The sequence below is a fragment of the Bufo bufo genome, chromosome 9 (genome assembly GCF_905171765.1).
Source record: "Bufo bufo chromosome 9, aBufBuf1.1, whole genome shotgun sequence".
NCBI lineage: Eukaryota > Metazoa > Chordata > Amphibia > Anura > Bufonidae > Bufo > Bufo bufo.
Genome location: NC_053397.1, coordinates 163,393,679 through 163,537,857, shown reverse-complemented (window position 1 = coordinate 163,537,857; position 144,179 = coordinate 163,393,679).

Genomic DNA, 144,179 nt, shown 5'->3' with positions numbered 1-144,179 from the left:
TTTATGTGGCTGTCATGGCCCATGAACAGGTAGGAACAAGAGTTAGGGACCACTCATGAGACAGCCTTGACGCGGTGAGTGGCTTACTATGCTTTGGCCAAAATATAAACCAATGTCTCATCCAGCATGGAGGGCAGAGTGCTGGATGTAGTGTGCGATCACATTTGCATTTTCCGTTTGTATATGTATTTCGCCATAGTGATCTGCACCTGCAGCAGGTTGTGCTGACCCAACCCCTTATTTTTTTCTTTGTAGTATATATTGGAGGCGTGGCGATCTCCTTGGAGTCATTGCACACCTGACCAGTTAATCTGTCCTTGAGGCTGGTTTTAAAGTCAGTATAAAACTGAGTCTGCTTGTATAGAACCTACCATTAGCCATCTGGCTCCAGGAGAAGTATATGGTAGGTTCAGCATGCATGTTGGTACTTGCATCCCTGGATCCGATGAAAGCTGTAATGGCACCGGACGGGGTTACAAGCAAAGTGTACTTGGCTTGCATGCTGACCTGCATTCCCTGGATTTTATGTGGCTGTCATGGCCCATGAACAGGTAGGAACAAGAGTTAGGGACCACTCATGAGACAGCCTTGACGCGGTGAGTGGCTTACTATGCTTTGGCCAAAATATAAACCAATGTCTCATCCAGCATGGAGGGCAGAGTGCTGGATGTAGTGTGCGATCACATTTGCATTTTCCGTTTGTATATGTATTTCGCCATAGTGATCTGCACCTGCAGCAGGTTGTGCTGACCCAACCCCTTATTTTTTTCTTTGTAGTATATATTGGAGGCGTGGCGATCTCCTTGGAGTCATTGCACACCTGACCAGTTAATCTGTCCTTGAGGCTGGTTTTAAAGTCAGTATAAAACTGAGTCTGCTTGTATAGAACCTACCATTAGCCATCTGGCTCCAGGAGAAGTATATGGTAGGTTCAGCATGCATGTTGGTACTTGCATCCCTGGATCCGATGAAAGCTGTAATGGCACCGGACGGGGTTACAAGCAAAGTGTACTTGGCTTGCATGCTGACCTGCATTCCCTGGATTTTATGTGGCTGTCATGGCCCATGAACAGGTAGGAACAAGAGTTAGGGACCACTCATGAGACAGCCTTGACGCGGTGAGTGGCTTACTATGCTTTGGCCAAAATATAAACCAATGTCTCATCCAGCATGGAGGGCAGAGTGCTGGATGTAGTGTGCGATCACATTTGCATTTTCCGTTTGTATATGTATTTCGCCATAGTGATCTGCACCTGCAGCAGGTTGTGCTGACCCAACCCCTTATTTTTTTCTTTGTAGTATATATTGGAGGCGTGGCGATCTCCTTGGAGTCATTGCACACCTGACCAGTTAATCTGTCCTTGAGGCTGGTTTTAAAGTCAGTATAAAACTGAGTCTGCTTGTATAGAACCTACCATTAGCCATCTGGCTCCAGGAGAAGTATATGGTAGGTTCAGCATGCATGTTGGTACTTGCATCCCTGGATCCGATGAAAGCTGTAATGGCACCGGACGGGGTTACAAGCAAAGTGTACTTGGCTTGCATGCTGACCTGCATTCCCTGGATTTTATGTGGCTGTCATGGCCCATGAACAGGTAGGAACAAGAGTTAGGGACCACTCATGAGACAGCCTTGACGCGGTGAGTGGCTTACTATGCTTTGGCCAAAATATAAACCAATGTCTCATCCAGCATGGAGGGCAGAGTGCTGGATGTAGTGTGCGATCACATTTGCATTTTCCGTTTGTATATGTATTTCGCCATAGTGATCTGCACCTGCAGCAGGTTGTGCTGACCCAACCCCTTATTTTTTTCTTTGTAGTATATATTGGAGGCGTGGCGATCTCCTTGGAGTCATTGCACACCTGACCAGTTAATCTGTCCTTGAGGCTGGTTTTAAAGTCAGTATAAAACTGAGTCTGCTTGTATAGAACCTACCATTAGCCATCTGGCTCCAGGAGAAGTATATGGTAGGTTCAGCATGCATGTTGGTACTTGCATCCCTGGATCCGATGAAAGCTGTAATGGCACCGGACGGGGTTACAAGCAAAGTGTACTTGGCTTGCATGCTGACCTGCATTCCCTGGATTTTATGTGGCTGTCATGGCCCATGAACAGGTAGGAACAAGAGTTAGGGACCACTCATGAGACAGCCTTGACGCGGTGAGTGGCTTACTATGCTTTGGCCAAAATATAAACCAATGTCTCATCCAGCATGGAGGGCAGAGTGCTGGATGTAGTGTGCGATCACATTTGCATTTTCCGTTTGTATATGTATTTCGCCATAGTGATCTGCACCTGCAGCAGGTTGTGCTGACCCAACCCCTTATTTTTTTCAATGTCAAGAATCCGTTGTAAAATCTGAAAAAGAAATAAGGAGTAAAAAACAAAAGAAATATGCCAAAATCTGTAATGATTATAAAATGAATATGGTATATAAATGGAAAAATAAACAAAAAAATGTAGAGGGAACTGTGTTAAATTCGGCACCTGTGGGTGAATACAGTGATAGTTATCCTAACCCAGGGAACTACACTGGAGGTTTTAAGAAACCAGAAAATGGAGTTGGGAGACAAAAAGCTTTTAAGAGTAATTATAATCAACAAGCCAATGAATATATACCGCAGCGCAACTATGGTTATGAACCTAGAAACCAAGAGCGCACTTATCAGCCTAATAGGGATAACGACCATTTATATGAGACACAAAGTGGAAAATGGTCCGATAATAGGTATCAGCAAACCCAGTCCTATCAATATAATCAAAGAGGGCAACAGGGTTGGGGTCAAAACTATGGATATAGAGGAAGACAATTCAGTGGAAATTATGGACAGAATAATGGATATAGGGGACAACAACAATATAGACAACCGTACAGACAGCCATACCAAGGGGGAGGGTACAGAGGAAAACCGAAATGGAGACCACAGGATAATTATAAAAATGGTTATAATTATAATGACAACTATGACTCTAATTATTCTGACAAAGGAGCTTATTATGGAGGTAGTAGTTACAGAGAAGAACTGAAAGGGGATAATTGTGAGGGAAGCAGACCAAACCCAAAACAACAAGGGGAACAAAATTTTCCCCATCAGAACATAAAAGGTGTTCAGAGGGAAGGAGAAATAAAAGAACAGATAATGAGGACTCCACAAAAAAGAAGTCTGGTAGAGGAAAACGGGGAAAAGGGAAAAATAAGCCCCAAACTAAAAAGGAGCAAGGAGATGTAAAAGGGATTTTCAACTTGAGCAGCCATATTTTAACAGAAGGGGAAACGAGTGTTCTAAACAAGGGCCTAAAATACGCACCCAGTCAGAAAATCAACAAGTTTGAGGCATTTCTGGATATACATAAATTTATCCGGAAAATAAACATGGCCAAATATTGGATTAATAACCCTGCACAGCAGAATGCAAACCCTGAGGTGGGGATTACTAAGTCAGACGATAATAATGAAGTGATTCTGCATACTCAAATGAAAGAAAAATCTAAGTTTTTTCCGAAAAACTCAAATAATGAATGTGTGGAGGCTTTTAAGACTGGATTGTTAAAAGAGCTGGAAGAGATGGATATGGAGAAGGTGACATACAATCTCACCTATAAAGAGAGAAAAGCTCTCAAAGATCTGGAAAAAAACTCAGGTATAATTGTAAAGCCGGCGGATAAAGGGGGAGGGGTGGTCATAATGAATAAAGAAAAATATGAGGCCGAGATGGCAAGATTAGTGTCCGACACAACAACTTACAAAAAATTGAGGAATAACCCTACCCAGGAATACAAACGGATTCTTGATGGTATACTAACAGGGGGCCTCAAAAAAGGAATACTAAATAAAAAAAGAGTTTAATTATCTTACCATCCCGTTCCCCTTGGTGCCGGTGATATACCATCTGCCCAAAGTCCACAAAAATCCAGTAGACCCACCGGGAAGACCGATAATTTCGGGGCTCAATTCATTGACGTGCAGAGTCACGGAATATATTGATTTTTATTTACAAGGGTATGTTCTGCAAAACCCCTCCCATTTGAAAGATACTGGGTCTGTGCTGGAGCTCATCAAAGACCTTAACCCCCCCACTGTGAACACATGGATGGCCACAATTGATGTGGCATCCTTGTACACAGTTATCCCAAAGAAATTGGGAATGGAAGCGGTGGAAAATAGAATCAGAAATGATGCGAAAATGGGGAATCAGCAGGGCAATTTTATTTTGGAATGCCTCAGTTATTGTCTCGATTACAACTATTTTTGGTTCAAAGACTCACATTACGTACAGTGCATTGGCTTCTGGAGGAGGTATATTGATGACTGTCTCCTGGTGTGGGAAGGAGGAAAGGAGGGACTCGAGTCCTTTATCTCCCAATTGAACCACAATAGTTGGAATCTACGTTTTGTGGGGGAAATCAGCAACACAAGCGTTAATTTTCTTGACCTATGCATTCGGGTTGAAAATGGGCGTTTCCTTACTAGCTCCTATTTTAAAGAAACAGACGTGAACTCCTTTATTGATATGAAGAGCTGTCATTACGGCCCATGGCTCAGGAACATTCCGAAAGGACAGTTCAAGAGGATGGCCCGTAATTGTACAGAGGTGGATGAATATAGAACGCAATGTGGGGTGTTAAAAAATAGGTTTGTGGAGAGAGGATATGATGAGGCCAATTTAGATGAATGCATACAGAAAGTAGAGATGGAAACAAAAGGAAAAAAGGAACATACAAAAAGAATAGTGATAAAAGAAAATAGGGACTACAGATTTTCATTTGTGACCAAATTTTGCTCCATGTCAGATAACATTAAGAAAATGGTGAAAAAGAACTGGGGAGTTTTAAAAAACGACCCTACAATAGGAAAAATAATACCTGCAAATCCCTCTTTTATTTTTAAAAAAGCGACCAACATTAGAGAGAAATTCGTACGTAGTGCCATACCCCCAGTTAATGTGAAGGAGAAAAAAGAAGGAAAATTTACCTGGTGTGGCTTTTGTGCAGGCTGTAAAAATCGGAACTCCAGAGATCGACAGGTGAATATTAAACAGATAGTGTCTAAAAAGAATGGGGCTGAATTCCGTATAAAGAACAATTGTTTGTGCGAAAATGAGGGCATCATCTACGTACTGGAATGCCCTTGTGGGCTCCAGTACGTGGGACGGACAATTAGGAAGCTGAAAGTTAGGATACAAGAGCATCTACGGAACATCAAAAAAGGCCTAATGACCCATAGCGTATCAGCACACTTTAAATTATCACATGGAAAAAACCCACAAGGGTTAAAATTCGCTGGAGTTGAAACTGTTAAGCCACACTGGCGTGGGGGGGACTCGCTGGCACAAATCAATAGAAAGGAAGTGGAGTGGATTTACCAGCTAGGAACCCTACAACCCAGAGGGCTTAACATTGAATTTGACCTTAAACCATGTTTACTGTAAAATGACCCACCGGTGGCGACGTTCGGCTGTTCTCTACCTGGCCTCCTAAGGACCTTTGGATGACGTCAGGTTTCCTGGCTGCTCCATTGGATAATGATGCCTTGTGATGGGAACATCAGGGGTGGAGGCGGGGTCGAGAACACCTGAATGACGCTACCGGAGTGGGTGGCGCCCTCCTGAGTGACGTTCTAAGAGTGGGCGGAGATTACCTGTGTGACGTCCCAGAATCGGATGGCGTCCTGTGGAGGGATGTTCCAGGAGGAGTGGAAATTAGCTGAATGACGCTCCGGGAGTAGGTGGAGAATACCGGTATAATATCCGAGGAGTGGATGGAATGTATATGAGGATAGAACTACTATAATAAATTGAGTTGGGATACACCTAGGACAAGAGAGGATTAAGTGGGGGATAGATTCTTATTAAGAGGCTGAATGTATATATTGACTATTGAGAACAGCGGTAACCCGAAAGGGTCTTTACACAAATTGGCAATAGGGAGTAACAATCCACTCCCGTGTATAATTTTATATTCTTATGTTTGTATTTTAAAAATGATTGCATCAGTGTGATTTTATGTTATATGTTGTAAAACTGTTATTTTGAAAATGTCCTATACGGATGGGAACCACACCCGCTTGAATAATAATGAGAGGGCTGGGCTATTTATAGGGCTCGTTTGTGAGCATGCTCAGTCATCGCCCTTGAAGAAGCGAGGTAGCGAAACCCGGGTCGGGCAGGAACGTGACGATCATCTTGTATTTTTATGCCTTTTGTCTACTGACCTGTTGTAAGTAGAATAAAACCTTTTAGAACAACTTTCTCAAGGGTGCTTCACTATCTTGCCTATCCCCTTAAACCCTGTAGAGGAGGAGGTCTGGGAGGACCATATCCTTTGGTTGTCGAGGAGAGGGGCTGACACCCTTGTATCATCCACCTGTGACCGGAATACATAGCTCCCAGCAGCGCGGTTCCAAAACCTATGAACTTGACTTTGCCAGTGTGAAACCTACCACACGAACCCGGGACCAGCAGCAGCGCAAGTAACTGTCCGTGTTGAGACGCAGGACTGACTTTCTGTTTTATTTGAGATCCCAGAGTGTGCTGACTGTGCTGCAAAACAGTGGCCTCTAGTGCCCGGAATGCCAAATGACAGCTCCAATACAATTTAAACATAAACATTATACAGGCAGAGTTTATCCACAATCTCACAATACAGCACCCCATACCTCTTACATCCAGTGACGTCTCCTTTGATGTAGATGTTCCTTGCCTCTTTCCTCATCTTCTCCTTTCAGACCTTCAGACCAGACCACCTTTTTTCAGTTATTTCTCGTCTCTGCAGTGTGACAAAAAAAAAAATCTTAGTTTACTACTTTTCCATCCTCCTCCTATCTTCTGGACAAATCATCCTACCATCCCAAATACTCGGCCTGCCGTGCTCCCCAATATTATACTGCAAAAAAACAGATAAACCCCCTGGTAATACTAGTACCATGCAGATAGTGCCACTCAATAATTATTGGCACATAGTGCCCTAAAATAACTGCGCCCAGCAAATAGTGCCCCTGACACTAATAGTGTAAACATAACGTCCCCCAAAAATAATTGTGGTAAGCTGACAGTAATAGTGTCAGTAATAGTGCTTCCAAATGTCCCACCAATAGGAATAATTCTCTGCTAGAGCACAGATGGTAGTAATAGTGCTCCTACAGGGCCCCCAACATGTCCCTACTGTGCCCCAGAAGTAATAATGCTCCCATAGTGCCCATATTAGTAATAATGTTCCCCATAGACCCCCAGTAGTAATAAAGCTCACCATAATGCCCCCCAGTAGTAATAATTCTCCTTATCATGTGCAAAAAATGCCCCCTTTTAATGCCCCCAGTTGAGCTAATGTCCCCATAGTGCCCCCATAATGTGCCAGTATAAAATACTCCTACATGAAATAAGCAGACTGGGGGCGTGGCTAGCTGCTGACCGGGAAAGACGTCCATCTCATCAGCTCTGTCAGAGTAGAACTAATCTAACCCCATCCGTCATTTATATAAGGTTTATGAACCTCATTTTGGTTCTCAGGAGACGTGGTTTAACATCTACCCCATTTTAAGACCTTTCTGGGGCCAAAAGACCGCTCCGATCCGGAGCTTTGAGAGAGGCCTAGCGGAAAAGGAATCCCCGTCCTAGATTTGAAGCAGAGTGGGGCCGTCCATAGAGCTTCCCCTCCACTCCAGCTGGCAAGAATAACTCTGCCGCAAGCCTGGTGCATGTTTACAAGGGATGCCGAATAACATCTGCCCCTTATTGAGATCTGCCTGGGATCTAAAGACCGCATCGGCCCAGAGGGAGTGAGGCCTAGCGGAGTAGAAATCCTCGGCCTGGATTTGAAGTGGAGTGGGGTCTCCTACAGAGCGCCTCGGTGGCGCCAGCCGGCAAGAAGAATCAACACCACACGCCTGGTGCAAGGTAAACGTACAGACATATTGTGCCTACCTAAGCCCGGCATCATAAAGATTATAACACCACACTAAAGGCTGTCTCACTGAGCGGGCGCCATTTTTGATACCCGGCCATAGCGATTGTATGAACTGTCGCCAGCGATGGCTATATTCCTCAGTATAGCATAAATAACGTACCTGTCAGCCAGTGTGAGACCCCTATTGAAGGAGCCCGACTGACATAAGAGCTGCTGGTCAAATAGCTGTTTGATCGCAGGCAGCTGCGGTCTTATCCTGCATATAGCAGCTTCCCAAAGCCCACAGATCTTTGTTAAGTGTTGGGCCTGAGTGATCTTACAGCTCAGCAGATGCTCCAGCAGATTGGTGCCAAAACTGGATGAATATCTGCTGTTTAAAGATTGCCTTCACTGAATATGCACATTTAAAGAGACAGTACCCTATTTAGGCGGTCAGTGCAAAATGGCAGAATATGTCTAACCTTATTCATAAGAGGTTGCAGAGATGGAATAAACTACAGCTACATATATAAATGAAGTGATAATCCACTTATTTGTTGGATGAAGAAGTGAGTAATTAGCTACAGGGGCCAGAACACACGCATCTATGGTGAAGGTCGGAAGATATAAGGGGGCTGACCAGGACTCTCACAAACAGCCTAAAGCACCTTCTCTTGCACAATCTGACCTAGATAGGTTCATGATGAAGAAAAACTTGGACAACCAAGGGGCTACTCAGAACACCCCTAAAAGCGTCTCTCAAAGACAAACTACTTCACATCAAGATAGAGAAAGTGATGATGAGGACCAAATGGATGTGGCTTCAGATCTCCCAATATCCAGATCTTTCATCTCCCTAGCTTTATCTAAGGCTTTAAATCCTGTATTAGAAGAACTCTCTGAAATAAAAAGAGAAGTGAAACATATAGGCCAAAGGGTTGAAGCTTTAGAGTCCAATCAGTCTGCTATAGCCGAATATACAAGCAAGAACTCCACGGCTCTTTCCGTCTACCAACAGCACATCAACTATTTGTATGACTACATGGAAGATCAGGACAATAGAGGAAGGAGGAACAATATCCGCATCAGAGGCGTCCCGGAGACTGTCGCTTTAGAAGCTGTTCCTTCCGCAACAAAAGAAATATGTTTATCCCTGCTGGGAGAACACTACTCTGATCCTATCATAATAGAAAGAGCTCACCGTGCCCTACGTCTGAAACCTAAACCAGGTGACCCTCCAAGGGACATTATATGCAAGCGCCTAAATTTTGCTCAAAAAGACCTGGTGATGAAGAGAGCTAGAGAAAGTGGGAGCATTGAATACGAAGGATCTCAAATCCTCTTGTTTCAACATCTGGCCCCTGCCACCCTCAATAAGAGACGTGCCCTAAAACCTCTCACAGACCACCTTAGACAAAAACACATTGCTTTCAGGTGGCCATTTCCATTTGGAATGTTGATTACATGCAAGGAGAAGAAATACGTCTTGAGATCTCCCAGGGACCTCCCAGATATCCTCGCTGCTTTGGATATACAAGATGTGAACATTCCAGATTGGTCAGCCACCAATGATATTCTGATCCCACATGACATCACACCTCCTACCTCTTGGGAGATCGCTGGAGGTGGCAGGTCGCAAAAATCTAACAAAAAACAGGGTAAACTCACCCCCAGACGCATTATTACAGAAGAGGACTGACCACATCTATAATCTCCTGAATTGTTTATATTTCTTGTCAACATGTCAGTTAACTGGAGGTGAGGGTGTGGCTGTCGGTTGTATGGTCCCTCTAGTTACCTCTAAAGCTGTATGTCAACTCCATTGAGTTATTCTCAGTTCTATCAGATTAAGTCGGAGGGACCGTGTGACTGACAGCCTACGCCCAAATAGATTTATGCGTTAGTCTTAATCAATTTCAAATTAATATTTAGTAGGTGAGACTGGTCTATGATATTTGTCCGCTACGAGTATCACTCACTTCTGTAGTCCTTGATCTTTTAGTTAAGATCCACGATATTCTACACATATGTCAGCCTTGAAAATGGTTCCAAGGCTTGACACCTCTGCATCCTCTAACCTCAGATAGAGGTTCTGACCGAATGAGGTCCCTTGTAGGGATGAATGTATCCCTGGTCTTTAATATCCTCAGAGGAATGTTTTTGTTTGTTCCTTTTTTGATGTTAATGTTATTTTTCTTACCTTTTAGTCCTACCCCACCCCTCCTAACCCGAAAACTCTACGTACCAGTGATTCCACCGACTTGTTCTGTGTCAAGTAGTCTCTATAGCTTACTCTTGGGCCCAGGGTTATGTAAGTACAGTGCTGTACACCATCACGTTACACCATGACAGATATACATATTACCACATATAATGTCAGAGGCTTTAAAATCCCTGCAAAAAGGAGCCAGATCTTTCATTTCCTGCACAAAGAGAAATCTAATGTAATCTTTCTACAGGAAACTCATTTTAAAAACAACAAGATCCCTAATATGACGAGATCTTATTATAATCTCTGGTATCACAGTTCCTCAGAGCACTCTAACAAACTCGGCGTGAGTATTGGCTTCCACAAACAAACAGACTTTAGTATGTTAGGAGTAAAATCCGACCCTAAGGGTAGATATTTGTTAGTAAAAGGGACCATAAACGCCCAAACATATACTTTTGCTAACTTTTATGCACCTAATGTAGGACAAAAAATCTGGTTTAAAAATATTTGGCAGATTTTTGAGGAGTTCAGAGAGGGAATTGTTGTCGTAGCGGGAGACTTCAATGTAGCACTTAACCCTAGCCTGGACACTTCATCGGGTAAGTCTTCAGTCCCTTTAAAAACGCTTAGTGCAATTAAAAAGTTAATACACAATAGCAGCCTTATAGATGCTTGGAGAGCGAATAACCCAGGTGGAAGAGATTTCTCCTTTTACTCTCATCCGCATGATACGTACCATAGAATAGACTATATTTTAATCCCTACAACCCAGATCCATTGCTGTTTAGAGACCCATATTGGGAATATATTACATTCTGATCATGCTCCTGTATTTCTCACTTTTAAAATGCCTGATACGCTTCCCAAAACGTACATCTGGAGACTTAACGAAACGTTGCTAGATAATCCACAGATTAAAGACAAAGTTGAGGATAAACTCAGAGAATTTTTCGTACTAAATAACTCAGGTACAGTGTCCCCGCATATACTATGGGAAGCGCATAAATCAGTTATCAGAGGTGAATTGATCTCAATTGCATCCCATGTGAACAAACAAAGACGAGCCAAAGTGGCTGATTTATACAAAAAAATCTCCACTCTGGAATCATCACATAAAAGATCTCACAACAAGCAGCAACCTACTGGAGCTTTCCTCAGCTAGAGAGGAGCTTAAAGAACTTCTAAACAAACAATCAGCCAAATTATACCTAGCCACCAATCATAAATTTTATGCACACGGAAATAAACCCACTAAGTTTATGCTGGCGTTATTAAAACAACGTAAAAGGAAATCCAGGATTTCAGCTATTCGTACGGATGACAAAACATTAGTCAAAAGTGACTTAGAAATAGCGAAGGCCTTTCACAAGTTTTATTCAGAGTTGTACAACATAGAAAAATCTGATACTGAAGTCCTTAACCACCTCCGGACCGCTGTACGCACAGACGCGTCCTGGAGGTGGTTGATTCATTCCTCCTGGACGCATATACGCGTCCTCTCGCGAGACGCGAGATTTCCTGTGAACGCGCGCACACAGGCGCGCGCGCTCACAGGAACGGAAGGTAAGAGAGTTGATCTCCAGCCTGCCAGCGGCGATCGTTCGCTGGCAGGCTGGAGATGTGTTTTTTTTAACCCCTAACAGGTATATTAGACGCTGTTTTGATAACAGCGTCTAATATACCTGCTACCTGGTCCTCTGGTGGTCCCATTTGTTTGGATCGACCACCAGAGGACACAGGTAGCTCAGTAAAGTCCCACCAAGCACCACTACACTACACTACACCCCCCCCCCGTCACTTATTAACCCCTTATTAGCCCCTGATCACCCCTGATCACCCCATATAGACTCCCTGATCACCCCCCTGTCATTGATTACCCCCCTGTCATTGATCAACCCCCTGTAAAGCTCCATTCAGATGTCCGCATGATTTTTACGGATCCACTGATAGATGGATCGGATCCGCAAAACGCATCCGGACGTCTGAATGAAGCCTTACAGGGGCATGATCAATGACTGTGGTTATCACCCCATATAGACTCCCTGATCACCCCCCTGTCATTGATCACCCCCCTGTCATTGATTACCCCCCTGTAAAGCTCCATTTAGACGTCCGCATGATTTTTACGGATCCACTGATAGATGGATCGGATCCGCAAAACGCATCCGGACGTCTGAATGAAGCCTTACAGGGGCATGATCAATGACTGTGGTGATCACCCCATATAGACTCCCTGATCACCCCCCTGTAAAGCTCCATTCAGATGTCCGCATGATTTTTACGGATCCACTGATAGATGGATCGGATCCGCAAAACGCATCCGGACGTCTGAATGAAGCCTTACAGGGGCATGATCAATGACTGTGGTTATCACCCCATATAGACTCCCTGATCACCCCCCTGTCATTGATCACCCCCCTGTCATTGATTACCCCCCTGTAAAGCTCCATTCAGACGTCCGCATGATTTTTACGGATCCACTGATAGATGGATCGGATCCGCAAAACGCATCCGGACGTCTGAATGAAGCCTTACAGGGGCATGATCAATGACTGTGGTGATCACCCCATATAGACTCCCTGATCACCCCCCTGTCATTGATTACCCCCCTGTCATTGATCACCCCCCTGTAAAGCTCCATTCAGACGTCCGCATGATTTTTACGGATCCACTGATAGATGGATCGGATCCGCAAAACGCATCCGGACGTCTGAATGAAGCCTTACAGGGGCATGATCAATGACTGTGGTGATCACCCCATATAGACTCCCTGATCACCCCCCTGTCATTGATTACCCCCCTGTCATTGATCACCCCCCTGTAAAGCTCCATTCAGACGTCCGCATGATTTTTACGGATCCACTGATAGATGGATCGGATCCGCAAAACGCATCCGGACGTCTGAATGAAGCCTTACACGGGCGTGATCAATGACTGTGGTTATCACCCCATATAGACTCCCTGATCACCCCCCTGTCATTGATCACCACCCCTGTCATTGATCACCCCCCCTGTCATTGATCACCCCCCCTGTCATTGATCACCCCCCCTGTCATTGATCACCCCCCCTGTCATTGATCACCCCCCTGTCATTGATCACCCCCCTGTCATTGATCAACCCCCCTGTCATTGATCACCCCCCTGTAAGGCTCCATTCAGACATTTTTTTGGCCCAAGTTAGCGGAATTATTATTTTTTTTTCTTACAAAGTCTCATATTCCACTAACTTGTGACAAAAAATTAAATCTCACATGAACTCACCATACCCCTCACGGAATCCAAATGCGTAAAATTTTTTAGACATTTATATTCCAGACTTCTTCTCACGCTTTAGGGCCCCTAGAATGCCAGGGCAGTATAAATACCCCACATGTGACCCCATTTCGGAAAGAAGACACCCCCAGGTATTCCGTGAGGGGCATATTGAGTCCATGAAAGATTGAAATTTTTGTCCCAAGTTAGCGGAACGGGAGACTTTGTGAGAAAAAAATAAAAAATATCAATTTCCGCTAACTTGTGCCAAAAAAAAAAAATTTCTATGAACTCGCCATGCCCCTCATTGAATACCTTGGGGTGTCTTCTTTCCAAAATGGGGTCACATGTGGGGTATTTATACTGCCCTGGCATTCTAGGGGCCCCAAAGCGTGAGAAGAAGTCTGGTATCCAAATGTCTAAAAATGCCCTCCTAAAAGGAATTTGGGCCCCTTTGCGCATCTAGGCTGCAAAAAAGTGTCACACATCTGGTATCGCCGTACTCAGGAGAAGTTGGGGAATGTGTTTTGGGGTGTCATTTTACATATACCCATGCTGGGTGAGATAAATATCTTGGTCAAATGCCAACTTTGTATAAAAAAATGGGAAAAGTTGTCTTTTGCCAAGATATTTCTCTCACCCAGCATGGGTATATGTAAAAAGACACCCCAAAACACATTCCCCAACTTCTCTCGAGTACGGAGATACCAGATGTGTGACACTTTTTTGCAGCCTAGGTGGGCAAAGGGGCCCATATTCCAAAGAGCACCTTTCTGATTTCACTGGTCATTTACCTACTTACCACACATTAGGGCCCCTGGAAAATGCCAGGGCAGTATAACTACCCCACAAGTGACCCCATTTTGGAAAGAAGACACCCCAAGGTATTCCGTGAGGGGCATGGCGAGTTCCTAGAATTTTTTATTTTTTGTCACAAGTTAGTGGAAAATGATGATTTTTTTTTTTTTTTTTTTCATACAAAGTCTCATATTCCACTAACTTGTGACAAAAAATAAAAACTTCCATGAACTCACTATGCCCATCAGCGAATACCTTGGGGTCTATTCTTTCCAAAATGGGGTCACTTGTGGGGTAGGTATAATGCCCTGGTATTTTAGGGGCCCAAATGTGTGGTAAGGAGTTTGAAATCAAATTCTGTAAAAAATGACGAGTGAAATCCGAAAGGTGCTCTTTGGAATATGGGCCCCTTTGCCCACCTAGGCTGCAAAAAAGTGTCACACATCTGGTATCTCCGTACTCAGGAGAAGGTGGGGAATGTGTTTTGGGGTGTCATTTTACATATACCCATGCTGGGTGAGATAAATATCTTGGTCAAATGCCAACTTTGTATAAAAAAATGGGAAAAGTTGTCTTTTGCCAAGATATTTCTCTCACCCAGCATGGGTATATGTAAAAAGACACCCCAAAACACATTCCCCAACTTCTCCCGAGTACGGAGATACCAGATGTGTGACACTTTTTTGCAGCCTAGGTGGGCAAAGGGGCCCATATTCCAAAGAGCACCTTTCGGATTTCACTGGTCATTTACCTACTTACCACACATTAGGGCCCCTGGAAAATGCCAGGGCAGTATAACTACCCCACAAGTGACCCCATTTTGGAAAGAAGACACCCCAAGGTATTCCGTGAGGGGCATGGCGAGTTCCTAGAATTTTTTATTTTTTGTCACAAGTTAGTGGAAAATGATGATTTTTTTTTTTTTTTTTTCATACAAAGTCTCATATTCCACTAACTTGTGACAAAAAATAAAAACTTCCATGAACTCACTATGCCCATCAGCGAATACCTTGGGGTCTCTTCTTTCCAAAATGGGGTCACTTGTGGGGTAGTTATACTGCCCTGGCATTCTAGGGGCCCAAATGTGTGGTAAGGAGTTTGAAATCAAATTCTGTAAAAAATGACGAGTGAAATCCGAAAGGTGCTCTTTGGAATATGGGCCCCTTTGCCCACCTAGGCTGCAAAAAAGTGTCACACATCTGGTATCTCCGTATTCAGGAGAAGTTGGGGAATGTGTTTTGGGGTGTCTTTTTACATATACCCATGCTGGGTGAGAGAAATATCTTGGCAAAAGACAACTTTTCCCATTTTTTTATACAAAGTTGGCATTTGACCAAGATATTTATCTCACCCAGCATGGGTATATGTAAAATGACACCCCAAAACACATTCCCCAACTTCTACTGAATACGGAGATACCAGATGTGTGACACTTTTTTGCAGCCTAGGTGGGCAAAGGGGCCCACATTCCAAAGAGCACCTTTCGGATTTCACTGGTCAGTTTTTACAGAATTTGATTTCAAACTCCTTACCACACATTTGGGCCCCTAGAATGCCAGGGCAGTATAACTACCCCACAAGTGACCCCATTTTGGAAAGAAGAGACCCCAAGGTATTTCGTGATGGGCATAGTGAGTTCATGGAAGTTTTTATTTTTTGTCACAAGTTAGTGGAATATGAGACTTTGTAAGAAAAAAAAAAAAAAAAAAAAAAATCATCATTTTCCGCTAACTTGTGACAAAAAATAAAAAGTTCTATGAACTCACTATGCCCATCAGCGAATACCTTAGGGTGTGTACTTTCCGAAATGGGGTCATTTGTGGGGTGTTTGTACTGTCTGGGCATTGTAGAACCTCAGGAAACATGACAGGTGCTCAGAAAGTCAGAGCTGCTTCAAAAAGCGGAAATCCACATTTTTGTACCATAGTTTGTAAACGCTATAACTTTTACCCAAACCATTTTTTTTTTACCCAAACATTTTTTTTTTATCAAAGACATGTAGAACAATAAATTTAGAGCAAAATTTATATATGGATGTCATTTTTTTTGCAAAATTTTACAACTGAAAGTGAAAAATGTCATTTTTTTGCAAAAAAATCGTTAAATTTCGATTAATAACAAAAAAAGTAAAAATGTCAGCAGCAATGAAATACCACCAAATGAAAGCTCTATTAGTGAGAAGAAAAGGAGGTAAAATTCATTTGGGTGGTAAGTTGCATGACCGAGCAATAAATGGTGAAAGTAGTGTAGGTCAGAAGTGTAAAAAGTGGCCTGGTCTTTCAGGGTGTTTAAGCACTGGGGGCTGAGGTGGTTAAGGAGGATAAAGCAGCCACAATGAAAGAGTTCCTTAGTAATATTCATCTTCCAAAGTTATCCTCTGAACAAGCCATTAATCTATGTACTCCAATTAAGCCTTCAGAACTATCAGATACATTAAAAAAGATGGCAAAAGGGAAGTCCCCTGGACCCGATGGCCTACCTATGTTGTACTACTTATCTTTCAAAGAAACGCTACTGCCCCACTTACTTAACTCCTTTAATGAAGCACTCGCAGGTAAAGCCTTCCAGTCACAAACTGTCGGTGCCCACATCACTCTGATCCCCAAAGCACAAAATGACCCTTCCTTATGCTCCAGTTATAGACCTATATCTTTGTTGAACTTAGATATCAAAATATACGCTAAAATATTAGCTAACAGAATAAAACCTCTACTAAAGGATCTTATTCATCCTGACCAGACAGGATTCATTCCTGGACGTGAAGGTAAACACAATACATATAAAGTCATAAATGCAATTGCCTATGCAAAAAAGACTGGGTCTCCTTTTGTGTTATTGGGGACGGATGCTGAGAAGGCATTTGACAGAGTGGCCTGGTCCTTCATTAAAAGTACCTTGACTAAGCTGGGTTTCCCTACCTCCTTTATAAATGCCATCTTCGCTATGTATGTATTTCCTAACGCTAATATTAAAGTCAATGACATTCTCTCTCAACTGGTGCAAATAAATAATGGAACTAGACAAGGATGCCCCTTGTCACCGATACTTTTTATTCTAACGATTGAACCTCTTTTACAACACATTAGACAATCTAACGAAATAAAAGGCCTGACTTGTGGGACATTGGAGATTAAACAAGCGGCGTATGCTGATGACTTACTCTTAAAGGGGTTGGCCACCTTAATCGGTGATAAATGTGCGGCTATAAGAAGAAATTTGTATTTTTATTTTTTGACCCAGACCCACTTGGTTCTTGTAGATCCAGTGGGTCTTATGCCTATATAATACATTATATAGTGTACTGTAGTGTACTGTGACTTTAAACACAGGCTCATCAAGCTGCTGCTGCCTTTAGCAGAAGCCTGATCCAGCTTAGCTATACCATGGCAAGCCGAAAGCCTGTGAAGGCATCAGGTTGCCATGGTAACCATCAGCGGCTGCCATAACAGAGCAGCCGCTGATGGGTGAGGGAGGGAGGGGGGGCCCTCCCTCTGTGATCTTGTCAAGTATCGGGCAGCTGCAAAGGCACAGCAGCACCCGATGGGAGAGGGAGGGAGCTCCCTCACTGTTAACCCCTTTCATATCGCGGTCCCTATGGACAGTGGCATGGAAGGGGTTAAATGGTTCGGCCATCCTGAAAATTAGAGAGGGAGAGGAGGGGGAGGATTGGGGAATTGCCCCCTAAGTAAAAAAAATACGGGGGCACATTGAGGGCTGCAGGGGGGAGGATCGGGGAATCACGTGTAGAACTGGTGCAAGGATTTTTGCCACCCTAGGCAAAAGCTAATTTTTCCGCCCCCCTTGACTCCGCCTATTGACAACACCATTTGACTCGCCCCTTTTTTGTCGGCCACCTATTTATACAGACTGTACCCTTCATTGTGGTAAGGCCACGTTTTCTACCTCCAGCTACATACCATGTCATCCACAGATCCCCATCAGTGTCATCCACAGATCCCCATCAGTGTCATCCACAGATCCCCATCAGTGTCATCCACAGATCCCCACAAGTGTCATCCACAGATCCCCCATAAGTGTCATCCACAGATCCCCCATAAGTGTCATCCACAGATCACCCATAAGTGTCATCCACAGATCCCCCATAAGTCTCATCCACCACAGATCCCCCTAAGCAGGGGCGTACATAGAAATCATTGGGCCCCATAGCAAGAATTTAGATTGGGACCCCATGCCCGTTCCTGGTCTCCCCCACTATACGCCCTGGCTCCTCTCACTACCCTCCCTAACTTCTCGACCTGCCCCATCTCATGCAGCAGTATTTTGTTCTACAAAATGGCAGTACTCATGCCGGAACCCAATAGACCCATTATAGTGAATGGGTTCTGGCGGTGTTCAGCATATTTTAACAAGAATCTGGGTCATTACATGATGTAATACCACCCAACTTTCCTGCTGTCCAGCATGGCACATGCGCAGAGACATGAGAAAAGTTTGAGGAAGTGAGTGCCCCCCTTCCCCCCATCGTCTGTGTCATGCAGGACAGCTGGGAGACACTGACATTACTCGCTATGCTGCATGACACATGTGCAAAGACATGAGTCTCTGGGAAAGCTGAGTGAACCCCTCCCCCTGCCTTTCCATGTTCTTATTATCTGCATTTATGCCTTGCAGAAAATCAGAGTGACATTGCATGATTAGTGGTGACTCTAGGATCAATATATAGGGGGGGGGCACAGAAGATACACAGTCAAAAATGGGGGGGGCACTAATAATTTTGACCAGCTAATCATACTACTGAAAAATACAATATACGTTATAGTTCATACACCATGCTGTACAGCATGGGTGTCAAACATGCGGCCCGCAATGAATATCTTTGCGGTCCGGCAGTCTAGTATCTCTGAACATTAGCGCGCTGCTATCGGCGCGCTCATGTTCTCTCAGCAGCACGGGGAGAAGGAAGCTGTCCTCCCTCCCCCCTGTGCTGCTGCCGCTGCCACCAATGAGAAGAGAGGGGGGGAGGAGGGGCGGGCGCACTGCGCCACCAATGAGGAGAGAGGGGCGGAGGAGGGGCGGGCGCACTGAGCCACCAATGATAGGACTATTCCCATTTCCCACACAGAGCGGCGCCCAGCGATGTCTCAGCACTCACCATTAGTCCTGGGCGCCGCTCCGTTCGCCCGCAGTGCCCCATTACTGTCTCCTCTCCTGCTCCACATGCTGCTGATTACTATCGGAGCGATGGGAGGAGACATCAGCTTCACTAGTGGGCGTTCCTTCTCCCTGCGCTGCGATTGGACAGCGCTACAGCCAGGAAGAAGGAACGCCCACTAGTGAAGCTGATGTCTCCTCCCATCGCTCCGATAGTAATCAGCAGCATGTGGAGCAGGAGAGGAGACAGTAATGGAGCACTGCAGGCGAACGGAGCGGCGCCCAGGACTAATGGTGAGTGCTGAGACATCGCTGGGCGCCGCTCTGTGTGGCCTGATAGTAAGAGTCAGTCTTTAACACAATACAGGAGGCGGGTGCCGGCAGCAGAATCGCATTGCCGGCACCCTGCCGCTGACAGGGAGCTGCGATCAGAGGCAGTTAACCCCTTAGGTGCCGCACCTGAGGGGTTAACTGCTGATCTGCCAGTACCAGCCTCCTGTATAAAGGGGAAATTTATCATTGGTGGTGCAGTGTGCCCCCCTCAACCCCCCATCCCATTAAAATCATTGGTGGCACAGTGCGCCAGCCCCTCTCAACCCCCCCAGTATTAAAATCATTGGTGGCAGTGGCCACAGGGACCTCTCCCCTCCCCCTCATTGGTGGTGCAGTGGCAGCTTCTGATCGGAGCCCCAGCTGTGTAAGCCTGGGGCTCCGATCAGTTACCATGGCAGCCAGGACGCTACAGAAGCCCTGGTTGCCATGGTAACATCCCTGATGCTGTGTGCACAAGGCACAGAGCAGCAGGGACAGTGTGAAGTCCTATTCACCCTAATAGAGCTGAATAGGACAAGGGATGAAAGATCCCAGGTTCTCGCCCCTAAGGCTACTTTCACACTTGCGTTCAGAGCGGATCCGTCCGAGACGGATCCGCTCATATAATGCAGACGGTGGATCCGTTCAGAACGGATCCGTCTGCATTATATTGTAAAAAAATTTTTTTTTTTTGATGCGGCCCACATAAACTTAAATATTTTTTTTTTTGGCCCATGTTAGCCTTTGAGTTTGACATGCTTGCTGTACAGTATATATAGGATTATAATATATATTGTATAGCATGTTTATGAACAATACTGTATATTATACTGTGGCATGGTGTATGGATTATAATGATAGTGGGCACAGAAGTTATACTGAATGCCCACCATGGTGCCATTGAGCATTAGGGTAAGGGTTAATTTATTTTATGTCTTTACTATTTTCCCGCCTTTTGTATTTTAATATATGATTCCTTTACATTTTCTGAGGTGATTTCTAAGCGAGGATTCTGATTGGTACCTGGTTGCTTACCTGTTGCTGAGGTATCTGTTTTCTGCCTGTTCCTTATTGGTGTTTGTTATTCTTGGGCGGGAAAATTGAATATTTAAAGAGGATCGCAGCAGGTCCGGAGCTTGTCCGCCGCGGAGCTTGGATGAAGAGGACGTCGTCTGAAGCCCTGGTATATTGCCGGCGTAGCTGCAAAAGAGCTAATTGCTTCGTCGGCATTTCCAGGCAGAAGCGAGCGGCGGCGGGGCAGTAGCCGTATGTACCTGTAAAGAAGCGGAGAAGTAGCGGCGGACTGAAGATTATAAAGTAAAGCGGAGTCAAGTAACAGTGTGGTGTCTGAAGAAGTGGAGCGGCGCCGAGTCAAGAGCTTCAACTAGCCGAAGATTCTGAAGGAGAAGTCCGCTTACAGTCCAGCTGGAAAGAAAGCCAGAACTCACCGTTCCGATGGAAGAGCTCCTGCAGAGGCTGATTCATCGCGCCGAGTCAAGTGGAGGGGAGGCGTGGCTTCAGCGTTGCTTGGCGGACGGCTGTTCGGCTGAGGAAGAAGATGCGCCATGTGACGTCGCGCTGCGCGATGACGTCAGGGACGAAGCGACTGCATCGGCGTCTGTGAGGTCATCAAGAGGCGCGGCCCATTGCACTGAATCGCGTTCTTCCAAGCGGATCAAGCGGCCGAAGAGGGCTTATTCGCCACCGGATGCAAGTTCCAAGAAGGTAGCAGTGTGCGCTCCTCCTCCAGATGTGCGGTATCGCAACCTGGGGTTTTGAGTCAAGCGCAACTGCAGGCCTCTAGCACTCCCAGCATGGACCAAGGACCGGAGACTGGTGAGGAGATATGTGGGCAGAGCTTTGCTTTGCCTACCGACATAGGAACCAATGACAGTAAATTGTTAATTAGCTTAGCTAAATTGTTTTCTGAATGGGCTGCAGCTAGTGCGCCTAGTACAGTAGATCAGCCTGCATCAGTGTGGAAGGATATTTCAGCTGATGCAGGTGCTGATATTGTGATCAATAATAAGTCAGCTAACGCTTTAGTTTTAGATAATGGGGCTGGCATAAGTGAGACCTGTTTAAAGGAAGCGTTGACATGTGACGGCTCTCCTTTGGGGTTTCACTTGTCTCAGTCAGTAAAGGAAAAAATTTGGAGGAGGGAATACATTGATATTTTATCGTTGCTCCCTTCTGCAAAGGATTCATTTAAAATTGAGAAGAAGGCATTTTATAGCTCAGTGGTAAGACACTTGCTTTGCATGCAGTGTTCATGGGTTCAAAACCCCATATAGGCTATTAATAAAATTTATATGGACTCCATTTTAGAAGCGTACCGCAACTTTGGGGGCTTCGCGTGGTTTACATATGATGAAACTTTTCGTCAGAAATTGGCAGTACATAGTAACATGAGTTGGGGAGCTAAGGACGTGGGTCTTTGGCTTAGTCTAATGCTGCCGCAAAAAAGTGGTTTTCAGAGTAGGCCATTTAATTCAATGGTGTCTGGTGCTGTTACGAAAAAAGGTGTTTGTTTCGCATACAATGAGTCTGCGTGCAGATGGTTGAACAACTGTAGATACAGACACGAGTGTTCATTTTGCTCGGGTGCACACCCTGTTTTTCGGTGCTTTAAAAAATCTAACCAAACCGTTATACAAAATCAATCAAACAGAGATTTTTCAAAAAGCTCAGACACCAGTGAATTGGGAAAAAATGCTTCCATGGCTAGATTTGTTTCCAGACCGTCTGAAGGCGGAGCTAATTCATAGAGGTTTTGTTAATGGTTTTTATGTACCAAAATTTACTGGAAAAGGTTGTTTAATAAATGATAATTTGCCATCAGTTAGGAAGCATTTAGATATTGTTGAGGATAAAATTGTTAAAGAGTTGAGAGAGGGTAGAATAGCTGGTCTTTTTAATTCCCCACCTTTTTCTGATTTTAGGGTATCTCCTTTGGGAATTGTGCCAAAGAAAAATCCCAATGAGTTTAGATTGATTCACCATTTATCTTATCCAGCTAAAGAGTCTTTGAATGATTCTTTAGATAAGGATATAGCGTCGGTAGCATATACTTCTTTTGATGATGCTGTTTCTCTTATACGTTCAGTTGGAGAAGGATGTTTTATGGCAAAAGCAGACATTAAGGCTGCTTTTCGTCTTTTGCCAGTAGATCCAATAGGTTTTAATTCGTTAGGTTTTCATTTTAACGGTCAATTTTTCTTTGATAAATGTTTGCCAATGGGGTTTGCTTGGTCTTGTTTTTACTTTGAGTCATTTTCTTCCTTTTTGAACTGGGTTGTTATTAAAGAGTTGGGTTCTAGGAATGTTATACATTATTTAGATGATTTTTTATTTGTTGGTAATTTTTATGATTGTTCTCGTTTATGTGAAGGATTTTCACAAATTTGTCAGTATTTTGGTATTCCATTAGCACAAGAGAAATCAGTAGGGCCTGGTCAGGTGATTGAGTTCTTAGGTATTATAATTGATTCAGTTAATATGGAAGTCAGGTTGCCTATGGAGAAAATTGATAAGGCGAGAATGTTAATTAAGAAAATTGTTTCAGTAAAGAAAGCCCAGCTGAAGGAAGTACAGAGCTTATTAGGTGTGCTGGCTTTTGCGTCAAGGGTCATTCCGGTAGGTCGTGTCTTTTCCCGTAGGTTATATATGGCGACGAAAGGGTTAAAATCTCCATATGCGCATGTTAGGATCACCCGAGTTCTTAAAGATGATTTAGCAGTATGGGATGAATTTCTAATTCATTTTAATTGTCGTTGTGCTTGGCAAGAAGAATTCCGGGAGGCAGGCTCAATAGGATTATTTACGGACGCTTCAGGTTCATGGGGGTACGGTGCATTTTTGAATGGCCAGTGGTCTGCTGAACCATGGCCAGATTGGTGGGTTGAGTTAGGTTTGAATAAAAATTTTGTGTTGTTAGAATTGTTCCCTGTAGTGGTTTCATTGGTCATTTGGGGTAATGTTTTTAGGAATAAGAGAGTTTTGATTTTTACTGATAATAAGGGTGTGCTATTTGCAATTAATTGCTTGTCTTCTCATTCAGAAGTAGTTGTTAGATTATTACGTTATTTGGTTTACTGCTGTTTAGAGCTTAATGTTTGGTTGAAAGCTAAATATATTACTAGTAAGGATAATAAAATAGCTGATTCACTTTCCCGCGCGCAGTGGGAAAGATTCTTTTCTCTAGTACCACAGGCAGAGAAAACTGGAATTCCGTGCCCAAAGCGAGTTTGGAATCTTATCCGGACGTAATCAACAGTTTTATTAAGAAGTCTGTAGCTCCGCGTACATGGGAAGTATACTCATTAGCGTGGAAGAGATGTTATCAGTTTTGTTTAGTTTCTAATGTTTCATGTTTTATTTTTGATTTGGATGTATTTTTTTCAGTTTCTTTGTTCTCTGCTAGATAAAGGTTTCGGTTATTCAGTTTTACATTCATCGGTTGCAGGTGTGTCTTTCTTTTATAAATTAGCTGGTCGTCAGTCGTTTTCGAATCAATTCATAGTGAGACAATTTTTGAAAGGTGTTAGAAGGTCGTTTATAAAAGCTGATGTTAGACGACCAATCACTTTTGAGTTGCTCGGGTCCTTAGTGTCAGTATTAGAAGGGTGTACATATTCAATTTTTGAAGCGATTTTATTTAAAACTGCTTTTGTGGTGATATTTTTTGGGGCATTGCGGATAGGAGAGCTAGTAGCAGCCAATAGAAGGTCTGTGCCACCATTAGAGGTTAAGGATGTTAAATTATTTGGTAATTCTGTTTAAATTTTTATAAAAAAATCAAAAACGGATCAGTTGGCGAGAGGCTCATGGATTAAATTAGCTATGTTGAACGAATCACGGCTTTGCCCAGTTAAAACAGTGGGTGATTTTCTTAGAGTTAGACCTCAGAACAAAGGGTCATTTTTAATTCATGAGGATGGGTCAGTGCTAACGATTTATCAATTTAATGCTGTATTAAAAAAATGTTTGGAATATCTGAATCTAGGTAAAGAGAATTATTAGTCTCATTCTTTCCGAATTGGCGCGGCAACAGTTGCTGCCAGTCTGGGATTAAATGAAGCTATAATTAAGAAAATTGGTCGATGGGAATCTAACAGATTTAAATTGTATGTTAGGCCTAATTTGGTTCTTTAATAATTTTGATCTTTTTCAGGTCCAAAGGAGATGGTCATTTGGATTCTGGGCCATTCTTTTGTGTTCTGGGCAGAAAGAAGGGCTGCGGAGCGTAATTATTTGAAGAATAACTGTTTTGGTTCTTGTTTTATTTCCATTCTTTGGTTGGGTTTCAGGGGTTTAAAATGGTACCAAATCATTCCGATTTTGAAGGGCGAGTTGGTTTAATTACCACATCCAGATGTTTTAATAATTCATGCTGGTGGTAATGATTTAGGCAAAATTAAGACTTTGGATTTGTTAGATCATATGAAATCGGATATGTTATCTATTAAATCTTTGTTGCCTGATGTAACACTGATATTCTCAGAAATTATACCAAGATTAATTTGGAAAGGGGAGCAGTTTGGTTTTATGGAAAAAATTAGGAAGAGGATTAATAGAAACTTGGAAAAATTTCTTCCTAAACTCAATGGATGGTCTATAAGACATACCGAACTGGAAGGTTTTGTTAGAGGCCTTTATCGGAATGATTTGGTACATTTGTCTGATATAGGAAATTATATATTTAATTCTGTTTTGCAGGACATGATAGAGAAGGCCGTGGATTTTAGGGGGGGGACATGCGGGGTAATTCCCTCATGTCTGGTGGGTTAGTTACCCAGCTTTGCTGGGGGGATAATTTGTGGACTCAATGAATTTTAAAACGAGTATTTATTTATTGGTTATTTATTTATTTAATTATTATGGTGTTTTTAGTATTATATTGATGTAACCCTTAATAAAAGACCACGGCCAATTTTATTCCACAATTTTGGTTTGTGTTTATTTATTAATAGAAAATTTATTGAGTAGTTGTTATATGGTTTTATACTTATGCGAGTATTGCTCATATGGCAACATGATAGTGGGCACAGAAGTTATACTGAATGCCCACCATGGTGCCATTGAGCATTAGGGTAAGGGTTAATTTATTTTATGTCTTTACTATTTTCCCGCCTTTTGTATTTTAATATACGATTCCTTTACATTTTCTGAGGTGATTTCTAAGCGAGGATTCTGATTGGTACCTGGTTGCTTACCTGTTGCTGAGGTACCTGTTTTCTGCCTGTTCCTGATTGGTGTTTGTTATTCTTGGGTGGGAAAATTGAATATTTAAAGAGGATCGCAGCAGGTCCGGAGCTTGTCCGCCGCGGAGCTTGGATGAAGAGGACGTCGTCCCGCCCGCTCTCCCTGTTTTTAAGAAGAAGAAGTCGTGGTCTGATATTGAAGGGGGGTTAGTCACCCAGCTTTGCTGGGGGGATAATTTGTGGACTCAATGAATTTTAAAACGAGTATTTATTTATTGGTTATTTATTTATTTAATTATTATGGTGTTTTTAGTATTATATTGATGTAACCCTTAATAAAAGACCACGGCCAATTTTATTCCACAATTTTGGTTTGTGTTTATTTATTAATAGAAAATTTATTGAGTAGTTGTTATATGGTTTTATACTTATGCGAGTATTGCTCATATGGCAACATGTATATTGTAGGGCATGGTACAAGGATTATAATATATACTGTACATCAAATGTACTTCAAATATAACCACTGCGCCATGCTGTACAATAAACAGTATAACCCCTACACAGTGTAGCGGTATACTGTTTATTGTGGGGCACAGTGTATGCTATATGTGTATAACAAACATACACCACATGAAAACTTACAATTACTTGGCTTGACCTTGGTGATCTCTGATGCCACTTTAACACTTTGGCTGGGGGGCTAGGTGTAAGAAAATGCCGTCCCCTGGGCAGTATAGTTTTTGGGTTCTTCCTCTTCGGACTCTGTACAAGCTGTAACACATAAGAAAGGATGTTACACGTCTAGATCCATCTGCTCACTTACATCTATATTCGCTTCATGGAAAACTATGGAAACAATATAGTATAGGTTTCTACAAAAATTGCAGATGCTGAGGCAAACAGCACGGTGAATGCATGTTGCCCCATAACAACCAGATGCCGGTCCAGCCAAACCGAGGGACGGTCACGGACTGAAATGTCCCCGTCCCCATGGCTAGTTAATCACATTACATGACCAGGCCCGGCAGCTGTTCCATCCTTTTCCTACTCTGTCTGTACTATCTGGATATTCTTTCATAGTGTAATACTGTTGAGTAGGCCCTGACAAAATCTTTTAGTCCTCCTCCTCCTGGATGGGCCCCTTCTAGGTCAGGGCTCCAAAGCAGCCGCTTTCCCTGCAGCTACGCCCCTGGCGCCGGGGTAATATAATTAACCGCCTCACGTCCGCCCATAGGATATAAACGTCCTATGGGTGGACGTCTATTTCTGACAGCACGTTTTAGAACGTCCTGTCAGAAATAGCAGCTGCACGCTAATCGTGCAGCTGCTGATCGGGTTGCCCGCTGTCAGTGACAGCAGGGCAACCCTAAGACAAGGCAGGGACAGTGCCCAGGTGTCCCTGCCTTCTAGATCGCTGCAGACACAGCGTTCACCGAGCGCTGTGTCTGCAGAGCAGGAAGCGCTGTGCGCTTCCTGTTCCGGCCCGGCGGTCATGTGACCGCCGGGACCGGAGAGTGCAGGGGCTGTGTGAGGTCTCTCAGAGACCTCGATCAGCCCTGCTGTGAGGCTGTACAGCGCAGGATTGCTGCTGTACAGCCTCTATAGGGGTGCATTTGTCCTGTAACTGGGGCTACTATCTCAGCCCCAGTTACAGGAGAAATCAACTGTGAAAAAAAAAAAAAAAAGTGAAGCAAATGTCCCCCAGAGGTCTTGTATGGCCTTATGGGGGACGAAAAGTGTAAAAAAAAAAAAAAAAAATAAAGGGTTGAAAAAATCAAATAAAATAAAGTTTCACATGTAAAAAAAAAAAAAGTTCCCAAGTTAGGAATAAAAAAAAAAAATAAAAAATAGAAAAAATAAAGTAAAATAGACATATTTAGTATTGCCGCGTCCGTAAAAACCAGCTCTATAAAAATATCACATGACCTAACCCCTCGGATGAACACCGTAAAAAAGAAATAAAAAAAACTGTGTCAAAACAAGCAATTTTTGTCACCTTGCATCACAAAAGGTGCAACACCAAGTGATCAAAAACGCGTATGTCCCACAAAATGGTACCAATAAAACCGTCACCTCATCCCGCAAAAAATGAGCCCCTACATAAGAAAATCTCTCAAAAAATAAAAAAACAATAGCTCTTAGAACATGGAGACACTAAAACATCATTTTTTTGGTTTCAAAAATGCTATTATTGTGTTAAAGTGAAACAAATAAAAAAAAGTATACATATTAGGTATTGCCGCGTCCGTAAAAACCAGCTCTATAAAAATATCACATGAGCTAACCCCTCGGGTGAACACCGTAAAAAAAAAAAAAAAAAACTGTGTCAGAACAAGCAATTTTTGTCACCTTGCATCACAAAAGGTGCAACACCAAGTGATCAAAAACGCGTATGTCCCACAAAATGGTACCAATAAAACCGTCACCTCATCCCGCAAAAAATGAGCCCCTACATAAGAAAATCTCTCAAAAAATAAAAAAACTATAGCTCTCAGAACATGGACACATTAAAACATAATTTTTTGGTTTCAAAAATGCTATTATTGTGTAAAACTTTAATAAATGAGAAAAAGTATACATATTAGGTATCGCAACGTCCGTAACAATCTGCTCTATAAAAATGTCACTTGACTGAACCCCTAAGGTGAACGCTGTAAAAATAAATAAATAGAAACTGTGCTAAAACAACCAATTTTTTGGTCACCTTGCCCCATAAAGTGTTATATTGAATGATCAAAAAATCATATGTACCCAAAAATAGTACTAATAAAACTGGCACCTTATCCCCTAGTTTCCAAAATGGGGTCACTTCTTGGGAGTTTCTACTGTAAGGGTGCATCAGGGGGCTTCAAATGGGACATGGCATCTAAAAACCATGTGGAGTTCCTTTCCTTCTGCGCCCTGCCGTGTGCCCATACAGCAGTTTACGACCACATGTGGGGTGTTTCTGTAAACCGCAGAATCTGGGTAATAAATATTGAGTTTTGTTTGGCTGTTAACCATCGATGTGTTAGAGAAAAAAATTGATTAAAATGGAAAATCTGCCAAAAAAGTGAAATGTAAAAATTTGATCTCCATTTTCCTTTAATTCTTGTGGAACGCCTAAAGGGTTAACAAAGTTTGTAAAATCGGTTTTGAATACCTTGAGGGGTGTAGTTTCTACAATGGGGTCATTTATGGGGGTATCCACTATGTAGGCCCCACAAAGTGACTTCAGACCTGAACTGGTCCTTATAAAGTGGGTTTTGGCAATTTTCTTAAAAATTTGAAGAATTGCTTCTAAACTTCTAAGCCTTCTAACGTCCTAAAAAAAATAAAATGACATTTCCAAAATGATGCTAACATAAAGTAGACATATGGGGAATGTTAAGTAATAAATATTTTATGAGGTATCACTTTCTGTTTTAAAAGCAGAGAAATTGAAATTTAGAAAATTGCGATTTTTTTAAATTTTTGGGTAAATTTGGGATTTTTTCATAAATAAAGGTGAAATATTTTGACTCAAATTTATGACTATCATGAAGTACAATGTGTCACGAGAAAACAATCTCTGAATGACTTGGATAAATAAAGGCGTTCCAAAGTTATTACCACATAAAGTGAGATATGTCCGTTTTGCAAAATTTGGCCTGGTCAGGAAGGGGGCAAAGGGCCCAGATGGGAAGTGGTTAAGGGGTATCAGGGTACATTGGGTGTAATATAACTGAGGGGGGCTATCAGACATTATAAAGGGGTAATATAGCTTACATTACCCCTGTATTACGTCCCTGATAGGATAGAACTCCTTAGTTATGTTACCCCTGTATAATGCACCCTGATACCCCTTAGTTATATTATATAACTAAGGGATATCAGGGTACATTACACAGGGGTAATATAACTGAGGTGTATCAGGGTACATTATACAAGGGTAATATAACTGAGGAGGGCTGTCATGGGACATTATACAGGGGTAATGTAAGCTATATTACCACTGTATAATGCCTGATAGGCCTGCTGAGTTATATTACCCCTTTATAATAATGTACCCTGATACCCCTTAGTTATATGACCCGCCAGGATCATCTAACTAAGGGGTATCCGGGTACATAATTATACAAGGGTAATATAAGTTACTCAGGAGGCCTATCAGGCATTATACAGTGGTAATATAAGTTATATTACCCCCTGTATAATGTACCCTGATACCCCTTGGTTATATTACCCCCTGTATAATGTACCCTGATTACCCTCAGTTATATAACTGAGGGGTATCAGGTGACATTATGGGTAATATTATAACTAAGGGGTATCAGGGTACATTATACAAGGGTAATATAACTGAGGAGGACTCAGTGCTATCAGGGGACATTATACAGGGGTCCTTAGTTATATTACCCCAGTATAATGTACCCTGATACCCCTAAGTTATAGGGGTATCAGGGTTGAGGAGGGGTTGGGCGCAAGCAGGCAGGCCATGTGGCGAGGTAGTGGGGGTACATACTTTTTTAAAAGCTTTTTATTCTTACTTTGTTTTCTCTAGGGCCGGGGCCGGCCAGGCAGAGTTGGGAAGTTGCCACACACAGTCACAGTCAGTAGTCCTCCTCTCCTGTCAGACAGTCCGAAGCTGGGGCCTGGGCTAGGCAGTGGGCACAGACAGAGACAGGCTCACTAAGTCACTAGACTAGCAGCAGACGCAAAAGATGAAGCAAACGTTCGCGCGGGCGGGCACGCAGCTTTACGTGGTGACGTCAACTCGTCTCTGCGGCTGCCGCACTCCCAGCCTGCGCCCGCCCTGCACGCTCTGCCTCCGCTGGGTCCGAACGCCGCCCCCACCCCCATCTGTCATGTGACTCATGTCTGTGTATCTGTGTTGTCTGTAGTGTGTACTTGAATCACTGAGTCACTCAGTAGTGCGGGCGGCCGGGCGAGCGCAGCAGCGATTAGCGAATCAGCGGGGTGGGCACCTGGGGGGGCAAGGAATGACTGGGGGGGCGGGGCAATTGCCCCCCCTTGCCACCCTGTAGCGACGCCACTGTGCATGATGTAATAGCACCCAGCTTTTCTGCTGTCCTGCATGGCACATGTGGAGAGACATGAGAATAGTCTGAGAAAGCTGAGTAACACAACTCCCACCTCCCCTCATATCTTCTCCTGCCTCTGCACTTGTGCCATGCAGGACATCAGGAAAGCTGAGTCACATTACATAATAGCACCCAGCTTTCCTCCTGTTCTGAATGGCATATGTGCAGAGGAATAGCCTGGGAAAGCTGAGTGACCCCCTCTCCTCCACACACATACACCTCTGCACTGTCCTCAAGTCACTTACTTCATTACTGGTGGGGTTGTGGCAATCCAGAGGAATCATGCGTGGTGGAGCTAGAAGGCGGGAGGCGCGGCTAGGAGGCGGGGCTAGGAGGCGGCAGACAGTTTTGAAGATAGACGGGGGCGGGGATTCTCCTCTAATTTATTCACTTCACTGGCAGAAATGAAGTGAATAAATTAGCTAGGAAGCGGTGCCGCTGGCCGGGTATGGAGGCACATTGAAGGCTGCAGGGGGGAAAGGACATTATATCTACATTTTAGAAGGTTCTGATCTCCATAGTCACGAACTGTGGAGATCAGAACCTTTCCTCCGTTCACTCTGTGGCAAGCTGGGCATGCTATGGCAGGGGCAGTCTGGGCATGCGCTGCAATGCAATGTGGAAAAGCAGCGCATGCTCAGTTACACAGTAGGCATGGACGGATCTTCTCCATGTCGCGTGCAGCCATGGACGCACTGGCTGCACATCAGAGTGGAGCTCAGGGGGTGTGGCTTCAGATTGTTGAAAAAATAGGCATCTCTACTTAAAGAGATATATTAGAAAATATCCTTTTTCCCTGCCTCCCACACAGTTGCAGAAAATACATGGAGAGTGGCCAACCCCTTTAATGATCTCCAATCCAACAAAAGCTTTCCCTGCTATAATTAAGACCTTCACTACCTTTGGCTTCATCTCAAACTTTAAAATAAATTTGGCTAAATCAGAAGCTATGAATTTAACTCTTCCTCCCAGACTCCTTCAGAAACTCAAAGAAAACTCCCCATTTGAATGGACGCACACTTTTATAAAATTTTTGGGAATAAATATAACACCAGACTTAAATAAATTATACGATGCTAATTTCCTCCCTCTACTAAAATCCATACCTGCAATACTGAATTCTTGGTCCCCCTCTTTCATCTCTTGGATAGGTAGGCGTAACATCTTCAACTCTCTAATAGTCCCCAAGTTTACCTACTTACTGCAAGTTCTACCAGTAAAATTACCGAACAGTTTCTTTGAATCATTCAGGAAGATGTGTTCTTCTTATATCTGGGGTAATATAAAACCTAGAATTTCCAATAAGATTCTGCTCCTTCCTTTTATAAAAGGTGGTATTGGGTTTCCCTCCATCAAAAGGTACCACAGAGCCGTTCATCTTAACAGAATCATTGATTTGTTAAGGAGACCAGATCATAAAATGTGGATCCCTTTGGAAGAAAAATTGGTGGGCTGTTCTATCAGACCCCTGTTATTATCAGAATCTGGGAAACCTCCTCTTTCAATTACAGGAGTTCCATTGACATCAGTTACTGTCACGGCGCCGTCTAGGAGGCGGCACGTCCAGAGCGCGCGCGCATCATCAGTGCGTCCAGCGTCACCCGCGCTCCTGATAATACTATGTGTGCATCTATCTGCATTCATGCTAATGGTTTTAGGGCTGAGCACCGAGCTGATCAATCGGTGCTCGGCTGTGTAGTCTGTGTGAAGTCATGTGACGCTGGCCACGTCACATAACCCCTCTAGCTCCCTATTTAAACAGGCAATCTGCTGGCCACAGATTGCCTGTTATTTGGGTTCCACCTGCGATTTTGTCTTTCCTGGCGTGCTGGCCCCCTGCTGAACTCCTGGCGATCCTCTGCTGACTCCTTTGGTGCTTCACGACTCTCCTGGTGTTTGTGGCCCCGGCTTCTCCTGACTGTTCGCTGCTTGCTCCATTTGTGCTTTGTGGATTTCCTGGTGTTGGCTCGGTCCGTTCGCGTTCTGTTGTTTGTCTGTCTGTCATCCCTGCACTTGTTCCGGGCTGGGGGTTGCCGTCCGGTTGTCCCCTGTCGTTGGGACTCGCGGGGCAGGTGGGTAGGGCCGGGGGTGAGGGTGGAGATCAGTGGTCGCTTCCCTCCCCCCTGTGTGTGTGTGTACGTGACCATTACAGTTACATTGTCTTTGTGGAACAATCCAGATATAGGAGGAACTTGCTTGACATACCCATCGTTACTCACAAACATCAGTGACTGTATTAGCCTCAACTCTGATAGTTTTAATATTTTACCCTCCCAAGTATGAAACTCTACCTTACCAATACAGGAGTTACTGGATGACGAAGGTACCTTTCTAGATACCGCCTCCATAAGTGGTAAATTTGGACTCACAAATTTCAGTCAGATGCAATATACATGTCTAAAGTCTGTCATCAGTTCCACTCTCAAAAAGATCCAAACAAATTCAACACTTAACTGGTTTGAGAGACTTGTTTCTCAAACTCAATATCCGTCAAAGATCATCTCAATTGTAAGTGGAAATTTGCTGTCTTTAGAAGCCCCTTCCTCCCTATACTTTTTAAAGGAATGGGAGAGAGATTTAGATAAGAAGTTCTCGGAAAGAGAAACTCAGATCATTCTAAGTGCCCCGAAACTTACCTCTAGATGTGTAGTCGTAAAAGAAAATGCATATAAAGTTCTCACAATGTGGTACTTAACTCCAGTAAGGTTAAGCCAGATGTATGGAGACACACCAAACAGCTGTTGGAGATGTCACACGGAAAAAGGTTCTTTCCTACATATCTGGTGGCTGTGTCCCAAGATAAAAACCTTTTGGGATAGGATTTTTGGTCTGGTGAGGGATATTCTTGAATTAAAAGAGGATATACTTCCTTGCGTTCCTGAAATAGCTTTGTTGACTTTACTACCCAACACTATTACGGCCTCAAAATTATCTCTTTTGAGAATTTTGTTGGCAGCAGCGAGGATTCTGATTGCCTCCAATTGGAAATCAATAGTCCCTCCAACAATCTCTCAATGGAGAGGGAAAGTAGAAGCTATAGCAAGACTGGAGGAACTATCTCATTGGGAACTCCGCTCCCATCACAAATATACAAAAATTTGGCTCCCATGGAAGGCCGGGAAGAATCTCATATCCCCTCACCAGCTTAAAGATCTAGACTCCCTGACTCCCTGATTATTCAAGTTTGAATTTACTCAAGTTTAAATTTACACACTACCTTTTCAAAAGACGGAATTTACATTCTTATCATCTAATTGGCACTATCACTGGACATGTAACCCTCCGATTCCCTACTTGAATCTTAACTATCCAATGTTACTATCATCGGTCCGGAGGATGGGAACCTTATACACAACCTTCCCCATATACCCCTTCTCTTTCCTTTACCTTCCTCACTCCCCCCTCCCCCTCCCCCCCTTCCCTTGTCTTGTTTTCTGGACGTTATTTGTTAATACATTTTTTATGGGAACATACTCACCATTTGAATATGAGTCAGATTTCATATTAAACATTATTCACCTTTGTATATGGGCACGTTACCTCACGGTACTCCTCCATTGTGGGAGCTGCATTTCTCACAGGGCCTGTCTGAAATTTCAGTCTCCATTTGAGCGCTACTTCAGGATTGGTCCACTCGTGTCCCTTTTAACATCTAATGCTTCTTGTAGTGTACCTCCTATGATGTGACTCGCATTGCTCTTTGTGTTTGATTCATATACATGTATGACTCCTTTTCTTAACATTGTATTATTTTAATTTATGCACTGTCCCATTGGGGTATTGTATCCCTTGTTTGTAACCCATTTTCTGTGTTATAAAATCAATAAACAAATTTTAAAAAGAAAATACCCCTATATAGTGCCCCCAGTAAATGCCCTCATTGTGCTGCTTTCCCCCCTTCCTCCTAGTGCCCCCCATAAGGTACCAGTATAAACTACCCCTATATAGTGCCCCAGTAGATTCCCTAAGTTCCCCTCATAATTTGCAAGTATAAAATACCCCTTCTTAGTGCCCCCATAGTACTCCTCTCCCTCCTTCTCCATAGTACACACCATAATGTGTCCCAGTATAAAATGCCCCTATACAGAGCCCCTCATTTAAATACTCCTTCTTTGTGGTCTCAGTAGATGCCCCCATAGTGCCCCCAATAATGTGCCCCCATAGTGCCACCAAATAATGTGCCAGTAAAAAGTTCCCCCAATAATGTACCAGTAATTGCCCACATAGATGCCCCCAATCATGTGCCAGTGAGAAGTGCCTCCCATAGATGGCCCCCCAATCATGTGCCAGTAAGAAGTGCCCCCCCATCATGTGCCAGTGAGAAGTGCCCCCCATAGATGCCCCCCCAATCATGTGCCAGTAACAAGTGCCCCCCAATCATGTGCCAGTAACAAGTGCCCCCCATAGATGGCCCCCCAATCATGTGCCAGTAGCCAGTATTGTACCATATGAAAAAATAAACACTTATACTTACTGTACCTCCATGTGTCATGGATGGTGTTGCAGAAAGCTGGAACTTATAAATAAACATCCGACTGGCTGGATCCCAAACTAAGGAGCATATGGGTGAGCCCTATAAAACCCCTAGAGCTATCCCTGACTGCTATGCCCATGCAAAGATCTTTATGGTAGTTGATTGCATGCCCACGTTCCTAATACTTTGTGACACCTGAAAACCCTATAATAGTGAGGGGACGCGACCACCGGCTCCCTGCACTTAATACGGATGGAGTCAGGGTCACCTAGAATCAAGCCAGCAAGGAAACACAAATAAAGGAAAAAGACTTATCTTGAGGAATCAGCAGCAGCAGAAGCCTCCAGCAGTGAACACAATCCAGGAAGTAGTATAAACCGCAAAGTGAGGCAGTATGGGAGGGAATATAAAGGAAGGCAATAAGTGTAAATAGGTGACAGCTGGGAGAAGGAAAGGAGATGACAAAGTGAAACCAAAACAAAGAACGTCATGCAAGAGGTAGAGAAGAACGTCTGCCAGACCTTCTCAGAGAACTGGCGGTGACAGTACCCCTCTCTCTACGGGTGGACTCCGGACACTCAGAGCCCACCTTCTCAGGATGAGACCTATGGAAAGCCCTGATGAGAGGAGTGGCCTTAATGTCCGTCACTGAGACCCACATCCTCTCCTCAGGGCCATAACCCTCTAAATGAACGAGGTACTGGAGAGAACCGCGGATAATGCGAGAATCCACAATCCTAGAGACCTGAAATTCAAGATTACCATCAACAACAATCAGAGGAGGAGGCAAAGAGGAGGGTACAGTGGGTTGGACATAAGGTTTTAATAGGGACCTGTGAAAAACATTATGGATCTTGCAAGTCTGAGGAAGATCAAGACGGAAGGCAATGGGATTGATGACGGACAAGATCTTGTAAGGCCCAATAAACTTAGGACCCAACTTCCAGGAGGGAACCTTCAGTTTGATATTCTTTGTAGACAACCACACCAGATCACCCACATTCAGGTCCGGACTAGGCACACGTCTCTTATCCGCCACACGCTTATATCTCTCACTCATCCTCTTCAGATTACCCTGAATCTTTTGCCAAATAAATGACAAAGACGAGGAAAATCTCTCCTCATCAGATAAACCAGAAGACCCCACTCCAGAGAATGTCCCAAACTGCGGATGAAACCCATATGCACCAAAAAATGGTGACTTATCAGAGGACTCCTGGTGACGGTTATTTAAAGCAAACTCAGCAAGGGGCAAGAAAGAACACCAATCCTCCTGATTCTCCGTCACAAAACAGCACAGATATGTATCCAGATTCTGATTGACGCGTTCGGTCTGACCATTCGACTGCGGGTGAAAAGCAGAAGAGAACGACAACCGAACCCCCAAGCGAGAACAGAAGGCCTTCCAGAATCTGGAATCAAATTGCGTGCCCCTATCAGAAACGATGTCTGAAGGAATGCCATGCAATTTAACAATGTGATCAACAAACGCTTGCGCCAGCGTCTTAGCATTGGGTAACCCAGGAAAGGGAATGAAATGCGCCATTTTGCGAAAACGGTCCACTACTACCAGAATCACAGTCTTCCCCGAGGAACGAGGCAGGTCCGTAATGAAGTCCATGGACAGATGCGTCCAAGGATGGGAAGGAATGGGTAACGGGAGGAGAGAACCCGATGGCCGTGAATGAAGGACCTTGGCACGAGCGCAGGTCTCGCAGGCTGCCACAAAACCCTCAACCGTCTTATGAAGAGCCGACCACCAGAATCTCCAAGCAATGAGATCCACTGTGTCTCTACTCCCCGGGTGTCCAGCAAGGACAGTATCTTGGTGCTCCTTAAAAACCCTGTGTCGTAAAGCGAGAGGCACAAACAACCTCCCAGGAGGACAAAGATCAGGAGCCTCTGCCTGGGCTGTCTGAACCTCTGCCTCCAAATCAGGATAAAGAGCAGAGACGACCACCCCTTCAGCCAAAATGGGACCCGGGTCTTCAAAGTTCCCCCTCCCGGAAAACAACGTGACAGGGCATCCGCCTTCACATTTTTAACCCCAGGGCGGAACGTAACAACAAAATTAAACCTAGAAAAGAACAAAGACCATCTGGCCTGTCTCGGATTCAGACGCTTGGCCGATTCCAAGTAGGCCAGATTCTTATGGTCTGTAAACACGGTAATAGGGTGTCTGGCTCCCTCTAACCAATGGCGCCATTCCTTTTTCCTTGAGAAAAAGGCACACGGTCGCCATTTGACAGGAGAGGGACCCTGAGATAAGACCGCACCCACACCCACCTCAGAAGCGTCCACCTCAACAATAAAAGGTAGAGAGACATCAGGTTGTACCAAAATGGGAGCGGAAGAAAAACTCTTTGATACTAGAAAAGGCTTTAAGCGCATCTACCGACCACGAAGAAAAATCTACCCCCTTTTTAGTCATATCAGTGAGTGGCTTAACAACAGAGGAATAATTCAAAATGAACTTTCTGTAATAATTGGCAAAACCCAAAAACTGCATCAGCGCCTTTTGATTCTCAGGAAGCTCCCAATCAAGCACAGCGCTGACCTTCTCAGGGTCCATGCGAAAACCAGAAGCGGAGAGAAGAAAACCAAGAAATTGAATCTCCGGAACCGCAAACACACATTTTTTCAGTTTAGCGTACAATTTATTCTCCCGCAGAATCAGCAGGACCTGACGTAGGTGGTCTCGATGAGTCTTGAAATGAGGAGAAAAAAAACAAAATGTTATCTAGATACACCAGTACAAATTTCCCCATTAAATGATAAAAATGCGGTTCACAAAATGTTGGAAGACGGCCGGAGTATTCATCCAACCAAAGGGCATAACCAAATTCTTGAAATGACACTCAGGGGTATTGAAGGCCGTCTTCCATTCGTCCCCTTCCCTGACCCTGACTATGTTGTATGCCCCTCTTAAATCCAACTTAGAAAAACCTTAGCCCCAACAATCTGGTTAAACAGGTCCAGGATCAGAGGAAGCGGATATGGGTCACGAATCGTGATACGGTTCAGCTCCCTGAAATCCAGACAAGGTCTTAAAGAACCATCTTTTTTCTTAACAAAAAAAAAACCTGCGGCAACAGGTGACTTCGAGGGTCGGATGTGTCCCTTTCTCTGGCTCTCACAGATATAAGTACGCATAGCGACTCTTTCAGGTTGGGAAAGATTGTATAAACGTGATTTTGGCAGCTTAGCGCCTGGGATGAGATTAATAGGGCAGTCGTACTGCCGGTGAGGGGGCAACTCCTGTACACCACTCTCGGAAAACACATCCGAAAATTCTGAGAGAAAAGATGGCACAGTCTTGGTAGAAACCTCTGAAATAGACGCCGTGAGACACTTCTCTCTGCAAAACTCACTCCAACCATTTATTTGCCTTGCTTTTTAATCAATGGTGGGGTTATGTTTAGTGAGCCAGGGTAGCGCCAACACTAGAGGAGTAGGTAATCCTCTTAAGACGAAACATGACATATCCTCAACATGAGCGTCACCCACAGTCAAACTGATATTGTGAACTATGCCCTTTAACGATCTTTGAGAAAGTGGAGTGGAATCGATAGCAAAAACAGGTATATCCTTTTCCAAAGTGCATACCTGGAAACCATGCGATATTGCAAATTGATTATCAATGAGATTGACAGCTGCTCCACTATCTACAAAAATCTCACAAACAATGTTCTTGCTGTCTAGCGCCACCCTGGCAGGTAGGAGAAAACTGGAACTACAAGTAAACGGCAAACCTTCAATTTTCGCATCAACCTTGCCAATAGTAGCAAATGGAAAGTTTTTAGAGGGTTTTTTTCTTTTTGTTTTTCTTTTATTACCCTCAGAAAACTCCATGAATCTCCTAGAGGGGCAAACATTAGCCAAATGATTTATACCCCCACAACAGAAACAAACCCTCCTCTGAGAGCTGAATCCTCTACTATCAGAGGCAAGCAAACCCAGCTGCATGTGCAGCACGCCAAACCTGCAGGGTATTGCGATAGTGAGGTCACGGTTATGGGCAATCGAGGGTTACTCACTTTTTGGAGGACCCTGGGCAGGCATGCGGCAGTGAAGGAGAGGTAGACACAAGTTCCTCTGGGGCACACTCTGGATGTAGGGACCAGACCTGATGATGGATGAGGTGCCCTGGATGTTGCAGGTATTTTGAGTGCCTGAGGCAAGGTTCCTTTAAGGATCGTGACGCCAGTGCCTGTAACGGTGGCACACCGATTTATAGAACAGTGATTGAGGTACACAGATGATAGGGTGAACCAAACATTGCTTTACTTGGAAAACAGTCCAAACTTTATACAGACAGTTGGTTATGCAGTCCCTTGAATCATATCATTCACAAGCAGGTTTACTTCTTAATATGGCAGGTAACAATCTTGCAAGATATTTGGAGGGTAAACAGTTAATGCTTCACAGTCAAGGCTGCTCTATCCCCTCAGCTATTCTAGCTGGCTGGATCCCAAGGCCCGGATGCCTAAATGCTGGCTTTAATCCTTGGTAATAAATCTTCCTCCCGTATTGACCCTTGCTTTTATCTTATAGTACCTCTGCCCATCAGCTTATCTGAGCTGGTTGTATTGTTCCTGTTGTGAGGGAAGCTGCAGGTTTCTCCCAGGAGGTTCATTCCTACTACCGGGGTAATCTTCTGAGCTAACTGAGGCTCACTTTATCAACAGGCAGGCTAGAGTTCCTCATTAGCCTCCTGGTAGCAACTAGCAGCCTGGACTATCCAGCTACATGTCAGGAGGAGGCCCTCAGCATATCTCTGGCTAAGATGCCTTCTCACTTCTGTGTCCACAGACTCCTGACTACAGACTAACTCCTCCCTGTCTGGGCCTGAACATTTATAATAGGGGCTCCCTATCTCCCTCTAGTGTCTAGGATGCCTAACTACACCCTCATAGGCCTGCTATGCATGACACAGGGGAAACATTGCATACAAAAACACACAAAAAATACATTAACATACATGGTCAAATATAATATTACTGTCCCTTAGGAGTAGGAGTAACACGTGACCCAATTGACCCTTGTGTAGTGCCCACCCCTACCTAGTGGGACACTATACATGGCCTTCTCCTCAGAGGGGATTGAGAGAGACTGAGACCCCTGCGCACTGAATGAGACAGCCCCACTGTCCTTGGACTGAATATGACAGGAAGGACTAGTCTCCTCTCTCTAACTCTAAGACGCCTGTCAATACGAACAGCTAGAGACATGGCAGATTCTAACGAGGCTGGTCCCTCATGAAAAGCAAATGCATCTTTCAATTTTTCCGAAAGACCATGGCAAAATTGACTTCGGAGTGCAGCATCATTCCAACCAGTATCAGCTGCCCATCTCCGAAATTCAGAACAATATATCTCTGCGGACTGTTTACCCTGGCATAAAAGACACAGTTTAGATTCAGCCAGAGAAATACGATCCGGGTAATCATATATCTGCCCCAGGGCTACAAAAAATTAATCCACCGATCGGAGGGGCCGTGCCCCCACCGGCAGCGAAAAGGCCCAAGACTGAGCGTTATCCCTGAGCAGCAAGATGATGATCCCCACCCTCTGCTCCTCATCACCAGAGGAATGGGGAATTAGGCGAAAAGGGAGTTTGCAAGCCTCTCTAAAGCGAACAAAATTCTCACTACCCCCGGAGAACGTATCCGGAAGCGAGATCTTAGGCTCGGAACAAACTCCATGAACGCCAGCAGAACCGGTCACCTGAAACTGAGACACAGTTTTACGGACCTCTGCTACCTCCAGGGAAAGTCCTTGCATGCGGTCAATCAAGGCTGAAACCGGATCCATGCTTAAGACGGTTATGGCGGTTTATAATGTCATGGATGGTGTTGCAGAAAGCTGGAACTTATAAATAAACATCCGACTGGCTTGATCCCAAACTAAGGAGCATATGGGTGAGCCCTATAAAACCCCTAGAGCTCTCCCTGACTGCTATGCCCATGCAAAGATCTTTATGGTAGACGATTGCATGCCCACGTACCTAATACTATGTGACACCTGAAAAGCCTATAGTAGTGAGGGGACACGACCACCGGCTCCCTGCACTTAATACGGACAGAGTCAAGGTCACCTAGATTCAAGCCAGCAAGGAAACACAAATAAAGGAAAAATACTTATCTTGAGGAATCAGCAGTAGCAGAAGCCTCCAGCGGTGAACACAATCCAGGAAGTAGTATAAACCGCAAAGTGAGGCAGTATGGGAGCGAATATAAAGGGAGGCAATTAGTGTAAATAGGTGACAGCTGGGAGAAGGAAAGGAGATGATAAAGTGAAACCAAAACAAAGAACGTCATGGAAGAGGTAGAGAAGAACGTCTGCCAGACCTTCTCAGAGAACTGGCGGTGACACCATGGCAGCGATGCAATGCATGCCTCTTCCGGCCTGTGTCCTGCGCTGTACGGCGCAGGTGGCGCGATGACATCATTGCACCGCCTGCACCGGCCTCTAATAGGCTGCAGGCATCAGAGGAACGGGGAAGGGATACGCCTCAACCTTCCCTGCAGCACATCCATCTTTATCGCTGTTCTGAGGACGGCGATACAGATGACTGTGGGGATGAGCGCTTCCACAATGGAAGCACTCATCTCCCTGTGCCTGTCACTACCAGAGCTTTGAGACGTTCTCACAGCTCTGTTTCTCCACCCCTGTGATGATGTCACTACTAGAGCTTGGAGGAGTTCTCACTGCTCTGTTTCTCAGCCCCTGTGATGAAGTCTTTACTTTCCTTCCTCCCAGCTGTTCCTCCTGCGGTTGATTTCCCTGCCTTTAAATCACCCCTCCTCCTATTGTAGGGCGTGGATTATATTTCTCATTTCAGTTGTAGCTCTTGCTTGAGTATCTTCACTTGTAGCTATCAGTTCACTGGACCTGTGTTCTGCTGCAGCAAGCACTCCGGATATTGCCAGCTGTCCTTGGATCCGTCTTCTCTGCGGCTGCAGCTCCTTCAGCTAAGTGTGCAGACATTGTTGTGTACCTGGTTATTTTCTGACTGGATCTGAGGTGGCCACGGTTCCCTCCATATACTGAGCAGGGCACCGGTGGCCGTGCCCCTTCCACTATTGTAGGGGTTACAGTGGTCATCAGTCTTAGGTACGCGGGCATGCCTCGTTCCGCCATTTGGATCCGGGCATGTGCTTTAGCAGCATAGGGAGAGCTTTGAGGGTCTGACAGGGGTCCCCCTTTATCCTCCCTAGTTTGGGTCCTGTCAGTTGCTCTTTTTACTGTGTATACTCTTGTTGCTCGCATACAGCCGTGACATTATAATCCACCAAAACCGTCCTTTTTTGACATGGATCCGCTTTCTGGCCTGGTTGACCGCATGCAGGGTCTTTCTTTGGAAGTAGCGGATCTCCGTCAATCTATGACTCAGCTTCAAGCATTGGGCTCTGCTCCGGCTCATGGAGTCTGTTGCGAGCCAAAGGTCTCACTTCCGGAAACGTTCTCCGGGGGCAGTGAGAATTTTGTTCGCTTCAGAGAGGCATGCAAACTCCATTTTTGCTTGTGTCCCCACTCCTCTGGTAAGGAGGAGCAGAGGGTGAGGATTGTCATCTTCCTGCTCAGGGGTAATGCTCAGACTTGGGCTTTTTCGCTGCCATCAGGGGATACCTCCCTTCGATCCGTGGAAAGATTTTTTGTGGCCCTGGGGCAGATATATGATGACCCGGATCGTGTTGCTCTGGCCGAATCTAACTTACGTGTTTTATGCCAGAACAAACTGTCTGCGGAGCTTTATTGTTCTGAATTTCGGAGATGGGCAGCTGATTCAGGTTGGAATGATGCTGCACTCCGGAGTCAGTTCTGTCATGGTCTCTCAGAGAGATTGAAAGATGCGTTTGCTTTCCATGAGAGACCAACGTCCTTAGAGTCTGCCATGTCATTGGCGGTACGCCTTGACAGGCGTCTAAGAGAAAGAAACAAGACCTCTCTGTCCAGCCATTGTCAGTCTAGGGGCAATGGTGCGGACTCATTCAGTGTGCAGGGGCCTCATCCTGTCTCGCTCCCCTCTGAGGAGGAGCCCATGCAGCTAGGTCGACTTGCCCCTGATAAAAGAGGATTTAGTCCTCAGAGTATGGTGTGTTTTTGTTGTGGGGGCATAGGTCATTTGGCAAATGTTTGTCCGTCTAGGAGATTCTTGAACTGTACTAAGAGCGATAATAAGAGAAAAACCTCAAAAGGTAAATCATCAAATTCTGCTTCATCTGCTACTTTGGGCAAAGTTGATGTAGGAATTGATGCTTTTCCTCTGACCTGCAGTTCCCGTTTTCTCCTGTCTGCCAGGGTGGCTCTAGAGAGCAAAGTCATTTCTTTTTGTCGATAGTGGAGCGGCCGTCAATCTTATTGACACTCAATTTGTAGCCATGCATGGTTTTCAGGTTTGCACATCAGAAAAGGATATACCTGTTTTTGCTATTGACTCTGCTCCACTCTCACAGAGATCTCTGAAGGGCATTGTTCACAATATCCGGCTAGCTGTAGGTGACACTCATGTGGAGGATATATCTTGTTTTGTCCTTAACGGATTGGGGTTTTGGGGTTACCCTGGCTCACTAGACATAACCCCACTATTGATTGGCAAGGAAGGCAAATAAATGAGTGGAGTGACTTTTGTAGAGAGAATTGTCTCACAGCGACTTTTGCAGAGGTGTCTACTAAAACTGTGCCATCATTTCTCTCTGATTTCTCGGACGTCTTTTCCGAGAGCGGTGTTCAGGAGCTTCCTCCTCACCGGGAGTTTGACTGTCCCATTAACCTCATTCCCGGCGCCAAGCTGCCAAAAGCACGCCTCTACAATCTCTCACAACCGGAAAGAATCGCAATGCGAACTTATATCTCCGAGAGTCTCGATAAGGGGCATATTCGTCCCTCAAAGTCACCTGTGGCCGCGGGTTTTTTTTTTGTTAAAAAAAAAGATGGCTCTCTGAGACCTTGCCTAGATTTTAGGGAGCTGAACCGTATCACGATTCGCGATTTCTATCCCCTTCCTCTGATCCCGGACCTCTTCAACCAAATTGTTGGGGCCAAGGTGTTTTCCAAATTGGATTTGAGAGGCGCGTACAACCTGGTCAGGGTCAGAGAGGGGGATGAATGGAAAACGGCCTTTAATACCCCTAACGGGCATTTCGAGAATCTCGTTATGCCTTTCGGCCTGATGAATGCTCCGGCCGTCTTTCAGCATTTTGTTAATAGTATTTTCTACCATTTAATGGGGAAATTTGTATTGGTGTATCTTGATGATATTTTGATTTTTTTCCCCTGATGTTCAGACCCATCAGGATCATCTTTTTCAGGTTCTGCAGATTCTGCGGGAAAATAAATTGTACGCCAAGCTGGAGAAATGTCTTTTTATGGTATCAGAGATTCAATTTCTGGGTTTTCTCCTCTCTGCTTCTGGTTTTCGCATGGATCCGGAGAAGGTCCGTGCTGTACTTGAGTGGGAGCTTCCTGAGAATCAGAAGGCATTGATGCGCTTTCTGGTTTTGCGAACTATTACAGAAAGTTCATTTGAATTATTCCTCTGTTGTCAAACCCCTTACTGACATGACAAAAAAGGGGGCGGATTTTTCCTCTTGGTCGGAGGAGGCGCTTGCAGCCTTTTCTAAGATTAAAGAGAGTTTTGCGTCTGCTCCCGTCTTGGTGCATCCCGATGTTTCCTTACCTTTTATTGTTGAGGTGGATGCTTCCGAGGTGGGTGTGGGTGCAGTTTTGTCCCAGGGCCCTTCTCCTGCCAAATGGCGACCCTGTGCCTTTTTCTCTAAAAAACTCTCCCCGGCAGAGAGAAACTATGATGTGGGAGATAGGGAGTTGTTGGCCATCAAGTTGGCTTTCGAGGAATGGCGCCATTGGTTGGAGGGCGCCAGGCACCCTATCACCGTTTTTACCGACCATAAGAATCTGGCATACTTGGAGTCGGCCAGGCGTATGAATCCGAGACAGGCCAGATGGTCTCTGTTCTTCTCCAGATTCAATTTTGTCATTACATTCCGACCTGGGATCAAAAATGTGAAGGCTGATGCTCTCTCTCGCTGTTTTCCGGGAGGAGGAAACTCCGAGGACCCGGGTCCCATTTTGGCGGAGGGGGTAGTTGTTTCTGCTCTATATTCCGATTTGGAGGCCGAGGTCCAGGCTGCCCAGACTGAGGCACCTGCCCGTTGTCCTTCTGGGAAGTTGTTCGTGCCTCCTGAGCTACGTCACAAACTCTTCAAGGAGCATCATGATACGGTTCTTGCTGGTCACCCCGGGAGTAGAGCCACGGTAGATCTCATTGCTCGGAGATTTTGGTGGCCGGCTCTTCGTAAGTCGGTGGAGGGTTTTGTGGCTGCTTGTGAGACGTGCGCTCGCGCTAAGGTCCCTCGTTCACGGCCTTCAGGTTCCCTTCTCCCGTTACCCATACCTTCCCGTCCTTGGACACACCTGTCCATGGACTTTATCACGGATCTTCCTCGTTCCTCGGGGAAGTCAGTGATCCTGGTGGTGGTGGACCGTTTTAGCAAGATGGCTCATTTCGTACCTTTCCCTGGTTTACCCAATGCAAAACGTTGGCGCAAGCTTTTGTCGACCATATTGTTAAATTGCACGGCATTCCCTCTGATATTGTTTCCGATAGAGGCACGCAGTTTGTGTCCAGGTTCTGGAAGGCTTTCTGTTCTCGCCTGGGGGTTCGGCTGTCCTTCTCTTCTGCTTTTCACCCGCAGTCGAATGGTCAGACTGAGCGCCTCAATCAGAATCTGGAGACATATTTGCGCTGTTTTGTGGCAGAGAACCAGGAGGATTGGTGTTCATTTCTCCCTCTTGCTGAGTTTGCTCTGAACAACCGTCGTCAGGAATCTTCTGATAAGTCACCATTCTTTGGTGCATATGGGTTCCATCCGCAGTTTGGGACATTCTCGGGAGGGGCTCTTTCTGGTTTACCTGAGGAGGAGAGATTTTCCTCGTCTTTGTCTACCATTTGGCAAAAGATTCAGAGTAATCTTAGAAAGATGATGTGCCTGGTCCGGACCTGAATGTGGGTGATCTGGTGTGGTTGTCTACAAGAAATATTAAACTGAAGGTTCCCTCCTGGAAATTGGGTCCCAAGTTTATTGGGCCTTATAAAATCTTGTCAGTCATCAATCCTGTTGCCTTCCGTCTTGATCTTCCACGGGTTTGGAAGATACATAATGTATTTCACAGATCTCTCTTAAAACCATATGTCCAGCCCACGGTACCCTCCTCTTTGCCTCCTCCTCCGATTTTGGTTGATGGCAATCTGGAGTTTGAGGTTTCCAGAATTGTGGACTCTCGCATTGTCCGTGGTTCTCTTCAGTACCTCGTTCATTGGAAGGGTTATGGTCCTGAGGAGAGGATGTGGGTTCCGGTGTTGGACATTAAAGCCACCCGCCTCATCAGGGCATTTCATAGGGCTCATCCTGAGAAGGTGGGTCCTGGGTGTCCAGAGTCCACCCGTAGAGGGGGGGGGGGGTACTGTCACTACCAGAGCTTTGAGACGTTCTCACAGCTCTGTTTCTCCACCCCTGTGATGATGTCACTACTAGAGCTTGGAGGATTTCTCACTGCTCTGTTTCTCCGCCCCTGTGATGAAGTCTTTACTTTCTGTTTCCTTCCTCCCAGCTGTTCCTCCTGCGGTTGATTTCCCTGCCTTTAAATCACCCCTCCTCCTATTGTAGGGCGTGGATTATATTTCTCATTTCAGTTGTAGCTCTTGCTTGAGTATCTTCATTTGTAGCTATCAGTTCACTGGACCTGTGTTCTGCTGCAGCAAGCACTCCGGATATTGCCAGCTGTCCTTGGATCCGTCTTCTCTGCGGCTGCAGCTCCTTCAGCTAAGTGTGCAGACATTGTTGTGTACCTGGTTATTTTCTGACTGGATCTGAGGTGGCCACGGTTCCCTCCATATACTGAGCAGGGCACCGGTGGCCGTGCCCCTTCCACTATTGTAGGGGTTACAGTGGTCATCAGTCTTAGGTACGCGGGCATGCCTCGTTCCGCCATTTGGATCCGGGCATGTGCTTTAGCAGCATAGGGAGAGCTTTGAGGGTCTGACAGGGGTCCCCCTTTATCCTCCCTAGTTTGGGTCCGGTCAGTTGCTCTTTTTACTGTGTATACTCTTGTTGCTCACATACAGCCGTGACAGTGCCCTGCCGCCGCCCCACACTTGTGAGCAGTGTCGCGCCGCCTTCGGGCGATCGCCTCACTTTGCCAAATTGGCGGTGCAGCCCTGCTGACGCCCCTTAAAATTTTGCGCCCGGGGCAAAGACCCCCCCACGCTACACCACTGTCTGCGCTAAGCAAATCACGGATCCACAAAACACGGATCTCGGCTGAGTACATGCTGCCATTAATTTTTACAATTCTGTAGAACTGTCCTATACTTGTCTGCAAAATGGACAAGAATAGGACGTTCTTTTTTTTTTTTGCGGGGCAGTAGAACGGTTATGCTAATGTGGAAAGCACACCGTGGGCTGTCTGCATCTTTTGTGGCCCCAATGAAATGAATGGGTCCGCATCCGATCAGCAAAAATTGCGGATAGGATGTGGACCGAAACTGCGGTCGTGTGCATGAGCCCTAAAGGTTATGTAAGCTCAGCTTATCAACGTCTCTATTTATTGAGCTCCTATTGGGCATAGACTAGCTCACCTTGCGGAGATTACCTCTTTGAGAGGCAGATTCCTTATGATAGCCAATATTTGGTTTCGGAAAGTAAGCGATTGAGGGTTCTTTTGCAAGATCCTATGGCAATATATTTATATTCATATGCTTACGTTTCATATATTCTGAATAGTACCAATGCTATTGATTCAATAAGCAGATTGTATTTTTAATATACTGTATGCTGGTGCTGTCTGGTCTACGCATGTGTGTTTAATTTCTAAATTCAAGTTCATGTAGGTGTGAAGTACTGTAATTTCCCAGCTGCCTCAGCGCTGTTATATTTTTGTTGGATGGTGGAACAGTGCTGATGTTCTTTGAGGAACTGTGAGTCACACAATTCTTTTACACTGCATAACTAACACATGGATCCCTTATTTATTAGCACATGTTCGCACTTCAGAAGAATGCATGTATAATGATATGATTTCAATAATGTGCAGGTTCATCACAGCATATACAATTAAGTACATAAATATTGGGACATGGACACAATTATAACATTTTTGGCTCTATACACCACCACAATGAATTTGAAATGTAACGAACAAGATGTGCTTTAACTGCAGACTGTCAGCTTTAATTTGAGGGTATTTACATCCAAATCAGGTGAACGGTGTAGGAATTACAACATTTGCGTATGTGTCTCCCACTTGTTAAGGAACCAAAAGTAATAGGACATAATAATAATCATAAATCAAACTTTCACTTTTTAATACTTGGTAGCAAATCCTTTGCAGTCAATTACAGCCTGAAGTCTGGAACGCATAGACATCACCAGACGCTGGGTTTCATCCCTGGTGATGCTCTGCCAGGCCTCTACTGCAACTGTCTTCAGTTCCTTCTTGTTCTTGGGGCATTTTCCCTTCAGTTTTGCCTTCAGCAAGTTAAATGCATGCTCAATCGGATTCAGGTCAGGTGATTGACTTGGCCATTGCATAACATTCCACTTCTTTCCCTTAAAAAACTCTTTGGTTGCTTTTGTAGTATGCTTTGAGTCATTGTCCATCTGCACTGTGAAGCGCCGTCCAATGAGTTCTGAAGCATTTGGCTGAATATGAGCAGATAATATTGCCCGAAACACTTCAGAATTCATCCTGCTGCTTTTGTCAGCAGTCACATCATCAATAAATACAAGAGAACCAGTTCCATTGGCAGCCATACATGCCCACGCCATGACACTACCACCACTATGCTTCACTGATGAGGTGGTATGCTTAGGATCATGAGCAGTTCCTTTCCTTCTCCATACTCTTCTCTTCCCATCACTCTGGTACAAGTTGATCTTGGTCTCATCTGTCCATAGGATGTTGTTCCAGAACTGTGAAGGCTTTTTTAGATGTCGTTTGGCAAACTCTAATCTGGCCTTCCTGTTTTTGAGGCTCACCAATGGTTTACATCTTGTTGTGAACCCTCTGTATTCACTCTGGTGAAGTCTTCTCTTGATTTTTGACTTTGACACACATACACCTACCTCCTGGAGAGTGTTCTTGATCTGGCCAACTGTTGTGAAGTGTGTTTTCTTAACCAGGGAAAGAATTCTTCGGTCATCCACCACAGTTGTTTTCCGAGGTCTTTCGGGTCTTTTGGTGTTGCTGAGCTCACCGATGCGTTCCTTCTTTTTAAGAATGTTCCAAACTGTTGTTTTGGCCACGCCTAATGTTTTTGTTATCTCTCTGATGGGTTTGTTTTGTTTTTTCAGCCTAATGATGGCTTGCTTCACTGATCGTGACAGCTCTTTGGATCTCATCTTGAGAGTTGACAGCGACAGATTTTAAATGCAAATAGCACACTTAAAATGAACTCTGGACCTTTTATCTGCTCATTGTAATTGGGATAATGAGAGAATAACACACACCTTGCCATGGAACATCTGAGAAGCCAATTGTCCCATTACTTTTGGTCCCTTAACAAGTGGGAGGCACATATGCAAACTGTTGTAATTCCTACACCGTTCACCTGATTTGGATGTAAATACCCTCAAATTAAAGCTGACAGTCTGCAGCTAAAGAACATCTAGTTCGTTTCATTTCAAATCCATTGTGGTGGTGTATAGAACCAAACATGTTATAATTGTGTCCATGTCCCAATATTTATGGACCCGACTGTATATTATTAGTAGAGTTTATTTTCTTTACTAAACTTTTTATTATAAAGGACATGATACGGGGCATAGTGGAGCTTTATGCTGGAGCCTTTAGGAACCTACGCTTGTTTATTAGGGAACTGTCTATAGAGCATTTCATATAGACCTCAGTAGTATTACAGCCCTCTCTTGTATGGAGATGTATGAAACAGGACACCCCTGGTGGTGCAAGGAGCCTTTACATTTTCCATTGCCTGCTATATGTATGCAGCTTTTCTCTTCTAGATGTGTTATGCACATGGCAAGGGAAAATACAAGTAACTCGTACATACTAAGTGGTAAAGCCCTGGGTAACACTAACATGGAAAAGGACTTAGGATTTTTAGTTGACAGTAAAATTAACTGTAGAAACCAGTGTCAGGCAGCTTCTGCCAAGGACAATAAGATAATGGGTTGCATCAAAAGGGGCATAGATGCCCATGATGAGAACATAGTCCTGCCACTTTACAAATCACTAGTCAGACCACACATGCAGTACTGTGTACAGTTCTGGGCTCCTGTGAACAAGGCAGACATAGCAGAGCTGGAGAAGGTCCAGAGGAGGGCAACTAAAATAATAACTGGAATGGGTGGACTACAGTACCCAGAAAGATTATCAAAATTAGGGTCTTTTAGTGTAGAAAAAACATGACTAAAGGGAGATCTAATAACTATGTATAAATATATCAGGGGTCAGTAAAAAGATCTCTACCATCATCTATTTATCCCCAGGACTGTGACTGTGACGAGGGGACATCCTCTGCATCTGGAGGAAAGAAGGTTTGTACAAAACATAGAAGAGGACTCTTTACGGTAAGAGCAGTGAGACTATGGAACTCTCTGCCTGAGGAGGTGGTGATGATGAGTTAACTAAAAGAGTTCAAGAGGGGCCTGAATGTATTTCTGCAGTGTAATAATATTACAGGCTACAGTTACTAGAGAGGAGTCGTTGATCCAGGGAGTTCTTCTGATTGGAGTCAGGAAGCAATTTTTTCCCCCCATCAAATGAGGAAAATTGGCCTCTACCTTTTTTGGCTTCCTCTGGATCAACTTTGCAGATAATAGGCTGAACTGGATAGACATACATCTTCCTTCAGCCTTACAAACTGTTACTTTGCATAGTTCCTTAGATACAGCACAAGATATAACATTATACGTCGACACATGGAGTCCCACCCAGCCCTGTAGTACCTATCTATATGGTGCTGCGTGAACAAGTGATTTACTGTCTTATTTTACTGCTGGATTCACATCTAAACTGCTCAGCACTGCTGTATAATATCCTCCGTTACTGCTGCTGCATCTGAGGGTGTGATGTAGACAGTTAAGAAGGGCCCTTTACACAGGCCCAGAATCAGCCAAATAATCGCTAACAAGCGTTCATAGAAATGCTCGTTAGCGATTACTTTGTGGTGTAAAGCTGCCTCCGATTACCCAATGGACAAGTGAAATGCTTCTTCATTGGGTGATCACATCTTTCATGTGTTCGCCTAAATTGCTGTCTAAACATCATCTGCTGCTGGCAAACAATGATAATGTATGGGGGACGAGTGATGGCATTAGCAATTGCTCCACCCCATACTGTAGAGGAGATTGCTATATGTAAATTAAGTGGTATCCATTACTGATGAGCAGGCACTTGCCAGGAAGGAACTCTTCCTTTCCGGCAATTGCCTGCTAAATTGTCCCTTGTAAAGGGACCTTTAGTGATTTATTGAACAGGTAATGCTCTTTGTCCATGTAATCTAGGACAAGATACCAGCTAATCTGCACCCAACAGCTCTGAAAAAGTGGAGATTTACAGACAGCTTCCAATGAGAAAACATGCTAAAGAGTGCCAGGTACAAGTTATATAATGGCCAGAAATAGTGTTATTCCTCATGTACACATGACACCTCAGGCTACTTTCACACTTGCATTGTTGTTTTTCGGTATTGAGATCCAGCAGAGGATCTCAATACCGGAAAAAATGTTTCTGTTCAGTCCTAATGCATTCCAAATGGAAAAAGATCCATTCAGGATGCATCAGGATGTCTTCTGTTACCGGCAGCATTGTGTTTTGTGACCAGACACAAAACCGTTTCAAGCTGTGGTTTTGTGGCCGGTCATAAAAACGGAAAAAAACGTATCCATCACTGAAAAGTTTTAGGAACCTAAAAAAAATGGATCCGTCACCCATTGACTTTCAATGTATTTAGTGACAGATCAATTTTTTTGCACATTTTGATTTCAAACAACTGCATCCTAACGAAAAGGATGCATCCTGAAGTGCAAAATTAAAACTGATCCGTTTAATTCCGGTATTGAGATCCTCTACCGGATTTCAATACCGGAATTAACAACACAAGTGTTAAAGTAGCCTAAGAAATTACCTTAAATGACAATTACACTTTAATGTGCACGCAAGACACCGTAGAAGAAATAGATTTTATAGGAACTTTTGAAAAGCTATGTGTCACAGTCCCGCCGGTGACAGAGACTAGAAAATCGAGGAAACTGGCTGCACGTGATTGACAGCCTATTTGGTTTCACCTTTCTGTGTTGTTGCTGGGGATGACCACACCTCTTGTCTCAGGTGTAGATTAAGTGGTCATTCTTTCTCCTCTATTTAGTCCTCATACTTCTGGAAGTTAAGTGTATCTTCTTTGTTGTTTGTTGTTTTCCCCTACCTCCTGATATTAGGCGTGAGGGGGTCTCCTATTCCTTCATCTGGGAAGGAATAGGCAATCTGTGTCCTGACACTATCTGCAGGTCCCTGTTAGGGTGAGATTGGACTTATGTTCCTGCGTATGAACATTCCTACCATCTAGGCCTGTTCATACTGATAGCAGTCAGGGCTCAGCGTAGGGACTCACTAGGTGTGACCATTTTCCTTTTCCTAGGTTTCAGGCCTAATACCTTTACCCTTCCCTTCCGTGTTCAGTGTGGAGTGTATTTACCACACTGCGCCGTGACATTATCAACTGCGCTCAGTCTTGGGCTTTTTCACTGCCGACCGGATCACAGTCCCTCCGGTCGGTAAATGAATTTTTCAGAGCTCTAGGTCTCATCTACGATGACCCGGATCGGATCTCCCTGGCCGAGACCAAGTTACGTGGTTTACGACAGGGAGAACGTTCTGCGGAGATCTATTGCTCTGAATTTAGGAGATGGGCTACGTATATGAAGTGGAATGATCTAGCTCTCCTTAGTCAATTCTGTCAGGGATTGTCTAAGAGGCTAAAGGACGTCTTGGCCTTTCACAAAAGTCCTGAGTCACTGGAAGCGGCTATGTCCCTTGCCATACGTATGGATAGACGTCTGAGAGAGATCAAAGGTCCCTCACTCTCAGGACGAGCTATCATATAATGTGGCAGCTTCCTCTGACACCTTGGGAGGAGAGACTCCTGACTTTATGTCTGGTGATGAACTCATGCAGTTAGGGGGAGCTATCCCTGCGCCTGCTTGTAACAGTTCTAGTCTTAAGAAGGGAGTATGTTTTTTCTGTGGGAAAAGTTTTTTTGTTAATGTTTGTCCTTACGTTCTGCGTCAAGGTGAAAACAGGAAGAAAACGTTTTCACTCTTGGTGGTGTGGGTGGGGAGTTAGAGAACTTACTTTTGCCATTTACTGGTAGTACCTGATTTCTCCTGTCTGCCGAGGTGACGCTAGAATCCAAAACTGTGGGAATTGAGGTGTTTATTGACAGTGAGGCAGGGGTTAACCTAGTTGATGGTCAGTTTGTCTGTATGCATGGGTTGACAAGTGCATTACAGAAAAATATTTCGGTGTTTGCAATAGACTCCGCACCACTTACTAAGAAATGTTTGTCACAGATGGTGCAGGACATCCGTTTAAGAGTGGGTCATTTTTATCAGGAATCCATTTCGTGTTTTGTGCTGGAGGGGCTGCCTGCTCCATTGATTCTGGGTTTACCATGGTTGAGCAAACATAATCCTACCATTGACTGGCAAGTGAGACAGATTCTCGATTGGAGTGATTATTGCACGGACAACTGTCTTAATACATCTCTTTCTGTCTTGACCACGAACGATGTTACCTTTTTTATTTCAGATTTTTCTGATCTATTTTTTGAGAGTGGTTGCCAGGGGTTACCGCCACATCGGGAATGTGATTGTCCTATCAATCTTATTCCCTGAATGAAGTTGCCCAAATATAGGTTATATAACCTCTCTGAACCCGAAAGAGCGGCCATGCGAGAGTATATTGCCGAGAGTTTGGCTAAGGGACATATTAGACCTTCCAAGTCCCCACTGGCAGCAGGGTTTTTCTTTGTAAAGAAGAAAGACAGAACTCTTAGGCCATGCCTGGACTTCCGTGAGCTTAATCATATTACGGTCCGTGATCCGTACCCCCTTCCTTTGATTCCTGACTTGTTTAATCAGATTGTGGGTGCCAAAATGTTCTCCAAGTTGGACCTTAGGGGGGCATATAATCTGGTCAGGATCAAGGAGGGGGATGAGTGGAAGACGGTGTTTAATACCCTAGAGGGTCATTTTGAGAGTCTGGTCATGCCATTTGGATTAACTAATGCTCCCGCGGTTTTTCGGCATAACAATATATTTCATCATCTGGTGGGGAGGTTTGTTGTTGTGTATCTGGATGACATATTAATTTATTCTCCAGATATGGAGACACATCAGGATCACGTGAGACAGGTGTTACAGATCCTAAGAGAAAATAAATTGTATGCTAAGATGGAGAAGTGTGTATTTGCAGTTCAGGAAGTTCAATTCCTGGGTTACCTACTCTCATCTTCAGGTTTTTGTATGGATCCTGAGAAGGTCCGTGCTGTGTTGGACTGGGATCGACCCAAAAATTTGAAAGCGCTTATGCGGTTTTTGGAATTCACCAACTACTACCGTAAATTTATTTTGAACTACTCGACTGTGGTCATACCTTTGACGGACATGACTAGGAAAGGTTCGGATGTCTGTCTGGTCTGATGAGGCATTAGAATCCTTTTCTGCGATGAAGGAGTGTTTTGCTTCTGCTCCTATACTGGTGCGTGTCACAACCATTCATTCTGGAAGTGGACGCATCCGAGGTGGGGGTAGGAGCAGTTTTGTCCCAGGGTCCTTCACCTAGTAAATGGCGCCCATGTGCTTTCTTCTCTAAGAAACTCTCGGCTGCAGAAAGGAATTATGACGTGGGTAATAGAGAGTTGCTGGCCATATTCGGAAGATCCTGGTCAGATATTGTCTGAAGGAGTAATCATATATTCCCTATATCCCGAGACCTTGAGGCAGAGGTGTTGGAGACCCAGGGAGATGCACCGGATTCTTGTCCTCTGGGGAAGTTGTTTGTTCCTTCTGATTTACGTCAAAAGGTGTTCGAGGAACATCATTGTACGGTTCTCACAGGACACCCTGGGAGCAGATCCACTGTCGATCTCATCTCTCGTAGATTCTGGTAGCCCGGGTTGCATAAGAGTGTTGAGGACTATGTGTCTGCTTGTACTACTTGTGCACATGCTAAGGTGACACATACTCGGCCTTCCGGATCTTTACTTCCGTTGCCCATCCCATCCAGACCTTGGATTCATTTGTCCATGGATTTTATCACAGATTTGCTTAATTCTTCAGGAAAAACTGTGATTTTGGTGGTTGTTGATCGCTTTAGTAAGATGGCGCACTTTATAGCATTGCTAGGTCTACCTATTGCTAAAACTCTTGCACAGGTGTTTGTCGACAACATCGTGAAATTACATGGTATTCCTTCTGATGTGGTGTCTGATAGAGGGACTCAGTTTGTTTCCAAATTCTGGAAGCCATTCTGTACTCGTCTGGGGATACAATTGTCCTTCTCTTCGGCCTTTCATGCTCAGTCGAATGGACAGACTGAATGCACTAAGCAGAATCTGGAGACTTATTTGAGATGTTTTGTCTCGGAGAACCAGGAGGAGTGGTCTTCATTTTTGTCTTAAGCCGAATTTGCCATAAATAACCATAGACAGGAGTCCACTGATAAGTCACTATTTTTTTGGGCATATTTGGCACATTTTCTGGTACGGAAAATTCTGGTATACCGGAAGAGGAACGATTTTCCTCTTCTTTGTCATGTATTTTGTGGAAGATTCAAAATAATCTAAACGATATGGTCAATAAGTATAAACATATGGCTGACAAGAGAGTATGAATGGTCCAGACCTGAGAGTGGGTGATTCTCTGTGGCTGTCAACAAGAAATATTAAGTTAAAAGTACCCTCTTGGAAGTTGGGTCCAAGGATTATTGGTCCATATAAAATCATTGCCATTGTTAACCCGGTTGCCTTTCATCTTGAACTCCCTCAGGCTTTGAAGATTCATAATGTGTTCCATAAGTCGTTGTTGAAGAGATATGTCGAACCTGTTGAATCGTCCTTCTTGCCTCCCCTGCCTGTCATGGTGGACGGTAATCTAGAATTTCAAATAGCCAGGATAGTGGACTCCCGAATTCTCCGTAGATCCCTCCAGTATCTTGTCCACTGGAAGAGTTACAGACCAGAGGAGAGGATGTGGGTTCCAGCAGCCGACGTTAATGCTAATCGTCTAGTAAAAGCTTTTCACAGGGCTCATCCAGATAAAGACGGTCCTGGGTGTCCGGAGGCCACCCGCAGAAGGGGGGGTACTGTCAATGTCCCGCTGGTGACAGGGACTAGAAAATCGAGGAGACTGGCTGCACATGATTGACAGCCTTGTCTAAGGTGTAGCTTAAGTGGTCATTCCTTCTCCTCTATTTAGTCCGGCCTCACCCATCATGCTATGCAGTTAATAGCTCATAGTCGCATCCCACAGCAAAAGCCATGGTCCACAGAGAGCTTCCAAAGCATCAGAGGGATCTCATTGTTAAAAGGTATCAGTCAGGAGAAGGGTAAAAAAGAATTTCCAAGGCATTAGATATACCATGGAACAAGACAGTCATCATTAAGTGGAGAAAATATGAACAGAAACCTAAAATTTTAACAGTGGTGTGTAGACTTTTTATATCCACTGTATGCGTGGTTATGGATATTTTCTCCTTATACTTGTAACTGATTGGGAAAAATTAACTATTATAAAAAAAATGCTTTGCTTTTCAACACAGTTGAGGCAAAAGTATGACAATAAAACTTATTTGACAAAGCTTTGGTTAATCATCGCCTATAGACATGTTAGATGTGTATCTTGTGAGAATTTCACAGTGTTCAAAAGCATTATGAACCTAGTCTAATACACATTGGCCCACTTTTACTAGTGGTATAATTTACTCTAAATAGAGGACATAGCTGCAGTACTTTGTGCCAGTATTAATGCAAATCCCTCTAAATAAGGGCTCATACACACAAACGTTTGCAGCCCGCGCCCACAATATATGGGCACCAGCCATGGGCGCTCCATATACACAGATACGGAGTGGTGGGGAGAGGAGAAACAGAGCGGAAGCTGACGGAAGCACAGAGCGCTTCCGTGCAATTTTGCTCTATTCTTCCACACCGCAAAAAAAATTCAAGTGAATGGGTCTGCATCCTCAAACGGCAGGCACATGGCCGCTGCCCATGTATTGCAGACTGCTATTTGCCCTAAGGCTACATGCACACCACTGCATGTACGGTATATTGCGGTCCACAAACCATGGATACACCATATATGGATACTGTCCGTGTGCCATTAGCATGTTTTGTGACCCTTTGACTTCAGTGGGTTCATGGACCACATAGAAGGCCATGTTCTACTGTACAATAAGATTTGTGTCAAAATCTGCACTCCTACTTCTCTTGTCAGTTTCATAAATTGAATTGTAAATGTTGGCCAACACATTACAGATGAGCCAAGTGATTCTACGCAAATCGAATCTGCTAAGAATTTCCTCAACAATTCAGATTTTGACATAATTTGAAATGTTTGTGATTTGATGACACAAAGCCATCATTTCTGGACTATTTTTTATTATTAAAAAATTCTGACATTGTATCATGTTAATAAACAGGGTGTTTGTTACCATTGGTTGCCATTCATTTGCCCTAATAGACCACAGAGTGTCATACACAACTTTTCAGGGCAATTGGGGCACTTTCGATTTGAGTCAAATTTATTTGGATCGAATCGGACCTGAAACTTATTTTGGAAAATGTTCTCATTTCTACAATACACGGTTTGGATTTTTATGAATCCCATTCCCTTCTATTAAATGTATTTTCACTATGATTTTCTGTATGAAGATCATAGCAGAAAAATGCCACCATGCCTGTACCATGCAATGAGCCAAATAAGAAGTACAGAATACACAGAAAAACTGGCTCCTCATTAATTAGTGTACATCATGCTCGGTGCTAAATTAAATGAGATGTTCAGTTGCAGAGCAATTTCAGAAGGTGGAAGGAGTCAAGGGAATAAATTGCTGCACTTCTCACATTGGAAGACCCTTGTGACACATGCCAAATAAAAAGGTTATTAAATAGGAGTTTAAATGGAAACAAGGTTACACATTTAGTAAATTCATTTCTGGGTATAATACAGTTACATTTTTATTCTAAAATATATGGAACCAGTGGCTCTACTCATCCAGAACGATGGACCAGGTGCTCACTCCAAAAAAGACATACACAATGTCAAGAATTAAAAATAGTAAATAGATATTTTGATGAATAATAATAATAGGGCACTCAATATCTAATGCTGCATGGAACACTCAAATGCAAGTAGATTAAAAAATATATTTTTATTCACATACACCATATACCGTATATAAAAATGAAATGTCCCAATGAATGGAAAATAAAAATAAAAATAGAATTAAAAATATTATGGATGCATCCTGGTTCATCACTGTATGACCGGACTGCATATATCGCAAAGTGGTTGACACAACATCACCCCACTACAATATCCAGCTGGATAATAGATACAAATTGTAAATTGCACATGCGTATTAAAAACATAAAAGCTTAGTATCAATTGCAGCAAATAATGTCATATTCAAGATGATACGTAGCAATGTCCATGTCCGGTGTAAGTTTGCTACAAAGTAATCCCACTCCTGTTCAAAGGAAAATAGTATTCTAGTAGACTGTAATAGAGTTATTAGGATTCCAACTTCATGTATATGGGAGTGTCCTTATGTAGAGTTTGCTCAGGCACTGTGGTTCGCGGTATCACAAGCGCAGCGGTCCTGTAGACTCAAGGTAAATTGGAGATCTCACTGCATACATCACGGGGTTCCATTCACTGCTCTCAGAAACACCAGACGCATTTCGGAGTTAACACTCCATCAGTGGTGAGCAATGGTAATCATTTTATAATGCATACATGTCAGTATAATCAAAAATACTCTAACAAAATAAAATTGTAACTGCATCACATCAGCGACACAGTACTGTGTATGTATGAGTTGAAAATCGCAAATGCGTTTTTGGTACATTTCTGATGCGATTTCTCACACTAAAAACGCTTTTTACTCCAATGATACTCATTCATTTAAACATAGGGGATAAAAATGAATAAAATGAAGACATTCATATACCATATCTCTTTTTTCTTTCAATTTAAATTCTTAGATTTTTTTCAGATGTTATTTTGGCTTTTTTTCCAGATGTTTTTAGATTTTTTAAAAAAATCTGAAAACATCTGAAAAAAGCCTAGATATTTAGTGCCCTCCAATCTATTTACTACATGTTTATCCTCATTACAAAGTATTAGAACAGGTTTATTATAAAACAATACCATGAGTTATAAAATATAGAACTGCATACTTAACAACGTTGCAGCTGGTAAATTTGGGACATATAAGGCCCACTATTGAATTGTCAAAGCCCACTGGGCCACCCACTTATGCTTAGAAGAGCAAGAATTGTTCTTCCCAAATCAAATTAATTAACAATTTCCCCAAAATGTTGGGAATCCAAAACATTTTGTTTAGTTTCGGATGAATTGTTCAAAATGGGCAGCACGGTGGCTCAGTGGTTAGCACTGGTGCCTTGCAGCTCTGGTGTCCTAGGTTTGAATCTGACTAAGGACAACATCTGGAGTTTGTTGTCACATTCCGGAAGACCTCCAGAACGTCTCGCAAACATGACCAGACAAATAACAGACCAGGAACACCAACTGAATACTTTAATACACATGTAATAAATTAATATGACAGTAACCAATGGACAAGCAGGCAAGAGTATAGTGGCAGATACTACCACTGGACCAAGTGCACCAGTTTGACTTGGGCCAAACCCACAGGGCAGAAACTAAGTGAACCTCGTTCTTCACAGACCCACTGGTGGTGGGGATGAACTTGGCTGAGGGCTCACCAGGCCGCACCTCCAGGATGGTACCGGTGCTCTTGGCCACTCACCTGCAGAGACAGGTGCTGGTGCAAGCACCAGTGGTCCAGACAAACATGAGACTAGATGGGAACCCAGGAACATGAACCCAACCAAAACACAGGACACTGTACAGAGGAGACAAAATGGGAAACAGACAAGACACAGAACTGCAGATGACTAGACCCTATGTAGACGCTGCTACAAAGCGGTCCTAGCCAGAGCTTCACACATGGACTAAGAAGTCCTCCCTCCGGAGAATCAACATGACCAGGCTAAGACTAGGCAGGCAAGGAACATGCTACACCCTCTCACCAAAGACTAAACATATACAGGACAGGAACAGAAGCAGTTAAGCATTGCCAGGCTATCAAAGATAAGACAAAATCATAAGCATTTAAGCACTGCTTTAAACAATGCTTTACCAGGTGACACTACACAGAAGGAGAGATGGCAAAACCCCCTGGGTCAGCAGCAAAGGTGCTGCACCTAGCAAGGCTAAAGATGGAAAGAGACCCCATGACCCACAGCTCACAGATAGAAATAACTGCATAACGAGGGCACCTGATAAGCCACACCCAGGCCCAGACCAGGGAATGTTAACCCCACCAAAACAAGGAGTAGCAAGAACCATAAAAGAAACAATACAAGTGTCAGTTCACACCAGTCACAGTATGCTGCAGCCAGCATACCCAAAACAACAACCAGCATACACAGGAAAACCCATAGCCACTATGAGGTAACAGGAAGCCAGCCTATGCAACAACAAGGAGTGACAGAACCACACAGATTCAACAAACGAATACATCCATACAAGGCCGCAGCCAGCACTCATCACAGGACCAGCATACATGGGAACGCCCATAGTCAGTACACAAAGTGCATGCAGCCAGCCTGCACGGCACCAGAGACAGGAACTACAGAGATATGGATGTGGGGAGACACAAACACATCAACAGTTCACACACACCACCGCAGCCAGCACGCAGCCCCAAACAACCAGCATACACAGGAGTCAGCCTGCTGCCAGTACATGAGATAGCATGCAGCCAGCCTGCATGGCAACAACTGTCACTGTGAACTTCACTGTGACATTTGTATGTTCTCCCCATGTTTACTTGGGTTTCCTCTGTGTACTTCAGGTTTCTCCCACACTCCGAAAACATACTGACAGGGAACTTAGATTTTGACCCCCATTGAGGAAAGCTTTATACTAAAGTCTGTAAAGCGCTGCGGAATATAGCTGCGCCTTATAAGTGCATAAAATAAATAAAAAATAAAATAAAAATGGCACCTACCATTTTACAGCCCAGAAGACAGCATAGCAGGGCAGGGAAGATAAAGAAGGAGGATCACACTTGGTCTGTGGGCTTGCCAATCAGGAGGGACTATACCGATGCATGTCATCAGCACTAAATAAGATCCTAACAGAAAGCCCATGCGTTTCTGGGGTTATACTGTACATTGCTGTGAAAGGACATCAGACAGACAGAGAAAAGAAACCTCATCTTTAACCCCTTAACGCAAAACTCTGTGCATGTACGGCTGGGGATGCATTGCGTACATGCACGGCGGGCTGATAGGGTGGGAATCGGAGCGGTGCGCACCCGATCACTGCAGGAGTCCGACAGTCCCTGGTAGCCGGGCCCCTGCTGTATCCGCCTACATAGCTGTTTACAGCAATGCTAGTGGATAAACCCCTTCTATGCCGCGGTCCGCGCTGACCGCGACATAGAAGTTGTTTCCGGCAGGTGAGTGAGCGCATCGAGGCAACCTGTTAGTGTATGACTCAGTGTCATACACTAACAGGCAATGCATTACAATACTGATGTATTCTAATGCATTGCAGAGGGGATCAGACCCCCAAAAGTTGAAGTCCCAGAGTGGGACAGAAATAAAGTTTAAAAAAAAAAAAAGTAAAAAAAAAGTGTTTTGAATAAAAAAAATTAAGTTTCAAGTTAAAAAAAGAAAAAAAACGCCCTTTTTCTCAGATTTTATAATAAGAAAATAGGAAACAAAAAAAGAAAAAAAAAACATTCTAGGTATTGCTGCATCCGTAATGACCTATAAATATATCACATCATCTAACCCCGTCCGATAGACACCATAAAAAAAGGTGTAAAAAAATAAATTTTTTGTCACCTTACATCAGTAAAAGTGCAGTAAAAGTGCAACACCAAGCGATCAAAAAGGCGTATGCCCCCAAAAATAGTACCAATCTAACCGTCACCTCATCCCTCAAAAAATTAGCCGCTACAAAGGACAATCACCTAAAAAAATTTAAAACTATGGCTCTGACTATGGAGACACTAAAACATGATTTTTTTTTAAAATGCTTTTATTGTGTTAAATGTAAAAAAAATTAAAAACGTAAGCAGATTAGGTATCGCCGCGTCCGTAGCAACCTTCTCTATAAAAATATCTTTATCACAAAAAGTGTGATAGCAAGCGATCAAAAAGTCATATGCACCCCAAAATTGTACCAATCAAACCGTCATCTCATACCGCAAAAATGATACCCTACCTAAGAGAATCGCCCAAAAAAAAAAAAAACTATGGCTCTCAGACTATGGTGACACAAAACATGATTTTTTTTTTTCTTTCAAAAATGATATTAGTGTATAAAACTTAAATAAATAAAAAAGTATACATATTAGGAATCGCTGCAACCGTAACAACCTTCTCTATAAAAATATCACCCCAAATTTGTACCAAACAAACCGTTATCTCATACTGAAAAAAATAAGCCCTACATAAGACAGTCGCTCGAAAAAAAAAAAAAAAAAAATATATGGAGACACTAAAGAATAATTTTAAAAAAATGCTTTATTATGTAGAACTGAAACAAACAACCATATTTGGTATTGTCGCGTCTGTAACAACCTGCTCTATAAAAATAGCTCATGATTTAACCTGTCAGATGAACTTTGTAAATAACAAAACATAAAAACAGTGCCAAAAACAGCTGTTTTTTGTTACCTTGCCTCACAAAAAGTTTAATATAGAGCAACCAAAAATCATCTGTACTCTAAAATAGTACCAACAAAACTGCCACCTTATCCCGTAGTTTCAAAATGGGGTCACTTTTTTGTAGTTTCGACTCCAGGGGGTCTTCAAATGTGACATGGCAAGTTAAAATTATCCCAGTGAAATCTGCCCTTCAAAAACCATATGGCGTTCTTTTCCTTCTGCGCCCTGCCGTGTGCCCGTACAGCAGTTTACAACAAGATATGGGGTGTTTCTGTAAACTACAGAATCAGGGCAATAAATATTGAGTTTTGTTTGGCTGTTAATCCTGGCTTTGTTAGCAGAAAAAAATTATTAAAATGGAGAATCTGACAAAAAAGTTAAATTGTGAAATGTCATATCCATTTTTAATTTATTCTTGTGGAACACCTAAAGGGTGAACAAAGTTTGTAAAATCAGTTTAAAATACCTTGAGGGGTGTAGTTTCTAAAATGGGTCACTTTTTTGGAGTTTCTACTGTAGGGGTGCATCAGGGTGGCTTCAAATGGGACATGGTGTCAAAAAACCAGTCCAGCAAAATCTGCCTTCCAAAAACCATATGGCATTCCTTTCCTTCTGCGCCCTGCTGTATGGCCATACAGCAGTTTACGACCACATATGGGGTGTTTCTGTAAAGTACAGAATCAGGGCAATAAATATTGAGTTTTGTTTGGCTGTTAACCTTTGCTTTGTTAGCGGATAAAAAAAATTATTAAAATGGAAAATCTGCCAAAAAAGTGAAATTCTGAAATTTTATCTTCATTTTCCATTAATTCTTGTGGAACACCTAAAGGGTTAACAATGTTTGTAAAATCAGTTTTTAATACCTTGAGGGGTGTAGTTTCTAAAATGGGGTTATTTTTGGGTGGTTTCTATTATGTAAGCCTCACAAAGTGACTTCAGACCTGAACTGGTCTTTAAAACGTTTTGGAAATTTTCTGAAAAATTTCAAGATTTGCTTCTAAACTTCTAAGCCTTCTAACGTTCTCAAAAAATAAAATGGCATTCACAAAATGATCCAAAAATGAAGTAGACATATGGGAAATGTAAAGTAATAACTATTATATGAGGTATCACTATCTGTTTTAAAAGCAGAGAAATTGAAATTTGGAAAGTTAAGAATTTTTCTAAATATTTGGTAAATTTGGTAATTTTTTATAAATAAAAATGAAATATTTTGATTCAAATTTACCACTGTCATGAAGTACAATATGTGACGAGAAAACAATCTCAGAATGGCCTGGATAAGTAAAAGCATTTTAAAGTTATCACCACATAAATTGACACATATTAGATTTGCAAAAATCAGTCTGGTCCTTAAGCTGAAAAATGGCCCGGTCCTTAAGGGGTTAAACACAGAATATAGCTAGTGTGGTGTGAGGGGGAGTTTAGTGAGAAAATTGTTAAATTTAATTAACTGAGAAACAGAGAGATGATGAGAGGTTTTAGGGCTCTTTCACACCTGCGTTCTTTTCTTCCGGCATAGAGTTCCGTCGTCGGGGCTCTATGCCGGAAGAATCCTGATCAGTTTTATCCTAATGCATTCTGAATGGAGAGAAATCCGTTCAGGATGCATCAGGATGTCTTCAGTTCCAGAACGGAACGTTTTTTGGCCGAAGAAAATACCGCAGCATGCTGCGCTTTTTGCTCCGGCCAAAAATCCTGAAGACTTGCCGCAAGGCCGCCCCCGAAATTAATGCCCATTGAAAGGCATTGATCCGGATCCGGCCTTAAGCTAAACGTCGTTTCGGCGCATTACCGGATCCGACGTTTAGCTTTTTCTGAATGGTTACCATGGCTGCCGGGACGCTAAAGTCCTGGCAGCCATGGTAAAGTGTAGCGGGGAGCGGGGGAGCAGCATACCTACCGTCCCGTGCGGCTCCCGGGGCGCTCCAGAGTGACGTCAGGGCGCCCCAAGCGCATGGATCACGTGATCGCATGGATCACGTCATCCATGCGCATGGGGCGCTCTGACGTCATTCTGGAGCGCCCCGGGAGCCGCACGGACTGTAAGTATACCGCTCCCCCGCTCCCCGCTCCTACTATGGCAACCAGGACTTTAATAGCGTCCTGGCTGCCATAGTAACACTGAACGCAATTTGAAGACGGCTCCGTCTTCAAATGCTTTCAGTACACTTGCATTTTTCCGGATCCGGCGTGTAATTCCAGCAAGTGGAATACACGCCGGATCCGGACAACGCAAGTGTGAAAGAGGCCTTAGCTAGCAACAGAACAGGACCCAGTGTGTTGTGTCACTGTGCAACTACTTTCACACTCGCGTTTGGTGCGGATCCGTCATGGATCTGCACAGACGGATCCGTTCAGACAATACAACCATCTGCATCCGTTCAGGACGGATCTCTTTTCTATTGTGTCATAGAAAACGGATCCGTCCCCATTGACTTACATTGTGTGTCAGGATCCGTTTGGCTCAGTTTCGTCAGACGGACACCAAGCGGCGTTTTGGCTTCCGCCTCCAAAGCAGAATGGAGACGGAACAGAGGCAAACTGGTGCATTCTGAGCGGATCCTTTTCCATTTAGAATGCATTAGAGGAAAACTGATCCGTTTTGGACCACTTCTGAGAGCCCTGAACGGATCTCACAAACGGAAAGCCAAAACGCTAGTGTGAAAGTAGCCTCAGTCGGGGTGCCAGCCATATCAGTGTGCGCTGCAGCAGAATTTAAAGCTATATCACTCAATTTTTATAAATGTGTATCACCTCAATGTACAGTCGTGGCCAAAAGTTTTGAGAATGACACAAATATTAGTTTTCACAAAGTTTGCTGCTAAACTGCTTTTAGATCTTTGTTTCAGTTGTTTCTGTGATGTAGTGAAATATAATTACACGCACTTCATACGCTTCAAAGGCTTTTATCGACAATTACATCACATTTATGCAAAGAGTCAGTATTTGCAGTGTTGGCCCTTCTTTTTCAGGACCTCTGCAATTCGACTGGGCATGCTCTCAATCAACTTCTGGGCCAATTCCTGACTGATAGCAACCCATTCTTTCATAATCACTTCTTTGAGTTTGTCAGAATTAGTGGGTTTTTGTTTGTCCACCCGCCTCTTGAGGATTGACCACAAATTCTCAATGGGATTAAGATCTGGGGAGTTTCTAGGCCATGGACCCAAAATGTCAATGTTTTGGTCCCCGAGCCACTTAGTTATCACTTTTGCCTTATGGCACGGTGCTCCATCGTGCTGGAAAATGCATTGTTCTTCACCAAACTGTTGTTGGATTGTTGGAAGAAGTTGCTGTTGGAGGGTGTTTTGGTACCATTCTTTATTCATGGCTGTGTTTTTGGGCAAAATTGTGAGTGAGCCCACTCCCTTGGATGAGAAGCAACCCCACACATGAATGGTCTCAGGATGCTTTACTGTTGGCATGACACAGGACTGATGGTAGCGTTCACCTTTTCTTCTTCGGACAAGCCTTTTTTCCAGATGCCCCAAACAATTGGAAATGAGGCTTCATCGGAGAATATGACTTTGCCCCAGTCCTCAGCAGTCCATTCACCATACTTTCTGCAGAAGATCAATCTGTCCCTGATGTTTTTTTTGGAGAGAAGTGGCTTCTTTGCTGCCCTTCTTGACACCAGGCCATCTTCCAAAAGTCTTCGCCTCACTGTGCATGCAGATGCGCTCACACCTGCCTGCTGCCATTCCTGAGCAAGCTCTGCACTGGTGGCACTCCGATCCTGCAGCTGAATCCTCTTTAGGAGACGATCCTGGCACTTGCTGGACTTTCTTGGACACCCTGAAGCCTTCTTAACAAGAATTGAACCTCTTTCCTTGAAGTTCTTGATGATCCTATAAATTGTTGATTGAGGTGCAATCTTAGTAGCCATAATATCCTTGCCTTGCCAGTAATTTTTATGCAACGCAATGATGGCTGCACGCGTTTATTTGCAGGTCACCATGGTTAACAATGGAAGAACAATGATTTCAAGCATCACCCTCCTTTTAACATGTCAAGTCTGCCATTTTAACCCAATCAACCTGACATAATGATCTCCTTCCTTGTGCTCGTCAACATTCTCACCTGAGTTAACAAGACAATTACTGAAATGATCTCAGCAGGTCCTTTAATGACAGCAATGAAATGCAATGGAAAGTTTTTTTTGGGATTAAGTTAATTTTCATGGCAAAGAAGGACTATGCAATTAATCTGATCACTCTTCATAACATTCTGGAGTATATGCAAATTGCTATTATAAAAACTTAAGCAGCAACTTTTCCAATTTCCAATATTTATGTAATTCTCAAAACTTTTGGCCAGGACTGTAGATCACATTCACAGATACTGATCTGTTACAGTATTAATCATGGTTCTGACAGTATACCGCCTGACACCATTTTTTTCACTGTGTATTGTACTGGAATCTGTCCAATTGATTATTAAAAAAATAAAGGCAGAGTTATAAAGACTTTTGATGTCTGAGCCAACAGCTTCACCGGTGGAGCAAGTCTCCATGTCCACTATTCAACTGTCATTAGCACAGCTGCATTCCATGATCAACAACATTTCCACCTCAGTTTCAGACATGCAGGCTAGGCTGATTGCGGTAGAATCCAGGGAACTGGCATCCAGTTCCTCTGCTCCTTCCATCCCAATTGCCTCTACTTCAAGTTTCCCAGGTTGGGTCCCAAACACGCCTGAGGTAACCCTGTCACATTTTGTTCCTGACAACATCAAAAAAGATATCCTGGGGGTAAGGACGTTAACCTAGCTTCCATCCTCATAGCCACGCATGACACAGTAGATAACAAGACCCTCGCTTCGCGGCAACGTTTCTATCGTCCTCAAAGCCAGGGACGCCCCGTCTTAACAAAAAACTGTCATCCCAGAATTCATGCTGGCCTTTAGCTTATACCGGGACATAATCTGTTCAGCCCAACCTGAGAGGCGAGAGGAATTGGACACCTATCTGTACAGGGTCACAGATTTAGGACTCAAGTACGGTGGGCACGCTTTTTATGTCTATCACCGCTCGTTCTCTGCTAAGGCTGCCGCCACCCTTGCTCAATTCCAGTATGTCACCAACTGGCCTTCCATGGACATGGAGCTCTTTTGTTGGCATTTCGCGGGCCTCGAGGCCCCAGCATGTGCCTCATGCCAGTCCATCCTCCACTCCTCAGATCGGTGCCCTAACTCATTTCACCCCGTCTCTCAGGGCAAATTTTCCCTAGCGTTTCCAATTTTCAGCAAAGACCTGCCTCATCCACAGACAAACTGGGCCGCGCTATAGTCTTTCTGGGTAACAGCAAAAGTGTGCAACAACTACAACCTCTCAGTCTGCAACTACAACAAATGTAGAGCCCTTCATGTATGTTCCATTTGTTTTAGAGCTCATCCCCTAACAGCTTGCCCCCAAAGATCATCCCGAACCACATGACTAGTCGGGGTTAACGTGGAGCTTTTAGCAGCACTTCTCCAACACCACCATAATCCGCAGTTCATCCAATTCCTGATATCTGGGTTCACTCAAGGGTTCCACATGGGTTTAGTCGTCCTTCCCCAGTCCACTTGGGAGGGACCCAATCTCCTGTCAGCTGCCGGGGATCCCGACTCAGTAGGGACCCTAATTCAGTCAGAATTAGATAAGGGGTTTCTCATCGGGACGTTTTCCTCCATGTGGAACACGTTCCTCGCCAGTTGGAATGGAGTCTCCCTGTTTGTTCCTCATAGGGGTCCCACATCGGCCACGGTCTTTTCGGATGCCGCCTCTTCCGGCGGTTTCGGGGCAATTTGCGGGAATCGTTTGTTCACAGGTTCTTGGCCCCCAGAAGTCCATTTAGTTAAGGATTCTTTGAAGTCTTCTCCATCACTAGAAGTCTACCCAATCGTTGCGGCCGCAAAAGTATGGGACAGGCAATGGGCCAATTGCTCGGTAGTTTTCGTCACTGACAACCAAGCGGTAGTGGACATCATCACCAAGGGTCTATCAAAGTCACTTTTCATCATGTCTTTTGTCCGCAGGCTGGTCTGGCTTTCCCTGTTCCATAATTTTCATGTATCATGCAGGCACATTTAGGGCACACAAAATGTCGCTGCAGATGCTTTATCGTGATTTAATTTTCATAATTTTTTCCAGGCAATGCGGGAGGCGGAACTAGTGGGATTATCCCCTCCAGCTTTCCAAACCTTGATCATGGATTAAAATGTTATATTTCTTCAGCCAAGTCCCTCGTGCAAAAGTCTCTGTCTGTCAACACGGCTAGAAATTATAAAACCGTCTGGAACGTTTTTAACCGATTCATACTCCTTCACCCGAGAGATAACACCGACAAGATCATGTACATCATGGCTTTTATGGCTTACTGCCACGCTGACCTCAAACTTTCCTACAACACGATTAAATTGTATCTAGCCGGGGTCCAGCATTTTCTCATGGTAGAAGATCCAGACAGCAGGTCGGTTTTCATGTCCCAGGCTATAAGAGCCACCCTCAGGGGCATACAGAAGAGTAGCAGGGGGACTATCACAAATAGACAGCCAGTATCAGGAGAGCTTTTCAGGAAATTATCCACCTCCCTAGATGGCAATCCTTTTGGGCTCCTTTCCAGCACAGTCGTTAAAGCGGCATGTATCTCGGTTTTTACGGCTTTTTAGGGCCAGGAGAATTCACCAGCGCTTCTGCCAAAGCCAAAGGTTTTACTAGGGGTCAGCTAGTCTGGTGTAACGACCATTTTATAATGTATCTTATTTCTTCCAAAACATCCCAAGTCGGTCCGCCGGTAGAAATTAAGTACTTTCAGACTTTCAACGAATCGTGCCCCGTCTGAGTTTTCCAGAAGTTGATGGTTTTGGACGACTCTGCCCCGGACAGCCCATTGCTTCCGTTCAAGGTCAGGTCCATCACCTCATCCCAGTTCATCTCGCACATCCGCATGCTTGCGGACGGTTTAGGTCATGACGCCAAAACCATTTCAGGGCATTCTTTCGGCATCGGGGCCGCATCCGCGGCGTCTAAGCACAATGTACCAAGCCACATTATTCGAAAAATGGGTCGCTGGCATTCTTCATGTTATGCTCGGTACATTCCGAATCATCGAGCGGAAATATCCGAAGCTTTCTGTAGTTTGGCTTTATGACTTGCTTGCACTTATCAATAAAATTCTTTTTCTACCCTACATGACTTGCTTTCTGCCCCCTTATAGGCCTACCCTCGTTCATGGCTAAGAACGATTCCCTACGATTTGCCTTCACCTGGCACATATGCAGTGCAGGTGCAATAAAAAAAAAAAAGGGTATATGTTGCCCACTGAACTAAAAGAACAGGGTTAAATTATTGTCCCTAGCACATATGCTGTGCTGGTGCACTGAACTTGCACAAAATGGCTGCCAACGCCCACCTAACTAACAGACGGATAAAAGTTATTTTTCTGTGTCACTGGGCTCAGGGCAGGGTAAAAAATGTTGCACTGCACCCACAAAATAAAATTGCTGTAGATCACTGAGTTAACAAGTTCTGATAACAGATAGATTCTTTCCTATTCTCTCCCTCACAGCAGCAGTATCCTATCCCTACACTAGTAAGAGCAGAATGACATTTAACACTACATGACTCCAGCTTATATAGAGGCTGGGTCACATGCTTCACTGGCCAATCACAGCCATGCCATTAGTAGGCATGGCTGTGATGGCTTTTAAGGGCACAAGAGTTAAATGCTTCTTATTAAACGCCTTCAAAAAGTGCCATTAAATCGCCGAACACCGAACTCGAACCCAAACTTTTACTGAAAAGTTCAGGTTCGGGTCCGGGGTCCAAAAATCCTAAAGTTCAGTACGAACCCGAACTTAACAGTTCGGGTTCGCTGAACCATATCCACCAGCCATCCAGTTCAGATCAGCAAATCGATAGTCAGGACAGGCTAGTCTCCGCCACTTGTTACAGTCCAGGTTCCTCTTCCTCTTGTCAGCCTGTATTTGTGGGAGGGGGCGAAGGGCCTTTAAATACAGCGGCACGCTCTCCCCAGCCGCACGCACGTCTCACAGTGCCCCTCCCACCCTCCCCTTTTCTCTTATATCTCACTAGGGTGTGCCCCCTTATAGGCCTACCCTCGTTTATGGCTAAGTGCACTCCACCAGTAGAGTTGAGCAGACACCTGGATGTTCGGGTTCGATGGGTTCGGCCGAACTTCACAGGAAAGTTTGAGTTCGGAGCCCGAACTTGACCCCGAACCCGAACCCCATTGAAGTCAATGGGGACCTGAACTTTAGAGCACTAAAATGTCTCTAAAAAAGTCATGGAAAGGGCTAGAGGTCTGCAAAAGTCAGCAAAATGTGGTTAAGAGCATGGCAAATGCTCTGCAGACAAATGTGGATAGGGAAAAGACTTAAAATAACATAAAATACATAAAAATAAAAAATAATATTCTTGATCTAGGAGGAGGAGGTCCATATGGAGTAGGAGGTTGATGAGGCAGTGGATGTGGTGGTGTAAGTGGAAGCGGCGGTGGAGGAGGAGGAGGTAGCCAACACTGGTTTTTGGTTTTGTTTATTTTATTTTTTGTTCAAATTTTGGTAGACCCCAAAACATTGGGAAATATAAAAAATAAAACAAAGAGAAAGTGCGCTGGAGTACAACAATGGCTGGGTAAGGCTGGTATACATGTCTATTCTGCACAAGGTATGGACAAGTCCTGTGGGATCCCTGCCTGGTTCATTTTAAAGAACGTGAGCTTGTCCACATTGGCTGTGGACAGGCGGCTGCGCTTGTCTGTGATAACCCCATCCTGCTGTGCTAAACAAACGTTCAGACAATACACTGGCTGCAGGGCAGGCCAGCACCTCCAAGGCGTAAAGAGCAAGCTCAGGCCATGTGCCCAATTTGGAGACCCAGAAGTTGAAGGGGTCAGACCAATCAGTCAGTACGTGTAGGCGTGTGCACACATACTGCTTAACCATGCCGCACGTCCATGCCGCACGTCCCCTTTTATGCACCTACCATGGTGATCATGGGTAATGGGGAATCAGGGTTCCATGAGGTAGCCTAAGAAATGGATTCCACATCCAAGGGAGGTCAATGGATGAAATTAAATGTGATCGAGCGGAAATGTGGGAAAAATTATTGAAGCAGAAGCTTCCAAGTAAAGGAGGCGCGGCAATTACCCACTCCTGACTCGGGGAGGTAGTGACGATAAATAACAATACAGGACTCTTAAGATGCCCTGTTATTGGAATGATTAATAAATAAATTACAGGGAATGTCACTGGGGTATTTTGAATTTGGAAACGTTAGACAGGAGAGGCCCTGCTGCCGCTTTGTTGACTCTAGATAACTTCTGCCTGATCGCATGTCCCCGTGACGTCCACGAACCAATTGGATATCTTCTCTATCAACTTTCAATGCTTTTTTCTGTGCCTACCATGGTGATCACGGGTAGAGGGGAATCAAAGTTCCACGTGGCGAGGTAGCATGAAAAAGGGATACCACATCCAAGGGAGGTCAATGGCTGAATTGTGATTGAGCGGAAATGTGGGACAAGTTATTAAAGCGGAAGTATCGAATGAAAGGAGGGGGCGCGCGTCAATTAAAGACGAATTTTAGAAATTTAAATCCCTGTCACCTATGCAGAGCAGGGGTTTTTCATCGGCAAAAATGGGTTAATGTTACCCACCAATGGAACAGACGATTTTTTATAATTTCGGTCCCTGTCATCTATGCAGAGCAGGGGTTTATTCACGGCAAAAATGGTAAAATGTCACCCAAGAATGTAACAGACGCTTTTGCACCCTGCTCCCTCTTTTACTGTGCTGGTGCCTCTGTGCAACCACTGCCTCTTCCTCCGAACTAGACAGGTCACTCACATAACCTTGATTCCATGTGAGGTCTAGTACCTCATCATCCTCCACATCATCTTCCACCCACTCTTTACCCCTGCCCTCCTTGTCGGTCTGCAGACTGCAGAAAGCCGCAGCAGTTGGCACCTGTGTTTTGTCATCATCAGAGACCTGCTGCGGTGGTCTTCCCATGTACTCATCCTGAAACATAAGTGGTTAGGAATCAGTGAACTTAATCTCTTCCACTTCTGGTGCAGGGCTATGTGAATGGCCCATGAAAACCCTGCCAGCAGAGTCATCAAAAAGCATAAGAGACTGCTGCATGACTTGGGACTCAGACAGCTTGCCTGATTTGCAACGGGGTGAGTTGAAAGACAGACGGGCCATGTGCTGTAGGTGCCAACTCTGATCTTTCAGCAGGGGACTGGGTGCGAAGGAACTGTAGGCACTGTCAGCCCCCCAATCTACTATCGTCTGTACTTGTTCTGGACTCACCATTCGTACTGTCCTAAATGCAGTGTAGGCCGCAAATGTACTTTATAGCGCAAAAGATGAGCATTTGTCACTCAACAATGTAACAGACGAATTAGGCTACTTTCACACTCGCGTTTGGTGCGGATCCGTCTTGTATCTGCACAGACGGATCCGCACTGATAATGCAAACGCTTGTATCCGTTCATAATGGATCCGTTTGCATTATTCATAAAAAAAAAGTCAAACTGATTCGTCTTGACTCACATTGAAAATCAATGGGGGACGGATCTATTTTCAATTGCACCATCTTGTGTCAGTGAAAAACTGATCCGTCCCCATTGACTTACATTGTAAGTTAGGAGGGATCCGTTTGGCTCCGCATAGTCAAACGGTCACCAAAACGCTGCAAGCTGCGTTTTAGTGACCGTCTAAAAAACGCAACGGAGACCAAACGCAGCCAATTTGATGCATTCTGAAAGGATCCTTATCCATTCAGAATGCATTGGGGCTAAACTGATCCATTTTGGGCCGTTTGTGAGAGCTCTGAAACGGATCTCACAAGCAGACCCAGAAACGCCAGTGTGAAAGTAGCCTTAGTGAAATTTATTTCCTTGTCCACTAGGTAGAGCAGGGGTATATCACAGCCAAAAATTGGTGAATGTCACCCAACAATGTAACAGACAAATTAGTTAAATGTATTTCCCTGTCCACTATGTAGAGCAGGGGTATATCACAGCCAAAAATTGGTGAGTTTCACCCGACAATGTAAGAGACGAATTAGTGAAATGTATTTCCCTGTCCACTATGTAGTGCAGGGGTATATCACAGGCAAAAATTGGTGAATTTCAGCCGACAATGTAACAGACAAATTAGTGAAATGTATTTCCCTGTCCACTATGTAGAGCAGGGGTATATCACAGCCAAAAATTTGGGAATTTCACCCGACAATGTAAGAGACAAATTAATGAAATGTATTTCCCTGTCCACTATGTAGAGCAGGGTATGTCACAGCCAAAAATTAGAGAATTTCACCCAACAATGTAACAGACAAATTAGTGAAATGTATTTCCCTGTACACTATGTAAAGCAGGGGTATATCACAGCCAAAAATCGGTGAATTTCACCCGACAATGTAACAGACAAATTAGTGAAATGTATTTCCCTGTCCACTATGTAGAGCAGGGGTATATCACAGCCAAAAATTGGTGAATTTCAGCCGACAATGTAACAGACAAATTAGTGAAATGTTTTTCCCTGTCCACTATGTAGAGCAGGGGTATATCACAGGCAGAAATTGGTGAATTTCACCCGACAATGTAAGAGACGAATTTGTGAAATGTATTTCCCTGTCCACTATGTAGAGCAGGGTTATATCACAGCCAAAAATTTGGGAATTTCACCCAACAATGTAACAAAATAATTAGTGAAATGTATTTCACTGTACACTATGTAGAGCAGGGGTATATCACAGCCAAAAATTGGTGAATTTCACCTGACAATGTAACACACAAATTAGTGAAATGTATTTCCCTGTCCACTATGTAGAGCAGTGGTATATCACAGCCAAATATTTGGGAATTTCACCCAACAATGTATAAGACAAATAAAATAAGTTGAAAAAAAAATTATAATCTGGATATAGGAGGTGGAGGTCCATATGGAGTAGGAGGTTGAGGAGTTGGTGGACGTAGCGGTGTAGGTGGAAGCGGTGGTGGAGGAGGAGGAGGTTTTTGGTTTCAATTACATTTTTCTAAAATTAGGGTACACCCCAAAACATTGGGAAATATTAAAAATACAACAATAAGAAAGTGCCCAGGAGTATAACAATGGCTGGGTAAGGCTGGTATACATGTCTATTCTGCACAAGGTACAGACAAGTCCTGTGGGATCCATGCCTGGTTCATTATAATGAACGTGAGCTGGTCCACATTGGCTGTGGACAGGCGGCTGCGCATGTCTGTAATAACGCCCCCTGCCGTGCTAAACACATGTTCAGACACGACACTGGCTGCAGGCCAGCACCTCCAAGGCATAAAGGGCAAGCTCAGGCCATGTGCCCAATTTGGATACCCAGAAGTTGAAGGGGGCAGACCCATCATTCAGTACGTGTAGGCGTGTGCACATATACTGCTCCACCATGTTGGTGAAATGCTGCCTCCTGCTAAGACGTTCCATATCAGCTGGTGGTGCTGGTTGTTGTGGCGTGCTGACAAAGCTTTTCCACATTTCGGCCATGCTAACTCTGCCTTCTGAGGTGCTGGCGGTGCCCCAGCTGCTTTGGCGAACTCTTCCTCGTCCTCTGCCTTCACCTTGTGCTTCCACTGTGCCCCCGCTGTCAGGTGGGAAGGCCATCAGCAGTGCGTCTACCAGTGTGCGCTTGTTATCGCGCATCTTACGATCACGCTCCAGTGATGGAATTAAGGACGGTACGTTGTCCTTGTAACGGGGATCCAGCAGCGTGGCCACCCAGTAATCAGCACAAGTTAGAATGAGGCCAACTTGACGGTCGTTGCGGGGACACTGCAGCATGTAATCGCTCATGTGTGCCAGGCTGCCCAGAGGCAACGACAAGCTGTCCTCTGTGGGAGGTGTATCATCTGTGTCCTCTGTATCACCTCAGCCTCGCACCAGTGATGGCCATGAGCTGGCTTGGGTGCCACCCTTCTGTGAACACGGTTCCTCCTCCTCCATCTCCTCCTCCTCATCCTCCAGAACTGTGCCCTGGCTGGACAATTGTGTACCTGGCGTATGTTGGTGCAGAAACCCACCCTCTGAGCCACTTCCATCATCACCCGAAGCGTTTTTTCAAGGAGGCATAGAAGTGGGATAGTATCGCTGAGAACGGCATCATCGGCACTGACCATGTTGGTGGAGTACTCGAAACAGCGCAACAAGGCACACAGGTCTCGCATGAAGGCCCAGTCATTGGTGGTGAAGTGGTGCTTTTCCGCAGAGAGACTCACCCGTGCGTGCTGCAGTTGAAACTCCACTATCGCCTGCTGCTGCTCGCACAGTCTGGCCAGTATGTGCAAGGTGGAGTTCCACCTTGTGGGTACGTCGCATATGAGGCGGTGAGCGGGAAGGCCGAAGTTACGCTGCAGCGCTGACAGGCGAGCAGCAGCAGGGTGAGAACGCCGAAAGCGCGCACAGTCGGCCGGCACTTTATGCAGCAGCTCTGACATATTGGGGTAATTTTTCAGGAACCTCTGCACCACCAAATTCAGCACATGCGCCAGGCAAGTGATGTGTGTCAAACCGGCTAGGCCCAGAGCTGCTATGAGATTTCGCCCATTATCGCACACCACCAGGCCAGGCTTGAGGCTCACTGGCACCAACCACTCATCGGTCTGTTGTTCCATGCCCGTCCACAGCTCCTGCACGGTGTGGGGTTTGTTCCCCAAACAGATATGTTTTAAAACTGCCTGCTGTCGTTTACCCCTGGTAAATAACGCCATATCAGCATTGCTTTGTGAGCAGTGGCGACTCTAGGATCAATATATAGGGGGGGCACAGAAGATACACAGTCAAAAATGGGGGGGGGGGGGGCACTAATAATTTTCACCAGCTAATCATACTACTGAAAAATACTAAAGCAGCCGCTTCCCCTGCAGCTATGCCCCTGACGCCGGGGTAATATAATTAAGGGGTATCAGGGTACATTGGGTGTAATATAACTGAGGGGGGCTATCAGACATTATAAAGGGGTAATATAGCTTACATTACCCCTGTATTACATCCCTGATAGGATAACACTCCTTAGTTATGCTACCCCTGTATAATGCACCCTGATACCCCTTAGTTATATTATATAACTAAGGGATATCAGGATACATTACACAGGGGTAATATAACTGAGGGGTATCAGGGTACATTATACAAGGGTAAATGTAATATAACTGAGGAGGGCTATCATGGGACATTATACAGGGGTAATGTAAGCTATATTGCAACCGTATAATGCCTGATAGGCCTCCTGAGTTATATTACCCCTGTATAATAATGTACCCTGATACCCCTTAGTTGTATGACCCCGCCGGGATCATATAACTAAGGGGTATCCGGGTACATAATTATACAAGGGTAATATAACTCAGGAGGCCTATCAGGCATTATACGGTGGTAATATAGCTTACATTACCCCTGTATAATGTCCCATGATAGCCCTCCTCAGTTATATTACATTTACCCTTGTATAATGTACCCTGATACCCCTCAGTTATATTACCCCTGTGTCCTATGCCCTATTCTCTTCAATATATTTATTAATGATCTTGTAGAAGGCTTGCATAGTAAAGGCTGGATAGATTGGAGGCTTGGGCAGATAAGTGGCAGATGAGGTTTAACACTAACAAATGTAAGGTTATGCACATGGGAAGGAATAATGCAAGTCACCCGTACATACTAAATAGTAAAATACTCGGTAACACTGACATGGAAAAGGATCTAGGAATTTTAATAAACAGAAAACTAAGCTGCAAAAACCAGTGTCAGGCAGCTGCTGCCAAGGCCAATAAAATAATGGGTTGCATCAAAAGGGGCATAGATGCCCGTGATAAGAACATAGTCCTACCACTTTACAAATCGCTAGTCAGACCACACATGGAGTACTGTGTACAGTTCTGGGCTCCTGTAAACAAGGCAGACATAGCAGAGCTGGAGAGGGTCCAGAGGAGGGCAACTAAAGTAATAACTGGAATGGGGCAACTGAAAGATTATCAAAATTAGGGTTATTTACTTTAGAAAAAAGACGACTGAGGGGAGATCTAATTAATATGTATAAATATATCAGGGGTCAGTACAGAGATCTATCCCATCATCTATTTATCCCCAGGACTGTGACTGTGACGAGGGGACATCCTCTGCATCTGGAGGAAAGAAGGTTTGTACACAAACATAGAAGAGGATTCTTTACGGTAAGAGCAGTGAGACTATGGAACTCTCTGCCTGAGGAGGTGGTGATGGTGAGTACAATAAAGGAATTCAAGAGGGGCCTGGATGTATTTCTGGAGCGTAATAATATTACAGGCTATAGCTACTAGAGAGGGGTCGTTGATCCAGGGAGTTATTCTGATTGCCTGATTGGAGTCGGGAAGGAATTTTTTATTCCCCTAAAGTGAGGAAAATTGGCTTCTACCTCACAGTTTTTTTTTTTGCCTTCCTCTGGATCAACTTGCAGGATAACAGGCCGAACTGGATGGACAAATGTCTTTTTTCGGCCTTATGTACTATGTTACTATGTTACTATGCTTCAGGCTCTGATTGCACAGCGTGCAAACCACTTGTGTCTTGTCGTCAGCACATTGTCTGAAGAACTGCCACGCCAGGGAACTCCTTGGAGCTGGCTTTGGTGTGCTCGGTCCCTTGATGCGGTGCGCAGTAGCAGGCGTACTGTCTAGGGGACGGCTGTTCCGCTTTTGCAACCTGCTCCCTCTTCTGCTGTGCTGGTGGCTCTGTGCGACCACCGCCTCTTCCTCCGAACTACACCGGTTACTCGCATGACCTTGCTTCCCTGTGGGGTCGAGGACCTCATCGTCCTCCACATCATCTTCCACCCAGTCTTCACTCCTGCCCTCCTTGTCAGTCTGCACACTGCAGAAAGCCGCAGCAGTTGGCACCTGTGTTTCGTCATTATCCGAGACGTGCTGCGGTGGTCCTCCCATGTACTCATCCTGAAACATAAGAGGTTGGGCATTGGTGCACTCAATCTTTTCTACTTCTGGGGCAGGGCTATGTGGATGGCCCTGGGAGACCCTGCTAGCAGAGTCATCAAAAAGCAGAAGAGACTGCTGCATGACTTAGGGCTCAGACTGCTTGGCTGATTTGCAAGGGGGTGAGGTGAAAGACTGATGGACATCGGCTGCAGGTGCCAACTCTGATCTTTCAGCAGGAGACTGGGTGGGAGACAATGTGAAGGAACTGGAGGCACTGTCAGACACTCAACTATCGTCTGTACTTGTTCTGGCCTCACCATTCGTAGAGCCGCATTCAGCCCTACCAAATAACGCTGAAGGTTCTGTCACCTACTCGCACCTGAGGAAGGTGTTTCACTTGTGCGTGTAGCTGGCACAGATCGACCACGTCCTCTCCCTGCAACAGGAGCTCCACCAGCAGCACCATGACCAGGGCCACGTCTTTTATTTGACGCTCTCTTCATTCTTTGCATTCATCCACCAAACTAACAGGTGGTTTATGTCAGGCGACAATGTAACCGCCAATAGTCAACAATTAAGTTCACTGAGTGTAAGGGAGTGTTGGTGTCATAAAGAGGAAAAATTTCTTGAGGTCACACAACAGTGTGCCAGGCGAATTTTATACAATTACTTCATGGTCACAGAAAATGTTAATTTGTCAACCAACAATTTAACAGCAGTATTGACTGGTTGTATTGGACTGTCAGAAATGCAGCAAAGGCCGCAAATGTAGTATCTTGCACAAAATGGGTGTTTTTTTTAAACCAGAATATAACAGCAGTATTTAGCGCTTGTATTTGAATGTTACAAATGCAGCAAAGGCCCCAAATGTAGGGTCTTGCACAAAATGGTGTTTTTTTAAACCCAGAATATAACTGCAGTATTTAACCACCTCCCGTCCGCCCATAGACTATAAACGTCTGGGAGGTGGATCTCTATTTCTGAATGGACGTTCCAGAACGTCCGTTCAGAAAGTCCAGCTGCACCTTAATCGTGTAGCTGCTGATCGGGTTGCCCGCTGTCAGTGACAGCAGGGCAACCCAGAGAGAAGGCAGGGACAGTGCCCAGGTGTCCCTACCTTCTAGGTCGCTGCATATGCGCTATGTGCTTCCTGTTCCGGCCCGGCGGTCATGTGACCGCCGTGACCGGAGAGTGCAGGAGCTGTGTGAGGTCTTTCAGAGACCTCAATCAGCCCTGCACTGAGGCTGTACAGCGCAGAATTATGCTGTACAGCCTCTCTGGGGGGTGTATTTCTCCTGTAACTGGGGCTACTATGTCAGCCCCAGTTACAGGAGAAATCAACAGTGAAAAAAAAAAGAAAAAGTGAAGTAAATGTCCCCCAGAGCTCTTGTATGACCTTATGGGGGACGAAAAGTGTAAAATAAAAAATAAATAAATAAAGGGTTGAAAAAATAAAATTAAAAAAAGGTTTCACATGTAAAAAAAAAAATTCCCCAAGGAATAAAAAAGAAAATGTTAAAAATAGAAAAAAAAATTTGACATATTTGGTATTGCCGCGTCCGTAAAAACCAGCTCTATAAAAATATCACATGACCTAACCCCCCGGGTGAACACCGTAAAAAAAAACTAAAAAAAAACGGTGTCAAAACAAGCAATTTTTGTCACCTTACATCACAAAAGGTGCAACACCAAGTGATCAAAAACGCGTATGTCCCACAAAATGGTACCAATAAAACCGTCACCTCATCCCGCAAAAAATGAGCCCCTACATGAGAAAATCTCTCAAAAAATAAAAAAACTATAGCTCTTAGAACATGGACACATTAAAACATAATTTTTTTTGTTTCAAAAATGCTATTATTGTGTAAAGCTTTAATAAATAAGAAAAAGTATACATATTAGGTATCGCCACGTCCGTAACAATCTGCTCTATAAAAATGTCACTTGACTGAACCCCTCAGGTGAACGCTGTAAAAATAAATAAATAGAAACTGTGCTAAAACAACAAATTTTTTGGTAACCTTGCCCATAAAGTGTTATAATGAATGATCAAAAAATCATATGTACCCAAAAATAGTAGCAATTAAACTGGCACCTTATCCCCTAGTTTCCAAAATGGGATCACTTCTTGGGAGTTTCTACTGTAAGGGTGCATCAGGGGGCTTCAAATGGGACATGGCATCTAAAAACCATGTGGAGTTCCTTTTCTTCTGTGCCCTGCCGTGTGCCCATACAGCAGTTTATGACCACATGTGGGGTGTTTCTGTAAACCGCAGAATCTGGGTAATAAATATTGAGTTTTTTTTGGCTGTTAACCATCGATGTGTTAAAGAAAAAAATTGATTAAAATGGAAAATCTGCCAAAAAAGTGAAATTTTAAAATTTGATCTCCATTTTCCTTTAATTCTTGTGGAACGCCTAAAGGGTTAACAAAGTTTGTAAAATCGGTTTTGAATACCTTGAGGGGTGTAGTTTCTACAATGGGGTCATTTATGGGGGTATCCACTATGTAGGCCCCACAAAGTGACTTCAGACCTGAACTGGTCCATAAAAAGTGGGTTTTGGCAATTTTCTTAAAAATTTGAAGAATTGCTTCTAAACTTCTAAGCCTTCTAACGTTCTAAAAAAATAAATGACATTTCCAAAATAATGCCAACATAAAGTAGACATATAGGGAATGTTAAGTAATAAATATTTTATGAGGTATCACTTTCTGTTTTAAAAGCAGAGAAATTGAAATTTAGAAAATTGTGAATTTTTCAAAATTTTTGGTAAATTTGGGATTTTTTCATAAATAAAGGTGAAATATTTTGACTCAAATTTATGACTGTCATGAAGTACAATATGTTACGAGAAAACAATCTCTGAATGACTTGGATAAGTAAAGGCGTTCCAAAGTTATTACCACATAAATTGAGATATGTCAGTTTTGCTAAATTAGGCCTGGTCAGGAAGGGGGCAAATGGCCCAGATGGCAAGTGGTTAAAGCTTGTATTGGACTTTCACAAATGCAGCAAAGGCCCAAGATGTAGGGTCTTGCACAAAATGGGTGTTTTTTGAAACCCAGAATATAACTGCAGTATTTAAAGCTTGTATTGGACTGTCAGAAAAGCAGCAAAGGCCCCAAATGTAGTGTCTTGCACAAAATGGGTGCTTTTTTAAAACCAGAATATAACAGAGGTATTTAACGCTTGTATTTGACTGTCACAAATGCAGCAAAGGCCCCAGATGAAGGGTCTTGAACAAAATGGGTGTTTTTTTTAAACCCAGAATATAACTGCAGTATCTAACGCTTGTATTGGACTGTCACAAAGGCAGTAAAGGCCCCAAATGTAGGGTCTTGCACAAAATGGGTGTTTTTTTAAACCCACAATATAACTGCAGTATTTAAAGCTTGTATTGGACTGTCAGAAATGCAGCAAAGGCCACAAATGTACAAACCGGATTCCAAAAAAGTTGGGACACTAAACAAATTGTGAATAAAAACTGAATGCAATGATGTGGAGATGGCAAATGTCAATATTTTATTTGTAATAGAACGTAGATGACAGATCAAACGTTTAATCCGAGTAAATGTATCATTTTAAAGGAAAAATATGTTGATTCCAATTTTAACGGTGTCAACAAATCCCAAAAAAGTTGGGACAAGTAGCAATAAGAGGCTGGAAAAAGTAAATTTGAGCATAACAAAGAGCTGGAAGACCAATTAACACTAATTAGGTCAATTGGCAACATGATTGGGTATAAAAAGAGCTTCTCAGAGTGGCAGTGTCTCTCAGAAGCCAAGATGGGTAGAGGATCACCAATTCCCACAATGTTGCGCAGAAAGATAGTGGAGCAATATCAGAAAGGTGTTACCCAGCGAAAAATTGCAAAGACTTTGCATCTATCATCATCAACTGTGCATAACATCATCCGAAGATTCAGAGAATCTGGAACAATCTCTGTGCGTAAGGGTCAAGGCCGTAAAACCATACTGGATGCCCGTGATCTCCGGGCCCTTAAACGACACTGCACCACAAACAGGAATGCTACTGTAAAGGAAATCACAGAATGGGCTCAGGAATACTTCCAGAAACCATTGTCAGTGAACACAATCCACCGTGCCATCCGCCGTTGCCAGCTGAAACTCTACAGTGCAAAGAAGAAGCCATTTCTAAGCAAGATCCACAAGCTCAGGCGTTTTCACTGGGCCAGGGATCATTTAAAATGGAGTGTGGCAAAATGGAAGACTGTTCTGTGGTCAGACGAGTCATGATTCAAAGTTCTTTTTGGAAATCTGGGACGCCATGTCATCCGGACCAAAGAGGACAAGGACAACCCAAGTTGTTATCAACGCTCAGTTCAGAAGCCTGCATCTCTGATGGGATGGGGTTGCATGAGTGCGTGTGGCATGGGCAGCTTGCATGTCTGGAAAGGCACCATCAATGCAGAAAAATATATTCAGGTTCTAGAACAACATATGCTCCCATCCAGACGTCATCTCTTTCAGGGAAGACCCTGCATTTTTCAACAAGATAATGCCAGACCACATTCTGCATCAATCACAACATCATGGCTGCGTAGGAGAAGGATCCGGGTACTGAAATGGCCAGTCTGCAGTCCAGATCTTTCACCTATAGAGAACATTTGGCGCATCATAAAGAGGAAGGTGCAACAAAGAAGGCCCAAGACGATTGAACAGTTAGAGGCCTGTATTAGACAAGAATGGGAGAGCATTCCTATTTCTAAACTTGAGAAACTGGTCTCCTCGGTCCCCAGACGTCTGTTGAGTGTTGTAAGAAGAAGGGGAGATGCCACACAGTGGTGAAAATGGCCTTGTCCCAACTTTTTTGGGATTTGTTGACACCATGAAATTCTGATTCAACATATTTTTCCCTTAAAATTGTACATTTTCTCAGTTTAAACTTTTGTTCCGTGATTTATGTTCTATTCTGAATAAAATATTAGAAGTTGGCACCTCCACATCATTGCATTCAGTTTTTATTCACGATTTGTATAGTGTCCCAACTTTTTTGGAATCCGGTTTGTAGTATCTTGCACAAAATGGGTGTTTTTTTAAAAGCAGAATATAACAGCGGAATTTAGCGCTTGTATTTGAATGTTACAAATGCAGCAAAGGCCCCAAATGTAGGGTCTTGCATAAAATGGGTGTTTTTTTAAACCCAGAATATAACATTTTTAAACCCAGAAAATAAGTGCAGTATTTAAAGCTTGTATTGGACTGTCACAAATGCGGCAAAGGCCCAAGATGTACAGTCGTGGCCAAAATTTTTGAGAATGACACAAATATTCGTTTTCACAAAGTTTGCTGCTAAACTGCTTTTAGATCTTTGTTTCAGTTGTTTCTGTGATGTAGTGAAATATAATTACACGCACTTCATACATTTCAAAGGCTTTTATCGACAATTACATGACATTTATGCAAAGAGTCAGTATTTGCAGTGTTGGCCCTTCTTTTTCAGGACCTCTGCAATTCGACTGGGCATGCCCAGAATATAACTGCAGTATTTAAAGCTTGTATTGGACTGTCACAAATGCAGTAAAGGCCCCAAATATAGTGTCTTGCACAAAATGGGTGTTTTTTTAAAACCAGAATATAACAGAGGTATTTAACGCTTGTATTTGACTGTCACAATTGCAGCAAAGGCCCCAAATGGAGGATCTTGCACAAAATGGGTGTTTTTTTTAAACCCAGAATATAATTGCAGTATTTAAAGCTTGCATTTGACTGTCACAAATGTAGCAAAGGCCCCAGATGTAGGGTCTTGCACAAAATGGGTATTTTTTTTAAACCCAGAATATAACTGCAGTATCTAACGTTTATATTGGACTGTCACAAATGCAGTAAAGGCCCCAAATGTAGGGTCTTGCACAAAATGGGTGTTTTTTTAAACCCAGAATATAACTGCAGTATTTAAAGCTTGTATTAGACTGTCAGAAATGCAGCAAAGGCCGCAAATGTAGTATCTTGCACAAAATGGGTGTTTTTTTAAAATCCAGAATATAACAGAGGTATTTAGCGCTTGTATTTGAATGTTACAAATGCAGCAAAGGCCCCAAATGTAGGGTCTTGCACAAAATGGGTGTTTTTTTAAACCCAGAATATAACTGCAGTAATTAAAGCTTGTATTAGACTGTCACAAATGCAGCAAAGGCCCCAGATGTAAGGTCTTGCACAAAATGGGTGTTTTTTTAAACCCAGAATATAACTGCAGTATTTAAAGCTTTTATTGGACTGTCAGAAATGCAGCAAAGGCCCCAAATGTAGTGTCTTGCACAAAATGGGTGTTTTTTTGAAACCAGAATATAACAGAGGTATTTAACACTTGTATTTGACTGTCACAAATGCAGCAAAGGCCCCAGATGTAGGGTCTTGCACAAAATGGGTGTTTTTTTAAACCCAGAATATAACTGCAGTATTTAAAGCTTGCATTGGACTGTCAGAAATGCAGCAAAGGCCCCAAATGTAGTGTCTTGCACAAAATGGGTGTTTTAAAAAAAAAAAAAGAATATAACAGAGGTATTTAACGCTTGTATTTGACTGTCACAAATGCAGCAAAGGCCCCAAATGTAGGATCTTGCACAAAATGGGTGTTTTTTTAAACCCAGAATATAATTGCAGTATTTAAAGCTTGTATTTGACTGTCACAAATGTAGCAAAGGCCCCAGATGTAGGGTCTTGCACAAAATGGGTGTTTTTTTAAAACCAGAATATAACAGCAGTATCTAACACTTGTATTGGACTGTCAAAAATGCAGCAAAGGCCCCAAATGTAGTGTCTTGCACAAAATGGGTGTTTTTTTTAAAACCAGAATATAACAGAGGTATTTAACGCTTGTATTTGACTGTCACAAATGCAGCAAAGGCCCAAGATGTAGGGTCTTTCACAAAATGGGTGTTTTTTTAAACCTAGAATATAACTACAGTATTTTAAGCTTGTATTGGACTGTCACAAATGCAGCAAATGCCCAAGATGTAGGGTCTTTCACAAAATGGGTGTTTTTTTAAAACCAGAATATAATTGCAGTATTTAAAGCTTGTATTTGACTGTCACAAATGCAGCAAAGGCCCCAGATGTAGGGTCTTGCACAAAATGGGTGTTTTTTAAACCCAGAATATAACTTCAGTATTTAAAGCTTGTATTGGACTGTCAAAAATGCAGCAAAGGCCGCAAATGTAGTGTCTTGCACAAAATGGGTGTTTTTTTTAAACCAGAATATATGTCACGGATGTAGTAGGGGAGAACACCAAAAGACAACAAGAAGGAAGGGAAAAGACACTAGGCCTCATCACTAGGGAAGGAAAAGGGTCACCACCTATAAAACCCTGCTCCTGGCCCTAACTCCTATCCGTATGGGCACCTCTCGATGGTAGAGATGCCCATACATAGGATCCTAAAAAACCCTGGTGGCCCTCGGATGCCCTAATGTTAATGACAGGGCAGAGACTACCTGCTCCTTCCCTGGTGAAGGAACCAGCGTCTCACTGAGGCCTAGTAAACAACAAAGGTGGGGGGGAATACAAAATACAAAAAACTGAACACTTAACTTCTGAGGCTGATGGATGATGGATGAACAGGACTTCAACTAGAACCACACTCCAGCTCTTCCAAAAACCAAATGAAGCTATCCAGAGCAAGGAGTGATGGGTAGAGTGAGAATAAATAGGGGGAGGTAAAGGCCACATGATCCACACCTGAACAGGTTGTGTGGACATACAAGCAACACACAGACAGAGTGAAACCAAAACCAAAAGAGGCTGTCAGATCACTAATATGCAGATATTCTTTCAGACCTTCTAAAACCTGTCACCGGTGTACCCCCTCTTCTACGTGTGACCTCCGGGCACCCAGGACCGACCTTATCAGGATGAGCTCTGTGGAATGCTCTCACCAGGCGACTAGCATTAATATCGGTCGCTGGAACCCACATCCTCTCCTCTGGTCCGTACCCTCTCCAATGAACGAGATACTGGAGGGATTTCCGGAGAACTCGGGAGTCCACAATCCTGCTGATCTGAAAATTCTAAATTGCCATCCACCATGAAAGGAGCGGGAGGCAAGGAGGCTCAACAGGTTCAACACATTTCCTTAACAACGATTTATTAAAAACGTTATGGATTTTCAATGTCTGAGGAAGTTCAAGACGGAAGGCTTCAGGGTTAACAATGGCAGTGATCTTATATCCCAACTTCCAAGAAGGTACCTTAAGTTTAATGTTTCTTGTAGACAGCCACACAGAATCCCCCATTCTCAGGTCCGGACCACTCATACGTTTCCTGTCAGCCGCACGCTTATACCTGTTGCCCATCTTTTCCAGGTTGTTTTGGATTTTCTTTCCGCCAAATAGAAGACAAAGAAGAGGGAAATCGTTCTTCCTCAGGAATGCCAGAATTATGAGCACCAGAAAATGTACCAAACTGTGGATGGAACCCATATGCCCCAAAAAACGGCGACTTACCAGTGGATTTCTGTCTACAGTTATTTATAGCAAACTCAGCTAACGACAAAAATGAAGATCACTCTTCCTGATTCTCTGAAACAAAACATCTCAAGTAAGTCTCAAGATTCTGATTAGTGCGCTCCGTCTGTCCGTTCGACTGAGAATGAAAAGCCGAAGAGAAGGACAATTGTACACCCAGACGAGTACAGAACGCTCTCCAGAATCTGGAAACAAACTGAGTCCCTCTATCGGACACCACATCAGAGGGAATGCCATGTAGTTTCACGATGTTGTCGACAAACACCTGCGCAAGAGTTTTAGCATTGGGTAGACTAGGTAATTCAATAAAGTGTGCCATTTTATTAAAACGATCGACAACCACCAGAATCACGGTCTTTCCCGAAGAATTTGGTAAATCCGTGATAAAATCCATGGACAAATGGGTCCAAGGTCTGGACGGGATGGGCAATGGAAGCAGAGATCCGGAAGGCCGAGTATGTGTCACCTTAGCACGTGCACAGGTACCACAGTCTGACAATAAGTCCTCAATACACTTACGCAACCGTGGCCACCAGAATCTGCGAGAGATGAGATCGACAGTCGATCTACTCCCAGGGTGCCCAGCAAGCACCGTACAGGGATGTTCCTCGAACACCTTGTGACGCAATTCTGAGGGAACAAACAACTTCCCCTGAGGACAAGAGTCCGGAGCATCCTCCTGTGCCTCCAACACCCTGGCCTCGAGATCAGGAAAGAGCAGATATAACCACCCCTTCAGATAAAATGGGACTAGGGTCATTAGACTCACCCCCCCCCCCAGGAAAGCTACGTGACAAAGCATCCGCCTTGACGTTCTTAACCCCAGGGCGGTGAGTTACGATGAAGTAAAATCTGGTGAAAAACAATGACCATCTGGCCTGCCTTGGGTTCAGTCGCTTAGCCGACTCCAAGTAGGCCAGATTCTTGTGATCCATAATTACCTTAATTACCGTAATAGGATGAATTGCTCCTTCCAACCAATCCTACCATTCTTCGAACGCCAAATTAATGGCCAGCAATTCCCTATTCCCCACATCATAATTCTTTTCAGCAGTTGAGAGTTTTTTAGAGAAAAATGCACATGGGCGCCATTTACTGGGTGAAGGACCCTGCGACAATATTGCTCCTACCCCTACCTCAGACGCGTCAACCTCAACAATAAATGGCTGAGACACGTCCGGTTGCACCAGAATAGGGGCCGAAGCAAAACATTCACTCACTCACAGCAGAAAAGGCCTGTAATGCCGCATCAGACCAGATAGAAATATCAGCACCCTTACTAGTCATGTCTGTTAAAGATTTAACCACCGATGAATAGTTCAAGATAAATTTACGGTAGTAGTTGGCAAACCCCAAAAACCGCATAAGTGCTTTCAGATTTCCGGGTCGATCCCAGTCCAACACGGCACGGACCTTCTCGGGATCCATACGAAAACCTGAGGATGAGAGCAGGTAACCCAGAAATTGCACTTCCTGTACAGCAAATACACACTTTTCCATCTTAGTATACAACGTATTCTCTCTTAGGATTTGTAACACCTGTCTCACATGATCCTGATGAGTCTCCATATTAAGCAAATAAATTAGTATGTCATCAAGCTAGACAACGACAAACCTCCCCACCAGATGATGAAAGATGTCATTGACAAAGTGTTGAAAAACCGCAGGAGCATTGGTTAACCCAAAGGGCATGACCAGATTTTCAAAATGACCCTTAGGGGTATTAAATGCGATCTTCCACTCATCCCCCTCCTTGATCCTTACCAGATTATATGCCCCCCTCAGATCCAATTTCGAGAACACCTTGGCACCGACAATCTGACTAAACAAATCCGGAATCAAAGGAAGGGGGTAAGGATCACGGACGGTAATACAATTGAGCTCACGGAATTCCAGACATAGTCTCAGGGTACCATCCTTTTTCTTTACAAAGATAAATCCAGCAGCCACTGGGGACTTGGATGGTATAATATGTCCCTTTGCCAAACTCTCGGTGATATACTCTTGCATAGCCTTTCTTTCGGGTTCCGAAAGATTATACAATCGAGATTTGGGCAATTTAGCCAACTCCTGATTACCACTCTCAGAAAACACATCAGAAAATTCAGAAATGAACGAGGGTACAGTTTTAGTGGTAACCATAGAGAACGATGCATTAATACAGTTGTCCATGCAAAAATCACTCCAATCGAGAATCTGTCTCGTTTGCCAATCGATGTTAGGGTTATGTTTGCTTAACCATGGTAAGCCCAACACCAACGGAGCAGGCAGACCCTCCAACACATAACAGGAGATAGATTCCTGATGCAAATCACCCACTCTTAAATGAATATCATTCACTACCTGCGACAGGCATTTTTGGGCAAGAGGTGCTGAGTCAATTGCAAAGACAGAAATACTATTCTCTAATGCATTAGTAGTCAACCTGTGAATGCGTACAAACTGTCAAGCAATCAAGTTAACTCCTGCCCCACTGTCGATAAATGCTTTGATTTTCACAGTTTTGGACTCTAGCGCCACCTCGGCAGACAGGAGAAAACGGATACTACCAGTAAAAGACAAAAATAGGTTTTCTTGTTCCCCACCCACACTACCAATAGTAATTTGGGGATTCAATTTTTTTTTCTTTTTGTTTACACCTTGATGCTGCAAGTACGGACAAATATTCACAAAATGTCCCTTCTTGCCACAACAAAAGCAGACTCCTTTCACATGACCCAAGCTTTTGCCAGTAGTTCCAGGAGTAGCTCCTCCTAACTGCATAGGCTCATCACAAGGGACAACCACCCGTGTCTCTCCACCATAAGTGTCAAAGGAAGCAGTACCCTAATTGGACAGTACGTCCTGAAGGTGAGGACCCCTAGATCTCTCACTCAGGCGTCTATCAAGACGTACAGCAAGGGACATAGCTGCTTCCAATGACTCAGGATTTTCATAAAAAGCCAATGCATCCTGCAGTCTCTCAGAGAGACCCTGGCAGAATTGGCTAAGGAGAGCAGAATCGTTCCACTCTGTATCCATAGCCCATCTCCTAAATTCAGAGCAATAGGTCTCCGCAGAACGTTCTCCCTGCCGCAAACCCCGTAACTTGGTCTCGGCCTGAGAGATACGATCCGGGTCATCATAGATAAGACCCAAGGCTCTAAAGAATTAATCTACTGACCAGAGGGACGGTGATCTAGTCGGCAGAGAAAAAGCCCAAGATTGGGCGTCCTCTTTAAGCAATGAAATAATCATACCCACACGTTGACACTCATCCTCAGAAGAGTATGGACGCAGCCTAAAGTATAATTTACATGACTCCCTAAACCAGATGAAATTGTCACTACCCCCGGAAAACGTGTCCGGGAGAGCTACCTTCGGTTCAGGGCAGGCCTGGAATCCACCACCGGAACCAGCAGCCTGTGGGCTCTGAATCTGCAAAACCATCGCACAGAGGTCTGCTACCTCCAAAGTCAGATTCTGCAGCTGTTCAACCAGTGCAGTCATAGCATCCATAGCTGCACAGACCAGAACAAAAAAATTGCGCTATGGGCTCTGGATAATGTCACGGATGTAGTAGGGGAGAACACCAAAAGACAACAAGAAGGAAGGGAAAAGACACTAGGCCTCAACGCTAGGGAAGGAAAAGGGTCACCACCTATAAAACCCTGCTCCTGGCCCTAACTCCTATGCGTATGGGCACCTCTCGATGGTAGAGATACCCATACACAGGAACCTAAAAAAACCTGGTGGCCCTCGGATGCCCTAACGTTAATGACAGGGCAGAGACTACCTGCTCCTTCCCTGGTGAAGGAACCAGCTTCTCACTGAGGCCTAGAAAACAACAAAGGTGGGGGGAATACAAAATACAACAAACTGAACACTTAACTTCTGAGGATGATGGATGATGGATGAACAGGACTTCAACTAGAACCACACTCCAGCTCTTCCAAAAACCAAATGAAGCTATCCAGAGCAAGGAGTGATGGGTAGAGTCAGAATAAATAGGGGGAGGTAAAGGTCACATGATCCACACCTGAACAGGAGGTGTGGACATACAAGTAACACACACAAAGTGAAAATAAAACCAAAAGAGGCTGTCAGATCACTAATATGCAGATATTCTATCAGACCTTCTAAAACCTGTCACCGGTGTGACAATATAACTGTAGTATTTAAAGATTGTATTTGACTGTCACAAATGCAGCAACGGCCCCAGATGTAGGGTGTTGTACAAAATTGGTGTTTTTTTAAACCCAGAATATAATTGCAGTATCTAACACTTATATTGGACTGTCAGAAATGCAGCAAAGGCCCCAGATGTAGGGTCTTGCATAAAATGGGTGTTTTTTTAAAACCAGAATATAACTGCAGTATCTAACACTTGTATTTGACTGTACAAATGCAGCAAAGGCCCCAGATGTAGGGTCTTGCACAAAATGGGTGGTTTTTTTTAAACCCAGAATATAACTGCAGTATCTAAAGCTTGTATTGGACTGTCACAAATGCAGTAAAGGCCCCAAATGTAGGGTCTTGCACAAAATGGGGTTTTTTTTAAACCCAGAATATAACTGCAGTATTTAAAGCTTGTATTGGACTGTCAGAAATGCAGCAAAGGCCGCAAATGTAGTATCTTGCACAAAATGGGTGTTTTTTTAAAACCAGAATATAACAGCGGTATTTAGCGCTTGTATTTGAATGTTACAAATGCAGAAAAGGCCCCAAATGTAGGGTCTTGCACAAAATGGGTGTTTTTTTAAACACAGAATATAACTGCAGTATTTAAAGCTTGTATTGGACTGTCAGAAATGCAGCAAAGGCCCCAAATGTAGTGTCTTGCACAAAATGGGTGTTTTTTTAAAACCAGAATATAACAGAGGTATTTAACGCTTGTATTTGACTGTCACAAATGCAGCAAAGGCCCCAGATGTAGGGTCTTGCACAAAATGGGTGTTTTTTTAAACAGTATATAACTGCAGTATTTAAAGCTTGTATTGGACTTTCAGAAATGGACCAACATTCCACACAGGCCACAATCAACAACCTGATCAACTCTATGCGACGGAGATGAGTTGCACTGCGTGAGGCAAATGGTGGCCACACCAGATACTGACTGGTTTTCTGACCCCCCCAGTAAGGCAAAACCGTGCATATTGCAGAGTGGCCTTTTATTGTGGGCAGTCTAAGGCACACCTGTGCAATATTCATGCTGTCTAGTCAGCACCTTGATATGCTACACCTGTGAGGTGGGATGGAAAATCAAGGTAACAGAGCAGTTTTACAACTTATATCTAAAGTGTATGGCCAATTTTAGGGGCCATTTTTAGATAGCTAGGGCAGTTAGATACAGTAGTTAGATACAGTATGTGTGATAATGAAATTATCAAATGGGGGAGAAATGTGATAAAAATCTATTAACTTTGCCATCTTGTCTGCATATATGAATTGAATGGCTTAATGGCTTGTCCTTTCTCAGAGGGAATGTCCTTTTTGCTACATCTGGTGGTAGTTGAAGGATGGAACTGAGCATGTGCATCCCCAGGACTGTGACTGTGACGAGGAGACATCCTCTGCGTCTGGAGGAAAGAAGGTTTGTACACAAACATAGAAGAGGATTCTTTACGGTAAGAGCAGTGAGACTATGGAACTCTCTGCCTGAGGAGGTGGTGATGGTGAGTACAATAAAGGAATTCAAGAGGGGCCTGGATGTATTTCTGGAGTGTAATAATATAACAGGCTATAGCTACTAGAGAGGGGTCGTTAATCCTGGGAGCTATTCTGATTGTCTGATTGGAGTCAGGAAGGATTTTTTCCCCCTAAAGTGAGAAAATTGGCTTCTACCTCACAGGGGTTATTTGCCTTTCTCTGGATCAACTTGCAGGATAACAGGCGGAACTGGATGGAAAGATGTCTTTTTTCAGCCTTATAGACTATGTTACTATGATTATGAGGAAGAATCGTATGTCCTACATGGAAGAAATCTTGTAGATGATTATGTCAGGAGTAAACTAGAGGTGAGAAAATAAGATCTTGTGAGGATTGGAGATTACATGTGGGGATGTATCATAGAGTAGGCCAGAATTTTGATGTAGGGGACAGATTGTGGATGGCCTTGTATGTTATTATTAGTGTTGAGCGTGAATATTCGAATAGCGATTTTTTTATCGAATATCGGCACTTCGCTAATTTGCGAATATTTCGAATATAGCACTATAAATTCGCTATTTTGAATATTCTTTTTTTTATTTTTTTATTGTTATATTTTTTTCTTTCCCACTTCCCAAAAGTAGTTCTTACCTGTCCTGAGGATTCCTGGCTTCCTGGCTGCTCCAGTCAGTGCCCGTTGCCGCTTCTGCCGATTTCCGTGCTCATGGAGTGTCCCCATCACCATGGGAACGCCTCCATACTAGAATGTACTGTCGGATGTGAGAATTAAGTAAAAATCGCAATGTGATTAATATAACTTGAAGTAATCGCATTGCGATTTCAACTTAGATCTGGTTTATTATGTTGGCTTGGTAGAATTAGCGAAGATGACGAATATGACAAATGCATTCGTCATATTCCTCAAAACGAAGATAACAAAGTATTCTCCATCTTCATGTTAGCTCCATATTCGTCAACTTTGCTAATTCTAGCAATCAAATAGGAAAGTTGACTAGAGACAGCTACGTTTTTAATTCGCTATGCGATTATATTACTTTGCTTTTTTTTTATAAATAAAATAATTATAATAATTATCAAGTATTATAATTATTTTATTTATAAAAAAAAGCTAAGTAATATTATCGCATAGCGAATTAAAAACTTAGCTGTCTCTAGTCAACTTTCCTATTTGATTGCTAGAATTAGCGAAGTTGACGAATATGGAGCTAAAACGAAGATAACGAAGTATTCTCCATCTTCGTTTTAGCTCCATATTCGTCAACTTCTTTAATTCTAGCAATCAAATAGGAAAGTTGACTAGAGACAGCTAAGTTTTAAATTCGCTATGCGATAATATTACTTTGCTTTTTTTTTATAAATAAAATAATTATAAAATACTTGATAATTATTATAATTATTCTATTTATAAAAAAAAAGAAAAGTAATATAATTGCATAGCGAATTAAACACAGCTGTCTCTATAGTCAACTTTCCTATTTGATTGCTAGAATTAGCGAAGTTGACGAATATGGAGCTAAAACGAAGATGGAGAATACTTTGTTATCTTCGTTTTGAGGAATATGACGAATACATTCATCATATTCGTCATCTTCGCTAATTCTAGATTTCAAACCAATAGGAAAGTTACCTTAAGTTAAAATCGCAATACGCAATTATTTAAATCGCATATTAATCGCGATAACTAGAATAATGACGAATATTCGATTTCGACGAATATGAGATGAATATTCAAGCGAATATTCGTGAATTTTGTCGAAATCGAATATGGCACTTCCCACTCATCACTAGTTATTATTAACATTTTGAACTGAATTTGCTGGGCAACGGGGAGCTTGATAATGTCATTGTCTTTAGTTCAGATTCAAAGCCTCATCATTTGCATTTAGATTGTGTAGAAATTGGAATAGCTGAAGTTTGACTTAAGCTCTCTCAAATACAGAACAGCTCTTAGGCTACTTTCACACTAGCGTTCGGGTGTCCGCTCGAGCGCTCCGTTTGAAGGGGCTCACGAGCGGCCCCGAACGCATCCGTCTGGCCCCAATGCATTCTCAGTGGAGGCGGATCCACTGAGAATGCATCCGCCTGCCAGCGCTCAGCCTCCGCTCCGCTCAGTGAGCGGACACCTGAACGCTGCTTGCAGCGTTCGGGTGTCCGCCTGGCCGTGCGGAGGCGAGCGGATCCGTCCACACTTACAATGTAAGTCAATGGGGACGGATCCGCTTGAAGATGACACTATATGGCTCAATCTTCAAGCGGATCCGTTCCCCATTGACTTACAATGTAAAGTCTGAACGGATCCGCTCAGGCTACTTTCATACTTAGAAAATTTTCTAAGTTTTAATGCAGACGGATCCGTTCTGAACGGATGTGAACGTCTGCATTATCGGAGCGGATCCGTCTGATGAAACATCAGACGGATCCGCTCCGAACGCTAGTGTGAAAGTAGCCTAATGAAGAAACATCTCAGCCATATTAGAGGTACCAGCGAAATCAACCCAGAAATTTCCAAAGTGAAAGCAGAATAGATGGCACCAATTCCAAAGTTTTTAGGATGTTTTTTTATGATGGTTTTTATTCAGAATAAATGTTATTTATAAGCATAATAACTTTTTAACTCATATATATATATGGAACACAGATGGTGAGTGCCTGCTATTTTGTTACATAAGGATTTTATCTTAAGGAAGTGATCGGGTGAACCACTTTAAAGCAGAGCACCATTGCCATAGTGTTAGGAGGGGTGAGCCACTATAAACAAGTTATATTTGTAGAGAGGTAGGACTATGTTCTCATCACGGGCATCTATACCCCTTTTGATGCAACCCATTATCTTATTGGCCTTGGCAGCAGCTGCCTGACACTGGTTTCTATAGCTTAGTTTGCTGTTCACTAAAATCCCTAGGTCCTTTTCCATGTCAGTGTGTTTTACCATTTAGTATGTACTGGTGACTTGTATTATTCCTACTCATGTGCATAACCTTACATTTGTCAGTGTTAAACCTCATCTGCCACTTATCTGCCCAAGCCTCCAATCTATCCAGATCCCTCTGTAGTAGTATACTGTCCTCTTCTGTGGTAATAACTTTTCACAGTTTAGTGTCATCTGCAAAAATTTATATTTTACTGTGCAAGCCTTCTACAAGATCATTAATAAATATATTAGAGAATATGGCCCAATACTGACCCCTGAGTTACCCCACTAGTGACAGTGACCCAATCTGAATGTGTACCGTTAATAACCACCCTCTGTTTTTGATCACTCAGCCAGTTACTTACCCACATACAGACGTTTTCTCCCAGTCCGTGCATTCTCATTTTATATACTAACCTTTTATGTGGTACAGTGTCAAATGCTTTGGAGAAGTCCAGATATACGACATCCATTGACTCACCCCAGTCAAGTCTAGAACTTACCTCCTCATAGAAACATATTAAACTAGTTTGACATGACCGATCCCTCATGAAGCCATGCTGATATGGCATTATTTGCTTATTTTCCTTGAGGTACTACAAGATAGCATATATTAGAAAACCTTTAAACACTTTACCCACGACAGATGTTAAACTTACCGGCCTATAGTTTCTGGGCTCTGTTTTTGGACCCTTTTTGAATATTGGCACTACATTTGCTAAACGACAATCTTTAAAGGGAGTTTGTTACCACTATTTGACCATATATAGCGCTTACATGGCTCTGTAGCACACCTATACCTGAATGTAATGGTAACTTTGTTATTTTCTTTCGACTTGCAGAAACAGGAAAAACAAGGTTTAATTCATATGCAAATGCCCAGCGGAGGTGTTCACTGTGTAGGAGCCCAGGCTGCTCTGCCTTCTTTCAGCGTTACTCCTCCCCAGCCGCTTCCTTTGCCCATCCTCCTATTCCCTTGTGTCATCCCTAGGTCCGGCCGAGATCCCACACCTGCGCACTGCTTCGCCGGGTCGGGCATGTACACTGCCGCCCATGGGCATTTGTGAGTGCTCATTTGCATATTCATTAAACTTTGTTTTTCCTGCTTCTGCAAGTCTAAAGAAAATAACAAAGTTACCATTATATTCATGTATATGTGTGCTACAGAGCCATATAAGGTCTATGGTCATATGGTGGTGGCAGCCTCCATTATAATATTAGAAATAAGGTCTGGCTATGACACTACTTACAGTTGTGTTCCAAATTATTCAACCCCCAATGCTGTAAAGGGTTTTAGGGAATTTAGTGTACATTTGTAATTGTGTTCAGAATGAAATCTTACAAGGACTTTTTAAAGAACCAAATGCACCTAAAATGACATCAATTGTTTTTGTAATACAGTATTAAATGTTTTTTTTGTGATTTCTTCATTGACACAATTATTCAACCCCTTAAAGACTACCACTCTTAAGAACAGAGGTTCATTCAAGTGTTTTCGATCAGGTATTGAAAAGACCTGTGGATGTCAAGGAGCAGCAATCAAGCATAATAAGCACCAATTAGGCAGATTTAAAAGGACTGTGATACTCAGCTCCTTCTAGACATTTACTGGTGTGTTTACAAAACATGATGACGTCAAGAGAATGGTCCAGGAAGACAAGAGAAGAGGTGATTTCTCTTCACAGGAAGGACAATGGCTATAAGAAGATTGCAAATATGTTAAACATACCAAGAGACACCATAGGAAGCATCATTCGCAAATTCAAGGCAAAGGGCACTGTTGAAACACCACCTGGTCGTGGCAGAAAGAAGATGCTGACTTCGACTGCTGTGCGCTACCTAAAGCGCAAAGTGGAGAAAAGTCCCCGTGTGACTGCTGAGGAACTGAAAAAAGATTTGTCAGATGTGGGTACTGAAGTTTCAGCTCAGACAATAAGGCGCACACTGCGTAATGAAGGCCTCCATGCCAGAACTCCCAGGCGCACCCCCTTGCTGTCTCCAAAGAATAAGAAGAGTCGACTGCAGTATGCCAAAAGTCATGTGGACAAACCACAAAAGTTTTGGGATAGTGTTCTGTGGACTGATGAAACAAAATTAGAACTGTTTGGGCCCATGGATCAACGCTATGTTTGGAGGAGGAAGAACAAGGCCTATGAAGAAAAGAACACCTTGCATACTGTGAAGCATGGTGGGGGGTCAATCATGCTTTGGGGCTGTTTTGCTTCTACCGGTACAGGGAAGCTTCAGCGTGTGCAAGGTACCATGAATTCTCTTCAGTACCAGGAGATATTGGATGAAAATGTGATGCAGTCCGTCACAAACCTGAGGCTTGGGAGACGTTGGACCTTTCAACAGGACAATGATCCCAAGCATACCTCCAAGTCCACTAGAGCATGGTTGCAGATTAAAGGCTGGAACATTTTGATGTGGCCATCGCAGTCACCAGACTTAAATCCGATTGAGAACCTCTGGTGGGACTTAAAGAAAGCAGTTGCAGCACGCAAGCCTAAGAATGTGACTAAACTGGAGGCTTTTGCCCATGAAGAATGGGCGAAGATACCCGTAGATCGCTGCAAAACACTTGTGTCAAGCTATGCTTCACGTTTAAAAGCTGTTATAACTGGAAAAGGATGTTGTACTAAGTACTAAGATTGAATGTCACTTGGGGGTTGAATAAAACTGATAATGATGTGAGCACAGAAAAGACATTTGTGGTTATTTCATTATAAATGTTATGTTATATTTGTCTGACTTACAAGTGCCTCTTTGATTTAATTGTAAACAAGATGACTGAAATGATCAAAATCAATGTCAAACTGGCCAAAACACTCAATTTCAGTGGGGGTTGAAAATTTTTGAAAACAACTGTAATTCTCTTAGGATACGGAGGTGTATGACATCTGGATCCTGCGATTTGTCTATTTATTTATTTTTAAGACACCACTGTACTTCTTCCTGGGTCAGACAGGTCACTTTTAATGGGGAATTTACTTTTGCACTCTGCATTTCATCTGACAGTTCATTTTCCTCAGTGAATACAGTGGAGAAAAAATATTTAATAGCTTTGCTTTCTCCTCATCGCTCTCTGCAACTCCCCCCTCATCCCTCATCACTATATAAAGGGCCGACACCTTCAGATTTATACTTTTTACCATTTATATAATTGAAAAACATTTTAGGGTTAATTGTACTCTCTTTGTCAATCAATCTCTCTGTCTCCAGTTTGGCTGCTTTTGTCTGTCTTTTACATATTCTATTTTTTCCTTATAGTTTTTCAATGCTTCCAATGCTACCCTCCCGTTTTAGTGATTGAATGTCATTGTTCGGTTCACTGTGGCAGTTGTGGCCGTGTAGGCTGGCTGCATGCCCTCTTGTGTACTGGCTGCCGGCTGACTCCTGTGTATGCTGGTTGCTTGGGGCTGCGTGCTGGCTGCGGTGTCTTGTTCGAACTGTTGCCTGTAAATGTGTGTACTCGGCCATGTCTGCATCTCTGCGCAGTTCTTGTCACTGTTGTCGTGCAGGCTGTCTGCAGGCTCTCTCTCGCGTACTGGCTGCAGGCTGACACCTGTGTATGCTGGTTGCTTGTGACTGCGTGCTGGCTGCAGTGTAGTGTGTGAACTGTGGCCTGTGTTTGTGGCTTCCCGTGTCTGCATCTCTGTGGTTCCTGTCACCAGTGCCGTGCTGACTGGCTGCATGTGCTTTGTGTACTGGCTGTGGGTGTTCCCATATATGCTGGTTCTGTGATGTGTGCTGGCTGTGGCCTTGTGTGTGAACTGTGGCCTGTATCGTTTGTCCTATGGTTCTGGTTATCCTGGTTCTGATGGGGTTAACTTTCCCTGGTCTGTTCCTGGGTGTGGCTTATCAGGTGCCCTCGTTATGCAGCTTTATCTATCTGTAAGCTGTGGGGCTTGTGGTCAGTCTGTCTTGGGCTTTGCTGGGTGTTGCACCTTGCTGCTCACCCAAGAGGTCAGTATGTCCTGTGCCTTACTGGGTGTAGCCCCTTGCTGCTGACCCAGGGGATTTTTCCATCTGCCCTTGTTTGTGGTGTTGCCTGGTAATGCATTGTTGTTGTTGCTTTGTCTGTTCTCTGTACCTGTTCTGTGATGATGCTGATGTTATTCCATTGTCTGATCTTCTGTACCTGTTCTGTGCCTTGATCTACTCTGCCCATGTTTAGCCTAGCAGTGCTCTAACTGCATCTGATAGCCTGGCAGTGCTAACTGCTTCCAATCATGCCTGTTCCATGTCCAGTCTGGCAGTTCCTACTGCTTCTGATATAATCTGTTCCTTGTCTGTCCTGCAGTGCCTTATTGCTTCTGTTTTTGTGTTTGTCCTGCCTTTGTGAGAGGGCTCCTGGATTCTCCAGAAGAAGGATCTCTACTCTGTGTGGAGCTCTGCCTAAGACCGCCATGCTTCCATTCCGCTTAGGGTCCATACATTTGCTTCTGTGTTGGTTCCCATTTGCTGTCTGATCCATGTCCTGTGTTTGCTTGAGTTCCAGTTCTGTCATCTGTTTCCGCTGGTGGTTTCACCAGCGTGGTTCTCTTCAGGTAGGTGCCAAGTGTACCAGGACCTTCCTGGAGGTGCGACCAGTGAGCCCTTGGCCCAGTTCATCCCCACCACCAGGGGCTCTGTGAAGAACGGGGCTCACTAGCTCTCCGCCCTCTGGGTTTTGCCTCTGGTCTGCCGGTGCACTTGGTTCTGTGGTAGGTCTATCACTAATGCTTAAACTGCTTTACTGTCATGTTTCTTATTACATATGTAATAAAGTACTCTGTTGGTCCCTGGTCTGAATCATGCCTGTGTCCTGTTTGCAAGACGTCCTGGAGGTCTGCCTTGGGCCCCCGGCTTGTGACATTGAAATAATTTTTGTCATTTATTGCATCCTTTCCATTTCTATTTATCCACATTGTTTTTTTTTCTTGTTTCTTACTCTTTTATTCCCATAAGGTATGTACCTCTCATAATTAGAATTTTGTGGCTGCATTTTTATTTTTGAGCACATTGTCACAGTTAGTGGCGACAATGGCCTCTCTTAACTGGTCAAATTTAGCTTTTTTTGAAGTCTGGTATTTTTGTTCCACCTAAAGAAACACTCTTAGAATGACAATTGGAAGGTTATTATTTTATGGTCACTGTCTCCCAGGTGTCCCCAGCCTGTACATCTGTTGTTCTTTCAGGTCTATTGGTTAATACTAAGTCCAGTATGGCGTTCTCTCTAGTCGGGTCCTGAACCAGTTCTGAATATCTGTATATTTATTAGTAATGGCTGTTTTTTTAAGTACGCAAAATGAAATATTTTCTGAGAAGGAACGTTCCTTCTCCAACACATCTACTCCATCTATTAAAACAACTTTTAGGGATCTGTATAACACTCACAAAGAACACCTAAAATCGTGATGGGAGATCCAGTCCCTGGAAAATTATATAAAGAATTCTATTATATCCAAGGGTTAACGTATTTTCATATGACCAGTGAAACGTATCTGTACTCCTGATTTGTTATCTAAATGGGAGTCAGAAGTCACAGTGAGTTCACTACGCCTCATGAAACTTTTGTTAGATCAAGAGAAGATCAATATTGAGCTAATTGAAAAATGTATTGAGAACTTAACTGACTCAGCTTTGAGACTTAAGGATCACACAGAGTTCTCTAAAAGAGAACTTGAACTACAGAATCCAAAGGGAATTAAGTAATGTCATAGCCAGACCCTTATTTCTGATATTTGCGGACTCTATACTGACAGGGAATGTCCCACAGGATTGCCGCATGGCAAATGTGGTGCCAATATTCAAAAAGGGTCCAAAAACAGAGCCTGGAAACTATAGGCCGGTAAGTTTAACATCTGTTGTGGGTAAACTGTTTGAAGGTTTTCTGAGAGATGCTATCTTAGAGCATCTCAACGGAAAAACGCAAATAACGCCATATCAGCATGGCTTCGTGAGGGATCGGTCATGCCAAACTAATTTAATCAGTTTCTATGAGGAGGTAAGTTCTAGACTTGACAGCGGCGAATCAATGGATGTCGTATATCTAGACTTCTCCAAAGTATTTGACACTGTACCACATAAAAGGTTAGTATATAAAATGAGAATGCTCGGACTGGGAGAAAACGTCTGTATGTGGGTAAGTAACTGGCTCAATGATAGAAAACAGAGGGTGGTTAATAACGGTACACACTCAGATTGGGTCACTGTCACTAGTAGGCCCTATTCTCTTCAATATATTTATTAATGATCTTGTAGAAGGCTTGCATAGTAAAGTATAAATTTTCGCAGATGACACTAAACTGTGTAAAGTAATTTACACTGAAGAGGACAGTATACTACTACAGAGGGATCTGGATAGATTGGAGGCTTGGGAAGATAAGTGGCAGATGAGGTTTAACACTGACAAATGTAAAGTTATGCACATGGGAAGGAATAATGCAAGTCACCCGTACATACTAAATGATAAAATACTCGGTAACACTGACATGGAAAAGGATCTAGGAATTTTAATAAACAGCAAACTAATCTGCAAAAACCAGTGTCAGGCAGCTGCTGCCAAGGCCAATAAGATAATGGGTTGCATCAGAAGGGGCATAGATGCCCGTGATAAGAACATAGTCCTACCACTTTACAAATCGCTAGTCAGACTACACATGGAGTACTGTGTACAGTTCTGGGCTCCTGTAAACAAGGCAGACATAGCAGAGCTGGAGAAGGTCCAGAGGAGGGCAACTAAAGTAATAACTGGAATGGGGCAATACAGTAACCTGAAAGATTATCAAAATTAGGGTTATTCACTTTAGAAAAAAGACGACTGAGGGGAGATCTAATTAATATGTATAAATATATCAGGGGGCAGTACAGAGATTTATCCCATCATCATCAGTGAGACTATGGAACTCTCTGCCTGAGAAGGTGGTGATGGTGAGTACAATAAAGGAAAGAGGGGCCTGAATGTATCTCTGGAGCGTAATAATATTACAGGCTATAGCTACTAGAGAGGGGTCGTTGATCCAGGGAGTTATTTTGATTGCCTGATTGGAGTTGGGAAGGAATGTTTTATTCCCCTAATTCCCCTAAAGTGGGGAAAATTGGCTTCTACCTCACAGGTTTTTTTTTTTTGCCTTCCTCTGGATCAACTTGCAGGATAACAGGCCAAACTGGATGAACAAATGTATTTTTTCGGCCTTATGTACTATGTTACTAGAATAATATTGATAAGTTTAAAACAGCCTTCATTGCGCGTAAGCATAGACAATTCATTAAAGACCTAACACAGTTTAGAATAAGACAGCATACGAGGTTACATCACATAGTAACAAGGGGTCTGCTTCAGACACCTCCTTTTCTGAAGCTGAATGCTGATACTGTAGTTCAGACTTTGAACAAAATTAGCAACAATCATATCAGAATCGTATATGAGGAAGAGATTATACAAGGGGACGATATAGAAATATAGGTCTCAGATCCCAAGTAAGGGAGAAACAACGGACACCATCCTATCTATCTAGACAATGGGGTCTCCAAAATCCTTATCAAGAAGCGGGTCCAATGAGTGGGTAAAGAGAACAGAAACAACTGGAAAGGGCAGATACATTATCTGCTTCTTCCGGCTCATCTGTATCATCATCCTCGGCCCTAAATACGATGCCTTTTTTAGGCTAGGCACCCATGAGCACATATGCTGGCAGCCCCATGGAGAGCCCAGGTACGTCACCGGATCTCCAAAAAATGCATGAACTGCTCCGATGCTCATGTCAGGGGGGCTGCCGGGGGGAAAATGGAGGGATGTCCGGGTTCAGCTCTGAACCCGGACAACCCCTTTAAGAGTTCTTTTAGGCTTTACCATTCAATAAATCTATCTATATTTATTTATTTATACACATTCTCTTGGTGTGGTTCAAGAAGTCGAGTGCCTGTCGCTCTTATTCATTGTTTCATATACTAGTTTTTTGACTGGGTGTGTCAAATCTGACAAGAGCACCTATCCCTACACGCGTGTGCAGCGTACTCAAGTTGTGTGTAATAGTGTTCCTGGATGTAGTAGTGCAATAAACACTAACCTGAGACGGCTGACTCTCTGCATAGGCAGGTGATGGTAGAAATTGTTTGTGACGCCAGTGCCAATTAAACGGTGGCACGCCGTTTGCGGATAGCAGGAATAAATGAGGAACACCGTGAATAAATGAGGAACTCCAACTTTAGTAGGTTTAATAGAGACAATAATGGAATCACAGTTCCTTGGCATACAGTCGATTTTGCAATACGGTTGATGCAGGCAATACAGATTGAGCAAGGTGATTACAGAGTGTTAAACACAGGACTTGCAGTACAGGAGCTTGCACTCTATCTCTGACTGATCCTGGAATATAGCAAATCTTCTCCAAGGCCCAATAACCTAGCTCTGGCTTTATATCCTTGGTTTTAGCTGTATAGAGTACCTCCTCTGTTATTTTGAGTACCTCTTGCTTTCTTGAGCTTTGCCTCTGTCTCTTTCTCTCAGCTTCCTCAGGCTCTTCAGCTTAAGTATTCCTGTTTCTGCATAAGGGAATTCAGGAGGGGAACCTTCTCCTGATGGCAGGCTTCAGGCCTGGACTGGTTTCTGACATTGTCTAATCTCCAACTGTAGACTACAGACACTAGACTCCGTCTCCCTTTCACTTCCCTGACTGGGCCTTATATAAACTAGGGCTCCCTAGCTCCCTCTAGTGACTAGAAGCTGGAATGACACCCCTAGCAGGCCTGTACATGCAAGTGTCACAGCAACAGGGAAACACACAGCATTGCATTACATGACATTTTATAAAACTGACATATACCAACTTCCCCATGATTAAGGAGGGACGACAGCACAACAAGTGACACTTTTGTAGTAACAGGCATTACAGTCCCCGTACACTACATACCCCACTGCTTTAAGCTGAGTACGACCTCGTACTCCATCAGGGCTCGCCCAACTGGAATCTCTACCTGAAACAGAAAAAGAAACATGCAGGCATACATTTATGTCATTCATCTGCATTTACATTTATATCAGGTCCAATTGGCAAAGGTGAAGGGTAGTGACAAGGGGCGTCGTTCTCTTCTCTCAGGATAGTGAATGGAACTGGGGCGCTGACCTGGCACAGCGTAACATTATAACCAGGATAGTCCATGACAATGAATAAGTCCATAATAGAACAGCACAATAGATAAAACAGTATAAAAGTTCTTGGAGGCTCAAAGAACAAACATGAGTCCGTACCCAGGTTATTTTCCTATAAATCACAGAGGCTCTCATGCGGTGGAGTCCATCTCTGGGCACATTTCCTTTAAAAGAGCAAAAATCTCAGAGGCTCAGGTTCTTTTGAGTCTGTCTCCGGGCACGGTTCCTTAGTATGAAGTTGCACAATAAAATGACAGTAAAGACACGTACTGTAATACCCCTGATCAACCTGAAAAGGGGGTGAAGGGTAAAAGGTGCAACTAAGGAACAGGCACAACTTGGCGTGGGGTAGCAAAAGCAGGCAGGAGGTCCTGGAAACAAACTTGGCCTTGTTAGCTTTATTACTTCAGTGGTCAACACCTACCACTGAGCCGTGGATGAACTGGCAGCCGCAACAAAGGACCAGGAAATGTAGGACCCCTGTCCTGGAAGGGTTAATACCCTCATTATTTGATGAAATAAATCAAAGGCCTAGCAGGCTGATTCACAGTGGCATATCATAACCACTTGGCTCTGCTGGCAAGTACGGCCTGTAGTAGTCCTCTACAGGAGGATGGGCCCACATAACTGTATTGGGGGGTAGCTGCAAGGTGAAGGGGCCCCTAATAGGTATAGGCCCCATGGGCCTAGGGGTAAACCCTTGGGTGGACCGTACCGGTCCCGGCATAATGATTGTGGGGTGGAATGGTGTGGTTACCGCCGCCTCAAGCGGTCCGGTGGGCTCTGCGCAGCTATTCACAACTACCGGAGGTCTTCTTTGGGGCACTGGCGGAGCGGTGGCAGCAGAAGGTGGTCTACGGGTGGTGACAGGCACCCTTACCTCGTCCTTCTTTGGCGGCGTCTGGATCCTGGCGGTCGCGATCTTGCGCAGCTCCCGCAACTTCTCCTCCAGCCGGACAATCTGCTCACCGATGCTCTCTGTGTCGGAGTCGCTGTCATCTGCTGGCGCCGCCGGCGCAGGTACAGTCACCGATGGCGCGGCCTCGGCCTCTGCAGGTTCTGGCGATGCGTCTGGTCTCCGACCCTTCCGGATGTTCTCCAAGGTAGCATGAAGTCCTTTCAAGTTTTCCATATCTTGTATGGTCTTCTCCCGACGAGGCAGCTCGGGGGAAGGATAGGGGCTCACCCATTTCTCCAACACGGTTGGCTGCCAGAAGACGTTAGGCCCAATGAAGGAGCTCCGCTCCTGAAAGGCGTGATGGGCCGGCTCTGGAGAGCGTTCAGGTTCCCGCTCGCAGCCAGAGTAGTCTTCTCCTTCTTCTGCCTCCCAATCCTCAGGTTCTCGCTTGGGACGGGTCACAGCAGTCGCATAAGGGCCTCGCAGGCTCTCGGCAGGGGTGTACTCCACTTCCTCTCCCTCACGGAGACTGTGCTGATAAGAAGGGAGGTAGTCTCTTTTGACAGACCTTCTATTCACATATAGGTCTCTGCCAGTCAGATAGTCTTGGATGAACCCGTAGCCACGGATTTTGTCGAAGGACACTACCACTCCCTTTCTCCTTTCCAGGCGGGGTTGGGTGTTAGTGTGCTTTTCATGGATTGTTTTAGTCAATTCTTCATAAACGATTTTGGTCTTGGTATTCCGCTTTATAGCGGCCTCCCGGATCTCCGCCATTAGTGAGGACCATTTGAAAGAGGGCTGAAAAAAGTCTCTCCACGAGCCATAGCAGGGCTCTGGTTCTTTCTCCCTCGGACGGCAGGCGGGTTTCTCCGGTCCCGGAGAGTAGGCCGGTGGAGCCTCCTCTGGCTCTACACCAATATCAGACATCTTTGTAATCTCAGGTGCGGACGTTGCAGCAACGCTCTGTTCACTTTCCAACATGCTCGATCCTTCTGAGGAGAGCGATAGGGTCGCATCAATTAAATCAGCCAGCTCCTCCCACTGCACTGGGAGGCCGCCCCCCAGGTATTCCAGTATATGGAAGGCGGTGTCCATGCTGGCAGACATGCAAATGTCCAGATAAGCAGTGGCGCCTGACCTTGAACTCCTTCCCGCTTTTTCCTCAGAAAGGCGCCAATTTTTCCCGCCTTTTCGGGATGAAGGTGACGCAGCAGTAAATTCAGCAAGCCCAGCAGCCATCTTTAGCAAAACGCTGTCCATTCAGTGACAGCAAGCAGGATTGTAAAAAGTCCACAAAACCACACTCCAATGTGGCGATTTTCTTCCTCTTGGTAGCGCAACACTGCACAGCGCTTTTTAGAGGTTTTTGGTACACTTTGGGTAGGATTTTCAGTCCAAAAAGTCCACTTTAAATAAACAGGTAATTTGTCACTTTGGTCACAGGGCAACTGTATAAGGCACAAAGTTCACGCTTCTTGCACTAGAAAGCGTGCGTATCCTGTTCGTGACGCCAAAAGAGAGGTGCAGCGTACTCAAGTTGTGTGTAATAGTGTTCCTGGATGTAGTAGTGCAATAAACACTAACCTGAGACGGCTGACTCTCTGCATAGGCAGGTGATGGTAGAAATTGTTCGTGACGCCAGTGCCAATTAAATGGTGGCACGCCGTTTGCGGATAGCAGGAATAAATGAGGAACACCGTGAGGTTAAAGCAGAACTCCAACTTTAGTAGGTTTCATAGAGACAATAATGGAATCGCAGTTCCTTGGCATACAGTCGATTTTGCAATACGATTGATGCAGGCAATACAGATTGAGCAAGGTGATTACAGAGTGTTAAACACAGGACTTGCAGTACAGGAGCTTGCACTCTATCTCTGACTGATCCTGGAATATAGCAAATCTTCTCCAAGGCCCAATAACCTAGCTCTGGCTTTATATCCTTGGTTTTAGCTGTATAGAGTACCTCCTCTGTTATTTTGAGTACCTCTTGCTTTCTTGAGCTTTGCCTCTGTCTCTTTCTCTCAGCTTCCTCAGGCTCTTCAGCTTAAGTATTCCTGTTTCTGCATAAGGGAATTCAGGAGGGGAACCTTCTCCTGATGGCAGGCTTCAGGCCTGGACTGGTTTCTGACATTGTCTAATCTCCAACTGTAGACTACAGACACTAGACTCCGTCTCCCTTTCACTTCCCTGACTGGGCCTTATATAAACTAGGGCTCCCTAGCTCCCTCTAGTGACTAGAAGCTGGAATGACACCCCTAGCAGGCCTGTACATGCAAGTGTCACAGCAACAGGGAAACACACAGCATTGCATTACATGACATTTTATAAAACTGACATATACCAACTTCCCCATGATTAAGGAGGGACGACAGCACAACAAGTGACACTTTTGTAGTGACGGGCATTACAGTCCCCGTACACTACACGTGTGGGTGAGCCTCTATAATTACTTTCTTTAATTATTGAAGTACTGCCAAAGTCACGTCTATGGGCGTGATACTTTTGAGTACACAGCTTTGGTCCTCAGAAATGCTACTCATTCTGCTTTAAGCAACTCACAGGGACAGACCTCTCTACACAAATGCAGAGACACACAGCCTTACTTAATCAATGTAGTAAAAACACTGTGCTACATATAGAGACGCATACAATTCACTGGGGAGCCTTCTTATACCTAAGGACTGGTGGGGGAATGATTTAATAATCCTATCAATCATTCCACCAGCTAAGGTCGCATAGGGGGCAAGGGAGGAGGGGATGATGGGCGGGGTGTGGCCAATCAAAGGTCAATAAAAGGGGCGTGGCACCTGTCAAAATGAGTTTGATGAATAATATAGACGTTACACTAGTGTCTAGCAAACATGCTGGACAACAAACACCTCCAGAAATGCAACAACAACTAGACATCAAACACCAACCCATGCAAACAACACTACACATAGAGACATAATAGAAAGGGAAGGTAACACGGGGAAACATCGGGATGACATTGATGTCCCACTAGGTGGCCCTCACATTGGAAGATGGCAAATCCAGACCAGGAGCATAACTCCAGCACACACCAAGGCTGGAGTACAACTGACTCCTGACCTAAAGCCGCAGTTATAAGAAGCACCTAGGGATCACGCCCAGAAAGGTGGTTAACCTCTCACGCACCAGTCAGGGAAGGAACAGGGGAAACAGGAGCAGATAACACACATGCCAATCACCACACTATGCCACTAGCAACGGCATGCACGGCAACGTAAGAATTATGACTTCCAAATCCACCATACCTTATTCAATTTCTCCTCAATGTTTCTTTGTTTATATAAAACTCTTTCATAGTTCTTAATCTTATTGACCAGATTTAACCATATATGAACACTGGGAATATTTTGTGAAAACCAACTTTGCGTGATCAAAAGTCTTGCCAAAAAGATTATGTTAATCAAGAGAAATATTTTATACTTATCACAAATTATTTGGGAAAATCACCCAGGATCCAACATTCCACAGTATAAGGAATCACTATTTTCAGTTTTTGGGCAATAAGTGTAGCTATTGCCTTCCAATATTCTGTTAGTTGTTTACAAGACCAAAACATGTGTAAATAATCAACCCCAAGTGAATCACATCGTGGACAATTAGACATATTTCTCAACCCACATTTATTAAGCCATACTGGTGTGACATATTGAAAAATATTAAATTGACCCAAAACATAATTCAAATTGTGTGACACTAATCTTAAGTTAGTCATTATTTCCCCCCAATCATCTGGTTGAAGCCCTAAGCCAGATTCCCAAGCCTTTTGTCCGGGGGAATGTGAACTGTTAAATACTGCTTCAAGAAGCAATTTATAAAGTTGAGAAATTTTTAACTTCTGCCCCAGATTTTCCATTACATCATTCACAAGTGTACAAGTATCCATCTGTAACAAAAATTTCCCCTTTACACTAGAGACTGCCGAACGTAACTGTAAATATCTAAACCTAGATAAATTAATTATATGCTCTCTTTGTGTCAATTCCAGAAAAGGAAGTATATCTCCATTACTCACCACTTGTGCAACATACAAAATAATTTTTTTTTGCCAATATTTATCTTCAGCTAAGTCATTCAATTCTTGTAAATAATAATTATGCCAAAGAGGCGTACAGTGAAGAGATCCCCTTACTCCCAACTACCCTCTAATAGTGCTCCACACCTTAACAAATAGCTTTCTAAATTCCCTATGGTCCTGTTGATCTCTGGATAATAACCCAGACTCTAATAGTGTGAACATATTATCATACATAGATCTACTCAACAAATACCTGCAGAATGGACTTTCTTCCCAGTGGTTATAAAGCCATGGCCGTGAAGCTATAAAATAGCCCTTTAACCTGTTACGGACATAGAGCGTATGAATCAATCAGCACGCACCCTAAAATCAATCAGCAGGCGCCCTAGGTCAATGCCGAGGGGGGTCCTGTGACCCCCTCGTATCGGCAATCGCTGCAAACCGCAGGTTAATTCAGACCTGCGGTTTGCAGCGCTTTTGAAAGTTTCTGATCCCCGTAGTCGGTGACTGCGGGGATCAGAAACTTCAAAATGCTTTTTTTTTATGTTTAACCCCGTGCGTTAAAGGGTTAACAAAGTTTTTAAAATCAGTTTTGAATACCTTGAGGGGTGTAGTTTCTTAGATGGGGTCACTTTTATGGAGTTTCTACTCTAGGGGTGCATCAGGGGGGCTTCAAATGGGACATGGTGTAAATAAACCAGTCCAGCAAAATCTGCCTTCCAAAAACCACACGGAGCTCCTTTCCCTCTACGCACTACCGTGTGTCCGTACAGGAGTTTACGACCACATATTGGGTGTTTCTGCAAACTACAGAATCAGGGCAATAAATATTGAGTTTTGTTTGGCTGTTAACCCTTGCTTTTTTACTGGAAAAAATGGATTAAAATGGAAAATTTGCCCAAAAAAAAAAAAAAAAATCGAAATTCTGAAATTTGATCTCCATTTGCTATTAACTCTTCTGGAACACCTAAAGGGTTAATGACGTTTGTAGTTTTGAATACCTTGAGGGGTGTAGTTTGTAGAATGGGGACATTTTTGGGTGGTTTCTTTTATGTAAGCCTCACCAAGTGACTTCAGACCTGAACTGGTCCTTAAAAAGTGGGTTTTTGAAAAATTTCAAGATTTGCTTCTAAACTTCTAAGCCTTGTAACGTCCCCATAAAATAAAATGTCATTCCCAAAAAGATCCAAACATGAAGTAGACATATGGGGAATGTAAAGTAATAACTATTTTTGAAGGTATTACTATGTATTATAGAAGTAGAGAAATTTAAACTTGGAAATTTTTTAATAAATAAAAAAAAAAATATGGATTCCATTTTACCAGTGTCATGAAGTACAATATGTGGCGAAAAAACAATCTCAGAATGGCCTGGATAAGTAAAAGTGTTTTAAAGTTATTCACACATAAAGTGACACTGGTCAGATTAGCAAAAAATGGCCTGGTCCTTAAGGTGAAAATGAGCCCGGTCTTTAAGGGGTTAAGTAGGGAAGGTTCCATCGGCTTATAAAGATATTCCAATTTTAATAATTCTCTTGATTAACTTAAAAAAATGTATCTTCAATCCACAATGGGGAATTCCTGAGAACATAGAGGAGTTGGGGTAATATCACCATTTTAACCAGGGATATTCTGTCAGCTCTAGATAAAGGTAGTCAAAGCCATACCGTCACTTTAGACCTCAACTTACTTATCAATGGAATTGGATTTAGATGTAGAAAATCGTCAACTTTAGGGGAAATAATCATGCCCAAGTATTCAAATGAATCAGAAATCCTAAGTAAACTCAGGGGCCCCTCAATAGAGTAGTCAGGTTAATCCACAGGCATAAGCGTCTTCTTTGAAATAGAAGGAAAAATGGATTGCGCTGCAGGAGGGTATACTAGAAATAATCAAAGTCACAAAGTTATTTTCTTATGTAAAATCTTCAGTCAAAAGGATTCATCCATGTACATCAAACACAAACTGGGATGTAGAATTCTGAAATAAAATAGAGACCGCACGATGGTGTAGTAACTTCAAACAGAGTGCAACCTAAATACTGGTTATACTCACAAACTCAGATGGTAATAAGCATAGAGAGCCGGCTCAGCGCTGTCAAGGACCCAGGAGCTGCACACCTCAGATGCGGTTCACCAGACCCGACGGACGAATAGAATCTTAAATCTTTTCCACAGACACAGGCTGGATCTCCAGGTAAAAGCCACTTAGGCAGAATGTCAAACTTTGCACTCCTCAGCGTCTCAGAAGGAAAGATATCAGCCAATAGTGAAGTATATACCACAAGGTAGAATAAAAAGGATTTATTATACTCACAAACAACAAAGGTTTTGGAGCAAGTTTAAAACAGGTACAAAGTGCCCGACCCGGGTTTCGCCATAATGCTTCGTCTGGGGCGTATGTTTCCTAATTACATGCAGCTGAATAAAAAGGATCCTGAAGATCCAAAGTACCTCCCTTAATGGGCGTCATGAAACTTGTAACAAATATAGACCACTGCTAAAATATATAAATAGACACACAAACATGCTGCCACTCCCGCAAAAAAACGGGTATACAACATGAAAGATTATAATTGCTAAAATAGTTTTTTCTCTAAAATAATTTCTTTTTTTAAATAAATAAAATAAATAAAATAAATAAAATAAATAAATAGACACAAATAGATACAATCATCTCTGGACCAACACCTTTCTATCATAAAAGCACAAACCTCTTAAAAAAACATCCTCAGTTTAAACTATGCAAGCATTCACATCGCATTCTATATTAAGACCCTGGGGTTGGATGGTGTTTAAAAGAAACATCCATTCCACCTCCCTTTTATTCAGCATTGAGATGAAATCCCCCCCCCCGTATAGGGGTACGGACCAGCTCAATACCGGTAAAAAGGAGCCCTCTGGGATTTTTTTGGTGGTGGATTTTGAAATGAAGGGAGACACTATGGGTCTCCAGACCTTTCTTAATATTTCGAATATGTTCTTGCATACGGGTCTTTAAACTACGTGTGGTTCTACCCACATATTGGAGGCCACAAGGGCACTCCAACAAATATATCACACCGACATTATTGCATGACAGATTGCCTTTTATTTTAAAACTACTACCTATTCTTTTATTAGATACTACGGAGTCAACACAAATTTTTCGATCTTTAAAGATGCGGTTTTTGCAAGGTATGCAAAAACCGCACCATGTGAATTTACTCCTATGTGCAATGGGATATTTTTTATTGGTAGCAAAGCTAGCGCTATGTACTAACTTGTTAGTTAGATTGCTAGCTCTTTTAAAAACTAAAAAAGGTTTTTCTGGGAGATCCTTATTCAAAACTGGATCATTCTGAAGTATGTGCCAATTTTTATTAATCATTTGTTTAATAAAACCCGCTTGGTTGTTATATTGTGTTATGAACATATATCTGGAATCTTTCTTTTTTCCTTCACAATTTTTATCCTCACTTCTTATATCACCTATAGTCTGGGTAATGTGCCGCTTGTCTTCTATTGCTTTTATACAATCATCTAAAAATTCTTCTTGGTATCCTTTTTCAAGGAATCTGGTTTTGATCATTCTTCCCTGTTCCTTATAGTCTTCCAGTTTGGTACAATTCTTCGATATCCGTTGGAACTGACTCTTGGGGATATTTCTGAGCCAAGAAGGATGATGGCAGCTGTTTAATTCTATATAGGTGTTAACATCCACAGTTTTAAAAAAGGTTTTGGTTTTGAGCCTATTGTCCTCAAAAAAGATAACTAAATCCAAAAAATCGACAGAAATGTCACTAATATGGCTGGTAAACTTGAGGTTGAAAAAATTCTTGTTAATATCAACTATAAAGGACTCAAGCCCCTCTTTTTCACCTGACCAGATAAGGAGACAGTCATCGATGTACCTGCACCAAATTAAGAGGCGCCCCTTTCCAAGATCTTTGTCGAGGATTGTGTCTATTCTCTCCCTCTCCCACATGGTCATGAATAAATTTGCCAGGCTTGGGGCGAATTTCGCCCCCATCGCCACGCCAGAGTGCTGAAGATAAAACTGGTCATTGTGAAGGAAATAATTGTGGGTGAGGCAGAAAGTTACACAATCCAGAACAAAGTCTTTTTGTGCTGTCCCCATTGGTATATCATGGTCAAGTGCCTCTTTCACTCCCCTTATACCTAAATCCTGCGGTATGCAGGTATATAAAGAGGAGACATCAACCGTGGCTAACCATATAGTACCTTGTAGTGATCCTATGTCTTCAATCAAACTAATGACACTAGCAGAATTTTTCAGATATGATGGGGCCATAATAACATGTTTTTGCAAAAAATAATCAATGTATTCTGAGACTCTACTGTTCAGGGAATCTATCCCTGAGACAATGGGTCTCCCAGGAGGGTGTATGGGATCTTTATGTATTTTCGGTAGGAAATATATAACCGGGGTAACCGGATTTTTAATAGAAAGATATTCAAATTCTTTTTTGTTTAGAACATCACTCTCTAGACCTCTCTTAAGTATAATGTCAAGTTCTTTCTTATAGACATTTAATGGGTTATTTTTGAGTACCAGATAAGTGTCTTTATCAGACAGTAATCTGTTCATTTCTGACGTATACTGCTCTACATCCATAAGAACCACCCCCCCTCCCTTATCAGCAGGTTTTATGACAATTTGTTCATTTTTTTCGAGTTTTTTCAGAGCCTCTTTTTCTTTATAAGAAAGATGGAGTTTTGTTGGTTTACTATTGATATTCTCTAAACCATTTAAAAGGTTCTCTTGAAGGCGTCTATACACTCATTGTTTTTATTCTTAGGACAGAATTTAGATTTATTTCGAAAGTCTGTATGTACGACCCCTAGCATATTCTCACTATTTTTTACCTGCGGGGGCTGGATATTGAGATGATATTTTGCTATGTTCAATTTCCTAATAAATTTATGGATGTCTAAAAATAGGCTAAATTTATTGATCCCACTACTGGGAGCAAATTTTAGCCCTTTTTGTAAAACGTTTTTTTCATCTTCTGAGAGCAAATATTTACTTAAGTTAAAAATTGCTACTGTATCCCTTTGCATTTTTTGCCTTTCTGAATCTGATTCCTTTCCCCTTCTGCAACCTCTGTGTCCTCGACGTAGCCTCTTTTTAATGGTGTTCTTTTTTGAGGCATATTCGGTGTTATTTTTGTAATTTTGTCCATTTGAGGATCCCTCTGCACCCCTCGTATACTCTGATGGGGAAAATTTTGGCTCATAGTTGCTGCATGGTGATTTGAGGTGGATGGATTCTCATCTTTGTTGATGAGTCGTTGATTAGTGTTTTTAACACCCTCCTCATCCTTCTGATTTTGTTCTTTCGGCTCTAGATTAATTAGTCTATTTTCATCTACACTAAAATTATCAGATGGTCCTGCTTTAACAGGGATAAAACCCTTCTTATTTTTAGGGGGATCTTTACAATTATTTAATCTTAATGCGGTCTCTATTTTATTTCAGAATTCTACATCCCAGTTTGTGTTTGATGTACATGGATGAATCCTTTTGACTGAAGATTTTACATAAGAAAATAACTTTGTGACTTTGATTATTTCTAGTATACCCTCCTGCAGCGCAATCCATTTTTCCTTCTATTTCATTGTATGGACTTTTGCTCACTTGTGTCCAGGATTTTGCAGCGCTAGAGAGTTTGATACTTGAACAGAATTTGTACCTTATTTTCCATAAGCGTCTTCTTTGCCTAATTAATATCAAAACCCGATGCTGCACCAAATGTATTAACTATAGAAATAGGTTTGGGAAGTGAGGTATTAGTATGAGTTATAAAAAACAACACATAATCCGCATATAAAGAAATACGGTCCTCTAGTCCCAGTGTCCCAAACCCCTCAATCCTAGGGTCCTGCCTGACTCTGGCAGCAAGGGGCCTGATTTGTATAACTTCTCAACTCCTATGACTATTGTTTAAAGTGGAGATATTATTCAGCCATCTTATGTTAGTAGGATTTCTATCCCTTTATCAGGGCCATCCTAGGGGTACCTAGGAGGTTCTTGATACGGGGCCGCCCTCAGGGACAGTGTCCCAAAAAGAAATCAGTCTACACCTATGTAAAACTACTTCCTTCATTTTCACCATTTATTATTTTTTTTAGATTTTTGTTATCTTAACTATCCCTTTTTTCATGTATTTGGGGGGTTATTTTAATTTTAATGTGATTAGAATAAAGGCCATGTTTTAATGGTGGTAATTTGTAAATACCAGTTGGGAAAGGTAATCATTGGTTTTTGGTTATTGCCAAGAACCTGTTTCCTTTATGAGATATACAGGTTTCAGTTTGAAGTCACCCATAATAACGACCTCATTATGATTTGCCACCTCATCTATTTCACTTAGTAGTAGATTTTCTGTGGACTCTGGTATATTAGGTGGCTTATAATAATTATCTTATTATTGTTTCTGCATCCATTTATTTTTACCCACAGTGACTCCACATGTTCATGTCCCTTACTTATATCTTTCCGGAGTGTGGGCTTTAGACAGGGCTTTACATAAAGGCAGACCCCTCTCTGGTTTTGACTATCCTTTTTTAAACAGAATGTAACCCTGTACATTAACCGCCCAGTCATAGCTATCATCCAGCCATGTCTCAGTTATTCCCACTATGTGATAGTCCTCCTCGCACATCACTAATTCCAGTTCACCAGTTTTATTAGTCAGGCTTCTGGCATTAGTATACATACAATTAAGAGGTTTTGTATATTTTTTACCCTACACCTTTCCTTATATACCGTTTTTAGTCCCTCCTTACATTACTCACCCATTTTTATTGGCTCGCCCCAGGTCTCTATCTGCACTATCTTTCCCTCCAATAATGTAATTTCCCTCCCTAGTTTAAACATCCCTCCAACCTTTTAGCCATCTTCTACCCAAAACAGCTGCCTCTTCCCCCTTGAGGTGCAGCCCACCCCTACAGTAGAGCCTGTAGCCGACCGAGAAGTCAGGCCAGTTCACCAGGAACCCAAACCCCTCCTTCCTACACCAGTTCTTGAGCTGCTTTTTAATCTCACTAATCTCCCGATGCCTTTCTGGTGTGGCTCGTGGTACAAGTAGTATTTCAGAAACATTTTTAATTTAAAGACGCTCCACCTACCTCTAACTTTGTCATTGGTTCCGATATGGACCATGACTGCTGGGCCTTCGCCAGCCCCTTCCAGTAATCTATCAACCCGATCTACGATATGTCGAACTCAGGTGCCAGGAAGACAACACAACGTTGACGATCCCGGTCTTTGTGACAGATTACCCTATCTGTACTCCTAATAATTGAGTCTCCCGCTACCAACACCTGTCTGGCCTGCCCTTTTCTCCTGGCCCCCTGCTTACTGGAGCTGACATTCCCCTGACTGGCAAAAGACGTGCTCTACCTGAGCTGACATCCACCACATTTGCCAACCTTGCAAACTTTTTGGGGTGTGCCAGATCAGGGCTAGCCTCCCTGGCACTCTTCCCTCTACCCCGCTTTCTAACCATTACCCAGATAGATACCTCATTTTCCTGATCCTCCATTCTACCACTACCCTTTAAATCTACCCCATAAAGTGTAATAAAGTGAATAGTGATGTCATTATAGTGTGATAATTCACAGTGATGTGCAGTACAGAAATAATGCACACATGTCATAATAGTGAAATAATGTGCACAGTGATGCTACAGTACAGGGATGATGCACACAGTGATGTCATAATGGTGGAGTAACGTGCACAGTGATCATCTATTCAATAATGTCACAGCACAAGAATTATACAAACATGAAAGAATAATGCTAATACTGTATCAAAAGAGGTCACATCTGTGGTACCCCACAATAGGGTATTGCAAATTGTTCTTGATTTGATGTTATTTTATGTTCATGCTTTGTATTATGTTTTGTATGTATTCCCAAGCTAACTGTTGTGGTACTGTTTAGTTAATTATGCCCTAGCTCAGCAGAGGGTATTAGCTTTTCCCTCTAAGAGAGGAGCTTTCTAGTGAATACTGCATCACCCACTGCACTTCAGTTTTAGCACTGCCTGTCATTCGGGGCAGATGCAAGTTTAGCTCCAGGAAAGACATCATTTCTGTTAAGAGAACAAATCCTGAGGGAATACTGGAGAATACTTTCATAGACTGTCCAGGATCACAAGGCAGTGCATGTTAGCAAGGTATTCACTGTTTATGGCTATAGACGTTGATGCTTGTGGAAGGATTAACAGTTAACTGAACTTTTCACACTCATATAACAGTTTGGCCAATCTTAATATCTTAGTTCAGAAATTGCAAAGCTGATTGTGATTTATTTTTTGCATGTACTGTAGATGGTTTGTAGTCTCTGGTGCCTTCCACACTTTCTTGCTATGTGTGTGGATGGTTTGTAGTCTCGGATGCCTACCATAGTTTTGCACGCCTGTGATCATCTTGGAAAGGTTGCAAAGTGTTTAAATGACATTTTCTGTCTTTGGAAAGACCTCTGCGGAGGATATACATTTTACAGTAGGACGGAGCCCATATTATTAATGTAGTTTTTTAAAGAATTGAGTTAGGATACAGCAATCAGTACCCGAATTGCTCAACCTTAATTACAATAAAGTTCAGGTTTCCTGGACACCAGCAAAACAACTTCTTAGGGTAGACCATAGCTGCATAGGACCTAGAAACCCTTCATGAAAAGTCAATAATGGAGCCATAGTAGCTGGCTCACATGGGAGCACTGTACCTAGGTCTTGTGAGTACTCACAGTAGTTGTATAACCATGGCTGTATCTGGTCATTTGTAGCTGAGGCCATAGCAAATATATACATGGTTCTCGCTTACATGACTGTTTCTGTGGTCCATTTTCCCTTGGAGACGCTTGGTTTCATTTGTGACAAAAACTGAGCATTAAATAAAACAGATTTTAGTGCTTTTTTTTATCCATTGGCTGGTATCAGTGGAGATTTAATTAGTTTTTTTTATTTTTATATTATCATCTCATGGTATGTCATGTACATGTATGTCTAGGAACATGTAGTGAATGCTTGAGCAGAAGGGTGGATGCTATTTAGTTGTTCGCCCCAATTTCCTGCAGACAAGTAGTGCTTGTTTTGAAGATTAGACAGTGAGGTATAAGTGCAATCTGCTTATATTCTGAATCAGTTTATTGGATTTGTGTGGCAATTTTTTTTTCAGTGTTGAGCCCCCAGGGTTCCAGTATCAGATATAGGGGCCCATGAGAAGGCAAGCTTTATGTCCCACAGGTGTGCGAATGGGTCCAGAAATTTTTGACATGGAGATATGCAGAGTGAGAGAGAGAGAGAGAGAGCACTAAAACTGAACATATACATATTTAGCTGAGTGTTCTGTCCTGTATCAGTAAAACACACAAAATCATAGGGGCACAGTGCTTGGAAAATACATTTTTGGAATTCACTTTATCCTGCAGCTCATTTCCCATTCTATGAAAAATATAGTGCCGGGATTGTACTGACTTTTGTAGATAGGCTTTAACACAGTACTCTTCATCTCTAGTTGTAAAGCCTTGAACATTTTGAAGAATAGCAGATACATCTTACCAGATCACCGTGGTAATCTCACAGAGGTTTTTCCAGATCTTGGTAACTCTCAGCTAAAGAAAACTACTTGGATATTATAACTGCAAATGTGGACCGCCGAGAGAAAAATTCTACACATTATACCAGATTGTGCTTGATAGTCTGAAAAACATGAACTGGCAGGGGACAGGTATAGGACCTTCACACAGAGATATGTATCAACAGTAATAGTTACATGCCTGTACAGATGAACTACAAAAGGATTGCAGGAAAATTGCTTTTCAGCCTAAAAAAAAGTACACATTTTATTCAGTTACCTTCTTTCAAGGGGTTATACCACGAAAAGTAATACTATCAACAAACAGAGCAAACCCCCAACTGGTCAACCTATCTGTGAGCCGGGACACCGAACCTATCAGGTTTCTGACTTGGTGTACTATCCCAGAGGCAGGTGGGGGATTTATGTCTTATGTTTGTTTTGCCTGTGATTTTTGTCCTGACTCCTTTTTGTTCCATGTACCCAGAATGGTTCTGTATTTCTCTTGGACTTTCCTGTGTATGGACCTTGGTTAGATTCTATATTTACCTCTTGTCTACTGATTAGGCTTTAACTGTTTCTCCTGCCTTTGACTTCCCATCTTGTTTCTGGTTTAACCCCTTATCTGCTGTTTTGGCTGCTATTAACTCTCCTGTGTTAGATTCTGGCTTGTTTACTCTCCTGCTACATTTTGGCAACAAATAAGTCTGTTTTGTGAGCCTTAATCTATTTTCTGCTGCATTACTCTGCTGCTTATGTATCCTGGACCCCTAGTAGCCAAGTCCAACTAGCCTTATGGTGGGCTCTGATGAACACCTAGGGGTAGCATTAGATCTACTAAACTGAGTGGTGACGGAAGATAGGTAGCAGATTTATAGTTTGCAGGTGGGTGGTGGTCCCAGACAGTGATGGAAGAGGCCACCTCCTCACCTCTGTTTCTTTACAAAAGTCCTCCAGATATGTTAGTAAAATGAGTTTTAAATTTGTGGGAGAACCTTATTGTAGAACCATATCTGCCTCAATTTTGTTCAATTAAACAATTTTCATTGTTTTTGGGTTTCCCCCTGCCTTCCAACAGCCATAACTTTTTCATTCTTCTAGCAAAATGAGGGCTTGTTTGTTTGTGGAACAGGTTGAACTTTTTAATGGCATCATTTAATTTAACATATCATGTAGTGAAAAATTGGGAAAATTATTTAGATGAAGCAATAAAAAATGCTATTCCTCAGTTTTCTTAGCACTAAAATTGACGTTAGCCCTTCATTCTGCATGTCAGTAAGATTACAGCAATACCAAATATATAGTTTTTCTTATGCTTTACTATGTAAAAAAAAATAAAAGGGGTGGAGCCTTAGTTATTATTGGTACCATCTTGGGTCTAAAAAATTTTTGGGGAGGGAGCAAGGTGACCAAAATTGGTGATTTCAGCATTTTGATTATTTTGTTTTTCTCTTATGGCATCCATTGTGCAGGATAAATACCTATATTTTAATAGCTATGACATTTGCAGATGCGGCAACACCAGTTATGTTTAGTCTTTTTATTGTATTATCTTTATCTAGAAAATTGGGAAAAGGTTTTTTGTATATTTAATACTTCTTAAATATATTTTTTAAAACTTTTTTAGTTGTATGTTTGATGCCGCTTTATCTAATAGGTTAAATGACCAGTTATATCCAAGCTTGGTCACTGTAGGTAACTATCAGCTGTATACTGCATCCGGCACCCACTAGGTATGGAGATTGCTCAGTTTGTGAGCCTGCTCCATAATCACCTGATGACATTATGCTGCAAGTCTGTGACATATGTCACAAGGTGTTAAAGGGTGAACACCTTTGACAGAGCTAAACTGTTGACAGAACTAGCTAGGGGCTGGAGAGCGCAGTACACACATACATTTTGTGGAGCTTTTCTCATCAGGAATAGTGAAGTTTTATTCTGTGCTATCAAATGCCCATGGCGGTGCTTCCCTAGGAATGTGTTTTGCATTGAGCTGCTTCACAGACCCTCCCTTCTTTTCTTGGAGACCATTATAGCTGCCAATCAGAACAGAGGTGAGGGGCTGTTCCCACTGGGAACTTGAGAGTGGATAATCTGGCAGAATAAAACTTCATATTCACACTTCTCCCCAGTTCCACAAAATGTTTATTTGGCCTGGTCTCCCCATGTTCAAAAATGCTGAACAACTCTCTTTAAAATCTATCTGTGATATACCAAATAGATCTGGCAAATACATATTGAGAGAATTTACAAACTATGTCATGCTTATTTTTTTAAGTGGATCTCTCACCTCATCTAACATGTCTGTTTTAATAACTTCCATTTTCCTTGCAATAAAAATTCTGGAGCATCTATTTTACATTTATGAATACATTGTTAATTGGGTGTTACCATCTCCCTTGTCCAACACTGATTGGACAATATAAGATTGTTCAGGAACACCCCCCCCCCCAATCTGGTAACACCCAGATGGCAATTAATAAAATTCTGCTATAGAGGAATGGCACAACTTAGAGTCATAATAATAGATGCTCCAGAATTGTCATTGCATGTGCAATATAATTATTCACTAAAACCGACATGTTAGGATAAGTTGTTGAAAATAGAAACACAATAGAAACACAATAGAAACACAAAGGGATACTTCATAGTGTGAAACTGATAATAAAGAAAGAGATGAAGTTAGATGCACAACACAGTGTAGAGCGTGTATTATATGGAACACATTCGGACTGCTGCATCTCCCCACTGGATCACCATTCAGGTTCCATAAATATTGTATAGACATACAGTGGATATAAAAAGTCTACACACCCCTGTTAATATATCAGGTTTCTGTGATGTAAAAAAATGAGACAAAGATAAATCATTTCAGAACTTTTTCCACCTTTAATGTGACCTATAAACTGTCAAATTGAAAAACAAACTGAAATCTTTTAGGTAGAGGGAAGAAAAAATATCAAAATAAAATAATATGGTTGCATAAGTGTGCACACGCTTAAACTAATACTTTGTTGAAGCACCTTTTGATTTTAATACAACACTCAGTCTTTTGGGGTATGAGTCTATCAGCATGGCACATTTTGCCCACTCTTCTTTGCAAAATCTTCTTCTGGTGAAGCCATTCCTTTGTTGATTTGGATGTATGCTTTGGGTCATTGTCATGCTGAAAAATGAAGTTCCTCTTCATGTTCAGCTTTCTAGCAGAAGCCTGAAGGTTTTGTGCCAATATTGACTGGTAATTGGAACTGTTCATAATTCCCTCTAGCTTAACTAAGGCCCCAGTTCCAGCTGAAGAAAAACAGCCCCAAAGCATGATGCTGCCACCACCATGCTTCACTGTGGGTATGGTGTTCCTTTGGTGATGTGCAGTGTTGTTTTTGCGCCAAACATATCTTTTAGAACTATGGCCAAAAAGTTCAACCTTGGTTTCATCAGACCATAACACCTTTTCCCACATGCTTTTGGGAGACTTCAGATGTGTTTTTGCAAAATGTAGCCTGGTTTGGATGCTTTTCTTTGTAAGAAAAGGCTTTCATCTTGCCACTCTACCCCATAGCCCAGACATATGAAGAATACGGGAGATTGTTGTCACATGTACCACACAGCCAGTACTTGCCAGATATTCCTGCAGCTCCTTTAATGTTGCTGTAGGCCTCTTGGTAGCCTCCCAGACCAGTTTTCTTCTCGTCTTTTCATCAATTTTGGAGGGACGTCCAATTCGTATATCTAATAGTATATCTAATGCCTTGGAAATTCTTTTGTACCCTTCTCCTGACTGATACCTTTTAACAATGAGATCCCTCTGATGCTTTGGAAGCTCTCTGTGGACCATGGCTTTTGCTGTGGGATGCGACTAAGAAAATTTCAGGAAAGACCAACTAGAGCAGCTGAACTTTATTTGGGGTTAATCAGAGGCACTTTAAATTATGGCAGGTGTATGATGACTCCTATTTAACATGATTTTGAATGTGATTGCTTAATTCTGAACACAGCTACATCGCCAGTTATAAGAGGGTGTGCACACTTATGCAACCACATTATTTTAGTTTTTTTGTTTTCTTCCCTCCACCTAAAAGATTTCAGTTTGTTTTCAATTGAGTGGTACAGTTTATAGGTCACATTAAAGCTGGAAAAATTTCTGAAATGATATATCTTTGTCTCATTTTTTTACATCACAGAAACCCGACATTTTAACAGACTTTTTACAATAGACTTTTTATATCCACTGTAGATGCAAAAAATGGGTTGCCAGGGCACTGTCCACTATGAATATAATGAATAAAATAGCAGGCAGGTATAATGCGTTTCAGAGGAAATCCTTCTCCTTCTTCAGATACAAATGGCCTGGTGTGAAACAGGAGTTTAAATAGAGAGACAAGAAGACCAAGAAACAATTGAATGAAAATGCATAGAAAGTATATCATTTCATGTGTAGATCGCAATTTGTGACTCAGCATAGGGAGTTACTGAGAATATAAGTTGTCATTAATAAAAGAAGGGGTGTATATAGTAGTGTGAGGTGAATGGTAAAAGAATAGAAATGTAACATCATGTGAATAGCAACTGGGAAACTAGGGTGAAGCAAGTATTTGAAACAAAGAGCTAGGATTCACCTAATGGTAAGATAAATAGGTGAGATAAAAATCAACAATAGAAATAATACATAAATTGGAACATGAAAATGGGAAGAAAAAGAGTGAATGAAAAGTGAAATAGATGTGACATATGCAGTAGGCTGGTTGAACACTGCATAAGGGCTTTATGTGCTTGGCTTATGTATTTTCCTTTTTAAAGGCTGTACATAGGGAATAAGGGGTTAATTACTCTGCCCTAGAGTTAGTTGCTGGGTGAGTAAGAGGCAAGGACTCCAGCTCTGTGAGCTTAAAGCAGTCAGCAAAGTGATAGTATATGTGCCAGCCTTGAGAGAAAGCATTGCTGAACAGAAGGTTTAGAGGCCATACATGGAACACAGTTTGGCTATAGACTTCCCTGCATCTTGGTTGGGGTAATAAATGTTAGGTCCCTCACCATTTACAGACTGGCCATCTGTTGGAGGACTGCACCCCGCTAAGGGTACTGTAAATTAAACATATAGAGAGAGCGAGGGGCAAGGTTGCACTCCTTGGCCAAAGATTGTGCAGGTTATTTAGAGAGAAACTTAGAGAGGATCTATATACTGTCTATACCCCCTATACGCAGCCATGGAAAAGCAACCTATGCAACGTGTATAATAGGAACTCTGCCTACATCCGCTTACACATGTATTTGTGCACTGCTGAAGTTGCAAGTAAATTGGTTCATCTGTTACCTCTGAAACCAACCTTGTAATTGCATGCATCAACACCTGCATTGCCACAGCATAATATTTTATCATTTCCACAGGACACTTGCCTTGCACACCCAAAACTCATTGACACCAAAGCCACCACTAGGCAGGAAACCACAAACCAGGTTATGCCCCAGGGGGAAGAAAGTGTGCGCCCCTCCCTTCATGGCCCAGAGTGAGGACTGCAGTGCCAATGAGAGTACTACTGACATCATCATTGCCACTATCACAACCACTTCCGTTCTCCTACTCTTCCCTCCCAGGCTTACTGAACAAATATCCCAAATAATAAAATAGAAAAAAGGAAGTGATGAACTAATATCTGATTCTTTCATTCGCTTCATTTAGACTGTTGAGAACAAGAGGCTGAAATGTAAACATCCAGAAAGTCTGCCTGTTAAACAGTATATTATTAATTTCTGATAATTTCAGGAATGTTTCTATTAAATATTATTTTAGTAGAGTTGGATCTTTATTATGTACTATAAAAAAAATATTATGACACACTGTGATTTTATGTTCCATTACTTATGTTTGAGCCGTGGGTGTTTAATCAACTCTGTAGGATTTAAATTGCTCGCCCCGAGCATACTGGTAATTACGGGGTCATTGTAACGTGTAGAATTGTAGATGATATACAGTACACAGAACTATTCAAATGTTTTTTATACTAAACTTCTCAGCAGTATAAAATGGATGTGACACGTGGATCTGTATTGGATAAATGAACAGCACATTGCGTTTAAAAATACTTGTACCTTTCTCTAAAATCTGTCAGGAACAGAAAGAAGTACTAAATAACTCAGTGCCAAAATATTTTTTAAAGTCTGACACCTTCTAAAAGTGATGTGAGGGAGGGGCATGGATTGGCCACCGGGAGAGATGGCTGCATTAGTGCACAGCTCCTGCCCCTCAGCCTCTATATCACAGCATATCTTCCATCCCTGTCACCTATAATTGACCAGCGACTGCCCGATCGAGACCCTAACAACATGGGGAAGACTAAGAGGCAACTTCCTCGGCTAAACAGCGAAAATCTCGTGAAATACTTTGAGATGGGAAAGAATCAAGATGGCGCCAGCAGCCGAGAGGACACCGCACCCTTTTCACCAGTGTGCGGGCTGACTCACCAACTCTCCCTCTCTACCTCCGACTCCAGAGTACATCAGAGGGCCAGAAGTTCACCGCAAGCCCATCCAAGATGGCGTCAGCACTGACGGTGTCTCCCTGTCGTGCAGCCCACAGAAAAGGAAACAGAGCATGGATCACACCTTTATATCTCAGGTCAGCTCTCCCCATACAGATTCTAACTATGCAGGCCTTGGTGTAGACTCTTTTTAAGACTTTCCAGCCTCTGAAAAACCCGTATCGGAAGATACTTTAAAACAAATGCTCCTAGCCTGAGATCTTCTTTACATCATGACCTGGCCACTTTACTGGTTCCCATTTCCACCAAAGTACAGGCTGTAGAGGATCGAGTGTCGCACATAAAAACAAAAATGTCTGAATTTGCTGCATCCCAAAATGCCGTCATTGATGCTCATAACGACGTGGCAGATGAAGTGTAAGCACTAAAACTGAAAATGGCGGACTTTGAGGACCGCTCACGCAGAAATAATATTAAGTTTCATGGCATTCCAGAGGAGATATCCAATTCTGACCTTACCCACTATATAAACAGGATTATCCTAGCTTTCTTGCCACATCTGTCTCCTCAGGAGCTAATAATAGATAGGGCCCACAGGGTCCCGAAACCAAAGCACATGGGCCCAGAAATACCAAGGGACACTTTGGCCCGCATTCATTTCTTCCCCACTAAAGAGGCAGAGAGACTAATTTTGCTACTGTTATGAATTGTAATGTAAATATCTGATATATGTAAAATGACACCCCAAAACACATTGCCCAACTTCTCCTGAGTACGGAGATACCACATGTGTGTCACTTTTTTGCAGCCTAGGTGGGCAAAGGGGCCCACATTCCAAAGAGCACCTTTCGGATTTCACCAGCCATTTTTTACAGATTTGGATTTCAAACTACTTACCACACATTCGGGCCCCTAGAATGCCAGGGCAGTATAACTATCCCACAAGTGACCCCATTTTGGAAAGAAGACACCCCAAGGTATTCAATGAGGGGCATAGCGAGTTCATAGAATTTTTTATTTTTTGTCACAAGTTAGTGGAATATGAGACTTTGTAAGAAAAAATAAAATAAAATCATCATTTTCCGCTAACTTGTGACAAAAAATAAAAAGTTCTAGGAACTCGCCATGCCCCTCACGGTATACCTTGGGGTGTCTTCTTTCCAAAATGGGGTCACTTGTCGGGTAGTTATACTGCCCTGGCATTCTAGGGGCCCGAATGTGTGGTAAGTAGTTTGAAATCAAAATCTGTAAAAAATGGCCGGTGAAATCCGAAAGGTGCTCTTTGGAATGTGGGCCCCTTTGCCCACCTAGGCTGCAAAAAAGTGTCACACATGTGGTATCTCCATACTCAGGAGAAGTTGGGCAATGTGTTTTGGGGTGTCATTTTACATATACCCATGCTGGGTGAGAGAAATATCTTGGTAAAAGACAACTTTTCCCATTTTTTTATACAAAGTTGGCATTTGACCAAGATATTTATCTCACCCAGCATGGGTATATGTAAAATGACACCCCAAAACACATTGCCCAACTTCTCCTAAGTACGGCGATACCACATGTGTGACACTTTTTTGCAGCCTAGATGCGCAAAGGGGCCCACATTCCTTTTAGGAGGGCATTTTTAGACATTTGGATACCAGACTTCTTCTCACGCTTTGGGGCCCCTAAAATGCCAGGGCAATATAAATACCCCACATGTGACCCCATTTTGGAAAGAAGACACCCCAAGGTATTCGAAGAGGGGCATGGCGAGTTCATCGAATTATTATTTTTTTTGGCACAAGTTAGCGGAAATTGATTTTTTATTTTTTTTTCTCACAAAGTCTCCCTTTCCGCTAACTTGGGACAAAAATTTCAATCTTTCATGGACTCAATATGCCCCTCAGTGAATACCTTGGGGTGTCTTCTTTCCAAAATGGGGTCATTTGTGGGGTGTTTGTACTGCCCTGGCATTTGAGGGTCTCCGCAATCATTACATGTATGGCCAGCATTAGGAGTTTCTGCTATTCTCCTTATATTGAGCATACGGGTAATGAGATTTTTTTTTTACGTTCAGCCTCTGGGCTGAAAGAAAAAATGAATGGCACAGATTTCTTCATTCGCATCGATCAATGTGGATGAAAAAATCTCTGCCAAAAAAAAAAAAGGAGGGGAAAGGCGTCTGCCAGGACATAGGAGCTCCGCCCAACATCCATACCCACTTAGCTCATATGCCCTGGCAAACCAGATTTCTCCATTCACATCAATCGATGTGGATGAATAAATCATTGCCGGGATTTTTTTTTTTATATATATATACAAAGTGTTTGCCAAAGCATATGAACACCGCCACCTCCTCAGCTCATATGCCTCGGCAAACGTATCTTTTACTGCAGAGGAGAAATCTCGTCTTGCAGCGCCGCATACACCGACTTTTGTGTAATCTGACAGCAGCGCAATGCTTCTGTCAGAATGCACATCAGTGCTGCAACTGGTTCATCGGTTGGTCCACCTGGAAGGTAAAAAAAACAAAACAAAAAAGAAAAAACCAGGCCGCAACGCAATAAATTTATTAACTTTATAATAACTTTTGAACAGAACATTGAAACTTTTTTTTAACTTTTTGAACTGAAAGTTAACTTTTTTGCTTACCGGTGACTTTTTTTTTGTTTTTTGTTTTTTACCTTTATAGGACAAACCTCTCCTTCCCCATGGGACAATGTGCAAAGCGCAAATCGCCCAAAGATGTGGCGAAGTACATTATGCACTTTATCCCAGGTGAAAGGAGAGGTTTGCAGCAGCTGTGAGTAAAAGGGCCCTAATAGCCTTTTTTACTTGTCCAGTGAGATGCAATCCCTATGCTAAGTGTACCTGTGTGTGGTACTTCCGGAAACACTCCCCTAAGCATAGGGCAGGGTGGTCAGGGCAGTCAGGACAGAAATAGCGGGTGTCACGCCTTATTCCACTCCTGCTACAGACACAACATTTTTTTCGGGGTGACGGTTGGGTTGAGGTACCAGCAACGACATTGGGGAAATGTCGCTCGTGTAGACGGCTAACTACACTGCTGGATGGGGCCACGGAACCTCCTGGATACAGGAGGTTCTCGATGATCTCTTCCTGAAATTTGAGGAAGGATCCTGTTCTCCCAGCCTTACTGTAGAGAACAAAACTATTATATGCAGCCAATTGAATCAAATATACAGACACCTTCTTATACCAGCGTCTGGTGCGTCGGGAAACTAAATAGGGAGCCAACATCTGGTCATTGAAGTCCACCCCTCCCATGAGCGCATTATAGTCGTGGACACAGAGGGGCTTTTCAATGACACGGTTTGCCCTTTCAATTTGTATTGTCGTGTCTGCGTGAATGGAGGAGAGCATGTAAACGTCACGCTTGTCTCTCCATTTCACCGCGAGCAGTTCTTCGTTACACAAGGTAGCCCTCTCCCCCCTTGCAAGACGGGTGGTAACGAGCCGTTGGGGGAAGCCCACGCGACTAGGTCTCACGGTGCCACAGCAGCCAATCTGTTCTAGGAACAAATGCCTGAAGACAGGCACACTTGTGTAAAAATTGTCCACATAAAGATGGTACCCCTTGCCAAATAAGGGTGACACCAAGTCCCAGACTGTCTTCCTACTGCTCCCCAGGTAGTCAGGGAAACCGACCGGCTCCAGGGTCTGATCTTTTCCCTCATAGATCCGAAATTTGTGGGTATAGCCTGTGGCCCTTTCACAGAGCTTATACATTTGACCCCATACCGGGCGCGCTTGCTTGGGATGTATTGTTTGAAGCCAAGGCGCCCGGTAAAATGTATTAGGGACTCGTCTACGCAGATGTTTTGCTCAGGGGTATACAAATTTCTGGTTGAAGTGGTCTATGAGGGGCTGAATTTTGTGGAGCCGGTCAAAAGCTGGGTGGCATCTGAGACGAGAGGTGCTGTTGTCGCTAAAGTGCAGGAAACGCACGATGGTCTCAAAACGTGTCCTGGACATAGCAGCAGAGAACATGGGCATGTGATGAATCGGGTTCGTGGACCAATATGACCGCAATTAATGCTTTTTGGTAAGACCCATGTTCAGGAGAAGGCCCAGAAAAATTTTAAATTCGGAAACTTGGACTGGTTTCCACCGGAAAGGCTGGGCATAAAAGCTTCCTGGGTTGGCGGATATAAATTGTGTGGCATACCGGTTTGTCTCTGCCACGACTAAGTCCAAGAGCTCCGCAGTCAAGAACAGCTCAAAAAATCCCAGGGCCGAACACATCTGAGCTGTCTCAACCCGATCTCCAGACTGGGCGGTGAAAGGGGGAACTACAGGTGCGGCTGAAGTTGGGGACTGCCAATCAGGATTTGCCAGCACCTCAGGGACTCTAGGGGCTCTACGGGCCTGTCTTTGCGGTGGCTGCGACGGGGTAACTATTGCACGTGCCACCGTACCAGCTTCAACTGCCCTTCTGGTGCTCGCCACTTCACCAGGTTGTACGGCAGTGCTGCTGGTACTAGGTCCAGGATGGGCTGCGCTGCCGGTGTATGCCTCACCACGTAATCCGACAGCGCCAGCCCCACTCTGCTCCCCTTGAAACGGATCCTGCACAACTTGTGGTCTAGCGACACGGGGCCTGGTACGCCTGGTGCTATCAGGGACCTCAACCTCCTCGTCCGAACTTTGGGTCAGACTGCCACTGCTCTCTACAGGTTCATATTCTGACCCGCTAGATTCATCAGATGAGGGTTCCCATTCCTCATCCGACTGGGTCAGAATCCTGTAGGCCTCTTCAGAAGAATACCCCCTGTTTGACATTTGGACTACTAAATTTAGGGGTATTCCCTGAGACTACCCAAGAAAAAAAGCAAGCCTGTCTTACAAAGGGGAGGCTAGCGAAGTACCGGAGGCCGCTGCGGTTGATAAAAAATATCAAAACTGATTTTTTTTATCGCCGCAGAGCTTGTAAAGTGATTGTGCAGTGATCAAAAAATAATATTTTTTTGTCACTGCGGTCGGGCGGGCGTGGGTGAACGCACGTGTGGGCGACCGATCAGGCCTGATCGGGCAAACACTGCGTTTTGGGTGGAGGGCGAACTAAGGTGACACTAATACAATTATAGATCTGACTGTGATCAGTTTTGATCACTTACAGATACTATAAAAGTACAAAAGCTGATTAGCGATACGCTAATCAGCGAATAAGTGACTGCGGTGCGGTGGGCTGGGCGCTAACTGACGCTAACTACCTAACCAAGGGGCCTAAACTATCCTAAAACTATAAATCAATACCAGTGAAAAAAAAAAAGTGACAGTTTACACTGATCACTTTTTTCTCTTTCACTAGGTGATTGACAGGAGCGATCAAGGGGTTAATTCGGGTGATGGGGGTGATGGAGGGTGATCTGGGGCTAAGTGGGGTGTTGGTGGGTACTCACTCTGATGTCTGCTCCTCTGCTGGAACCAACCGACCAAAAGGACCAGCAGAGGAGCAGAGAAGCCATTTAACACCTTATATTTACAAATATAAGGTGTTAGATGGCTTGTGATTAAATTTTTAAAAAATCAGCAACCTGCCAGCAACGATCATTGGCTGGCAGGTTGCTGACGAAATACTTCTCTAACTTTTGCCGGCCCGCGATGCGCATGCGCGGGCCGGCTCTGACCGAAATCTCGCGTCTCGCGAGAGGACGCGTATATGCGTCCAGGAGGAATGAATCAACCGCCTCTAGGACGCGTCCCTGCGTTCGGCGGTCCGGAGGCGGTTAATCCATTTTTCCCAGTAACAAAGCAAGGGTTAACAGGCAAACAAAACTCAATATTTATTGCCCGGATTCTGTAGTTTATAGAAACACCTCATATGTGGTCATAAACTACTGTACGGGCACACGGTAAGGCGCAGAAGGAAAGGAATGCCATATGTTTTTTTTGGAAGGCAGATTTTGCTGGACTGTTTTTTTTGACACCATGTCCCATTTGAAGCCCCCCTGATGCACCCCTAGAGTAGAAACTCCAAAAAAGTGACCCCATTTTAGAAACTACGGGATAGGGTGGCAGTATTGTTGGTACTAGTTTAGGGTACATATGATTTTTGGTTGCTCTATATTACACTTTTTGTGAGGCAAGGTAACAAGAAATAGCTGTTTTGGCACCATTTTTATTTTTTGTTATTTACAACATTCATCTGACAGGTTAGATCATGTGATATTTTTATAGACCAGGTTGTCACGGAAATCTGTTTTTATTTATGTAAGTTTCACACAATGATTTCTTTTTTTAAACAAAATAAATTATGTTTTAGTGTTTCCATAGTCTGAGAGCCATAATTTTTTCAGTTTTTGGGCGATTACCTTGGGTAGGGTATGATTTTTGCGGTATGAGATGATGGTTTTATTGCCACTATTTTGGGGTGCGTGTGACTTTTTGATCTCTTGCTATTACACTTTTTGTGATGTAAGGTGACAAAAAATTGCTTTTTTTACACGGTTTTTATTTTTATTTTTTTACGGTTTTCACCTGAGGGGTTAGTTCATGTGATATTTTTATAGAGCCGGTCGATACGGACGCGGCGATACCTAATATGTATACTTTTTTTTATTTATGTAAGTTTTACACAATGATTTCTTTTCTTAAGCAAAAAAAATCATGTTTTAGTGTTTCCATAGTCTGAGAGCCATATTTTTTTCAGTTTTTGGGCGATTACCTTGGGTAGGGTATGATTTTTGCGAGATGAGATGACGGTTTTATTGGCACTATTTTGGGGTGCGTGTGACTTTTTGATCGCTTGCTATTACACTTTTTGTGATGTAAGGTGACAAAAAATGGTTTATTTAGCACAGTTTTTATTTTAAATTTTTTACGGTGTTCAATTGAGGGGTTAGGTCATGTGATATTTTTAAAGAGCCGGTAGATACGGACGCGGCGATACCTAATATGTATACTTTTTTCCCCCCCTATTTTATACCAATTTTTTTTAACTTTATTTGGGGAAAATGACGTTTTTGTTTATTTTTACTTGAAACTTTGAATTTTTGGAGGGGAAAACTTTATTTTTTCAACTTTTTTCTTTCACTTTATTTTTTGTCCCACTTTGGGACTTGAACTTTTGGGGGTCTAATCCTTTACAATGCATTTCAATACTTCTGTATTGGAATGCATTGGCTGCATGAGTAATACTGTGTGTATTACTCATACAGCTTCCGGCCTGTAAGATCCAGGGGGCTGGATCTCACAGGCTCGTCACCGCGCTGCCTTCCATGCCAGCGGGTCCCCCTACAGCCGCATGGGGACCCGATGGCACCACCCGCCGCAACTGCAGGTAAAAGCCGCAAACCGCAGGTCTGAATTGACCTGCGTTTTGCGGCGATTGCCAACACGGGGGGTCACGGGACCCCCCCCCCGCGCATTTAGCAAAGGTGCCTGCTCAATGATTTGCGTGCCACGGAGGAGACCAAGGATGTCAATCACCTTTAGAAGGGCGTGCCAAACAGTGAGAGGACAGAGACTCTAGGTGCTGCAGCAACGCCCCACTAGCACCTAGAGGCTCATTTGCATATTATAAAAGTCATTATTTAGCGCGAACGGTGGCAGGCAGGGAGTTATAAAGCACACTGTTATGTTCTGCTGACAATAGCACGTCGCTAATGTCAGCCAGTTACATAACGATTTTTCTAATGACAGAAACCCTTTAAACGCTCCCATCTTAGAGCAGGAATTGGAGAAACTGATTCTTTCCCTCCCAGCGGGTAAGTCCTCGGGCCCGGATGGGTTATCAAATTAATATTATAAGCATTTTTACACCCCCCTGGCACCACACTTACTAACTATGTTCCAAAACGTTTTCCACCGGACATGCTGATGGCATTCATAGTCACCCTCCCTAAAACAGGAAAACCTGCGGATTCCCCCTAAAACTTTAGACCTATTTCCCTTCTTAATTCGGATATTAAAATATTTGCTAAACTGATCGCCTAGAGATTATCCCCAATCCTCCCTCACTTAGTGAAATAAGACCAATCCGGGGTTGTAAAAGGCAGACAGGCTTCAGACAACACGAGACGGCTATTCAACCTTTTTAATGTGGCGGAAATCAAGAACCTCCCTCTTGTGGCAGTTAGACTAGACGCCGAAAAAGCGTTTGACCATCTTCATTGGTCGTTAGCTTTCTCTGTTCTTGGAGCAATGGTCTTTCAAGGCCCTATTTTTAACACAGTACAAGGCCTGTACTCTGACGTTATAGCAAGAGTCTTTGTCAACAGCGTTTTATCTGATTGCTTCCACATTACTAATGGTTCACTGCAGGGTTGCCCCCTGTCCCCACTTATTTACATTATGGCCTTGGAACCCTTAGCACAACACATTCCCCTTTCAAAGGACACCTGGGGGCTGATATAGAGGTACTGGGGGGCTGATGAGAGGTACTGGGGGGCTGATGAGAGGTACTGGGGGGCTGATGAAAGGTACTGGGGGATGATGAGAGGTACTGGGGGGCTGATGAGAGGTACTGGGGGGCTGATGAGAGGCACTGGGGGCTGATGAGAGGCACTGGGGGCTGATGAGAGGCACTGGGGGGCTGATATGAGGCACTAGGGGCTAATGTAGAGGCACTAGGGGCTAATGTAGAGGCATTGGGGGGCTGATGAGAGGCACTGGGGGCTACTGGGGGGCTGATGGAGATGAACTGGGGGCTGCTATGAGGCATGGGGCTCTTATCTGAGGTCTGATTAGGGGTCATTCATATTGGGTTCTGATCTGAGGTCTTATTGGGGTCTTATTAACATTGGGGGTCTGATTGGTGGTCTGACCTGAGGTGTAATGAAATTTTTATTTTTTTTATTGTGCGGTGCCCACTTCCAGCCCTGAGCCCAGCTGCCTAGAGCACTGATCCGAAGCAGCTTGGAGAAAAAAGGCCTCACAGTCCCACACTCCTTCTGCTCGGCCAAGCCTGTCAGCACCCCTGAGGCCAAGCCTGTCAGCACCCCTGAGGCTAAGCCAGCCAGCACCCCTGAGGCAAAACCAGCCAGCACCCCTGAGTCTTCAGAACTGTAAGTAAATTATATATAAGGGGAGTTTTTGTTTTGTTTTGATCACAATGTGTACATTTGGCTCAGTCCGCAGTGACACAAATTACAGCATGCTAGATTTTCTGTGCTTTTTTTTTTTTTTTCGCTACACGTAGCTTTCAAAAGCCCATTCACATGTATTGTATTTTAAAGGGGTTTTCCCATCTCAGACAATGGGGGCATATCGCTAGGATATGCCCCCATTGTCTGATAGGTGCGGGTCCCTATATATATTTGTTTATTTCATGTTAATTTTGCAGTTGTTTGTGTAAACTGGCACTTTACAATAAATGTTGCACTGAATTTTCAGCGAAATATATATTTTTTTTGGGGGGGGGGGGGGTTTGCAGTGGATTTTGGGTGAGTTCCCACACTTTTTTTTCCCAGGACTTGACCCCTGAGAAGAGTTATGGTTATCCCTAATCTCCTGCCAACCATCGGCTGATGATTGGCTGTTATCTCCTAGAGAGAAAGGGAGAAAACTAGGTAGAAGCCTGTCAATCTTCAGCAGAAGGGTGAGGAGAGCAGGAATTCATGAATAACCATGACTCTTCTCAGGTAGATTTGACTCTTTTCAATGGCTGGGCTGCAATGATTACGATGCTAGTTCTCGGCAACCACTTACCTATAGCTGGTGTGTGACACACCGCTGACTTTAACATTTCTGTCAGTGCTTTATACTGCCCTCAGTACGGTTAGCACAAAGTTGATGACAGGTTCCCTTTAAGATGTATGCATCTCCTTCTGCTACTGTGAATTCCAACAGCCAGAGGGATGCTTGATGTAAGCCGGCTCTCACTCCTATGCCTGCATGCTACGTCTATATTTGATTTATCTTTGTCATTGCTTTATCAACATTATTTCTGTACCTTTGTATTTATATTTGAAAAATTCTATAAAAAATATTTTCTCTAAAAGTGATGCGAGGACGAGAGTTAAGAGTTTCTTGGTGAATAAGTTGCATCTTGGGTACGTGCTCTTGCTCTTTTGTAAGCTGAAGGTAATAAGGGCTTAGGCTACATTCACACAACAGCATAATGGTTGTTTAAAAATGGATACACTATCAGTTTTTCATGCCCATTTTACATCAGTGTGTGCATCCATTTTCTGTCTGTTTATCTGTTTTTAATAGTCATTTTACATTCATTAAATACAGCCAATAAAAACAGATCCCAACTGTTCTCACCAAAGTGCCCTCGGTATATATAATGCCCCTCTGTAGTGTCCCCTGGACATATAATGGCCCCTTTAGTGACCCAGTATCTATAATAACACCCATGGTGCCCCAGTATCTATAAAGCCCCCCCATAGTGACCCCACTATATATAATTGCCCCATAGTGCCCCTATATAATTGCCCCATAGTGCCCCCTATATTTTAGGTTATGTCCGGAACCAAGGCTGGCATCAGCACCCGGCATACCCGGAAAAGTGCCGGGGCCCACAGCTCCTGCGGGGGCCTACAGCACAGCTGCCAGAGGCCAGAAGCAATGATCGCTTCCATGAATACAGATGGAAGTGCTTATTGCTGGAGCGCTGGGAGCTGCGGTCCTGTCACTCACCACTCAGCTCCCCACGCTCGTCCCCTTCTTCAGGCCAGCCACGCTCTGAATAGTGAAGCAGGAAGACTTCTCCCTGCTCCACCATTCAGCCTGCAGGCACGGATCATGCTGCCGGCCTGTGTGGGCGGAGCCTGCAGCCCAGTCATCTGCATAGGCTCCGCCCACACTGTGCTGCAGAGCGATCTGTGCCTGCAGGGAAGAGAGGACTGTAAGCTTCAGGAACGGGACAAGGTGAGTAGTTACTGTGTTTTTTTGTTTTTAATACAGAGAGGTCAGAGAGGAGTTTATTACTATGGAGGGGGCACAGAGGTCTTTATTACTATGAAGGGGGCGCAGAGGACTTTATTACTATGGAGGGGGCATAGAGGTCTTTATTACTATGGAGGGGGCACAGAGGGCATTTCTACTATGGAGGGGGCACAGAGGGCATTACTACTATGGAGGGGGCACAGAGGGCATTACTACTATGGAGGGGGCACAATGGGCATTTCTACTATGGAGGTGGCAGAGAGCCAGAGGGCATTACTACAATGAAGGGGGCACAGTGGGCATTATTACTGTGAAGGGGGCACAGTGGGCATTATTACTGTGAAGGGGAACAATGGGGATTTCTACTATGAAGGGGCACTGCACAATGGGGATTATTACTATGAAGGGGCAAAATGGGGATTATTACTATAAAGAGGGCAAAATGGGGATTATTACTGTGAAGGGGGCACAATGGGGATTAATACTGTGAAGGGGGCACAATGGGGATTATTACTGTGAAGGGGCACAGATAGTGCATTACAACTGTGAAAGGGGCACAGAGAGGGCATAACTACTGTGAGGGAGTACATTTTTTTTTAGGTATTGGGAGGGGGGTCTGGGAAAGGACACAAAAAGGGAGCACACATCTTGGCATATTAACTGTGAAGGGGCACACATTTTGGCATATAAACTGTGAAGGGGGCACATATCTTGTCATATGTACTGTGAGGGGGCACATATCTTGGCAAATCTACTGTGAGGGGGCACATATCTTGGCATATCCACTGTGAGGGGGCACATATATTGGTATATTAACTGTGAGGGGGCACATATTTTGGCATATTTACTGTGAGGGGGCACATATCTTGGCATATTTACTGTGAGGGGACACATATCTTGGCATATCTACTGTGAGGGGCACATATCTTGGCATATTAACTGTGAGGGGCACATATTTTGGGATATCTACTCTGATGGGGGCACATATCGGCATATATACTGTGAGGGGGCACATATCTTAGCATATCTTCTATGAGGGGGCACATATCTTGGCATATCTACTCTGAGGGGGGCACATATCTTGGCATATCTACTCTGAGGGGGCACTTTTTTTTATTTTTTATATCTTCTATGAGGGGGCACATATCTTGGCATATCTACCATGAAGGGGGAATATCTTGACATATCTACTTTGAGGGGGCACATATCTGTGAGTAGACCTGAGGAACTGAAACACTGGGTAGAAAATAAAAGTAGGCACATAAAGACTGATTCACATATGTCCGCTCTGTAGCATGCTCTGTGTAAGGTATTTTCTTTTTTTTTGTTTTAAAAGTTTTATTGAATAAATCAGTACAATACAAAAATAGAGCAGAAGAGAAGTAAACAAACTCCTCTACTCTTATATATAAGAAGAACAGAATACAGGTCTGTCAAATATTAATTATACAATAAGTATAATAAGACGGCATCCAAGGGGTTAATCGGTATAAAATATCCCATGGAAAATATGGAAGATATACTTTAGAAAAAGCACATTTAAAAACCAGGTGGCAATTATTAATCTAAAATGTCTGTTAATTACCTTAAGTTTTAGTGATATGATCCATCCGAGACGGTCCCAAGCGGAAGCAGCAGTACCGTCTGAGCAACTCAACGTCCAACAATCTAAGAAGGGTTAGGAAATAAGTAGATGGGAAGACAGAAGGGGTAGGCCCTAGATGCTGTATATCTAAGGATAATGTTGATAGTGCTAATCTCTGTCTAATAGCCTCTAAAGGAAATCCATTGCCTCCAGTTCTTTAGAAACTTATGATGGGATCTCAGTTCCCATGAGGATAACTCCTCTAATCGGTAAATTTGATCTATTTTCTGATACCATTGATCCAAAGAGGGAACCTCGGAGGATAACCATAGTGTAGGGATCAGCAATTTTGCAGCATTCACTAGATGTTTGAAAAGAAGTAGATTAGGGGAGGAGGGGTTACGAGGATAAAGATTCAGGAGGGCAACTTCCGGAGACGGAGTAATATTGGAATTGCAAATCCTGTTACTGATTTGAAAAACCTTTTCCCACCAATTAAGTAAAATTGGGCAGGTCCACCATATGTGGATAAAAGCGCCCCTTTCTTTTGAGCATCTCCAACATGTGTCAGATGCTGTAACTGAATATAAGCATGTCTTGTCGGGGGTTTTATACCATCTTGTGATGATTTTATAGTTATTCTCCTGAATCCTGACACACCTTGAGGTTTTATGTGAAGAGTTATATATGATGCAGGTATCCTCCGGTGAGAGACTTATATTTAGGTCTTTTTCCCAAAGTCTTATGAAAGCAGGCGTTAGGGCTTCAGGAGGAGTTCTCAACCTGTTGTACCATTGTGAGATCAGTTTATGTGGGGTGGAATCACGAGAGATAATATGTTCAAGCCAGGTAATAGGGCGTAACAATGTATGTAATTGTACGTTTTGAGACATGTATGCTCTTAAGAAATGGAGCCCATTAAAACTTGAGAGTGGGCTTTTTAACCACCTCAGCCCCCAGTGCTTAAACACCCTGAAAGACCAGGCCACTTTTTACACTTCTGACCTACACTACTTTCACCATTTATTGCTCGGTCATGCAACTTACCACCCAAATGAATTTTACCTCCTTTTCTTCTCACTAATAGAGCTTTCATTTGGTGGTATTTCATTGCTGCTGACATTTTTACTTTTTTTGTTATTAATCGAAATTTAACGATTTTTTTGCAAAAAAATGACATTTTTCACTTTCAGTTGTAAAATTTTGCAAAAAAAATGACATCCATATATAAATTTTGCTCTAAATTTATTGTTCTACATGTCTTTGATAAAAAAAAAATGTTTGGGTAAAAAAAAAATGGTTTGGGTAAAAGTTATAGCGTTTACAAACTATGGTACAAAAATGTGAATTTCCGCTTTTTGAAGCAGCTCTGACTTTCTGAGCACCTGTCATGTTTCCTGAGGTTCTACAATGCCCAGACAGTACAAACACCCCACAAATGACCCCATTTCGGAAAGTACACACCCTAAGGTATTCGCTGATGGGCATAGTGAGTTCATAGAACTTTTTATTTTTTGTCACAAGTTAGCGGAAAATGATGATTTTTTTTTTTTTTTTCTTACAAAGTCTCATATTCCACTAACTTGTGACAAAAAATAAAAACTTCCATGAACTCACTATGCCCATCACGAAATACCTTGGGGTCTCTTCTTTCCAAAATGGGGTCACTTGTGGGGTAGTTATACTGCCCTGGCATTCTAGGGGCCCAAATGTGTGGTAAGGAGTTTGAAATCAAATTCTGTAAAAACTGACCAGTGAAATCCGAAAGGTGCTCTTTGGAATGTGGGCCCCTTTGCCCACCTAGGCTGCAAAAAAGTGTCACACATCTGGTAAGTCCGTATTCAGTAGAAGTTGGGGAATGTGTTTTGGGGTGTCATTTTACATATACCCATGCTGGGTGAGATAAATATCTTGGTCAAATGCCAACTTTGTATAAAAAAATGGGAAAAGTTGTCTTTTGCCAAGATATTTCTCTCACCCAGCATGGGTATATGTAAAAAGACACCCCAAAACACATTCCCCAACTTCTCCTGAATACGGAGATACCAGATGTGTGACACTTTTTTGCAGCCTAGGTGGGCAAAGGGGCCCATATTCCAAAGAGCACCTTTCGGATTTCACTCGTCATTTTTTACAGAATTTGATTTCAAACTCCTTACCACACATTTGGGCCCCTAGAATGCCAGGGCAGTATAACTACCCCACAAGTGACCCCATTTTGGAAAGAAGAGACCCCAAGGTATTCGCTGATGGGCATAGTGAGTTCATGGAAGTTTTTATTTTTTGTCACAAGTTAGTGGAATATGAGACTTTGTATGAAAAAAAAAAAAATATAAAAAAAATCATCATTTTCCACTAACTTGTGACAAAAAATAAAAAATTCTAGGAACTCGCCATGCCCCTCACGGAATACCTTGGGGTGTCTTCTTTCCAAAATGGGGTCACTTGTGGGGTAGTTATACTGCCCTGGCATTTTCCAGGGGCCCTAATGTGTGGTAAGTAGGTAAATGACCAGTGAAATCCAAAAGGTGCTCTTTGGAATATGGGCCCCTTTGCCCACCTAGGCTGCAAAAAAGTGCCACACATGTGGTATCTCCGTACTCAGGAGAAGTTGGGGAATGTGTTTTGGGGTGTCTTTTTACATATACCCATGCTGGGTGAGAGAAATATCTTGGCAAAAGACAACTTTTCCCATTTTTTTATACAAAGTTGGCATTTGACCAAGATATTTATCTCACCCAGCATGGGTATATGTAAAATGACACCCCAAAACACATTCCCCACCTTCTCCTGAGTACGGAGATACCAGATGTGTGACACTTTTTTGCAGCCTAGGTGGGCAAAGGGGCCCATATTCCAAAGAGCACCTTTCGGATTTCACTCGTCATTTTTTACAGAATTTGATTTCAAACTCCTTACCACACATTTGGGCCCCTAAAATACCAGGGCATTATACCTACCCCACAAGTGACCCCATTTTGGAAAGAATAGACCCCAAGGTATTCGCTGATGGGCATAGTGAGTTCATGGAAGTTTTTATTTTTTGTCACAAGTTAGTGGAATATGAGACTTTGTATGAAAAAAAAAATAAAAAAAAAATCATCATTTTCCACTAACTTGTGACAAAAAATAAAAAATTCTAGGAACTCGCCATGCCCCTCACGGAATACCTTGGGGTGTCTTCTTTCCAAAATGGGGTCACTTGTGGGGTAGTTATACTGCCCTGGCATTTTCCAGGGGCCCTAATGTGTGGTAAGTAGGTAAATGACCAGTGAAATCCGAAAGGTGCTCTTTGGAATATGGGCCCCTTTGCCCACCTAGGCTGCAAAAAAGTGTCACACATCTGGTATCTCCGTACTCGGGAGAAGTTGGGGAATGTGTTTTGGGGTGTCTTTTTACATATACCCATGCTGGGTGAGAGAAATATCTTGGCAAAAGACAACTTTTCCCATTTTTTTATACAAAGTTGGCATTTGACCAAGATATTTATCTCACCCAGCATGGGTATATGTAAAATGACACCCCAAAACACATTCCCCAACTTCTCCTGAGTACGGCGATACCAGATGTGTGACACTTTTTTGCAGCCTAGATGCGCAAAGGGGCCCAAATTCCTTTTAGGAGGGCATTTTTAGACATTTGGATACCAGACTTCTTCTCACGCTTTGGGGCCCCTAGAATGCCAGGGCAGTATAAATACCCCACATGTGACCCCATTTTGGAAAGAAGACACCCCAAGGTATTCAATGAGGGGCATGGCGAGTTCATAGAAATTTTTTTTTTTTGGCACAAGTTAGCGGAAATTGATATTTTTTATTTTTTTCTCACAAAGTCTCCCGTTCCGCTAACTTGGGACAAAAATTTCAATCTTTCATGGACTCAATATGCCCCTCACGGAATACCTGGGGGTGTCTTCTTTCCGAAATGGGGTCACATGTGGGGTATTTATACTGCCCTGGCATTCTAGGGGCCCTAAAGCGTGAGAAGAAGTCTGGAATATAAATGTCTAAAAAATTTTACGCATTTGGATTCCGTGAGGGGTATGGTGAGTTCATGTGAGATTTAATTTTTTGTCACAAGTTAGTGGAATATGAGACTTTGTAAGAAAAAAAAATAATAATTCCGCTAACTTGGGCCAAAAAAATGTCTGAATGGAGCCTTACAGGGGGGTGATCAATGACAGGGGGGTGATCAATGACAGGGGGGTTGATCAATGACAGGGGGTTGATCAATGACAGGGGGTTGATCAATGACAGGGGGGTGATCAATGACAGGGGGGTGATCAATGACAGGGGGGGTGATCAATGACAGGGGGGGTGATCAATGACAGGGGTGGTGATCAATGACAGGGGGGTGATCAGGGAGTCTATATGGGGTGATAACCACAGTCATTGATCACGCCCGTGTAAGGCTTCATTCAGACGTCCGGATGCGTTTTGCGGATCCGATCCATCTATCAGTGGATCCGTAAAAATCATGCGGACGTCTGAATGGAGCTTTACAGGGGGGTGATCAATGACAGGGGGGTAATCAATGACAGGGGGGTGATCAGGGAGTCTATATGGGGTGATCACCACAGTCATTGATCATGCCCCTGTAAGGCTTCATTCAGACGTCCGGATGCGTTTTGCGGATCCGATCCATCTATCAGTGGATCCGTAAAAATCATGCGGACGTCTGAATGGAGCTTTACAGGGGGGTAATCAATGACAGGGGGGTGATCAGGGAGTCTATATGGGGTGATAACCACAGTCATTGATCATGCCCCTGTAAGGCTTCATTCAGACGTCCGGATGCGTTTTGCGGATCCGATCCATCTATCAGTGGATCCGTAAAAATCATGCGGACGTCTGAATGGAGCTTTACAGGGGGGTAATCAATGACAGGGGGGTGATCAATGACAGGGGGGTGATCAGGGAGTCTATATGGGGTGATAACCACAGTCATTGATCATGCCCCTGTAAGGCTTCATTCAGACGTCCGGATGCGTTTTGCGGATCCGATCCATCTATCAGTGGATCCGTAAAAATCATGCGGACATCTGAATGGAGCTTTACAGGGGGGTGATCAGGGAGTCTATATGGGGTGATCACCACAGTCATTGATCGTGCCCCTGTAAGGCTTCATTCAGACGTCCGGATGCGTTTTGCGGATCCGATCCATCTATCAGTGGATCCGTAAAAATCATGCGGACGTCTGAATGGAGCTTTACAGGGGGGTAATCAATGACAGGGGGGTGATCAATGACAGGGGGGTGATCAGGGAGTCTATA